The 144,179-nt window shown below is 42.6% G+C and overlaps 1 protein-coding gene, 1 non-coding gene and 1 pseudogene across 2 annotated transcripts; 2 read left to right on the top strand and 1 right to left on the bottom strand.

Annotated features, from left to right (window-relative positions):
- The first annotated feature begins 28,914 nt into the window (after window positions 1-28,914).
- LOC102912476 (large ribosomal subunit protein eL34 pseudogene) lies at window positions 28,915-29,238 on the top strand (annotated as a pseudogene).
- Window positions 29,239-33,649: 4,411 nt separating this feature from the next.
- Rad23b (RAD23 nucleotide excision repair protein B) lies at window positions 33,650-88,003 on the bottom strand. The gene is made up of 10 exons (XM_006985268.4): window positions 87,762-88,003; window positions 63,428-63,509; window positions 61,578-61,657; window positions 56,141-56,409; window positions 46,173-46,228; window positions 43,547-43,674; window positions 42,161-42,296; window positions 40,840-40,967; window positions 39,889-40,092; window positions 33,650-34,983 (listed from the first exon to the last, which is right to left on the bottom strand). The coding sequence occupies exons 1-10, from the start codon at window positions 87,825-87,827 to the stop codon at window positions 34,870-34,872; spliced, it is 1,263 nt and encodes a 420-aa protein (XP_006985330.1). The 5' UTR covers window positions 87,828-88,003; the 3' UTR covers window positions 33,650-34,869.
- On the top strand, window positions 50,670-50,776 carry LOC121827725 (U6 spliceosomal RNA). The gene has a single exon (XR_006070033.1). It is a non-coding gene; the product is annotated as a U6 spliceosomal RNA (small nuclear RNA).
- Window positions 88,004-144,179: the final 56,176 nt, after the last annotated feature.

The following is a 144,179-nucleotide window of genomic DNA, read 5'->3' as shown; positions in this document are numbered from 1 at the left end:
TGAAGCCACTGGTATATGCTCACACATGAACACACACACATATACATAAACAAAAATACATTTTTGTAAAGGTAGAAGGCACCTGAGATACAAAACACAAGGGTGTCTTCTGGCCTGCACATGCCTGTGCACACAAGCATGCACATAAATGCACACATGCATGAAAGAGAGAGGGGGCGGGGAGGATATGTTTTCTTCCTAATTCCTTGGACCTGTGAGTATATTAGTTTATGTAGGTTACAGGGCTGAAGGAATTGGGGTTGCTTATTAGCAGACCTTGAAATAGGAATGTTAGGACTATGGAGATGGTTCAACAGGTAAAGATGCTTGGCTCTGCCAGGCAGTGGTGGCACATGCCTTAACCCAGCACTCAGGAGTCAGATGCAGGCAGATCTCTGTGAGATCGAGGCCAGCCTGGTCTACAGAGTGGGTTCCAGGACAGCTAGGACTGCTACACAGAGAAACTCTGTCTCAAACAAAAAAAAAAAAGAATGAAAGAAAGGAGGAGGAGGAGAAGAAGAAGAGGAAAGAAGCAGCTTGGCTCTAAGCCTGATTAACTGAGTTCAATTCCTGAACCTACATAGTAACAGGAGAAAACTGACGCCCACAAGTTGACCTCTGACCTCCACATACATGCACCCCACCACACAAAATAAATAAGTAAATGTAAAAAACCCAACTTAGATATGAATATTATCCTGGATTCTCTGGGTGGGCCCAAATAAAACCAATTACAGAGGTCCCAAAGAGGGAGATGAGAGAACCAGAGTTTAAGAACCCAATGACAAGAGGTCTGAGTGATGTAGCCACAAGCCAAGAAATGTGGAAAGTCTCTGGGAATTGGAAAAGGCAAGGAAATGGATTCTTTCCTAGAGCCAAATAGGAAGATAGCCCGAAAGATCTAGTTTTAGCCCAGAGACACACATGTGGGACCTCTGACTTTTGGAGCTGTAACATAATGCTTTTGCATTGGCTCAGACTACTGTTTGTGGTCATTTGCTGCAGCAGAAGTGTGGGAACTACACAGTAGCTCCCTCCTGCTGGGAAGTGTGGGCCCTTCTACCCACTCCTGACTCCCTATTTCCTCTGGACAAAAAGCAAAAGGATTTACATGGATCTCTGAATTTGTAGCCAATCTGGCATACAAAGTAAGTTCTAGGACAGTCAGGGCTGTTACCTAGAGAAACCCTGTCTCCAAACAAACAAACAAACAAACAACAACAAAAGAACTCACAAGTGGTTCTCCCTCATTTCCCACTCCAGAAGCTTTGGTAATGTTTGATGACAATGTGGCCATGGCCACTGATGGCTAAGAGCTCTCAGGCCCATCCCAATACACTATCCTGTAGGTCACACTGAGCATCAAGCCCTGCATCACCAAGGCAGCCCTTTGCCCTGCCGCCCTCCTCACATCAAACCCTACAGTGTTCCATGGAAGAGCAGAGAGAACGTTCATTCCCATGTTCTTTCTCTGGCCATCTGCGTTCAGGGGAGGGCTGCTTCCATCCCTGCTCAGAATCTGCAGTGTGTGCCCGCAGCCCCATCCCTTCAAATGGAGGAATTGGGAAGGGCTGGGAGCTGTGCAGGGGACCAAACTGTCCACTCTCCCATGACTGAACTTGAACCATCCCTCACAGGCTTGTGTTCGAACACTTGTTTTCCAGCTGGTGGTAGCACTTTGAAGGGGTGTTGAAGCCTTTGGAGATGAGGCCTTGCTTGAAGCAGGTCACAAAGGGCCAACCTTTAAAGGTTGTAGCCTACCCCTGGTGCCCACTCGGCTTCTATGGTAATATACACAGTTACCCCTTCACTTGGCCTTCCCCACCATCATGGTTTAACATTCCTTCCACTCTGCCTTCCCCACTCTGATGGTTGCCTTAGTTAGGGTTTCTATCATTGTGAAGAGACACCATGACCACAGCAACCCCTATAAGGAAAACATTTAATGGGCTGGCTCACAGTTCAGAGGGTCAGTCCATGGTTGGACATGGCAGCATGCAGATAGACATGGTGCCTGAGATGTAGCTGAGAGTCCTACAACCTGCAGGCAACAGAAAGTGGTATCAGTGTCACACTGAGGGAAAGCTTCAACAAAAAAAGACCTCACAGCCCACCCCCACAGTGACATGCTTCCTCCAAGACGACATCTACTCCAACAAAGATACACCTCCTAAAAGTGCCACTCCCTTTGGGGGTAATTTTCTTTCAAACCTCCACAGTGGTTTCTCCACTCTGCCTTTCCTGCCATGATGGTCTAACATATAGATTATCATCAATATGAAATTTGACCTTTATCTGGTGGGAAATGTTGTCAATGACACAAAAGCTAATAAATGCACCAACCTTACTTCACCCACACCCCTGGCTCTAACCACAAACTGCCTGCCCTTAGGCAAATACCTTTGTGCACATGGAACTCCATGGAAGTGCCCACTAGATGGCCAGAGACCTCCAGTTAGTTCATGCATGCCTTCCACTAGCACAAAAGACCTTCAATGTGGCAGTTGCCCACCCTCTACCAGACCCCTGTTTCTCTATTCCAAGTTTCTCTGCAGTGGACTCCATGACAGACATTATCTCCCAAGGGGAAAAATGGCCCATTGTCCCATCATCCCTGTAGGGTGCCACCTGGGCAGTAATGGGTGGGAAATCCATCACCTCGCCACAGATTGAATCACCTTAAAGGTTCAGTTATCAAGGCAGTCTCTTTGAAGAGGGAGGGGAAAGGAAGAACTAAGCATCATTGCCTTCATCCCTCACTCCTTCTACCCCCAAAGCAATTCCAGCTCTCCTCCTTCATGGGCCTCAGAGCAGGCAGGGTACCCCGAGAGCAGGCCCACCTCTTTAGCAGCACCCAGGTGTTTGTCTTTGACTAACAGCCCTGGCAAGGAGATGGGGAGGGGTCTCCTACAAACCCAGCCCGGCCCCACCAATCAGACCCTATCTTTGCAGCTGAGTTGTTTGTGTGGCCTCATTTGCATAATTTGGTTCAATATTTACTGAGCCAGCCTCATTTTCTGGGTTGTCTCCATGGCCAACAGCTGGGAAGGCTGCAATTTCCGCATGATGAGCACACTGGGATGCCACCAGCGGCTCACACTGAGACGCAGCTTCCAAACAAAGGCAGCCCTGGGGAGCGCCGGCTTGGTCTACCCCAGATCCCTGCAGCTGGAAGTCAGCTAGAGCTACAACTGCAAGCCAGGCTGCACCAGCCACAGCCAACACCAACTGCGGCAACAGAGGGGGTAATGGCTTAGTTCTCCCCCATTACATTAATGTCATAATAGCTGACTGAGGCTGAGAGCTCTAAGTGGAATTCCTCACTTAATCTTCAAAGCAGCCCTGGGAGGGAGCAGATCAGTTAAGGCTGTCTTGTGAAAAAAAAAAAAAAATCAGACTTTGTCCACCAGGAAAAGCCCACAAAGGGCATTGGATTAACATAAACCACTGATTCGGGATGGTAATGGCATCATTATGCTTCAGATTTGCCTCAGCTAACTGCTGACTTCATCTGAGCACAAGCTCAGAGTGGGCAATCCTGACTGCTGTTACTCAGGCTCCATCCACATCCACCTAGTTTAAGTGGGTGGGAAATGTGAGGCTTCTGCGAGTCTTGAAATGCACTGGATTGAGTAGGTTTGAGTTACATGATTACTACTCTCTGAACACAGTAATTGGTTTAGCTAATGATCATGTATTCTTCACTCCCAGCTCCAAAGGAAGAAGTGGACCCAAAATAAAAATTAGAAATTTGGGATAAAATGGAGGTAATGGAATGTATCTCACAGAGGCTTGTATTGTCTGTATTACTCTGGTGAGAAAATGGCTGGGCAAGATCGTGATCCCATTTTAGGAAGCTGAGGTGGGACAATTGCCCAAAGTTCAAGGCTATCTTGGGCTACATAGTAAGTTCCAAAACAGTCTGAGCTACAAATTGAGACCATGGGCTAGGGATGTAGCTCAGTTGGTAGAGTGCTTACCTAGCATGCAGAGAGCCCTGGGTTTGATCCTCAGCACCACACAAACCAAGCAGAGTGACTCACACCTATAATCCCATCACCTGGACTCAGAAAGTAGAGACAAGAGGATCAGAAATGAAAAGTCACCTTCTGCTATGTAGTAAATTTACTGACAGCCTAGGCTACAGGAGATTCTGATTGATGGATGGATGGATGGATGGATGGATGGATGGATGGATGGATGGATGGATGGATATCGTGTTAAAAATAAGAAAATGGACACAGAGAAACAGCTAAAGTACGTGTGACTAAGAAGCATTTTCTCTGTCCTCTGAGGGTTCCACCTTGATCATCTTCAAACAATCTGTCCCTCCACTTGCACTGGATTTCAAATGTTCTGGTGTCTTGAACTTTGTCATCATTTTTTAACTAAGAGACTTATACCTTACTTTTTATTTGCACCTACAAATTATCTGCCTACCCCCGGGGAGGTGGGCTTAGACAACTTTCTGTAACTCTTAAATAGACCCAGTCCCTGGAGTGCTGGAGTTCTGGGAGTCCCATGGATTCCAGATCCTTCCCCTCCCCACAGCCCTACAATGGACATGGACCATATTCTACTTTCTGCCCTGGATTGTAGGTCATTACACAAGTTCCTGATTCTGAATGAGGACCTTTTACTACACCCCTAACATTCCAACTCTTTCCTCCAAGGACTGGAAGCCCCATCAGGAACCTGATGATGTTAGAGTGTATAGATTCAACCTTTGAATGATTTCCACCTTCTCAGCCTCTCTCCTGACAACAGCTGCTGGCCACAGGACCACTCAGAGCCCACTGCCCAGCTCTACCTGCCTCCACTTCTGTCCAGACCAAGAATTGCTGGAAATCCATAAAAATCTCCCCTAGTTCACTGTTGGAGCCCGATTCACTTTATCCAGCAGGTCTGCATAAAGAGGATGATTGGGCCACAGGCCTGAGTACCAGGTGTTTGAGATGGTCTACACTTGGCTGTGCTGGGGGGAGGTCTTTTACTCCACCCCTTGGCATTCCTTTAAAATCCTAGGACAGAGATGGTTTATGATCCAGGACCTCTTGAGGCTTTCCCATATTTTCTATCTGTTTCTCTCCCCTCTATCCTTCTAACTAGTATTTCCTGCTGCTCCTATTCAAGAGTACTCTGGGGAAATGGGGGGGGGGTGATGGCCCCCCACTGTTCAACACAGCTACTGCATGACACCCACCACATGCCACCCCGACACATGCATGTATACCTATCCTCTGCCATCAGGTAACACCCTCACAAGACTCTTGGGGCCTTTGCTGAGAGTGCAGCATGTACAGCTTTCCAGATACCAGTAAAGAGACATGTTCTATTCAGAAGCAGAAGGAGGAGCCTCCCTCCAGAGGCTTCCAGGTGTCCCTAGACAACTGAGCCAGGGCCGAGTCCTGGAACATCCTCTGAGACGGCACTCCTACCTTCTTTGAGTCACTGTGGACACCGGCTACATCCAGGAACTTGTCACCGTTGAAGATCAGCACTCTGGCCAGATCTTTGTCTCAGAAAATGATCTTCTCATGCTGTTACTTACTTGTGCAGCCAATATGCTTTGATGGCTTCTGAGTTCCAGGTATTGACCTCAGTATCAGAATGCAAAGCCAGCAGCCTCAGAGAGTAGCTAATAAGTGTCTTGTCAGCTCAGGGTATCCTAGCAAAATACTACGGTCTGGACTGTTTGAACCCCACATGAGTGTTTCTCACAAGTCTATAGGCTGGAAAGCTAAGTTCGAGACAGCAACTCATAGGGTTCTTGTTGATGGCTCCCTTCTGGGTTTGCAGATGGCTAGCTACTGTCTTGCTGTGAACTCACAGAGGGAGGGAGAAAGAGGAGCATCCAACCTAACTTTGAAGATGAATTTCATCCACAAAACACTTTCACGGAAACATCCAGAATAATGTTTAACCAAATATCTGGGTAGTGTGGCCTGGCAAGTTAACATAAAATTAACTGTCTCAGGGGCAAGTATATATCTTAAGGGCTGTTTGGGGAGTCTAGTTAGTTAATCTAACTAGGTTTTTAGACATCACCTGGTGTATGATGGATAGAGGGTAAGGACTGGCAATTATTATCACACTGGGATTCAATTATACTTAAGACACGATGCTCCTTACACGATCACACAAAGAAGTTTGTCCCTTGGTGCCCCCAGGGCCTCAGTAATTGTGGCAAAGAACTGCTACTGTCAAGTCTGTCCCTGAACCAATGACAGCCTGCTCTTGCCATCTGCTGAAGAATGATACTCCTGTGGAATGGCTCCTGTGGAGTTATCACACCTGGAGCAACTAAGCCAGCCTAGAGTTTTTAAATCGGATTTCTAGCAACAGCTCTATTGCCAGCTGGAAACTAGGACCATGGAAGCTGGGTTGTTACCAGGAACTAGGACCCAGCCTCAGGGAAAAGTGTAGACAAGTCACTGGAGGAGGAAGCAGCTGTGCTGACATCGCCCCACATCTGTTGGTCCTCGGTCGCTTGTGCTTCCTGTTAGCCCCATGAACTACAGACCCCAAGCAGGATCCTGTGGGCTTCCCATCTCTGTAGGCAGCATGGCACTCACCCAGGCTCCCTCCCTGTGGTTAGGCTCTGCTTTGGGGCACCTAATCAGCCCATCCTGCAGACTTTTCTAGAAAGGAAGAGAAAGGACCGGTTTCTTCATTCAACGCATTTATGAGGAACTCACTCTGTTCATGGAGACAGTCTGACCAAGGGCTCACTGCATGAATGCACTGAGTCCTTACTTTGTGTCCCATGAGGTACATTTGTGTCCCATCCATCACCCACCAAAAGCACCAGAGTTTCCCTTATACATTTATTTCAACCCAAGAGCCTCATGGTAAGGAGGTTAAATTTTTCCCAATGCCAGCCATCCCAGGGGGAAAGATCCCCCCGTTCCTCGTATTTTTGAGACAAGGTTTCATGCAGTTCAAGTTGACATCAAATGTGCTATGCAATCAAAGCTAGCCTTGACCTTTTGATCCTCCTGCCTCAACACCCTAAGTACTGGGTTACAGACACGCACCGCAATGCCTGACCCTTCACTTTCCCTTTGGGGCCTCAGTTTTCCCATCTCTGAACAAAGGGGTTGGGCTGGATGATATGTGATGACCTCACAGCCCTAAGATTTTCGTGTTCCAACTTGGTGTAGCAAACAGCCTCCCTACTGCCCTCAGGCAAGGGGTAAGGGAGCCACTGTGGGGCCAGGCAAGGCTCTCCTGGGGAATGGGTCCGGTGACAGTCTGGGATGACAGATGTTCAATCTAGGATCCAGAATGAGAAGAGAAGCCAGTCATGGTGGGGCACACCTGAAATGCCAGCACTTGAGAGGAAGAGGCAGGACAACCAGGAATTCAGCACCATCTTGGCTATACAGAGCCTGGAAGTCAGCTTGGGCTACTTCTGTAGACACGTCCTTTGAGACTCTGTCCAGACTTTGAGGGGGAAGGGAGTTCATGAATGGCCACCCTCCTGGGACATATCACCTGGTCTTATGTGACACCATTTCTTGGGAGATGTGACAAAACATCTTGTCACCCCAGACAGGGAACTGACAACAGAACAAAGTAAGGAGAGCAGCAAAGCCCAGCTGCTGAACCAATGGGTTTCTGGGGGTTACTTCCAGGAGTAAGGGTGGCTCAGGGCCAGCTGTCACCAAAAGCCCACCCCAGCATGGGGTATAGCCCACAGAAGTTTAAAACCTAGAGCTCCCCTCACTACATCACTGCAGGCAGCTCACAACAGTTGAGAAAGTGTCCCATCTAGGGAGCCTGGCCAATCTGGGCCTCTACCCAGGCAGCTTTGGTGAAAGGTCTCAGAGGCCATAGATGACACTGGAGACAGATTGGCTGCAAGATCTGTTTAACACCATGGACAGACAGACAGACAGCAGCATGCTGGGGACTCTCAGGAAAGTTGAGGCCCCAGCACGAGAAACAAACAGTATGGTGGGCTCTCTAGAGGGAGGAAGTCGGGACCTTATGTGGCAGAAATGGGAGTTCCTTCTTGTACCTTGCTAAGGATGGGGAGGATTCACAAGCCAGCAGGAGGACTCTAGGAGGTGGGGAGCAGGATGTGGTTTGATGTAAACTCACCCCCACCCCCCAGGAGAGATCCTGGCACCAGGAAGTCTGTCCGTTAGGGACTCACAGATCCTGTCCCGCTAGGCTGTGTCAGCATCTGTGAAAAGGGAAAGGCTGCTGCGGGTATTGTGACCTGAGCAGTGGCCGCATTAGGGCATTCCTCTCATACGCTTGGCTTGTTTCATCTCCTCAGCGGTCCTGTTTATAGAAATTTGGTAAGGGAGAGGCATAGTACACCTGGTCGGTTTCAGGGATTTCCTGAGTCTCATCTAGCGTGTCTGCAGGATGGAATGTTTTAACTTGGAGCAGATTGCCACAGGACACCTGAGGAGGGATGGAATTCTTCCTGAGAGGATAGAGAATGGGAAAAGGCCTGTGGTCCACAGATTGCACGTGAGCACGTCACTGTCCTTGGTCACTCACTGTCCCTCCTACTCCCCAGTTACTGTCACACTTAGTGCTCTGACCCTGATTGGTGTGTCCCCCAAAGATGCTGAAGCTCCCTCCCCGGTACCTTCAAAGTGAACCGGTTCAACGGACGATCTTTACAGATGATGGAGACAAAGTCATGAGCCAGGAGAGGTGGTACATACATATGCCTGGGCTCTGCACACTGTCTCCTTTTGTTGATGATCCCAGTGCTGGTGGCCAGGCTCCATGAAGAGGTCCCGTTTTAGGAAACAAAATCTCAGTGGAGAGGACCTGACTCCATGTGATTGTAAGTTTCTAAAACAGGGAAATCTGGAGCCTGACACACAGGCAGAGTTCAGGATGATGCTTCTGCAAGCCAAGGATTGTCAGCAAATTCCCAGGAGCTAGCAGAAAGGCCTGGAAGACTCTCCCCACAGCCTAAAGAAGGAAGCAATTCTATCCACACCTAGACTTCTTGATTCCAGGACTGTAAGACAACAGAGTGCCATTTGCAAAAGCTACCCGGATGTACACACAAGCCTTGGGACAGGTACACACGGGAAAAGTTGAAGCCTCAGATGGCCAGTGTCCTGTGATTTCTGTGAGCCCACTTTCCCCAGCATTGATTGTTAATTAAGAATGCCATTTACATAGATACTGCCTTGGTACAAGGAGGTTACGCTAGCAAGAGACCTCAGCGGGCGCACACACCTCCAGACATTAGCAGCTGGCTGAGTCTTGCTGTGCCATCAACCAAAGCAGACAGTGTGCTGGAGGGCAGAAGGTAGGTAGTGTGCTTCCTGATGATCAAAACAGGAAGTCTAAGTGCCTACAATTGGAGTCACTTGCTCACAAAGGCAACCTGTCCACCTGGCTCTTCTGATAAGGGCAAACCTGCCTCTCCTGCCTTGTTTTTTTCTCTGACTCATACCTTCCTTCCAGACATGCTAGTCTCCTCCTCGTGCCTCCTCAAGACCACCTCTGCCCCTCTGCAGCGTCAGCCTTGGCTGCCGGGCACACTTACAGCATCTGAACTCTTTCTTCAGGGCCCAAGGGCACTCCTTGGGCATTCCTGACTGCTCCTGCTCTACCTGAGCCCCAGCTCGTCTCCTGACCCCATTAACAGCCACCACCCTGTCCTCTGCTTCCGACATCCTTCCTTGGTAATGTACACTGCAGCTTTCCCCAAGTCAGACCCTTCCACTGTATCAAATACCTCTGCTGTTGCTTAGGTACAAATTTACCCATTTGTGTGTGTGTGTGTGTGTGTGTGTGTGTGTGTGTGTGTGTGTGTGTGTGTGTTTATTTGTTATGGTGGTGATGGAACCCAGTGATTTATCCATACCGAGCAAATGTCCCATCACTGAACTCCACACGCCCCACCCTGGCTTTTCTTCTTGCCTCTTGAATGCAGCCAGTTCCTCCCTGACTGGATAATTCCATTCTGTCCCTGTAGGACACTCCCCAGAGGCCTCCACATAGCTGCCCTGCCAGATTCTAAGACCCCTTCTCAGAAAAGAACCCTTTCCTGATCCTTCTCCAGAAGAAGATGTCCTTCAAAGCACTTTTCCTTTTCTGAAATCACCTGCTTCTGTTGATCTCACTAGACCCCAGCAGGACAATGAAGCCCACTCCAGGTAACTCATTCAACAGAAAGAATCCAAACTGGACATCAATAGGCATGAGGGACTCCCTGGGAAGATATGGTCCAAGTGCAGGAAGCCAACCCATTCAGGAGGAACAACGGGGGAGAAGGGAATGGACAATGGGAACTGGAATGAGGGGCCTGATGGAGGAAATAGACTGGGGGACGAAATGATCAAGAGCAACCAGAGCCAGGAAGGAGGCATGATCCCAGCCCGAGATATCAGATATTGGAGGTGAGGAGTAATGAGGAGGAGGAGAGAAAGGAGGAGGATAAACCTGGGCAGAGCCAGCTGGCCGTGGAGCCTGGGAAATGTAGTCTTCAAGGCTGTGTCCTCTGTAACAGCAGAACAAGGAAAAGTAGGGAAGGTCTGTGAGCTGACTGGTAATGAGCTGCACACTTTGTTTATCTGGTCTCATGCAAGCACTTGAGATCCTTGAGGATGGAGCCCATTGGTTTTTCCTCCCCAACACCTGGAGAGGTATGTGGGTACAGGAAGCTTTCGATACATTATGACAGTGAGGGATGGAACATTAATAGTTGTTACTTATGGGTAAATACAGCCACACTAAATTCAGTTGTGATCAAGTAAATGAGAAACTTTAGCAAGTGCCCTGGGCTAAAGTTACTTGTAGTAAGGGTACCACAAAACTGCAGATATCATGAACTCATCTGTTTTCCGGTCATACCTGACCATGGTATTCAGATCTAGACAAGTCGCGATCTCCTGTAGACTGTTTGTGCCTCTTAACACAATAAAGTGGCTCTTCAAAAAACAACACACTTTTCCCGACTAGATGGCTCAGCGAGTAAAGGTACTTGCCACCAAATCTGACCACCAGAGTGTGACCAGTGGGTCTCTCTTGCCTGCAAGGTGTCCTCTGACTTCTGCATGCTCACCATGGCACACACACACATTAATGAATTAATTAATGTTATTTGCTTTTTAAAAATAGCACTTAGGTTCTTTATCATGCCTTGCTGTTTACAAATTCCCTTTGTAATGCTGATCTCAGTTGACTCTCTCTAAACACCCCTGTGATCTCAAGAATAACCATTAATTACTGAGAATACACACACGTGCCTGGTCCTGTTCTAAAGCTTTACCTCTATTCCCTTCACCCTTAGAGACTGATAAAGTTAATGTTAAAGATGAGGACACAGAGGGACGGGTAGATTAAGTCACAGGTCACACGGGTGGTGTGTGACGGAGCTGGGTCTAACCCAAGCCACCTGGCTGCAGTTAACCACAATCTAGTTAGGAGGTGCTTTGCTTCCTGCTTCTGTGAGATAACTAGACTGGAAGGGTGCAAAGGATTGCAAGAAGTTAAGTGGCAAAGGGGAGTGGGGGTGGAGATGGAGTTTTCCTGTGTCGTGTAAACATAGCTTGGGCTTTCTCCACACTGTTTTCTTTTTGTTTGTTTGTTTGTTTTTCAAGACAGGGTTTCTCTGTGTAGCTCTGGCCATCTTGGAACTCAGTCTGTACACCAGGCTAGCCTCAAACTTCAGAGATCTGCCTGCCTCTATCTCCTGAGTGCTAGGATTAAAGGCATGCACCACCACTGCCTGGCCATAGCTTTTTGTAGTGAACTCGATGGGTATCAGTGAGTAGCTGTTGCAGGGATCAGGACACAAAGCAGGCTTACACAGTCTATGTGAAGCTGGGTGGTGTGGGAATGAGAACAGCAAACCTACTTCTTTTAGCTTCAGGCAGGATCCACAAGGCTTGGAGTGAGGGTAATGGGCAAGCTGGAGAAGGGCTTTCTCACTCAGTCAAGGATCTAGTCTAAATTTCACTGGAAACTTCCATGTGTCACCCACCTGAATGTGCACAACAGAGGACCCAAGGATGCTTGAAAGATGGGCCAACGAAACACAAGCACCCCACTGAGTCTGGGCTAGTAGAAGTATTTCCCTCTACCAGGGTAGAGAAAACACTCTGGATTCAACAGTGACCCAGTCAGTAAGCCACATTCTGGGGCTCCCAACGCACACCTGGGGCAAGAGCCAGTAACACTGGAATAACTTCTGACCAGAATACTTCTGTGGGAAAACATAAGATAGAAGGTCAAAAGTTTGTACCAAAGTCAAAAGCTTTAGTTGCCAAAGAGAGGTGGTAGCTTGGATTTGGGGTGTGTGTGTGTGTGTGTGTGTGTGTGTGTGTGTGTGTGTGTGATGTATGTGATGGGGGTGTATATGTATGACAGGGCTCCAGGGCCAGAGGAGAGATATCCAGGTGTCTTGCTTTGTCATTCTCGACCTCATGCCTTTCAGACAGGGTATCTTACTGAACCCCAAGTCCCCAGTTTTTCCTTCAGAGTGTCTGTCCAGTGAGTTCCTAGGACCCACTAGCCAGCATTGGGGTTGCCAGTGTCTATATTTACACTCAGCTGTTCTTTTGTTTTGTTGAGACAGGGTCTCCCTGTGCAACCCTGGTTTGTTGTTGGATTTTTTTTTTACTCTAGCCCCATACTGGGTGCCAAAACGTTGTTGGTTGTTTTTTATTCTTTACTCTTTGAAGGCCTGCCACCCAGCACCCAAATAAACCACACATGGAGGCTTAGTATTAATTATAAATATCTGGCCTTAGCTTGGCTTGTTTCTTGACAGCTTTTCTTAAATTATCCCATCTACCTTTTGCCTCTGGGCTTTTTCCTTTTCTTACCTCTGTATATCTTACTTTCACTCTTGCTCCATGGCTGGCTGTTTGGCTGCCTCTAGTGTCCTCCTCTCCTTGTTCTCTCATTCCTTCTTCCTTATCCTTCCGTCCCAGATTTCTCCTATTCATTCTCTCTATCTGCCAGCCCCACCTGTCCTTTCTCCTGCTTCTCTATTGGCCATTCAGCTCTTTATTAGACCATTATGTGTTTTAGACAGGCAAAATAACACAGCTTCACAAAGTTAAACAAATGCAACATAAAAGAATGCAACATATGTTTGCATCATTAAACAAACATTCCACAGCATAAACAAATGTAACACATCTTATAATATTCTACAACAATGGTAGTCCTGGAACTCACTGGGAAGATCAGGCTGGCCTTGAATGCATAGAGATCCACCTGCCTCTGCTTCCTAAGTGCTGGTATTAAAAGTGTGCACCTCACCTAGCTTTTTTTTTTTTTTAATGCATGTTCTGGGCATCCAAATTAGGTTCACATGCTTGGGCCATAAGGCTTGTACCCACTGAGCCATTTCCCCAGCCCTAGAATCATAAAAGACATCAGTGAAAAACCCAAAGACTGTCCAGTTTGGTTAATAGTAATGTGCCAATGCTAACTTCACTGTATCAAATAGACCACAGTTACATGATGTTTTAATGAAGGATAACTTTGAGACAGTGTCCAAGATCTCTCTCTATTATCTTTGCAACATTTTCTGAAATTCTAAAATTATTCTTTGAGGCCCTAGATAGGCTAGATCCCTACTCCCTCAGTCAGTCTATTATTCTAGTCCCCTTTAGGACTTAGTTGGGTTTTCTACTGTTGTGATAAAACACCACAACCAAAAGCTACTTGGGAAGGAAAGAGTTTATTTCATCTTAGAGCTTGTAGTCCATCACCCAGTGAAGTCAGGGTAGAAACTCAAGGCAAGAACCTGGAGGCAAGAACTGAAGCAGAGGCCACAAACAAATGTTGCTTACGTCTTGCTCTGCATGGTTTGCTTAGCTTGCTTTCTTCTAGAACCCCAGACCACCTGCCCACGGTGAGCTAGGCCCTCCTACACTAATCATCAATTGAGAAAATGACCCACAGGACTGCCCACAGTTGTAGCTAGAGTTTTCCTGCCTGGTCCACAGTCAGGACAAATCTCTGTCACCTGCCAGTCCGACAGCCGCTCAGACCCAACCAAGTAAACACAGAGACTTATATTGCTTACAAACTGTATGGCCGTGGAAGGCTTCTTGCTAACTGTTCTTATATCTTAAATTAATCCATTTCTATAAATCTATACCTTGCCACATGGCTTGTGGCTTACCGGCATCTTCACATGCTTCTTGTCATGGCGGCAGCTGGCAGTGACTCCCTCCGTTTTCCTGTTCTTTTATTTCTCCTCTCTGTTAGTCCCGCCCATACTTCCTACCTAGCCACTGGCCAATCAGTGTTTTATTTATTGACCAATCAGGGCAATTTGACATACAGACCATCCCACAGCACACAGTGCAATCTAGTAGGGACATTTTCTAAATTGAAGTCCCCTCCCAAATAACTCTGGCTTGTGCTGAGTTGATGTGAAACCAGGCAGTGCAGAGACTAAGCATTCTCTTTTTCTAAGCACTTTGCCCATTTATACATCTCTGTACTGACTGCTGTCCACTGCAAAAAGATGCTTTTCTGACCAGTGACACCTCATGCATTGACTGTAGGTCACAAACATCCTGCCTGCTTGTAGCTGGAGAGTTTCTCCTTAAGCCCTGGCATATGGGTTAATTTGAAATATAAGAACTAGATAACAAGAAGCCTGAGCCATTAGGCCAAACAGTTTAATAATATAAGCATCTGTGTGTTTATTTTATAAATGGGCTGCTGGACTGCCGGGGCTTGGCAGGAGCTGGGGAGAAACTCTCCAGCTACAACTGCTAGCTAGCTCTCATAGAGTCAGAATGTGCCATGCAAGCTGCTGTGGGAGAAAAGACATCAGTGGTCACATCCAGCGCTGGCCCCTGCATGCTGTAACACTAACCTACCAGGCAAAATGTACCTACCGGTACAACAGTGGGCAGGACTATTATGGGATAACAAAACACTTTGTGATTAGATTGAAGCCTGCTCCATGGGAAGGATTTCATGCCTGGTACTGTAATCTTGATCAAAGGCCCATGGCTGGGGAGGTCATAGGCCCTCAGGTAGACCCTGCTATTGAAGTCTTGCTAAATGGCCCTGCTGTCAAAGTTCCTCTGGGAATTTTCTGTTGTGTCCCATTTGTGTGCTCTGTACTGTGTAACTTCTTTGACAGTGATTTGATCATTTGTCAGTAACCACCAAGTGAGCTAAGTATCAGAACTGAGAATTATCTGGGCTGGAGAGATGGCTCAGCAGTTAAGAGCACTAGCTGACCTTCTGGAGGACCCAGGTTCAATTCCCAGCACCCACACAGCAGCTTAAACCTGTCTGTAACTCTAAGATCTGACACCCTCACACAGACACACATTCAGGCAAAACACTAATGCACATAAACTAAGAAATGAGAATTATCATGATACATGAAGGCATTCAGACTTAGAAAACTCTGGGTTAGATGTGCCAGGCAGGATTTGATCTCAGGTCTTAGTTACTTTGAGGCCACCCTGACTCAGCCCTCTTTTCCAGGAAAGAAAGAGGAGTAGGGTAATGCTGGCTTGCTCTGGCTGAATGCTCTCAGCCTCAAAGGAGGTAGAGTTCCTTCCCATGAGGATCTGCTGTTCCACATTAGCTCCGGGGCCCAGACTGAGAAGCCACCCCATTGGCTGTCCTTGGACATGCCCAGAAAAGCCAAGGGAAGAAACCAGTCCTGAGTGAGGACCTCAAAATGCAGCTTAGCTTCAGAGGGCCCCCTGCTTCACTCGCTTTGTCTGTAGGGAGGCTGGGGAGCCAAATAGTTATCTCCATCATTTGAAAGCACGTGTTAAAAACAAGATAAAACACATCTTCCCTCTCAGGGAGGAAAATACCCAAGCTCATCCATTTCTCCCCAGTGAAATAGGCCCATATATCTGTTTTTTTTTTTTGTTTTTTTGTTTTTTTTTTTTTTTACAATCGATTGATTTACACGCAACTGTCCCAGGCATGAGAGTGCATGTTACAGAATATTATTTTAAGGTGTGTTACTTTTGTTTATGCTCCGGAACATTTGTTTAATGATGGAATGATATGTTTGATAAAATTCACCTGTGGTCAGAGGACTGTCAGCAACAGGAAGTGGCAGGGAGGAGCCAGATGGAGAAGGGTTTTTAACGGGGGGAGAGAAGAAGCACAAGGATCTTTTGGAGGTGAGCAAGGAGAGGAGTAGCAAGGTGAGCTACTTGGTAGTCAGCCTCCCTGAAGAGCAGAATTCCACCTTAGCCTTTGCATCTTGAGTTCTTTAGAGGGACAGAGGTTTAGTTAAGTTCCTTTCGTATCTAGCTTTGCAAGAGTCAGAGCCTGAGGAGACAGATTTCCTCCGGGCCCTGGCGGCCTGACCACCTCACCGCTGCTGGTGGTGGTGGAGGTGCAGTTGCTGATTCGGACAGCCGTGGCTTAAAAAGCAGCAACAATTAAGAAAATGACAACAAATGCAGGGGGATCTGGGTCCTTCTTGCTCTATCTTGTCTCTGAGCCTAGAATACAGTCGATGCTTGGTAAAACACAAAATCAATAAAGGAGAACTTGGGGCCCGGCCATGGAACCCTTACACCATCCACTGACCAGTGTAGATCAGCACTTAGAAATTCCCTGCCTTCACCTCCCATCTCCTAACTTCCCACCCTGTAGCACGAATCTTAAATAGTCTTATTAATGAATCAAACCTGAAGCCAGGTATTGGGGTGAATGCTGGAGAAAAGAAGCAGAACAAACCACAGCCACCTCACCTCGCCAGTTCCTCAGCTGATCCTGTTTCCTCAGACTGCAAGCCTCTCAGTCCTTATCCAGAATGAGTCTCAGCTGAACTGCTGCTAGAAGCCTGAAAGCTTAACCAGCCAAATGCTTCTAGTTCCCAGTTTTCATGCCTTATATACCTCTCTGCTTTCTGACATCACTTCCTGGGATTAAAGACTCACTTCCTGGGATTAAAGGCATGAGTCACCATGCTTGGCTGTTTTCAGTGTGGCCTTAAACTCACAGAGATTCAGATGGATCTCTGCCTCCCAAGTGACAGGATTAAAGGTGTGTGTGCCACCATTTTCTGGCCTCTATGTCTATCTAGTGGCTGTTCTGTCCTCTGTCCCCAGATAAGTTTATTAGGGTGCACAATATTTTGGGAACACAATACCACCACACCACTCAGCCATGAAAAACACACATCACACAAACACACACCAGTCCTCAGCTTGCCTGGTGATTTCTTGTATCTTTCTACAAAAACTAACTTTTTGGCTTAAAATGCTGCTACTTTTGCTGTGTGAACTCGTACATGGACCTCCAGGCCTTGATCATAATCACCTCTGCCATAAAGGCTTCCTTAATTTTTGGCCAGTTCCTCTACAGACCCTATCTTGATGCTGATAATACATCATCTACTGTGTTGTGTGTGTGACGGCTCTGGGAAGATTGTCTGTCACTCTCTTCATGGCAGGTGGGGGGTGCTTAGTTCATGTACTCAGTCTAGCACTTGGCCTGGTACTTGGCCAACACCTATTTCATGAAAACAAGAATAAATTAGCCCACAGCTTGGCCTGGACGCATAATCGTGTAGACAATGATCTCCCCTGTAGAGGTCTATCATTGGAGGAGTCAGCCCAGGATGGACTTCCTGGGTGGAGCAGCAATGGTGAACACTTGGCAACAGGTGTCACCTTAGAGATGACAGAACTATCTGCCTCAAAGTCTGAGAGGGTCAGGGGTATGGAGGGCTAGATTTCTACCATCTACTGCTGAGAAGCAACAGGCAATCAAGAGTTGTTCCTGGAGGAGCTCTCTCCTGACCAGGGACTTCTTTTCTTATATACCTGCCCCGTCTCTGCCAGCTCTGCCCCAGGCCATGGAAAAGCCCCACTCCCTTCTTGCCCAGCCCCAGGCTGAGGAAGAGTTTCTCCAACATCCTAACTCCTGCATTTCTTTTGGATTCTTGCTGTTTCCTCAACAGATGCTAACAGCAGCATTGTCCCAAAGACCACGCTGAGTCCCTTTCCCAAAGGGTGGTCCTTTCGGAGGTCCAGGATACTGCTTTATTCATCATTATCTGCTGCCCACAGGACTGCCTAGGGATGGGCTTCTTCTTCAAGTCAGGGAGCATCAAACACCCAGCAAATCTCTGGAGACATAAAAGTTGACTACATTGTTCCAGCAGTCCCAGGATGGCCCAGGATGGCCAAGAGCCCAGATGGAGCACCACTTTAATGGAAGACATCATAAACAGGCTATGTTTCATTAAGAATCCATTGCATTCCAGATGCTAGTTGCTATAACATGTGGGTAAGTTTTGCTCATCAGATTTTTGGAGGATGAATACAAGCATTTCTCTGTTTTTTAGAGGAGTAACAGAGGTGTCTCTGTTTCTTCCCCTGTTGCTAGGAGGAAATATCCTGACAAAAGCAAATGAAGGGAAGAAAAACTCATTTCTCTCTCAGTTGAAGGTACAATCTGTCATGACAAGGGAGTCCAGGAGACAGGTGCTCGAAGCTGCTCATCACATCACACCCATGGTCAAGAAGCAGAGAGCGATGAGTGCATGCAAGTAATCCCCTGCCCCAGGGATGAAGCCATGCAAGTACTCAGCTCCCCCAACACACCCATAAGGAGTTTCTTCAATGCCCATCATCTCATCATCTTCTCTGAAGTAAATTGGTGCTGCCAGGAGCAGATGGGTCTCATTGTCATGAAAAACTTTATGTTAACAAAACATTTTAAATGCCATATTCTGTAGGTCTTTGAAAGATTTGAGATATATCTAAAATATATCTCTATATGATCTGGAAAGTATACCTAACATCTACAAATTTGGTTGTTATAAATGACTTACTATTGACCTATGTTTCTTGATTATCCTAATAGTTCATTATGACAGCTTTCAAAAACTAGAATTTTACCTTACACTTTTAAATGAACTACATAGGTACAATACTTTAAACAAGAATAGAAACAAACATACAATATGTTGTAACAAAAATAACCTTAAATTTTTATCAATATACAAAAATCCTTTAAACAAGAGCAGAAACATATATACAGCGTAACAAAAATAACTTTCAAATATTCTATATTCCCCTAAAAGATAACAAACATCCATAACCCACCAAATAACCAAAAACCACCCACACCCCCCAACTCTTGGGAATGTAGGCATAGTTTTCTCCATACTTCTTCTTGTTGTCTGTGGACAAAGTATCTTTAGAGTCTCAGAGAGAGAATTTGAGATAATGACCAAGTCCTGGAAAGACCAGCAGTAATCTTTGCTGATAGATATCACCTGTCAAGTTTCAGGAGGTCTCACCTTATCAAACCTGATCCATATTAACCCTGAAAGAATCCACAGCCTCTCATCTCCTATGGGAACAAAATGCCAAAGCATTTTTTATTTCCATTTGACAAATATATTTTTTGACTTTTTAAAAGTTAAGGCATTTCTAAAATATCTAGATTGGTTCAATTTAGCAGTCCAGTTCACAATCCCATGTGTCCTAGCAGCTGTCTTTTGCTTCTCAACAGTCAAAAAATTCACACAATCAACACAATACTATACTAGACTTCTTTTATTACATAACTTCAACCTTTTTTGGCCATATGAGTGAAACTTAGACTGCTAACTTACACCTGGATTATCCAAGTGCAGCTCTCAGCTTGCTCTGCCCGCTGATTGGGTCATGAAAACCAAGCATGAAACTCACAGCCAGTCTGAGGTTTGTCTGACCAGGAACTGCATTCAACCTTCCTAAATCTCTAGAATGCTGATGCTTTCGCTGAGGCAGGTGGTTTTAACTTAGTTGTTTTTTTTTTCTTTGGTTTTGTTGTTGTTGTTGTTGTTGTTGTTGTTGTTGTTGTTGTTTGTTTCTACTTAACATACTAGCTGCCCAAGAGTGTACTTCCTGGCAGAAATTATCTGGCAGAAACTCTTAAAAGAGCTGAATATTTTTTTTAAACTCAGCTTTTTTAAGCCCTGCATGGCAGTAAGGTCCCACATTGGGCGCCATTATGTTGTTTGTTTTTGTTCTTTTGTTGAGGGGCCCACCACTCACTCAGTTCCTAAATAAATACCACATAGAGGCTTATTCTTAATTATGAATGCCTCACCTTAGCTTGGCTTAGTTTCTTTCCAGCTTTCCTTAACTTATTCTGTCTACCTTTTGTCTCTGGATTTTTTCCCATTCTCTTACTTCTGTAAATCTTACTCTTTTTCCAGCTGGGTAGCTGGTCCCTGAAGTCCTCCTCCTTCTCTGGCTATTTGCCTTCCTTCCTTTCTTCCCAGATTTCTCTATATATACATTCTCTCTGCCTGCCAGCCCTGCCTATCTCTCTCTCCTGCCTTGCTATTGGCCATTCAGTTCTTTATTAGACTATCAGGTGTTTTACACAGGCACAGTAACACAACTTCACAGAGTTAAACAATTGTAAAATAAACAAAAGTAACATACCTTAAAATAATACTCTACTACAGGTCCTCCCACATCAATCATTTGTCAAGGAAATGCCCTTTCAGACTTGCCTACAACCAGGTCAATTTGATGCAGGTTCCCTCTTTCCAGATGACCCTGGTTTGTGTCAAATTGACAATAAAACCAACTAGCACAATGATGGACTGTACCTTGAACTATGAGCCAGAATGTACTTAACACTCTCGCACATAAGTTGCTTTTGTCTGGTGTGGTGATGTATTGTATCCCCCAAGCTACTGTATCTCCCAATAAAATTTACTTGAGGGTTAGAGGAAAAAGCCAGCCACCATATAGAAGTTAGGCAATGGTAGCACAAGCCTTTAATCCTATCCTTTGTCAGGCAGGGATCTGTCTGGATCTCTGTGAGTTCAAGGCCACACAGGGAACAGAGCCAAGGTTGTGGTGGCACACACCTTAAATTCCAACACTAGTGAACCATGGAGGTCTGGCGGTCTATACAGACAGACAAGAAGTGACAGAGCTGGGCAGGAAGAGGAAGTGATGTAGCAAACAGAGAGCGCAAATCAGATGGCAGAACAGCAAGGCATATAGGCATGGGTAGACAGGAAGTCTCGCTTTTGGAAGCTGTGGAGTTGGTGAGATAAGGTTAGCATGTGACTGTTCCTGTTCCTCTGATCTTTCAGGTTTTCACCACTATATCTGGCTCTGAGATTTTTATCTAATAAGACCATTTAGAAATTCATCTATAGTCTGGGTATTTGATCACTGCAATAATAATGAAACCAAGGCATGAAGCTTATAGAGATGGAGCAGTTTACCCAAGTGTTTACAGCTAAATGAATAGCTGCTTGGTCAGAGCACTCATCCTTTCATTTCAGGGGCTTTGAAAATAAGCCGTTCACCTATTTTATTCTTTTATTTACTATGAAAGGGGAGGCTCATAGAAGGCTTCATAGATGTAATTAATCTGTCACTTAAAATCCTTTATCATTGATTGGGAAGGGGGAGCCTCAAAAAATTCACAGTTGTTCATCCAGGCACTAGAGGCATAAGAGGGGCTGAGATGATTCAGCAAGTAGAGTTAGCTGGGCATGCCTGAGAAACCAAGTTCAGGTCCCCAGCACTCCGGGAAAAGCTAAGCACAGTGGTATACATCTGTAGTCCTGGTTCTTCCTGCATGGGGCTCTCTCTGGTCATGGGAAGTGCCAGTGCTTCGAGGGATATCCTGTAAGGCTGGAGGGAGGGAAAGAATAGCTGAGTGAGCCTGAGAAACAATGAGAAGGCATGTCCACAGGAACCAAGATCTGACAGTCTAGTCCTGCTTTTCTGACCCTTGAAACATGGAGAGAGACTGCCATTTGCATTGTTTGAGCGTGCGTGCGTGCGTGCGTGCGTGCATGCGTGCGTGCATGTGTGTGTGTGTGTGTGTGTGTGTGTGTGTGTGTGTGTGTACATGCACGTGCACGCGTACAAGTTCCAAGCCCACAACAAGGTCTCAGTTCGGATTTCCTGGCTTGCTGCAAGCCCAGTAGTGTTCCTGGATGCCTGAAGTTGCGTAAGTATTCTGGGCAACAGGAACGGGCAGCTGTTTGGAAGAGGTTTTGGTTCCCTTTTTTCAGCCTCCTCCTACCCTCGCCCAACAGCCGCCTCTTCCTAAAGAATCAAGATAGTCAAGAGAGAGCTATTGCTCCAACTGGAAGGTGGCACCTGGGCTGAGCCAGGGATGGATAATGGGAATAAGGGACTTTCAGTGAGATCACAGGCCAGAGGATCTGGCAGTGGCTCATGCCCACTCCAAAGGTGGGAGGCCCCGCCCCCTGGATGCATGAACTTTGAGCCACTGCGGATGAGTTCTAAAAGTGAGCAATGAACAGGTTAGCTCTTCTAAATTGACAGCCAGCTTACAGCAATATAAACAAGAGAGCCATGAGAGAGCCAGAGGGCATCCATTAGATTCCAAATCTCATTAGCCCTCTGTGTGCTCTTTCCTCCGGGCATGTCTTAGGGCAAAGGTCTAAGGCCATCTCAGAAACTGAAAGAAAATTCCACTGCCTCCTTGACCCTTACCTCCTCTAGACAGATGAGCAGAAAGTGGAGGCCAGGAGCCAGGGGTGAGTTCCCACTCTCCATCTGCATGTTCTAATTACGATAGCCAGTGCATACGGCTCACTTGCTCTCTCCACTTCAATTTCCCCACCTCCGAGGCAGCCTCCTGAGAATTAAGCAAGCCAATGCCGTCTTCAGATTGCAGCCCTGTGGGTCCATTCCCCCTCCCCACCCCACCCCCTGCACCCTTCCACAAGAAAGCCTGGGCAATCCGTGCTGCTGTGTGCCGAGTCTTCAGGCCAGCATTCTTCCTCTCACTGGTAACCCCAAATTTTCCAAGGCTCCAGAGCAGCCAGCTCTCCCTCACCTGTCAGGTCCTTCCCTGTGCATCTAACCTGAGAGGCTGTGCAGCTCCCCTTCACCACAAGGGGGCGAGACAGGGCAGAATGAATATTTTTTTTCCTCCCTCCCCTTTTCCAAACTGTTCTGACCAACACTGAGGGTTGTGACCTCTTCAGGGTCAGATGAACCAGCCCAACCCAATAGCATTCAAAGGCGTCAAGCCACAATTCCTGGGGTACTCAGCCCCCATGTGACTGAAAAGGCAAGTTTTAATTTGTTGCTTTCATACAATGTCCATAAAAACAACCATGCAAATAAAGAACTGTGGTCAGAGGTGTGGCTTTCCTTGTGTGGCTTTCCTTCAGAGTACACCGAGGGAGCAATCCTCTGCTAGTTCTTGACACAAAAGTCTCACAGAGCCTTCGGTATTCAAGTGGGATCTTAAGGGCGCATAGGAGTTCCTTGAAAGGACCACAGGAGAATTTCTAGGCAGGAATGGTTAATATGTATAAATATGCTGGAGTGTACAAAGACCTGGAGTAATAACCCTGGGCCAGTGTGAATGTGTACACTGGATCAGGTTTGTAAAGAAGGTTGAAGCCAAGAGGTGGTTGGTGCTGTGGGATGTTCTGTATGTCCTGTGGGAGCCCATTCTCAGGTTCCTCGTGGCTTTTACCCAGCAGGTCCGCATAGAGGATGATTAGGACCATGGGCCTGAGTGCAGGTGTCTGAGATGGTCTGCACTTGGCTGTGCTGGGGGATGGTCTGTATGTCAAATTGCTCTGATTGGTCAATAAATAAAACCTGACTGGTCATGGCTAGGCAGGAGGTAATGGGCGGGACTAACAGAGAGGAGAAATACAAAAACAGGAAGGCAGAAGGAGACTGCCTGGAGCCGCCGCCAGGACAAGGAAGATATAAAGTACCAGTAAACCCCGAGCCATGTGGCAAGGTATAGATTTGTAGAAATAGACTAATTTAAGATATAAGAACAGTTAGCAAGAAGCCTGCCACAGACAGTTTGTAAAGTAATATAAGTCTCTGTGTTTACTTGGTTGGGTCTGAGCAGCTGTGGGACTGGCAGGTGACAAAGATTTGTCCTGACTGTGGACAAGGCAAGAAAACTCTAGCTACAGGTTGGGTATGTGGCTCCATTGGTAGAGCGCTTGCCTTGCACGCACAAAGCCCTGGGTTGATCCCAAGTACTACATATACTGAGCATGGTGGTGTATACCTGTAGCCCCAGCAATGAGGAGGTGGAGTCAGGAAAACTGGAGTTCTAGGTCATCATTGGGCACACAGTGAGTTTAAGAGCAAAGGCCTAACCTGGAGAGAGGACAAGAGGCTGGAGCTTTGCAGAATCCAACAATGAATCCCTGGACCAGAAATGACTCGAGCAGGGGTAGGAAGAGGCAGACTTAGTGGTGCATCTTAAAAAGGCTACTAATGAGACACGGCCACTGCCTTATTGATTGCACCACGATGTCTCCTTGTTTTTAACTAACCGTGATCTAGCTCACAGACCAGAATCGAGATCGGGAATGGCAAACAAGATTCTTTCGATCCTGGTTTAAGTAAAAATGGCTTGTAGCAAAGGCAATATGATCTTTAAAAAATAAATAAATAAATAAATAAATAATAATAATAATAAAGACTCCAGGTCTATAAATACTGTTGATGCTTTCCCTTACTAAAGATGTTTGGACTTAATTAACAATGTCCAATTTTCACAAAGATGGGGGATGCCTCCTCAAAATCTGTTGAAGCTTGGTTTTAGTTACACAGCTACTTAGATGACTATGGAAGAGTCCAGTGTCTCAGAAGCAAGACTTATGTGTTTCAATTTGTGTTTATTAGCCAGGAACAGACAATGGTTAAAGATTAAAAAAAAAATGTCTGCATTTTCCTTGCTTATACCAATTCAATTAGAATCACAGGTACAGGCCACTTCCACCCCCACCCCAGAAACACACACATGCACTGAAAGGTGCTGCCCTTTACTGAAACACAGTTTAGTGTGATGTGTGTCAAGAATTAAAGAATATTTAACGCTTCTCAAAAAGGAAAATGACAGGGGAGAGGGGAGCCTGGGAGGACACTTTTGAGAGGGTTTTCCTGCAGGTGGGAAAGGAGAGTGGTGTAGCAATGAGCATCCCAGGGGCTCCCAGAACCCCATCTTCCAGCAGGCTCCTGAAGACAGGAGGTAACATTCCATTTTTCTGGGTCATTTAAGTCTGAAATGGAAAACCCATTATCTGCCATGGCAACGCTCAAACTTATGGCTCCTAGAAGCTCCTTCCCCTTTAAAATTCACTGAGAAACGTAAGATTTCAGTTTGTGTCAGTTTTCACTTGCCTACATTAAATGTCAAGATGTGCGGTTTGTTTGTTTTGACACAGAGTCCAGGCTGGCTTGGTTTTTAAATTTAATCTTTAAAATTTAAAAATATCTTTAAATAAAAAATTCTGAAAGTACCTTTTAATAAAAAGTTATGATTTTTGCAGGGGCTAGAGAGATGCCTCAGTGGTTAAAAGTGCATACTACTCCTACAGAGGATCCAAGATTGGTTCCCAGGACCTGTCTGGTGGCTCACAACTGCTGTGACTCTAGTCCAAGATCCCACACTTGTGGCTGTCACAAGCACCTTGGGCTCAGCAGCAAGCTATCCTGCCACCCGACATCGCTCTTCTGGTTCTGTGCACAGCGGTCTGCAAAGCGACCAGAGGAAATGCAGTGAAGAGGAAGGCAGGCGCAGCCAGTCTGCTGGATTCTCCAAGTTCACCTGGTGGCCGCTGAGCAGCACTGGGACAGGACACTGGTGCTCCTACTGTGAGACTGGCTAGCTCCTCTTGGAACCAGTAAGTGTCTGAGCCTTAGTGCCAGTTCAACAGGCTGATTCCTCAGACCCTGCTCTTCCAACTTCTAAGTTCCTTTTAGAGCTTAGGTAGAAAAGGCAAGGAGCCCAAGGCCACAGCAAAGGCAAAAGCTGCCATACCTGACATTGTCATTCAGGACTGTATGAAGTCTCCTTCTGTCTAGTCCTTGGCTGACTTTGGTCACCACTCAGATGAAAGGCATAGCATGAACTCCATGGCACTACCCAGGCGTCCCTCTCCCATTGCTGCATATTAATGAGCTGAGCAATAAAGCTTGGAGTCAGGGTTTCACTTCTATGGCAGGCAGTGAGTAGTCGTAGGGGAGGTAAGGGCCCTGGTGGAAATTTTAAGAAGTCAAGGAAGAGCTCCCTAAAGGGGCCATTTTACATATTTAGTTATAAGGAGGTGGGAACCATTCTGAGTCAAAGTGACTGACTACAAACCAAGGCAGAGGTGAAACAGAGAGTAAGATTCTGGGGACCACCATGAGCAGTTTATGGGGGGGGGCTGCACATTCTCTCCATCTCCCTCACTGCCCACAACACCCATGGGTTCCAACACCATGGAGGAGGTAACCTAGATGGTACACAACTGCAACAGGTCAAGCAAGGTCTTCCCTGTCTCAGGCAGGGAGCCCCACTGTTGGGAAGCAAGATTAGATGACCTAAATGCATCCACCTTCATCTTTTATTGAAATAGGAACGGGGCAGAAGGTTCTGCTCATGCCTGTCATCACAGCACTCAGGAGGCCAAGACAGGATTGCTGTGAACGTGAAGTGAGCCTGGGCTACAGAGTAAGATGGTCTCAAAAAAAGAGAGAGAGAGATAATAAATATGAATGTACTGGCCAAAGGGGCAGAATGACAACTGAATGCCTAAGAATGGCACCCAGGGGAGCTCAAAATTCTATTAAAAAGAGTGGTGGACCATTACCACACCATCCAAGGAATTCAAAACACAAAGGAAGAAGCTGGATTCAACCTTGTGGTATTAGATAGAACGGCACCAAACTCTACTATTGATGTGTATAAACATACTTCACACACATGCAGTTATTGTGTGAACACAAGGATGTCTCAGAAGCAGAAGGCTGCGGTAACCATACATAGAGCAAATTTTTGTCTCTAAGGAGACTCTCCAGCAAAGGGAATAAGCTCCTGGGGAAAGGGCTGAGTTCAGGGCTCTGATGCATCAAGTGCATGCAAATGCCTGGGATTTACAGCTGTGGCAGAAAGTGAGGAACTAGTCAGAGTGGCTTCAATCCTATCACTTGGGAGGCAGAGATCCGTCTGGATCTTTGTGAGTTCAAGGCCACACTGGGCTACAAGAGAGGAACCAGAACCAGGCAATGGTGACTCATGGCTTTAATTCCAGGAAGTAATATGGCAGGACACAGAAAAGTAAATAAGGCATGAAGAAACAGAAATTCACTCTTGAGGCTGAGGATTTCGTAGAGGTAAGCTAATGGCTGGTTGTTCTGCTTCTCTCATCTTGCAGCTTTCACCCCAATATCTGGCTCTGGGTTTTTTATTATAAGACCTTTTAAGATTCATGTTACACATACACACACACACACACACACACACACACACACACACACACACACATACACACATACACACGGGCGCACGCATATACATATATGTATGTATATATATGGTACCTCATTAAACAATGGTGTAAAATTATAAAAGTCACTTTGAATTGCAGCAGTTAAGAATGAGTAGGAGTCTCACATCACCAGGGAGGCTACCTGAAAAACAGGACCCCAAGAAAGACACGAGGATCGCCCAATGACGGAGAAATGGCTGAGATCTACATGAACAACCTGGACATGAGTGGGAGTAATGAAGGGCAAGGGTCGAGGGAAAGAGAGCCTGTGGGAGCGGGAGATCCCAGTTGGATCAAGAACAGAAAGGGAGAACAAGGAATAGCAGCCATGGTAAATGAAGACCACATGAGAAAAGGAAGAAGCAAAGTGCTAGAGAGGCCCACAGAAATCCACAAAGATACCCCCACAATAGACTGCTGGCAATGGTCGAGAGACAGCCGGGACTGACCTACTCTGGTGATGGGATGGCCAAACACCCTAATAGTCGTGCTAGAAACCCCATTCAATGACTGAGGAGTCTGGATGCAGAGATCCACGGCTAGGCCCCGGGTGGAGCTCCGGGAGTCTAATTAGCGAGAAAGAGGATGGTTTATATGAGGAAGAATTGTTGAAACTAAGGTTGGATAAAGCACAGGGACAAATAGCCAAACGAATGGAAACATATGAACTATGAACCAAAGGCTGAGGGGCCCCCAACTGGATCAGGCCCTCTGAATAGGTGAGAGTTGATTGGCTTGATCTGTTTGGGAGGCATCTAGGCAGTGGTACCTTGTCCTGTGCTCACTGAATGAGTTGGCTGTTTGAAACCTGGGGCTTATGTAAGGACACTTGGCTCAGCCTGGGAGGAGGGGACTGGACCTGCCTGGACTGAGTCTACCAGGTTGATCTCAGTCCTCGGGGGAGGCTTTGCCCTGGAGGAGGTGGGGATGGGAGGAAGGGGTGGCGGGAAGGAAGGGGGAGAACAAGGGAATCCGTGGCTGATATGTAGAACTGAATGGTATTGTAAAAGAAAAGGAAAAAAAAAAAAGAAAAAGAAAAAAAATCGATGTTATCAGCTTAAATGCCACATTCTGCAGATCTCTGAAGTGCTTTAAGATGACCTATCTAAAATATATTTCTGCTTGACCTTGAGCACAAAGCTAATATGGCTACAGGTTTCATTGTAATGACCAACTACTAACCTGCAATTGTTATCCTAAATAGTTGGCAATAACTTTCAAGGACTGAAAATTGCATTGCATTGTGAAATGAACTGTATAGGAATGATACATGTAATGTAAGACTAGAAATATATGTACAGTATTTTCTAACAAAAAAAAATGAGTAGGAGTCATTGTGCATGGTGGCACACACCATTAGTCCAAGCATTGGGGAAACAAAAGCAGGTGGATCTCTGTGAGTTTGAGGCCAGACTGATTTCTATAGGACAGCCAGAACTACATAGTAAGATTTGTCTCAAAAAATAAGTGAAATTTTAATGACTAATTAAGTAAATTGTAATTTCCTTAGTTTAAGTAAATTTTAATTTCCTTAGAGCTGGAGTCAGTATATTAGCCAAAATGATCAAACAAATCTAATTGACTAAAAGGAAATCTAGAAAGAAACCCCCTGAAGCTGTTCACATGACCTCTTCCAAGGATGATGCTCAGAAGCATTCAATATGGTCCATCATTTGACATACCATCATAGGCTTTCCTACAACACAGCCTCCAACAAAACTAGGCTGTCTGGAACCCCTGGCAACAGAAAGGTTGGAAAAGCACCTAAATCTGCATGCGGTGTGTGCCCAGGCAGACTTCGAGAGGTTCCAGCTGTGAGACTAAATACCTTAATGAGATTGTCTGGGATGAAGCATGTCAGCAGGGACTACAGTGGTTTCTTGTGTGCCAAGTGTGTCTGTGACAGGATCAAGCCAGCTTTCCTTACTGAGGAGAGAATTGTTGTCAATGTGTTGAAGGCACAACAGAGACAGAAAGTGAAATAAATATGCATCTTTTTAAAGTAATAAAAGTCAAGGCTTAGTATGTAAAAAAACAAAAAATGAAATGCTGAAAAGCTACCCCAGGCTCACAAAATAACTGAATACAGTACTCCACATCTAAGTTAGTCTAAGGCACTACTTCACTAGTCAACATTTTCCCGTTTTGAGGTGATACATCAAGTGCAGCTATGTGTACACAGCTTCTGTAACTGTACAGCTGAACACCTTAAATGCAGTTTTCAGAGTAAGGTGGTCGGAGCAGACACCTTTAATCCCAGCACTCAGGAGGCAGAAGCAGGGGGCTCTCTGTGAGTTTGAGGCCAGTCCTGGTCTACAGAGTGAATTCCAGGACATCCAAAACTACACAAACCCTGTCTCCAAACAACAAAAAAGGGAGGAAAAAAGTCTTTAAATAATTTTGGAGTTTGAAACTGGAGTGAAAGCTGTTAACAACGAAATCGAGCATCTGGCTCAGACATTGTTTTACAGTAGCGATTCAGTTCTAAGGACCCATGTAACTATGGAGGGCTACCAACAGAAAGCAGTCTGCAGTGGCTAGTTACAATATCAACATAGGTATGACCCAGCTAGGGGATACTCGGAGTTAGCAAAGTGCTGCCTGGATGTGTCTAAAGGCCTAAGACAGTGTTCTCAACCTTTCTAATGATGAAACCCTTTAATATAGTTCCTCATGTGGTGGTGTCCTCTAGCCATAAAATTATTTTTGTTGCTACTCCATAACTGGAATTCTGGTAGTTATAAATCATATCTGAGATGCAAGACTTTTGATATGTGACCCCCATAAAAGGGTCGATTAACACCCACAGGTTGAGTGCCACTGGTCTAGGCAATCAGAATTTGAAATCTGTGGATTTAGGAATAAAGCTCTCACTATATCATCCAATATGTTTTTGTTTTTTCTTTAATTTCAGGAGGTGCTTAGATCGCCCAGGCTGGCCTTGGATTTACTGTGCACTCAAGGCTGGTCTTGAACCCTTGATCCTTCTGCCAACACATCCTAAGTGCTAGCATTACAAGGTGTGCAACACAACCTCTCCCTGAGGCTGACCTTCCTGACTGGAAGACGGGCAGGTATCGATACAATCTGCTTTCTGGAGCTGGATCAACTGTCCCAAGCTCTTCACTATCAGCGCTGTCCATTGTGGTACCTTGTGAACCAGCAAAATCCCACTTCACCACACCAACCTTCTCAGGTCTTTAGCCTTGAACTGAATCATGACCAGCTTTCCCAGGTCTCCAGGCTGCAGAATTCCTCATACCCATCTCTCTCAAACTATCTTTTATTGGCCCCATGTTTCTGGAGAGCACTGACTCATACAAATCCTCTTAAACGCTAAGGAGAAATAAGGGTGGAGTTTCCAGCCAGGTGGTGGTGGTGCCTTTAATCCCAGCATTTGGGAGGCAGAACCAGGTGGATCGAGTTCGAGTCCAGCCTGGTCTACAGAGCAAGATCCAGGACAGGCAAAAGACAACACAGAGAAGCAGTCTAGAAGGGGGGCGAAAAAAAAAAGAATGGAGTTTCCCAATTTTTACACCATGGCAAACATGACAGTTGGTCCTCCCAAGTCCATGAGTACTCACATCCACACACTCAAGAGTTGTGTCACACACCTGCAATTCCAGGACTTCTGAGTGGCTGAAGCCAGAATAGAGATAAAGCCACGCCGGACTACATGTCAAGTAATAATCTGTCCAGAGCCACATAGTGAAGTGCAGACTCATTCTTCATGCCCATCTGAAGCTGCACCTGTGCTGACCACGTACATTTTGTCTCACCTAAAACAGCATAAGTACTTAAAGACCATTGCACTGGGTACTGCCAGCCATCTGAAGATCAATCATGGGTATTGTACAGTTTATACACAAAGACATTTTATGAGGAGCTTGGGCATCTGGAGACTTTGGGATCCTTGGAGTAGAGTTCTTAGAAGCAACTTCCCCTGAGTATCAAGGAAAGAATTGTGCAAAATACAGGGAAATGCTATCCTTCAAATACCCAAGGAAGGCAGCTCTGAAAACAAAGCCATTTAAAAGCAGTAAGAACAGGAAACAGCTTGACTGAGGCAGGAGGCACAAGTCTGGATGACAGTTTTTTAGTCTGTTCCTGGAGGATGAGTTAGGATGGCAAAGACCATACTATACTCTGGTTTCTTTGGTCTCCGTCCCTCTGTGCAGTGAGAACATAATCTGAGTCCACAACTATGCAAACGAACCATGCTGATAGGGAAGGCTCTCTGCAACAGACTCGTGAGCCTCCTTGCAGGTCCACAACTGCCAGTGCTTTTCCCTTACAAGTCTAAGCCGCTGTCTGCCGTCTGCCTCATCATTGCCCTTACCATTTGCTCTGCAAACTAGTCATGGGAAAGACCCTGAAGTATGGATCAGTAAGACTGCACTCCTCTTTCCTCTCATCCTGTACCAAGATCCCAGGCCTCTGACTCCCAGATGCACCTACAAACTGCATTCATTATGCCAGTGTGCTCTGGACTAATTCTCATTATCCTACTCCAAGAACAAGAGCTATGTAGCAATTCAAATCAGCCTGAGGCCAGAAGGCTAGCCACAATGGGCACAAGCTGATCCCAGTGGAGAGGCCAAGGATTTAGAAGGAGCTTGTGATGTCCACATGAGAACCAAACTAAGTGAAGACCTGAAGTCATGCATCCCAGCATGGCAAGGTGGAAACCACCACAATTTAACAAATGAGCTCAGCCAGAGAACATGGGATGCTGAACATTTTCTGTAGCAAGCCAGGAGCTATTTTTAGGCTTTGTAAGCTTTCAGTTTGTTCCAACCCACAGCAAACCTCACCAGCACAAACTAAATGTGTACAGGTGAGCATAAGCAAAACTACAGCAACAATGAAATGGGAACATTTTCAGCCCCATAGAACTATATTTTTAAATTGATTAAAAGGTTACACAGAGAAACCCTGTCTCAAAAAACAAAATGTGAAGACCATTTGTAGTCTCTGATTTAGAACACACCAAAAGGATGAAGCCAGAAAGTGCTCACCCTTTTCTTCAGAAAGCAATCACTGCTTACCCTCTGGTCTCTCTGTTCCAGTACCACCCTGTGTACTGGAACAGAGAGGAAATGGTTATTCTATGCCATCTGTTAGTTTAGTGCCTTCATGAACCTTCAGTTATAGCCTGTTAGGTATCCCAATGTTGGCTGAGAACTAGGACCCTGCCACTAGCCTCCTAAATACAATTCCTGATGAGAACATACCGGTGATGGAAGCAATGACACTTCTCATCAATGCTTATATATAAGGATCTTAAAAAATGAGAAATGCCATGTCAGATGTGTTGAAAATACTTTATAATCAATTCCCTAGAATCCTAGCTATCTAGTATAGGGAACACGTAGTACAGGGTGGAACATTTCAGTACTTTTAAACAATGAAACAAAATATTTGACTAGAAGATTGTAAAATAACTTTACAAATATAAATTGAGGATTCCTCATATTTTCTACTGAGCAGCTAAACAATACAATATACTAAAGATGCTAAGTATATCTCAAACGCAAGATTCAAAAGTCCAACAGTCATTGCAATTAAGAGATTTACACAAAACTACCCATAATTTAACAGCAACAGCAACAGTAACAGGCTCAAAAGCCCACTTCGCTCATGTATGGTATTTTGGCTGAGGAAGAAATGGTCACACTGGCCCAAGCTGTCCTCTGGAAATCATTACTCCTACTACTTGCAGTTCTGTGTCCAAAGACAGAAGTTCCACACCAGCAAATTTTGCTGTCACTTTCCAGAGAGAAGCAGCAGCTGCTATATTTGTGAGCTCCAGGTATCTAGTCTTATGCTAACATCCTGAGCAGTAAAGGAACAGGTAGAATGTCATTGAAACAAATGGAAGCACTCCCCCACCCACTGGAAATGCATCACTCTTCTTCCCCAACCCACTCTGTTCTGCCTTGACACAAGAATGCATTTACCAACTCTGTTTCATTCTGAGACATCATGAATGGTCCACTGGAAAACACACGGGCAGTACACCATCCAACAGTCTATCACATTTATGGAATAAATACATGAAAATTAAACATGGTATATGGTGAAGGCAAATCATGGTTTCATTTATTTTCACGAAACAGGTTGTGAGCGCATGACGAGCAAGCTTAAGAGTCATCACCAAATGGTATTGAGCACAGTGCAGGAGACTGGGCAAGGGGTCTGCAAAGCCATCTTCTCACATGGAATGAGATGGTGGGAGGCTTTACTTCTTTCAATACTTTGTTTATATTCAGGAAAAGAAGATTTGACAAATTCAACAAGATGGCACCTGACCCCTCTTACCATCAAACAGCAATACTAATGAGGGAGTTTCCAAAGAAAAACTGAGATGAGCAAATTCCAAATAAAAGTCAACACTGTGATTGAGATTTTTCTTTTAATATGCCACGAGATATCTTGATTGTATATTTTCCAAAGTACTTTCCAGCCACATCTCCCGACCATACAAAAGTTTTCTCCCATCTTTATTTAAATGCAGTAAAAGATGCTGGATTATAACCCACCCACCTCCTCTTTGAAAGCAATGTAATACTAATGGATTTAATGGTAATACATTCTTATCTAATGAAGACATCCACAAGTATCAGAAACCCAATTTTGAAAGATTTGCATTAATTTTGAACTGAATCAGCATTTTGTGGCTTTTTTTAAAGGCAGCAGTTTGACTCATGACCTGCTGACAAACGCATTTCTACTGAGGAAAGGGAAGGGTAAGGAGACTGAATGCTGCATTTCTTCATTGGCCCCAAAAGTGCTAATTTCACAAAGGGATACATCAAAAGCAAACATGCAATGGTTGTTTTAAACTTTTTACTGCAATACAACAATGAAGTAAACAGTAATTAGACACCTACCAATTTCCCCCAACAAACAAAGAATGTAAACAGGAAAATAACTCTGCCTATATGTGTACAGCTTTTCAAATCATGTTAGAGGGTCTCACATTCAATAATCAGGTAATTTTAAAATAGCAGTAATTATTTTCATTTTAAGAAAAGTCCCCTTTCTACCCTCCCCACCCCAAGGACTGAACATGAAGAACGGGCTTCCTTTCGCATCAATTTCATATCAACGTGAAGCAGCAACAATGACCATCAATAATTTGGCATTTCTGTTTTTACAGGTGCTCCAATTTCTTTTTCCAATTTCAAAAAGCCATTATCCAGTGTTGCCATAAAACAGACTATAGATTCTAGGTAGCAAAGATTCTTTCAGAAACCAATGTTAAGTCAAAGAAAAGAGAAAGCAGGGCATCACACTAAATTTCTGGATCTAATACACTAGAGGAATGAAACCCAGGAAATGTTATCTACTGCTTAGAAGAATAAAGACCTGCAAAGGCGGATGTTTGGTTGTATAGTATTTTACACTGTGTGGATCTGCAGCATCTGCTAATTGAAGCAGACATGCACGGTATGTATCCCTGCCCTATGTCCTAGCTCCCTCCCTCCCGCCCCCACCAACCTACTATACCATATACCAAATATTGTGGATATGAGCCCAAGTCACCCCAGACAATCCAGTGAACAAAGTTAGTGTAATGCACTGGTGTGAGTGTGAGATACAAAAGAGTCCCTTCAGTCTTCATCAAAGTTCTGCTGTAGAAGAAAGTTGGCAGCCAAATTCTCATTCTTCTCACAAGCAAAATAGGCTTGAATCACAAGTCCTTCAGGAAATCCTAGTGCCTTTAACTGGAAGAAAAGGAAGCAATTAAACTCAAGTCATCAATTATGGTCCATCTAGTTTGTTTTCTATTCTAGGGATTGCAGCATCGCCACTGAACACCTTAAACAGTACCACAGAAAATGCTTCTGAAAATTACACAAGGTCAGCCCCACTTGAATCTGGACTCACTGTTCAACACTCAGAGGGCAGAGAACATTTAACACCTAGATTTAATTCTTTAATTTTGTTCCAGTAAGGAGATTAAATTAACAGGTACTATGTTAAATACCTTCTGGTACCTTCGCTAAAAAGCAGTAGGCAACTGTCCTGATTTAAAAGTAAATGACCACATAGAAACCTGGGCATTGAATGGTTTTAGTAAGGGAAGGGCTGGGAAAGGGGGAAAGAACACAAAAGACCTTAACTTGTACACCAACTTTTTGTAAAAGAGAATGTTTTCATTTCTTAACACAAGCTTGTATCTTTAAACACTTTATGCTGAAAAAGTGGGTGACCAATTACAGTACCACAGCATAATGTTATTTTGCAATAAAGACACACAGTACTTTCCATCCATGGGTACTTAAATTTGTAGCATATTTGAAACACTGATTTCAGCTACTTAATCTCATTTATAAACGTTTACTAAAATTACCTGAGATCCAATACTCATTGCTTTTAAAGAATTTAAACTCAAGTCAAATTAACAGCTTCTATTTTTTATGAACTATTATTACTTCCTTGTCAGCCGAATACCTTCCTTAACTGTCTCAATAACTTTCTATTACACACTACTTAAAAGATGACCATTAAGAACTGACCAAAAAAAAATCAGAGTAGGAAAAAAACTAAAAATATGAACTTGTTATCTATGTTGTATCCAAACTAAAACTAGGTTAGTTGAAGTAACAGATCAAGACACAGGGGACAATCCAAATATACACTCCAATGTGACATACTTAGACTCAAAGACAGAAAGATGTTAAAAATGTAAGAATAGAGACATCATGCAAACAATAACCAAAAGACAGGTAGAGTAGCTGTAGTTACTGGACAAAATTGTCAGAGATGAGGGACGTTTTTATGACTTAAAAGGGAGCCAAGAAGACATGACAAACATGTGTACACAAAACAAAAAGAAATAACACTGAGGAGAAAAATCATCATTTCAGCTGTACCTGAAGACTTCAATGCTACCACTACCAGTAATAGGATACAATCAGAAAGAGGACCAACAAGGACAACAAAGGAATCAACCAGCACTATAAGGCACCTAGCCTCAACAGCAGAATCTTTAATAAGAGCATATTACAGTCTCAAATATGCACAGAATGTGCTTCAAACAGAACAGCCCTAAAACAGGACTCAATAAGTTTAAAGAACTGAGGTTCTGCAAACTAATTTCTGTGATTGTGATAGGGTAGTGCTTACAGTAGTGCTTAGGCCTAGAGCACTATACAATTTGTATTAAGACAGACAGACCTTGCCAGGGGCATGATTCAGTGCTCTAGAATGTATGAGGCCTTGGGTTCAATCCCTAGTCCCACCCACTGAGAGAGGGGGGGGGAGGGGAGAGGGGAGAGGAGAGGAGAGAGGAGAGGAGAGAGAGGAGAGGAGAGAGAGGAGGAGAGAGACAGAGAGAGCGCTTTTACTTAAATAATTTTAGTTAAGGGAGCTTGGGACTCTCATGGAACCCCACTCAGCGTCAGCCCTAAATGTGGCCTCGCTATGGAACTGTTCCTCAGCTCTTTCTGCCTTCCTTTGATGGTGCAAGCCATTTATAATATTCTATGCAGGAATACAGAAAAAAGGCAGGGCCCAGTCCTTGTGGGCATCTTTGACTGCGGTTTAAGTTGGTTGTGTACTATACTCAAAGACTTTACAAGATAACCTGTGATATATTTTAGTAGGTATTTTATGGAAAAGAGAAATTGCTCTTTTTGATTGACTGAAATTAAGTTCTATATAACCTAAATATATAGATGAACAAAAATCTAACGTTCTGCTAACTTACTTGTAGAAAATATGAATAAAGAAAACATGTGCTTCATACTAAAAGCAAAACAAAAAACTAACCCAAAGGCAATAAGGAGGGAAATGATAAAGATGAGTGAGAAATACAAAACTTAATATTAAAAACAAAACAACAAAAACCAGTAACTTAAAAAAAAAAAAACTGAAAGAGGGGGACTGGGAGGGGTAGGGAAGGGGAAACTGTGGTTTAGGTGTATTATGATAGAGAAGAATCTATTTTCAATAAAGAAAAATGAAAGATCAGTAACTGACAAATTAAAAAAAAAAACCTAAATATTCAAATTGCTAAAGTAAGGAATAAAATTCAACAAACATAGAAACTCCCCCAAGGAAATTGAAGGCTGAAATGGTGATTGATAAAGTCTATCAATAATCTTAATAATTAATATCTTAAATAATCAAGACCAATTGTTAAATTCTTCAAAAACTACCCTCCATCTCATTCTGTGGGGCCACAATTCCCCACAACACTAAAACAAGACACCTATCACTAAGAAACTACAAGGCAGCAGCTGTCATGAATATAGGAATAAAAGCCCTCGACCCCAGGAGAGCGAATCAAGCATCATCTAATGGTTACTGGGACTTATCCCAGGAATGCAACGTTGACTCAATAGACACAATAAAGTATTTCTTTTTTTTAATCATTTGCTCTTATTATTTTACTTGCATTGATGTTTTGCCTGCATGTATGTCTGTGTGAGTGTCACATCTTGGAGTTACAGACAGTTGTGAGCTGCCATGTGGGTGCTGAGAATTGAACCCAGGTCCTCTGTAAGAGCTGTCAGTGCTCTTAACTGCTGCGCCATCTCTCCAGCCCCAATAAAGTATTTCTAAGAATAAAGGATGATCAGTTGATAAACTTAGAAAAAAAATTTAACAAATGCACAACTTATGACAAAAGCTCAACAACCTGCCAATCAATAAAGGGAACAACTTTCTTAACCTGAAAACTCCATGGAAATGAACTAACAAATGAATTCAGCAAGACTGTAGGAATACAAGATCAATACACAAAACCAAACTGTTCTTCCATGTAACTTGTAATGAACATTTTGAAAATAAAAAAGATAATGCCCAACAGCATCAAAAAGAATAGTTCTTAGGAATAGAAACTCAAAAGTAGCACACCATTTTTACTCATTCTAGCAACAGAAGACCACGGAACACCTCAGGAAGAATTAAGTGGTTTTCTTTGAGATGACTACTACACAGTTTATGCTGATCTCAAGACCTGGGATCCTCCAGCTGTATCTCCTAGGTGTGGGATCACAGTGCTGCTCCATCACATCCATCAGACTTAAGACTGTTAACAAGGGGCTCAGTGGGCTCGGCGACCCCTGCTGCAATCCCAGCACTTGCAAAATGGAGGCAGAACAATCATGACTTCAAGGTCATCCTCATCTACATATCAAGCTGAAAGCCAGCACAGGATATTATATATCAAGACTGCCTCAAATGACAAACCCAAAAATCACAAAGAAAAAAACAAAAAAAGATGTAGGACTTTTCTCAAATGCACTTCCCAGTTGAACATATAAGGGCTCTAAACTCAGCCATCTTTATAAGTCTCACTCACCCCCCCCCCACCCCCAAAACTGAGCAAGCTGATCCTGAGATTTACACAGAACAGCCACAACAATTTTACAAACAAAACTGGAGCATTCAACACCTTCTGATTTCATACTTCCTAGAAACCTGCAGTAACAGCAGTGAAGAGTGAGGTACTGGCCTCAATGGCATATGGATAAACTGGATCAAAGGACTAAAACTAAGCCAAATTTAACCCTGACACCCATGGACCACCACTTTTTTTTTTTTTTTCCTTCAACACAGGGTTTCTCTGTGTAGCTTTGAAGTCTGTCCTGGATCTTTCTCAGTAGATCAGGCTGGCCTCGAATTCAGAGATCTGCCTGCCTCTGCCTCTCAAGTGCTGAGATTAAAGGCGTGTGCCACCACTGACCAGCTACCACTGACTTTTTATAGGAACTCCTAACTTCAAAGTCTTTTCAACAAATGGTGTTAGGATACATGGGTATCCACATGCAGCCTCACTCATATTCACAATAAAAGAACAAAGAATAAAGCACAGACCTATACATTAAGAGCGATCTGTGAATTCTTAAGAATAAGTAAATCTTATTTTCACTTGGATTAAGCAATGTTCTATATAACATAAAGACAGACAAAATCACAAAGAAAAAGAAAGAAAAGAAAGTCTACAATGCATAAATGAGAAACCAATTTAAACCTAAGCTCAAAGAAAAATGAAAGCTAGGCATGGTGGAACACCACACCTCAGGGTCTCTGTGACCATGTAAATGTAGGGTTCCATCTGATTACCATCTGAAAATACTTGTTGCAAGAGATGGGCAAGTATGGTACTTTCCTGCCTATAAAAGTAAAAAGGAGGGAGAGCTAGGGCTACTGACTACAGTATCACAAAATCTAGGTTACTGTATTGACCAAACCTGCACTGATTCACTTGTTGAGGATAGAAAGGTAGTCAAGATAGCTAGTGTCTGATGTTTATTGTATGCCACCCTCATATAATTCATATAGCTATTTAACATTTTAGGGACAGGAGAACTAAAATTGGAAATATAACAAGACTTTGAATTAGGCATAATGCTTTACTATTTTTCTTGTGTTTTACACCAATGAAAACATTAGTCTACTAATATGTATACCTACCTGATTTATGCAAGGCGGCCCTTTGCTGTTGGGTGGGGGTGGGGGGGCAACAAAGGACAGAAAGCAAGGGGTGGGGCTAAGCATCCTTACTGCAGTCCCTGGAAGTTTCTGGCGAACACAAATGCTACAGTTGCATGCCAGCAGGAGCCACTAGCCCGACTAGGGTGACTAAGGAACACAAATCTCCTTCGATTTAAACTCACCCGTTCTATAGCTTCCTTTTCCTGAGGTGTTACTTGAATGTAGTTCATGTGCCCACTTCCAGCTTCTGCAATTCCTCCACTTCCACCTCCGCCACCTCCTCCGCCTCCACCACCTCCACCACCTCCTCCTCCACCTTGACCACCTGCTTCCTGAACTGGTTCATTTAGCATCTGAATAAAATGTTCCTGGTGTTGGCTAATTTGCTGTAGAGATTTAAAAAACACAAGAAAATAACACACCATAACATACCGATCATAATTGTCTTCAGGAAAAAGACAATTCTAAATAAAAAGCAGACATGGTGATTTCACACTATAATTCCAGCACTTGGGAGGCCAAGGCAGAAGCATCACTGTGAGTCTTAGGCTTGCCTGAATCCCATAACAAAGTTGAATTTTGGGATAGTTCTATCTAAAAAAAGCCAGAAAGGAAAAAAAGAAAGAAAAGGAATGCTTTCTTTCATTACTATTAAAGAAACACAATAGTTCTGAGAGGTTAACGAAGAGAATGCAAAGTCTTACAAAATACTCCACTCACAAAAAAGCTACCATGGACCTAGAAACAGAACTTCCTTTTTATGTATATTTCATTTTCCACACTAGTAGGCCATTCTGTGTACAAAACTCAGTATTTCCTGGTCTGAGCATAAAATGTGCCCACAGGTAGATTTTTCTAAGAGTTAATGTCTCACTAGTAGTAAGCTTATAAAAAGTTGTTTACAAAGTTCAACACCCTCTCAGCTTCTCTAATATATTAATGTGCTTCAGGAACATGAAAGAGGAAATAAAAATGTTTCCCAAATTTAATTAGATGACCAACATAAACTGATTTAATCTTTATATCCCAACTTGTTCTTCAGTATGCCTAGCTAGAACACAGGCTCTGGGTTTAAATGTAGTCAAACCAAACAACATTTCAACTCCATTTTCCAAATTAACATGGATCATCACCTGCAGCAACTGAGGATTCTCTCGACCTATCTGCTGTAGCAAAGCTGGAAGCAGGGAAGGATTCTGCTGGATAATTTGTCGCATCTGCTGAAACTGAGGCTGATTCCGTAAAAATTCAAGGGGGTGGCCTGAAATAGATGCAAACATTTTAAAACAAAAATGGTAAATACATATAACAAAAAGGTAGTGAAACTATACATTCGGACAGAAAATATGTCAAATAAAAATGACTTTTGAGTTCTCAGGTGCAGCAGAGAAAATAAGTCACAAACTCTCGAACCCCAGTGTGCTACCTTTGCTTAGAGGAGTTATATTATCAGCAAAAAGACAGAACGCTGAGAAGCAAGTTCACCCACATTGCCCTGTGAACTGTTATAGAAAACACAAGAAAATCATGTCCTACATCAAAACAAAAGGTTATTATGTTATTGTGGTTGCTCACAAGTAAGAAACATATATGTGCTGGGTGGTGGTGGCACATGCCTTTAATCCCAGCACTGAGGAGGCAGAGCCAGGTGGATCTCTGTGAGTTCAAGGCCATCCTGGTCTATAGAGCCAGATCCAGGACAGGCACCAAAACTACAGAGAAACCCTGTCTTGAAAAACCAAAAGAAAGAAAGAAAAAAAAGAAACATATGTATATACATCACATATATGGATATTTATTTCTATTTTATGTGTAATATTAAAGTGAGACTCAAAGACTAAGTTACCTAATAGGTGATAGATGGAAATACTAAAATCTGAGCCAGAGTTGTGCCTCCTCGTTTCACTATATAACACAGAGCCCCAACTGACTGCCAAAATGAGAGCAAAAATTTATCAAAACACAGCCTTTTCAAAATTAGTAGTCTAAGCACTAAGATTCTGGTGGCTTTGAAATTCTAGTCTTTCCCCCACTTTTTCTTTTGAGACAGGGATTCTCTATGGACCCTGGCTCTCTGGGAATTCTGCTGTGTAGACCAGACTCCCTCAAACTCAGAGATCTGCCTGCCTCTGCCTCCCAGTGCTGGGATTAAAGGCATGAATGACCACACCCTGCCTGAACTTATGCTTCTTAATAAAGTGAGCTGTCCATTCAGAATGAAGATTGAATTGAAACTGTGAAGCATCTTTTCTTAGAATCAACGAGTGGAGTGAGCCCTGCCAACACAGCAACACCGGCGTGCACTACTATACATGTGGTCAAGTCCACTGTGAGTGAAGACACTGAGACTTATCCAAAAGCTCTGGGAATGAACCTCACCACAGAAGTACTTCAGATCACACCATCTTACACTCCAAACTCAAGATCCTCGGCCATCACAAAGAGTCACTTTACCTCCAGCACTAGTTGTTGTCGTTGCCGTGGTGGTTGCTGCAGCTGCCGCCACTGCTGGAGACTGAGGAGTTCCAGTACTCACTGCTTGGGGAGGAGGATCAACCACAGCTTGACTTTCTCTATCTCCGGGGATTCCCTGCAACCCAATTCCAAGCTTTAAAACATCTCACAAACACAGGCTAAATATTATATACAGTAAAACATCTATGGCTTATTGAACATCATTGTCTATGTGTAAGATACATGTCTGCTTCACCAAACCTAGAAGGTTATTCATCTTAGAAAGGGTTGATAGTGTGTAGAACTCAATGCTGTAGTGTAAGGCAGTACTGTTCAACAGACTTTCCAGTGATAGGTATTCTGTCCAATAACAACCATAACCCATGTACAATTAAACTCTAAGAATTAAAGCATTCCATCTTCATGGGGTTCCAGATGACTTTTTGCTGCAGAAGCTTTTGTAAGTTGTCCCTCAGTGACATAAAGGACTGTATTTATAACATCAGGAACATTTAGGATAATGGTGACAATTCTGAAATGACTGGGGGGGAGGGGTGTTGGTTGAAGAAATGAATACCAGGTAACTCCTCTACTGACACACGTTTCTGAGCAATATCATCTAGAAAGTGCCACATATAAAAACTTTCAAAATTAACAAAACAGGCATGAAATAAATTTCAATAGTTTAAATTTCAAATGATGCTTTTTGTATGCTTCAAGCATTTATCTTTTTGAAATTATTACAGCTTAAAAGTGCACCCAGAGTTTCTATTTTGATGCACAAGATTTAAAGAAATAGCAGTTATACCTATTTAAAAACCCATCCAAATCTTAAGACTTTAACAGATGGTGATTAAGTCCATTTGCTATTAGACACGAGGCAAACTCACTTGAGGAAAGACAGGTAGTGAGCAGTGGCTAACAGTGAACCTGCACTGGAGGCCCTGAAAGCGGCTGCTTTTGATGTGGAGTCACTGGAGGTCCAGGGTCCAGAACTTCCATCAAATTCTCAATCAAAAATGCTAATGCTGCTTCCTCACAGAGGACAACTAAAATTTTGCTCTAAATAACTCATAACAGATTATCCGAGCAGCTAAAATCTACTAAGATGTTAGTCTACTCAATTAGAAAGATGCCCTCTCCAGAGCTTCACTGGTGTGTAAGGTACAGCCCAAAGAGCCACTTCATAACTCACCATCATGGCATTTTCTAATTAAAATCACTTCAGAATCATTTTCAAAAGGTTACATCTAATCAACACAAAATGTAGACACTAGGGTGGGGAGAGCAAACTATCTAGCATATACTATTTGCCACTGAATTATTCACTCATCTTATTTTCTTTGAAGAGTTTGATATTAAAGAGAATGAAAATATACTTCTCACCATTAGAAGATATTCCACAGCTCTGTCAGGATTGTTGAAACTGGCTCTCAGAGCTGCAATTACTTGCTCTCGTTCGTAGCCCATTGACATGATCTCAGTTACCATATTCTCGTAAGACTGACCTGTCACTAAACAGGTGTGTGGGGGACAAGGAAAAAGTATATGAACATTCAAGAAACATTCTCTCCATATTTCTTGACTGTATGACGTCTATAGTGTTTCCTATACTACTGTGCTAAACAAAGACAACAGTATAAAAGTCACCATTTCTGTTCTAATTCCCAGAACCTATAAATACATAGGTTATGTGGCAAAGGGAAGTGGGCCTGCTTACATCAGCTCACTCTCCAGATGGGCCTGATGTCACTGACAATGGTCCTTAAAAATAGGGACAGAAAGAGGGTTAGAGATGATGAAAATACAAGCAGGATCAGAGCTCTGCGGTTGTCTTTGCAAGTGGAGAAAGAGTCTGCAAACCTCTAGAATCTGAATAGGTTCTCCCACTCTCAGAAAAAAGTCTTACTGACTCCTTAGTATCAGTCAGCAAGAACAGTGTCAAAAGTTCTGACCTACAAAAATGGCCAGATAACAAACTGTTTTATGGCACCAAGTTTGTGGTAACTTAGAAAAGCAACAGAAAATTAAGTGGTTTTATAAGCATAGTAGAAATATCAAGTATAAATACAACAAAGAATTCACAGGTCAGGGAAGGCAACCTGTTAATAAGAGACAAAAAAAAAAAAAACAAAAAAGACACAAACAAATGGGTCGTTCTTGTAATCTCACTATTTGGCAGGCTGCTCTGCGTTTAAGGTCAGCCTTAGCCACAGAAGTTCAATGGCAGTATGGGATATAAAGACAAATTCTGTCTCACAAGAACCAAGAGACAGTTCATTTTTTTAAATGTATTTCAAACAATCAATTCTGATGTAATAAGATTGTGTTTTACTTTCTTCTTTTGACACTTTGCATTTTCAAACTGATGGGAAATAAAGGCTAGCAAGATACAATTTCACACCCAAGGATGGAGTTACTTATATTGTGAGTCACTGAGCGCGGACTAGCTCCAATCTTCCCAGATGGATGTTATCTTGCCTTAATGAAAGAAAGCTACACCCACTCTCAACTCACGTGTATTAAAACTATCTTCTTTTCCACTTGTGTTCTGGGTACCAGTTCCTTTCTTAGCATCTCAGAAAGTGGATTTGGTTACAGTCTCCTTTCTCCACCCCCAGCTCTGCCCTCTAATTTAACTGACCAGCAGCCCTGTGTGACCTATAAACATCAGCAAGCACACTGGTGGAAGCAAGTGAGGAAACAAAGACATTTGTGGAGTCTGTAGATTCTTTATTTGGAAGTTTGAATAAACAAATCTACAAGTTCAGAGGGAGATGAATAGCGGGGGGAAGAGAATCCTTACAGCATACAAATGGTATTTAGCCACTCCCATAGTCTAAATGTTTAACTATAGCCTAAAGCAGAACCACAGAAAACACATAATTATAGTCAGGAATAATAAGATGTTAATAGAGTACTTGAGAAGAATGGTCCGAGTTATAGAATGGGAAGAAAGGTATCACAAAAGCCAAATGGGAAGTTAAAGAAGCAGGGACTCAACAGAGCAAAGACTGCAGAGCAGAGAGACCATGGGATTACAAGGCAGAGACAGAATGGATCCAGGTGACATAAAGACACAAATGTAAGGGTGCTAGCATTCCTATTTGTTGGCTTCTTGACCAATTCAGAAATTGTTCTGCTTCCTACAGACTGAAACACGAGCGAAATTATGTTATGCCTCTCCTTAAAAAGTGTGTAAGCATGGCTAGGCAGTGGTGGCACACGCCTTCAATCCCAGCCCTCGGGAGGCAGAGCCAGGCTGATCTCTGAGTTCGAGGCCAGCCTGGGCTACAGAACAAGATCCAGGACAGGAACAAAAACTACACAGAGAAACCCTGTCTCGAAAAAACAAAACAAAACCAAAAAATAAATAAAAAACGAAGTGTAAGTAAAATCATCAATACTATGACCAGTAGAAACTTAGATGTAGCAGCAGCAACATCAAAAGGCGTAATTTACTTGGCTCCTGCTCAACAGCACCAAAACACTCTACTGTGGCAAGACTGCTAACATCCTGAACCTTTACTAGCCTCAGAGACAACTAGCTTTGGCTCTGAAGCTACAGAACGGTTTACCATTCTCTATATAATCCTCTTCTCTACAACTGATGGCTGTCCGTGTATGAAGTCGCATGTCTTCAGTCTCATGAATGAATGTTTATTGATAGTATTTGGTGGCAGCTTTGTCCCAGGACAGTCAAAAGTCGAAATTCTGAATTTGGTACACACCCAAGAAATCTACATTTTGTCACTAAATACAATGAGGATAGTAAGGAGTTCAAGCTCAACTAGCTCAGGACTAACCTGTAACCAGCACTGTCAGTGCTGCAGGAATGCTGCTGCTGGGGAGCCCAGAAGCCAGTCACACAAGTGAGCACACCTATCCCAGCCCTCTACCTACTATACCAAAACAGGAACAGGGATACCGGCCAATAAACATTAAAACACGAACTGTACCAGGAGGCGAAATTGCACTGACTGACCAGTTGTTTTATAAGTTAGACACTCACCAAGGGCACTTGTTGCATCTTCAAAAAGATTTGACCGGGAAGAATCTCCTGGTGTACTGTAAAGGGATTTTAGAAAAATCACATTTCAAAAAGTATGCAAAATTCATGTAAATTATTATAGTAACTAATTTCTAGAGAATTCTTTAAGTATTAAAGTCACCAGGTAAGTTAATCTCTTAGAGATTATGCCTATAGATTTACCTGTAGGATTTAGAGTTATGGAAAAATTTTCAATATTAAAGCTACTTCTGAGAATGTGTCATTCTAAATAACATCAAAAAGACATAAACAATGCTTTGTTTGCTTTTTTCGAGACAGAGTTTCTCTGTGTAGTTTGGTGCCTTTCCTGGAAGTCGTTTTGTAGACCAGGCTGGCCTTGAACTTACAGAGATCCGCCTGCCTCCCAAATGCTGGAATTAAAGGCGTGCGCCACCACTGCCCGGCCATAAACAATGCCTTTAAAGAAAACTTGCTCTAAGAAGTATGAGAATGATACTGCAGTTAAAATCACCCATAAATCAAGTCATAGCAGGAGAAATATCAAAAGTAGCACATGATAAAGTAGCACATGTAGAAACAAATGAGGCTGGCAAGTCTTTCACAGGGAGGTTTCCTAAAGAAATTTCAACAATGACAGGGTTAAGAAAGCATACAAGTTAGGGAATATAGCATACACAAAAGAAGGAAACTGCAGGTGGGGGTGCAGATCCTGTACTAACCTAAAGGAAACCATTTTAAAGGCATAAATAAGGTCTCTGGTTAATGCTGAGCAACATACATGTGCATCCCTATGTCTCTGTTCTGTTGGGGAATCAGATTAGGTTCAAAATAAAGGCCGACAAACAAGGCATCATAAAACACCATGGAGATGTTGACAGTGGATACACGTGTGTATACATGACAAAGTAGACGTGAAGCTATCTAAAGGAGTCTAGAGGAATCAAGATGGCAAATGGGAGGAGCAATGAAAGGGAGGGTGAAGTGATGGAAGGGACTATGCTCAGTGTACAATATATATTTATGACTATTTTAAGTAGCAAAGCAATTACAAGTTTTATTTTTAGTGCATGTGTGCATCTGAGTGTATGTATGCATGTGTATGGTGTCTCGGAGGTAAGAAGGGGTATTAGATCTTCTGGACCTGGAGTTACAGACAGTTATAAGCCACCCTGTGGGTGTTGGGAACTGAACCCCAGGTCTTCTGCAAGAGCAACTAGTGCTCTTAACTAAACCATCTCTCCAGCCCTACTATTACAAATTTTAAAGTGACAGCAGTAGCAAATAATCATATGCATTCCATACATTTACACTTCATTCCAATTTAGTTTTTAAATTACAGTTTTAAAATGCATTGTGTACATATGTAATCTGTGTGGGCATAGTGCACACCAAGGATAAAGGACAACTGGCAGGGGCTGGTTCTCTTCTTCTATCAAGTGGGTAAGTGAATCAAACTTAGGTGGTCTGGCTTTGCATCAAGTGCTTCTTCCCACTGAGCCTTCTCACTAGCTCTCACACCAATTTTAAGAACAAAAACACAGCCAGGCATAGTGGATCAGCGAGTTAGAGGCCACCCTGGGATACATAGTTAAGATACAACACACACACACACACACACACACACGCGCGCGCAAGCACCCATTCACACACACAAGTCAGCTCTTACAGGTGAAATTAAGGACTCACATCCCAAGTTAAGACATTTCAAGCTTTGGTTTCATCTATACCGTACTGTCAAAAATAGTATCTCATATACACTCCAAGTATTGTAGGTACAATTACTGCTAGTAACATACGCAGAAAAATACCTGGGACCCTAACATCCATTCCCATTATCACAACTAAAACAATACTGTAGCATAATTTTTACAGTTTCTTAAAAATAATAAGCATATAAAAGAGGTAAAGTTTCAAAAGAATATATAAAAATCAAATAATTTCTCTGCCCAAGCCATTACCTACAGAGACAACCACCAAGACACCAGTTTCTCTGCCCCCCCCCCCCCCCCCCCCCCCCGCTGAGTGCTGGGAACTCCAGTCATCTCCAGGATTAGCCAGTGCTTTTTTTTTTTTTTTAAAGATGTATTTATTATTAGCTGGGCAGTGGTGGCGCACGCCTTTAATCCAAGTACTCGGGAGGCAGAGGCAGGTGGATCTCTGTGAGTTCGAGACCAGCCTGGTCTACAGAGTGAGCTCCAGGAAAAGTACAAAGCTACACAGAGAAACCCTGTTTCAAAAAATCTATTTAAAAAAAGATTTATTTATTATTATACAGTGTTCTGCCTGCATGTATGCCTTTATGTCAGAAGAGGGTACAAGATCTCATTATAGATGGTTGTGAGCCACCATATGGATGCTGCGAATTGAACTCAAGACCTCTGGAAGAGCAGCCAGGGATCTTAACCACTGAGCCACCTCTCCAGCCCCACCAGTTTCTATTTTAAGGAATAATTATGTCTTACTTTTGCTTGCATGGGGTTTCATGTTCATTTTATTTTTTATATTACCCAGGCTGGACTTGAACTCATGATCTTCCTGGCTCAGCCTCCCAAGTGCTGGGATTGTAACCATGTACCTTCACACATAACACCCTCCTTACTAGTTTCTGTAATTTAACTTAAAATGTAATCTAGGTCAACATGCCCAGGTCTACGTCAATATTTTCCTACAAATTCATAGTCCATCTAGTGGGCCCAAACAAGCTCCATTAAGCTCTACTGTAGCACGAATCTTAAAAGGTCTTATTAAAGCCAGGCGTTGGTGGCGCACGCCTTTAATCCCAGCACTCGGGAGGCAGAGCCAGGCGGATCTCTGTGAGTTCGAGGCCAGCCTGGGCTACCAAGTGAGCTCCAGGAAAGGCGCAAAGCTACACAGAGAAGCCCTGCCTCAAAAAACCAAAAAAAAAAAAAAAAAAAGGTCTTATTAATAAAATCAAACCCAGAGCCAGGTACTGGGGTGAATGCTAAAAGATCAGAGAAGCAGAACAAGCCACAGCTTCCTCACCTCACCAATTCCTCAGCTGATCCTGTTTCCTCAGACTGGAAGCCTCTGAGTCCTTATCCAGAATAGATCTCTGTTGAACTGTACTGCTCAAAAGCCTAAAAGCTTAATCAGGCTCACTTCCTGGGATTAAAGGCATAAGTCACCATGCCTGGCTGTTTCCAGTGTGGCTTTAAACTCAGAGATCCGGATGGATCTCTGCCCCCCAAGTGATAGGATTAAAGGTGTATGTGCCACCATTTCCTGGCCTCTAAGTCTATCTAGTGGCTGTTCTGTCCTCTAACCCCAGAAAAGTTTATTAGGATGCACAATATATTGGGGGACACAATATATCACCACACTCTACGGTCATTAAGCTCTACGTAGGTTAGTTTTTAACATTTACTCTTTTCCTCTAGTTTCTAACTTCATCTTACATAGAATCTTTGTCCTTTAATAACTGATTCTTGATAGCATACAATGAGAAATCCATGTTTTTCCCCTCAGATGATGAAGCATTTACAGAGTGTGACATTATTAATGGATCTGTACATTAAGTTGTATTTAGGTGTTGGTTTACAGTGCTGTCTATCCCCCCAAGCACTCCAGCTAATGACAGCTAATCAAATGTTTAGTCACTGCTGTGTGTAATACAGTTTAGAATCTTGCAGGATTACCCTCCTCTGCAATAATGTGTACCATTTAATGTTATTTTAAAAATAAATCCCTTTATGCACTTAAAACTGGTGTACTTTAAACACCATTCCTCAGTCTTGTCTCCCCACTTCTCCTTCCTACTAAACCACAGAGACAACCACTCCCTGTGCATTGGAAGGCATGTCCAGATACCAGAGAGATGTAATAAAAATCACAAGACATGCTCACAGAAATGTACAATTCTGCTTTGTAGCGCTTAGCTTCTGCTTCTGGCTTATGTTGTTCTATAGCCTCTGCCACATAGCGAAAAGTCCCAACTGGGTGTTGCAACAGTGCTGTAGTCTCAGCACTCAGTAGGCCTGCTCCAAGTTCAATGATAGCATTGGTAAGACAGAATTCAGGCTGACTCAAGTGTGTCCTTGACAAACAATACTGACCTCACAAAGCACACATGCAGTTTCATTCCTTTTTTTTTTTCTTTTTGAGATTTATTTTGTCTACATGTATGTCTATGTAACACACACATGCCTGCTGCCTGCAGAAGCCAGAAGAGGGCATAAGATCCCCTGAGACTACAGTAACAGATGGTTGTGAGCCACCATGTGCTTGTTGGGAAGTGAACCCAGGTCCTTCCCTGCAACATCTCTCCAGTCCACGAGTGCATTTTCTTTATGGAAGTCATCAACAACATGATCTGTACTGTTCACAGGTAGCTTATCAAGAACACAAACAAAATGTCTGGCCAGCAGTGATGGAGAAGCCTCCAGTATACGTCCTAACACCTAGTCATTAAGTTTTGTGCTTTTAAAGGACACATTTATCTTGTTTTCTTGACCTTCTGTCATCCTCCTTGAAGTTACATTACTTTGAGAAAAAAGACTAGCTAACTGTGAACTTTAGCAATATAGAGATTAGCATGGCCCCTGCACAATAATGACATGCAAAATCGTGAAGTGTTCCATAATTTAAAAAGAAACTAAGTAACTAATGTATAAACCCAACTAAGAAGTCTACAGTCAGCCAGGCAGTGGCACACACCTTTAGTCCAAGCACTCACAAGGCAGAAGTAGGTGCATATTTGAGTTCAAGGCTGTCCTGGTCTACATAGTGAGTTCCAAGACAGCTAGAACTACACAGAGAAACTCTGCCTCAAAAAATACAAACAAAAAAAGGTCTACAGTCTGCTTTCCTAGATCATTAGCCATCCTTTCCTAACTTACATAACTCTCAGGAGACCTTAAAAAGTTAATTTAAAATTTTTGTTCTTTGGCAATTTCGTGTGTGTGTGTGTGTGTGTGTGTGTGTGTGTATGTGTGTGTGTGTGTGTTGCTCCTATTCACAAGCTCATACATATATAACATATATTTAATGTCTCTTGATCATATCCACCCAACTCTGCTATGACCTATCCCCCAACTCTCCCCCCTCCCACCCACCTTCTTGTCTCCTTTTTACTAAATTCCTTTCTACACAAGGATGCAAAGGTTTAACATGATTCTGGTGATCTTCCAGTGTGCAAGAGAGCAGAATGCATTCTAGATGTATATATATGGGGAGAAAGGGTTTAGGTTAGGTGATGGTGTCGCAGATGCTAGAAAAAAAAAAGTGTTCCAGGTTAACACAAGAAATATATTCCCTAAGCTTTATACTATTTTTCAACAATGGGCAGGAGATTCTAGACTCTTTCAAAGCACAGCTGACTGGGTCAGACATGGTGTTGGAAGATATTTGATTACACTGTGTAAAGATATGTTACTGTGATTGGTTTAATTAAAAAAAAAAGCTTAACACTCAATAGCAAGACAGGAGGTATAGGCAGGACTTCTGGGAGAAAGACGAAGGAATTAATGGCACACGGCAGTTTGTGGATTAAGGAAATGGGTTAATTTAAGTTATAAGAGCTGGCTAGGTACGTCCTGTGGCTGCTGCTGAAGCCCAACATGACAGAGACCTATTGGGTCTTCATGAAAAACTCTATCCCTTCTGATGCCAATGGGGATTGAGAGCCCAATATGGCCAGCTTTGGTGAGCATTAACATAAGCCTAGGAACTGTAGCCATGAGGTTGGATTCTCCAGAAGAGCTGCCAGCTTAAGTCATGCTGGGATCAAGAAAAATGGGCCTTGGCGGTTCGTGTTACTGGAGTTGTTGTATCCATGTCAGTGGATGTCCACACACTCCAGAAGAGAATTTGACATTGCTGCTGCCGTTGTTGCTGTTATAGCAATGACAGCCACTGCTGCAACTGTTTCTGGGATCATCTTTTCGTAATTGCTTACTACAGCTAGCACAGTGGAGACCCTGGCAGCAAAAGTAGCTAACACAGTGAGTTAATCTTTCATTCTATTGGGCATGATAAATTTAATTCAATAGTTATATACATTTCGATTGGCTTTTAAAATTATAAATTTATAAACTCAAGTTCCATTTGCTTTTGGGATACCATCTTACAAGGACTCCAATTTGCAGTAAGGCTCGTTAAGGAAGGGAATGGCTCAGTTGCCTTTGGCCTACTGGCTATGAGTGGGATAGGACCTCTGTCAATCTTTTCTGTGTCGAACACACAGACTGCAAGCCCAGTGCCACTTTGAGATCTTTGGCAGCAGTTAACTCTGCAGCTCACACACGATTGAGCCTGTATGATAATGAGTATTCAAAGACGGGTAATACGGGAGGGGGGGAGGCGCTCACTAACCTAAGAAAAGAGTACCTGTGTGACCTGGGCAGGAGTCTCCATGATGGGTAAGGTGACCTGCTGACATCCCATGCAACCTAAGACAGAAGCTCATTTTTTAGTAAAAGGGGGACCTGTAGAGCCCTGGCCTCTGTTTTGGGTAAGTGTGGCCTTGCTTGCTGACCTTGACCTTGATATCCTCCCTATGCTAATTCCCTGCCAGGTTTCACCCTCCTGAATGCTTAAGGGAAGTTCCTTGTCTGTGTATCCTGCATAATGGGCGTTAACAGATTAGATGCAAGATTGTAAAACATCGGTAGCGAACTTCTGCCCTCTGGGGTTCTCCCATTGTGCTGTGGATATACAAGCCTAGGCAATAAACAGCATTTGGCATTTAAAAAAAAAAGGCTTCTATCCAGAAGTCCCTCAAAATTCAATAATGGAGTGTGGGGGTCAGCAGAAGATGGAGTGGGGTGAGGAAGGACTAGAGAAGAACACAAGGTTACTTTGGCGAGTGACAACAATTGTGAGACCAAAATGAGCCATCTTAGAAATAAGACCAAAATGCTTTCACCCAAAAACTAAGGCCTAAGATTTCTCCTTTTGGGAATAGGCCATTAGTTACTGAAACCAATCAGTTCAGATTCCAGAAACCAGGAAGTGTAAAAGTACAGAGTCACAAGATAGTCACGAGGTAATGCCTGCCAGACTATGGAATGTCCTCTCCCTGGTTTCCAGGGTAACTGATCACAGAAATGCCCCCACCTGAGGGCAGCCAATGAGAAATGGTGGCAGGCGACCACTCCCTTAGAAGTAATTTCTAGAAGTCCCTAGCAGCGAGCCAATCAGAATTGTAGCCGTACTAGCACCCCTAAATGATGTAACCTTGTGACTTTTCCCTTTAAAAACTGAGCTTGCAGACAGGTGGGCACTTCCTCCAGCCTCCACTGCGTTGGATGTATTGGACGAAGTCCCTGCCTAGGCTTGTATATCCAGAATTAAACCTTGCTTTTGCATTCCGGCATGCTCGTCTTTGGTGGTCTCTCTGGGGATCATGATCTGGGCACAACACAATGTCTACTATATTGGCTAAGATGATGTCTCACAAATGTATCTATGTATCAAAATTCGCCAAGTTATTTGTTTTAAAGATATTCTCATTTTTTATGTCATTCTACCTCAATAAAACTGTTTAAAAGTTAAAAAAAAAAAAAAAGCAAGCTGGTTAGGAACAAGCCTAAGCTATATGTCAAGCTTTCATAATTAATATGAAATCTCCCTGTCATTATTTGGAAGCAGGCTGGCAGGACAAAAAAAAAAAAAAAACAAAAAACAAAACACCAAAAGAACTCATTACAACATGGAAGTCACATTTAGGTGCAAAATGCTAGAACAAAGGGGTTCCATAACCCATGTCAAACCATGTTCTAAAAACGCATAAATCTCCTGGAAGAAGCAATTCATAAACTGTTTCAAGCTGTGTGCCATTCTGAGCACCATGATGAAATACTGTGCTGCCAGCTTCTACCTGAGTCATGAACCCATCATTTCCATGCTATATATTCACTTGCCTACTAGTCCCTTAAGCAGTCTCAATTACCAGAGCCACTGTTAATGTGTCACAGTATAGTGTTTATAAAACTTTTATTTTAATAATGTCCCCCCAAAATCAAGAGCAGTGATGCTGAGAAATGAAATACGCTGAGAAGCTTCCCTTAAGTGACTGAATGCAAGTTCTCAATTTAACTGGGGGTGGAGGGGTACAGACCACCAGACATTTTAAGAGAGTACATTTCAGAGACTTATTTTTGGAGACAGGATTCCTCTGTATAACAGTCCTAGCTGCCCTGCAACTCACTATTAGACTAGGCTTGCCTCAAACTCACAGAGATCTACCTGCCTTTGCCTCTCAAGTGCTGGGATTAAAGATGTGCCTAGTATGTCTGGCTCAAGGAACTTTATTGTTCAATACATAATCTTGCTTTGTAGGCCCATTCTGCCTTTGAACTTGCAATTCTTCTGCTTTGGCCTCTGGAGTGCTCAGGTTAGCCATGAACACAACAGCTGGTTCACATTCTAATTTCAGTAGTCATTAATATCTTACTATGCCTAATTTAAATTTATAGATTAAATCTTACCAGGGGCATGTATATTTAGGGGAAAAAAAAAAACACAGCACACATCCCTTGTATAAGGGGCAAATCTGTATTATATATTGCCATGAACACCATAAATGTTTCCCATGCTTTCAAATCATTTCCAATCACTGCCTGTTTTCCACAGTGACTGGCTCTGACTCTAAGGTCACATAACTTCTACTGGTGTTTCAAGTTATACTAAGACACAAAACAGAAGTAGCTTAGTTCCAGTTTCAGGTTGGCTGTAATGGAACTCTTATTTTTGATAGCACAGGGAATCCCTTCTATGGTTTCCAGCCAAAATTACTATGAATAAAGCATTTGCTTTGGCCCTATCATTATCACTTAAGGAACACCCCACCCACCCACCCACCCTGAAAGCCCCCTAAAACCCACCACAATCCTGTCAAAAAACTGCTCAATAGTCCTCATTGCAATTCCTCCCCATCCCTCTCATTTGACTGACCAGTTTCAGTCAGGAGCAGTGACACTGGTAATAATGAGGAAGAAGCTCTGGCTAAGAGGCTATAGCTAAACGTCTTCTAGGAAAGCTGCAGGTGCCAGGCATCTCCTATAACAGCACTTTTGAATAAATGGGTCCATATTGTCTCTAGTTGGGTCAACAAAAGGAGTTAGGTCAAACAGCAACCACTGCTCACTCTTACCTAGCAGTCAGTCACTACACATGCGCCACTTTCCACTTAAATTTAGATTATCTTAGTATGGCCCACATTTTGTAGATGAGGGAAAATACCCAAAGATCGTAATTGCTTTTCTTAAATTATCAAAGCTAACAAATGTCAGAGGGAAATACAATGCAATACAGCAACTGAATTATTTACTGATATGAAAGGATGCTTATGTTTCATATATAACAATGGCCACAAACAATCACAACAAATAAAAATGATTGGCTGCCAGTATTATTTTACAATTATTATTCTTTTTGTAACTTACATATCTTAAACATCTCTATTCAAAATGAGTAGAAGTTTTTCAATACAGACTTTTAAAAACTGAAGAATATAGAAATCTGTATGACAGAACGTATGCCTCTATTATTAATAGTAAAATATCAAAATAGACACAAACCAGCTGGAAGAACTCAGTTGATAAAGGTCCTACCATGCAAGCTTAAGAACCTAATGTGGAATCTCCAGAAGCCATGTCAAAGCAGGATACAGTGGCATGCCCCTGTAACTACAGCATTGTGAGGGTGATAAGTGGTAGATCCCAAAGGTTCATGGGACAAGCCTAGCCAAACTGGCAAGCTGAATTCAGCCAAAGATCCTGTCTCAAATAAATAGGGTGGAGAGCTATAGAGGAAGACACATTACAACAACCTGTGTTCTGCACACACAAGCGTGTACATATATACTTGCACATACAAACATGAAAAATTGACATAAGCACAATTCAGTCAGAGTTCACTTAGAAATTAAAAATGTAACCTAGCTTGATTTTTAAACACTCAAAAATATGACTACTTTGTGATGTAATTTCTTAAAATGTACTCCTTACCTGTCAGCTGGTGCTGGGCTAGTAACCACTGGTGACTGCGCTGGCTTTTCTGCAGGTTTCTCAGGCTGAGTTGCACTAGCAGGTGTGGGTTCAGAAGATGCTGGAGTTGAGGCTGGAGTAGTAGACGCAGGTGTGGAAGTGGGAGCTGAAGCAGGGGTGGAAGTTGGAGCCTGAGCCACAACTGTTGCTGTGGAGGAGCTAACTGCAGTAGTGGTGGGAGCAATCGATTGCTGAGTTGTCGCTGGCACTGGTGCTGTCACTGCTTTGGGCTGGATGTGTTAAAAAGCAAAGCAAACAGAAGGCATTATGTGATCACTCATTGGACTATGACAGCAATAAGAACAGCCTAATAACCAGTCATCTAAACATAATTTTGTAACTGGATAAAAAACAATCAACATTAGCAAATAAAAGCACTTCACTACTCCTCAAAGTTCCTAGGATAATTTACATTATCTTAACTATCAAGTGCAATCAACATTAGACTCATCTCAATCCTTACATTTCAATATGAAAAAAGAAGCCGGGTGGTGGTGGCGCATGCCTTTAATCCCAGCACTCAGGAGGCAGAGCCAGGTGGATCTCTTTGAGTTCCAGGCCACCCTGGACTACCAAGTGAGTTCCAGGAAAGGCACAAAGCTACACAGAGAAACCCTGTCTCGAGAGGGGGGGGGAAAAAAAAAAGAACACAAAGAAATCACTGTCTTAAATATAGATACACATACCCCAAAGGACCATATAGTTTTCTACAAAGCTTTACTTATACACCTTGCTTATAACTTTGAAGACTGTATTGCCACTTAAAAGCATTATCAAAATAACTTTTGGCACTGAAGTGTAAGTAGATTGTCTACGAACATGCCAAATAATCTGCTGTATTTTAGGAGAAAAAGAACTGCTGACTATAAACCAACAGGTATTAAGTACAAAAAGGACTAGAAACACACACACACACACACACACACACACACACACACACACACACACACACAGCAAAACAATGTCTATGCTCGGTACTTCCTGAACTAAAAGCACAGCCTTCCATGTAGCAAATTCAATTACATATGCATAAAAGTCATACTGAATTTTACTCTACCTAAACCCTACATTCAGTCTATTCAGTCTGTAACTTTTCTGTAGACTGAAGTTTTAACAAAAGATGGGTTCAAAATCTCCCACAGTTCCAACTCAATAAGCTACAAAAGCAATGAGCTGAACTGTCTTGCTTAAGCTGAGCTAACCAACTGTTGGGCGAAGCTAACAAAGTAGTGTGCACTTAAAGTACTTTAAAACACTGCTAGCATATACTCCCTTTTCTTTTTCTAATTCTTAACTGCTAACAGAACACTGCAAAGATTATTCTGCTTGTATTTTCACAGAGGGTCTCACTGTCTCAGCTTCCAGAGTGCTAAAGGTATGCCACAGCCACTCCCTGCCACCTCTTAGGATTCTTAAATTTCTAAATCTGCAGTAAGCTAAAACTCCACAATAAATTATTTTGGATAAAATGGAACATCTCAAAGATGCAGATTTTAAATTTTGTTTTTGTTTTTTGACACAGGGTTCTCTGTGTAGTTTTGGTGCCTGTCTGGATCTCACTCCGTAGACCATGTTGGCCTCGAACTCATAGAGATCCGCCTGGCTCTACTTCCCAAGTGCTGGGATTAAAGGCATGCACCACCACCACCCAGCCTGATTTTTTTCAAAATATTACAATAACTAATCTTAATAAAATGTGTATTGGTATATTAAATGTATACTAATGCACTTAGTATTTTAAGTATTGGTGAGCTATTTCTGCAAAGAGCTATTTAAGTCTAATTACAGAAAGCACCACAACCTCTGCTTTTTTAAGGTTTTCTGCTTACTTTGGCTCTTTTAAGACTGACAAGCATCAAGCATCTATTCCTCATAAATATATAACCATTCCAAGACCTTTTCTGTTTAACTCTTCACTATACTGATGACAATACTGAAGGAAATACAGCACAACTACCCTGATGTGTGTGTGCCTCTCCCAAAGTACTTCATACTTAAAAGTAGTTTCTGGGTGATGGTGTTGGCGCACGCCTTTAACCCCAGCACTCAGGAGACAGAGGCAGGTGGATCTCTGAGTTCAGAGGCCAGCATTGTCTACAGAAGGAGAAATGCTGTTTTCTTGCATGGCTGTTCTCAACCAAGTTTGACATTTTGAGCAAGGAATTAAATATTGCAAAACCATTGATTCTTTACTAGTTTAAATTTTTTCAAACCTAGCCAGGCGTGATAGAAGAGGCAGGTAGATCTCCAGCACTTTCAGATACATAGCAAGTTCTAGAAAAGCCAGAACAGCCAGAGCTACATAATAGACAAAAAACAAAAACACCTAACGTGTATGTCTGCTTTGGCTGCCTTTGGTTTCAGAGTACAAAAGTATCCAGTAATTGGAACTATTTTCATTAAAAAAAAAAAATTAAGTATAATTATTCAGTAACAATGACACATTTTGCCAGGTGGTGGTGGCGCACACCTTTAATCCCAGCACTCGGGAGGCAGAGCCAGGTAGATCTCTGTGAGTTTGAGGGCAGCCTGGTCTACAGAGTGAGATCCAGGACAGGGACCAAAACTACACAGAGAAATCCTGTCTTGGGGGGAAAACAACAATACCAACAAAAAAAAAAAAAAAAAAAAAAATCAACAACAACAACAAAAAATAATGATACATTTTAGAGCAATAACAGTGAGAAAATTTAAAGTTTCTCAGTGTTTTCAAATTCCTGGAATGTTACTCTTTAGAGTTTCAGGGGTAATAAATCCATATTCCCAAGAATTCTAAGAAATTTCAAACATGATTACCTTAAACATACTTTTAACAATCTGCACTCTCTATTATTCAGTAGACAAAACTCATGTTTAAAGAATAAAACACAGCAAGTTTAGCGGTGCTTGCAAAAAACCATAGCCTAAAGAATTTTCAAACAATGAAAAATAAAAGGAGAAATTCTCATCTCCCAGTAAGGTAACAGCCCTTTAACAGAATCACAAGGGGACACTGCTCATTTAGGAACCTATTTTGTATTGAAAATGTTGTACTTTGAGAGAGCAGAGGATTCACTATGTATATAAGCTAATTCATATGAATCTTTATTTTTTTATTATCCTTTCTTGTTCTTTCTACATGCTAACTATACTTACATCTATCTTTACATATACGCATGTGTACATAATAGACTGTCATCAATAAGGGAGAACACGTATTTTTTCCTTTTTGAGACTGAGTGACCTCACTTAATGTACTCTAAGTCTATTTTCCTGAAAAATTTGTGATTTCATTATTATTTAGAATGAGTGACATTCCATTTTATAAGTACCAGATTTTCATCATCCATTTCACTATTTCCTACTACTATTATTATTCTGTAACTTTGGGGAAAACCCGTTTATTCAACTACTAGTCTCTGATTAGTCAACTCCAAGCATCCACTTCAACTTACTTTCACTATTAAAAAAAGAGTGCTTGCTATGTTTGCTCCCCCTGAACTCAGGCAATTTAAACCCTAAAGTTTTTTGTTGTTGTTTTGAGATGGTCTTACTATATATAGCTCTGCTGACCTGGAACTCACTAAGAAAACCAGGCTGGCATAGAACTCAAAGATCTGCCTGCCTCTGTCTCCCAAGTGCTGGGATTCAAGGTGTGCACCACCACACATGGCAGAAACCCTAAAGTCTTATGATAAACCAATATGAAAAGGGTAGAAATTAAATCTGACTGTGGTATTGGCAGTAGGGCCTTTTAGATTAGATCATAGCAGAGCCTCCATGAATAATTCTGGTGGCTTCATAAGGACAGAAGAAAAACTACACATTGATAAAAAATATACACATATTCCCACCATGACAATCCAGCTACAAGAGGTCCTTGTGTGGTCTTCACCATGCTGTGTGGACTTCCATCCCCCAAAACTCTGTCAGGGCTAATAAGAACCCTTTTTCTACTTACACTTCTGTCTTGGATATTACAGCAATGAAAAGATGACTGCTGTATACACTGCTCTTTCTGAGGTTATGCATCTTTAAATAAGCAAGTATACAAAGCAGTCTCTTTAAGAATCCATGCTCAACACTGACTGCTCTTCCAGAGGTCCTGAGTTCAATTCCCAGCAACCACATGGTGGCTCACAACCATCTGTAATGAGATCTGGTGCCCTCTTCTGGCCTGCAGTCATACATGCTGTATACATAATAAATAAATAAATCTTTAAAAAAACATTTAAAAAAAAAAGAATCCATGCTCAAGCTCTTGCTGTAAATGTGTACAGGCAGGTATGTGGAGGCCAGAGGGCAGATGTAATCTCTCAAAGGCCAGCTACCTTTTATAAAAAGTTTTTTATAAAAAGTCTTTTATAAGCCGGGCGGTGGTGGCGCACGCCTTTAATCCCAGCACTCGGGAGGCAGAGCCAGGTGGATCTCTGTGAGTTCGAGGCCAGCCTGGGCTACCAAGTGAGTTCCAGGAAAGGCGCAAAGCTACACGAGAAACCCTGTCTTGAAAAACCAAAAAAAAAAAAAAAAAAAAAAAAAAAAAGTCTTTTATAAAAACAAACAAAAAAGTCTTATTGGCCTGGAGCTCATCAAGGAGGCTAGACTAGAAGGCCAGTGAGTGGCAGGGCTATGCTTGTCTCAGCCTGCCCGTGTTGAGCTGACAGTAATGCATGTGACAGCATCCTTTCAATGAAGGCTCGAAGCTAGAACCCAGGCTTGTGGGGTAAGCAAGCACCTTACTGCCTGAGCTTTCGCCCCAGCCTTCAATCTCTATTTGGGGGAGGGTGGGGGGAAGTTTACTGTGTTACTTTCATAAAATTGCCCAATATATTTCAACATCATTAAATCACAAAACAGCTTTGACTTAAAATCATTCCATCATTTGTTTAGTTGACTTTTCCTTTCATTTCCTAAAACTCTTATGTCTTCACTGAAAACTGAACTTGCATTCATTTCATGTTTTTGTTTTGTTTTTTTGCCCTGAGTTTGTCAGGTCTAACATATAACTTACCTAGTACCTAAAGGGCTACATACTAAAAGCTACAGAATGAAAGACACTAATTTGACTGCTAACCACATTTTTAAATAATCACATGGTGACTTAACTACTCTAAGCACCTCTTTTTAAAGCAGAATGAACATAGATCAAGGAAAAGTGATAAAGAACTCTTCAGGGGCTTCAAGGGAGAAATGCCCTTTTAAAAATAAGACACATTGTTTTATCTTAAACAAAGATGACTTTAGAGCTACAGATATCTAACTATTACCTTTACAGGAGACCACAGACCACAGTAAATCTCCCTACATTTGAAAAGTACACCATGCTATTTATGACATGTGCTGGGCTACAGAAATATGGACTCGGTCACTGCTTCTGAGATGATTCAAGGCATGACGATAGAGTGAAGGTGAAACTTACTTTTGTCACCATGACCACCACAAAGTTTTTCTCATCTATTTTGTATTCTTTGAGAGCAGTATCATCACTGAGGATTTTGCCTAATAATTCAGGAGAGAAAATGTTATTTAAAAACACATTTAAAAATCTCAATTTATCAGCAACATCAATTCTATTAAGTAAAACTTCTAAGAAAAACTTTGGCAACTAGCTAATATAAATATAAGTGGATATGTACTACTTTAAAAACATAAACACCTGATTGATTTGGTTTTTTATTTAACTGTGTCTATTGAATTCAGCCCTGAAAACAGGGAAATCATAAAGACAAAGAAAATTAAACATTTTCAATTGCCTGGTCATCCTTTTGAAAATAAAGTGTATTTTTTTTTCCTGATGGAAAGAAGGGATGAGCAACTTCCTATTCAAAATACCAAACACTTGATGAATCAGAAATGTTCCAATGTTTTAGAAGTAAAATAATTATAACAAACAAGCCAAGTGAACAAAGCCTTTCAGAAACACAGCATAATACACAAGAAAGGGGAAAAATTGTGGAACTCAGTAAGCATACTGCAGAAGACCAAGGCCACGCTCCTGGATGGTTCCTTTCCCTTGAATTTAGTCCCTTATTCTAAAAAAGCCATTGCCTAAAAATCAATACAAATTGCACAAAAAAGAACGGGAATGAGCCAGGTGGTAGCAGTGCATGCCTTTAATCCCAGCACTCAGGAGGCAGAGCCAGGCGGATCTCTGTGAGGCCAGCCTGGACTACCAAGTGAGTTCCAGGAAAGACACAAAGCTACACAGAGAAACCCTGTCTCAAACAAAACAAAACAAACAAAATGTTAAGAATGGGAATGAGACAAGAGGCTATACAGTTTATTACAGTTTATCCCTTTCGTCTGGCTTCTGAATTCTGACCACCAAAAAATGGGGTTAGAGTGAGCTATCGGTCACTCTGAACTGTCTCTCTCCTAAAAGGAAATAGTATGCCCATCATACTGTTAATGCACACCTTTAATCCCGGCACTTGGGAGACAGAGGCAGGCAGAACTCCATTAGTTCTAGGCCAGCCTGGTCTCCATACTGAGTTTAAGGACAGCAAGGGCTACAGAGTAACTGAGATTCTGTTTCAAAAATACAAAAAAAAAAAAAAAAAAAAGGAAAAAAACCAGAGGCAATACTACAAAGCTCCACGGAAGGAAAAGAACAGGCTAACACCCCATTTCACTGACACCTACAAGGACAGTGTTGAGTAGTTCCTTCAATGGAACAGATGAGTTTTCTCTACTAAACTTTGCCATCGAGTCTATTTTTAACATATTTTCCTGGGCATCAGTGAGGCTAATTAAATTTGCAAGTTCCTAGTCATACTCTTGGGTGCTTTCTTATTGGGGCCTCTTTTCCTCACCAATTTCAAAGTACTCTATATAATTTGTATTTAATTCTTTTTTGGGGAAGGGATCCTATCATGAAGGCCTTTTGATATATGAAACAAACAAGCCTTCCTTCTTCAACTTTGGTAGGTAGTTTAGAAAGACACCAAAATTTTCTTTGACAGAAACGATTTCATACACATTCATCAACTAGTACACAAGTTCTTAATAGACTGAAAGCAATGATGTTCAGTTTATGAATTGACACAGAAGTCAGTCACAGTACTCACAGACTAAGTAACATCACTCCCTGGACAAAGTAGGCAAATGTACAGAAAGAAGACATCAAACCATAATTAAAAAACTGCTTCTATAACATCATGTTTCTGACAAAGACAATTTGAAAACACTGTAATTTCTAAGATAACATTTCTAAAACTAGAACGTCAAATATGCAAGACATGGCAATTAATTTCAGAACTGAATTCATACCTGCATAGATTAACTTCTGACCTGCTACTGGAAAGGCATCTTTTCCCTTTTCAGATTCAATCTTCTCTTTCAGTGCCTTTACCTATAGGAAAAGTTAAAATAAAAAGAAAATTAAGCCTAAACAGAAAAATTACAATATACGCCTGAAGGCCAGGCGGTGGTGACACACGCCTTTAATCCCAGCACTGGGAGGCAGAGGCAGGCAGATCTCTGTGAGTTGGATCTCTGTGAGTTGGAGGCCAGCCTGGTCTACAGAGTGAGTTCCAGGAAAGGCGCAAAGCTACACAGAGAAACCCTGTCTCGAAAAACCGAAAGAAAGAAAGAAAGAAAGAAAGAGAGAGAGAGAGAGAGAGAGAGAGAGAGAGAGAGAGAGAGAGAGAGAGAAAGAAGAAACAATATACACTGAAAACAGAACAAAAGATAAAAATTCTAGTATGTTTTAATTAGTGTAGGGGCTGAAGAGATGGCTCAGTGGTTAAGAACCACTGCCTGTTCTTCTAGAGGACTGAGAGGTTCAATTCCCAGCATCCATATGGCAGCTCACATTTTAATTAGTGCTTCAAGCACTTCAAAGACCCACCCTGTATTATTAGGTACCTCTGGCATGAACTTTCTATCATGTTATACATACACAGACCTAAAGCATGCATGCCTGAATTCAATCCCCAGCACCACAAACATCGAACAAAAATAGTCATTTTTTATTTAACCAATTTAAAATAAAAATTTCAAAATTCTAAAGTTTTGTTTCATAAAATTTAGAGCATATTACTTAAATTAAGAAAGGTCTTCCTGGGTGGGGCGGGAGGGGGAGAACAAGGGAATCTGCGGCTGATATGTAATATTAAATTAAATTATAAAATAAAAAAATCTAAGTCTAAAAAAAAAAAAAGAAACGTCTTGGACCAGGCCTGGTGGCACATGCCTTTAATCCCAGTACTCCCAGGCAGAGGCAGGTGGATCTCTGTGAGTTCAAGGCCAGTCTGGCCAACAGAGCAAATTCCCAGGACAGCCCAGGGCTGTTTACAGAGAACCCACTAAACAAAACAGAAATGTCTTCTTGCAGGACATAATGGCACAGCAATTTGGAGGCAGGTGGTTCTCTAGGAAGCTTGACCTGGTTAGCTAGATAGAATTATCTGAAAGGGGGGAGGGAATTTCAATTGAGAAAATGTCTCCATAGGCATTCCTGCTGGGGGAGGAACCAGCCCCTTCTGGGTGGGGTGTTCCCAGGGCTCAATAAGAAAGCTGTCTGAGCAAGACAAGGAGAGCAAGCCAGCAAGCAACACCCTCCATGACCTCTGAATCAGCTCCTGCCTCCAGGTTTCTTCCTGTTTTGAGTTCCTGTCCTCTCTTCCTTAGATAATGGACTACAATGTAGAAGTCAAATTTATAAACTCTTTCCTCCCCAGCTTGCTTTTGGTCATATTCATTACAACAACAAAAACCCTAAGACAGAGCTCAAGCTTGCTCTACATAGTGAGTTCCAGACCAGCTAAAATTGCATAGCAAAGCCCATCCATAAAAAAAAAAAAAAAAAAAGAAAAAAGAAAAATAAAAAAGCCGTCTGGGGCCAGCAAAATGACTCAGTAGGTAAAGGCACTTGGAGCTAAACTAAGTTTAATCCCCAGGACCCATGAGGTGGAAGGAGAGATATGACTCCCATAAGCTGTTCTCTGAACTCCCCATGACAAATATGCAAACAAAACAAAAAGTACAATTAAAAACAAAAGCCTTTCTTAAAAGGCTAAGAGTTCTAAGAAATAAAATGTTTCAGTTAAAATAAGAAACATCAGGAATCGAACTACCTCAAGACCCAGCCATCCCACTCTTGGGCATATACCCAAAGAATGCTGATACATACCATAAAGATACATGCTCAGCTATGTTCATAGCAGCACTATTTGTAGTAGCCAGAACCTGGAAACAACCTAGATGCCCATCAACGGAAGAATGGATGAAAAAAATGTGGTACATATACACAATGGAGTACTACTCAGCAGAGAAAAACAATGAAAGCATGAAATTTGCAGGCAAATGGATGGAACTAGAAAAAATCATCCTGAGTGAGGTAACCCAAACCCAGAAAGACAGTTATGGTATGTACTCACTCATTGGTGGATTCTAGATATAAAATAAAGAACAATCAGACCACAACCCATAGAACCATAGAGGCTATATATATAGCATGGAGGTCCCTAGGACAACTGTGGCATATAATAAATTTCAGTTTTACTCAATTATTGAAAAAAAATAGCCAAATGAATGGAAACACATGAACTATGAACCAAAGGCTGAGGGGCTCCCAGCTGGATCAGGCCCTCTGAATAGGTGAGACAGTTGATTGGCTTGATCAGTTTGGGAGGCATCTAGGCAGTGGGACCAAGTCCTGTGCTCATTCCATGAGTTGGCTGTTTGAAACCAGGAACTTATGCAGGGACACTTGGCTTAGTCTGGGAGGAAGGGACTGGACCTCCCTGGACTGAGTCTACCAAGTTGATCACAGTCTTCGGGGGAGGACTTGTCCTGGAGGAGGTGGGAATGGAGGGTGGGCTGGGGGTAAGGGGAGGGCGTGGGAGGGGGGAGAATAGGGGAACCCATGGCTGATATGTAGAACTGAATGGTATTGTAAAATAAAAAATATATATCACAAAAAAAAAAGAAACATCAATGCTGAAGGCAAATGTATTCTTATGGCTCATTTTAACCAATCAGAAGACCAATGAAAACATAATACCATTTCCCCAGCACAGTGTTTTTTCAGCCCATCATGAGGTGTTTCCAAGTTCAGCAAAGGCTGAGAGCCATTGGGCTATTTAAATGATTTTTCCCCTCTACTTTCATGTCATATGTACATATGATTTTATTTATCTATATCCAATTTAGAAACCACAAATGAGAAAAAAAATCTGTGCTATTGGTATTTCTGAAACTTACTTAATCTAAATATGGTTATCTTGCCTTGTATCAATTTTCATGCAAACAGTATAGCTGTTCTTTATGGATGCCAAAAAAAAATTTATTGGGTTTGTATACCAAATTTTCTTTACCCATTTCTCTGTTGACAAGCACCCATGGTTGGCTCCGTACTTCAGCTATTGTGAATTGTGCCACAGTAAACATTGAGTCAAGTATCTCTGTGGTGTGTTGACTCTGAATGCTTTGGTAAAATAGCCAGGCATAGTAGTTATGTCATATGGTAGTTGTCAAAAAGCTGAGAACTGGTATTTAACACGCTGAATTACTTGCCGAAGGTCAACTAAATGAGAAGGCAGAGCACTACTAGCATGCTGTTGAATGGTATGATTCTCTGAATGAGACATATCCAACATAAGTTCACTTGTATAGTTGAATACTTCATCCACTAATGGTGGTGCTGTTTGGAGAGACATGAAACCTACAGAAAATGTCTATCATGGGGTTGGGGTGAGCTATGAAGCACTATAGTTTTCCCCTACTTTTCCTCCCTGCTTTCCTGTGTGTGGATGAAATGCAACCTACCAGCTTCCTGCTCCAACAGCCTTGCATGCCATTCCTTGCAGCCTGGAACTCTGTCCCTCTGGAACCATAAGCTAAAATAAATCCCTTCTAAAGTTGCTTTTGGTAATGGTCTTTATCACAGCAACAGCAAAGTTACTAATACAGACGTTAGATTTCCTCCAAACTCATTTACAGAGAAAGAGATTCTATTTACGAGTGTGATTATTTGGTAGGAGCCACGAATGAATTAAACTACATATGTCATTTTGAGTGAACCCAGTACATAGTGGTTTTGAGCTAGTGAGTTGTGCTGAATGAATACAGATATACAGCAATATATAAAGAAAAAAAAAAGAAACATGAAAATGGTAAAACAAAGTGGGAATCTTATTCCTGACAGGTTATACTAAGGAGAAAATTTAAGACAAAATTATCATGCATAGGCACATAAAAAATGTTTTTTAGCTGGGCGGTGGTGGCGGCGGCGCACGCCTTTAAGCCCAGCACTCGGGAGGCAGAGGCAGGCGGATCTCTGTAGGTTCGAGGCCAGCCTGGACTACCAAGTGAGTCCCAGGAAAGGCGCAAAGCTACACAGAGAACCCCTGCCTCGAAGAAGAAAAAAAAAAAAAAGTTTTTTAATTTTTGGTTTTTATGTGTATGCATGTTTATATGTGTGTGAGAAATCCACAAGTCATCTTAGTCAACTGTGATACCTTACATACTGAGATCTGGCTAGTCTAGACGGCTAGCTCCTGGGATTCCACATCTCCACCTCCTGAGTACTGGAATTATGGTGGGTTGCCATAGCTGCTTGGTGTTTTACACACACAGGCGGTGGGGACACCAAAGATGGTCCCATGCTTCTGCTATAAGCACTGTGCTGGCTAGTCTAACGTCAACTGGACACAAGTTAGAATTAAGGAGGGAGCCTCAATTGAGAAAATTCCTCCCTAAAACTGGGCTGTAGGCAAGCTTGTAGGACATTTTCTAATCAGTTATTGATGGGGGAGGGACCAGTCCATGGTGGGTGGCCCTGGGTTTTGTAAGAAAGCAGGGTGAGCAAGCATGAGGAGCCAGTAAGCAGCACCCTTCCACAGCCTCTACATCAGAACCTGTCTCAAGGTTCCTGCCCTGTTTAAGGTGTCCTGACTTCCTTGAATAATCAATAGTGGTGTGGAAGAGTAAGTAAAATAAATCTTTCCCTCCCCAAGTTGCTTTTTTTGGTCATGGCGTTTCATCACAGCAAAGCTAACTAACTATGACAAGCTCTTTTAACCCACTGAATCATCTCATTAGCCCAAGAAACTATATTTTTATTTCCTGTATCAACACAAACTAAAATACTATACCATTTAGCTATAGAAAGAATCAGAGTAATCTTGCGGGCTGCAAGAATATATTTAGGAGGGTTAAAAAATAACTTATGATATATGAACTGGCAATTATTGGGATAGATAAATGTAACATAAACATCTAGATATGTTATAAATGATACACAAATCTCAATATATAACCTAGAGACACTGAGGATCTATGCCTAAATTAGATCTATGCATAAAGTTTTTATTGAGGTCTAAGATATATAAGCTTTAGGAATGGACTTATATGCCTTTATACAAGAGTTTACGGACCTCCCGAGAAGGGACACTGGGGTTAATACTAGGCCATAGCTCCCCTACTGTACAAGATACAAAAATTGTCCCAAGAATGGTTAATTCCTAACTTTACTGAGAAGATTAAAATTATTGTACAACCCCCTACAAAAACAATTCAGATCCATACAGGGCAATAATGCCTATGAAGCTGCCAGTTTGGAATCTAATGATATGGCTTTCTGGATTCAGAAATTATATACTCAAGCCCAAATAAATGCTTCAAATACAGGGAAAGAAAATAATTAAAATGCTAAACGTAAGCATGGACATTTCTTACATTTCAGGAAAAGGTTGGCAAAATACCTAAGACAATTATTACTCCTTCGCCTCTTAGAGGCTAATATTGTAACCAAAAGCTCAGGAATATTAAAATGGTCACATGGAAAAATTTTGACATATTCTGCCCGTACATCATGCTCTATACTTAACATACTATGGAAAAGAGACATGCTATAACAAATGAATGTATCATTAATCTCTGCTATGGACTAATATCAGCTCAAATACTATGGATGGGTTTTAACCTTAGAACTTGGGTAAACAAATCCAAGGGCATAATTGCGCCTGTTGTTCCAAAAATTATACATAAAAGACATGACCTAGGATACCAAAATTTATCCTAGGGCCTACTGTCCACTGTTGACCCCATTACTTGTAGATATGATGCTCCTATCTGGGTTAAGCAATGACATTTAAACACTAAAAGAATTGTAATTGCTACCTGTCTGGTGAAAAAAAAAAAAAAACTCAAATATTGGGCATATAAAGCCCCCCCACCAGCCCTTAAATCACCAATATTTTTTATTTAGGAAAATCAGGCATACAGACTGTTACAAGACCTTAAGAAATTAAATAAAGTTTATTAAAGTCTGGCTTGCCATCTTCAATAGCCATCTGTATATGTACATATATATTGCAATACATTTATTACACAGATGATATTATACTTACATCAAACTAAAACTTATGAGTCTATAGATTGTCAGATAAGTCTACAGGATATACTTATACTTTCTTATGCCTGACTAACAATTACAAATTCTCTCCCTATGAAAGCTCACCCATGAGGTCCTTATGATTTATGATTATAGAATAATACACCATTTATTTCACTGTTTTTCAATATTAGGAATGCCTACAGCTCATATATGGACAGAGGCCTTACATATACTCCAAGAGCTCCTAAGAATCAGTGCTTATTTTTTCATATCTCCCACTAAAGGCATTCCTTATTACCCCTAGACCAAGCCACAAAGCTACATCTAAGTCTCTAAAACCTCACTGCTGTTTTCAAAGGTCCTGATGTTTTCGTAATGTCTAATAGAGGATATGCTTACATGTTTCATAGGGCACTGACTCACCTTTATGAATCCTAGATCGCCTGGCCACGCCATATACTAGGCCACTGCAGGACAGAGGCGTTCTATAGCTGCCAGCTTAATTACAGGCTGTTTATTACTCATAGTTTACAATGAGCTTTGACTTTGAACAAATTGATACAACTCCAGGCGATGAACTCTGTTCATCAATGATATTAAACTTATAGGAATGATTATAAATAATAATTCCATTCCAAATGTATTTTATTAATTCTGACTAAAAATAAACAAGATTTATTTATATATTTATATATATATATATATATGAAACATTTCAGATTTCATTCTCTGGCTATCCTGTTGTTTTATTAAGACTCCAAGGATTCATAATTTTGCTCTGACAAAATTCACTGTTCTGTTGCTAATATGTCTAAAGATTTTGTCTTTCAAGAAGGTTCTTATAAGCTTCAGGGTATAAAAAAATTCACCAACACTCACAAGCCAAGAAGGACCACTCACAAGCCAAGACAGACCAGAAGAAACATAACCTGACTTCAGTTTTCATTTCCCACTTACGAAAATTTTTTTTTCTTCTCTAGGGAGAGGGGAGCCTTCCCTCTCCCTGGCCTAAACCCCTTCTCTCATCTGCTAACCATGCATCTAATAATCCACAGGTACACCTACGAGAAAAAAGTTCCCTCTATAAAACTCATCTTTAAAACTCCTCACCTGCATGTTTTACCATTAACTCATATGTTTATTCCTAGAAGAAATTCTAATCATCTTAAGAGTTAAAGGTTGTCACCCTCTGGACCATAGACATGCTGTCTAGCTGCAGGTCTGCATCTCATCCTCCAGTCCACCATGGATGTGCTGTCCAGCTCAACCCTGCATCCCGCCTTCCAGCCCACGGGACAAGAAATCCTGATACACACAGAGCCTGAAATAGGCTGCACTTCCTGGGTTTCCATTGCATTCCAGCCTTCAAGACTCTCAGCTTCACCCCCGTATCAGCAGGAAATAACTTTAATAAGAGATTTCTACAGGCCTTTGTCACCTATTTTTCTGAACTGAACCCTCTAGCCCAGGGGCTGGACTGCCCTAAAAAAAAAAACGTTCTTTTCAGGGGGCCTGATCCAGTTGGGGGCCCCTCAGCCACAGGATTCATAGATCCTGTGCTTCCATTCATTTGGTTATTTGTCCCTGTGCTTTATCCAACCTTGGCTTCAACAATTCTCGCTCATATAAACCCTCTTCTTTCTCACTAATTAGACTCCCAGTGCTCCACCAGGGGCCCAGCCGTGGATGTCTGCATCCAGATTCCTCAGTCCTTGGATGGGGTTTATGGCACAACTATCAGGGTGTCTGAATGGGTGAGACAGTCATTTGGCTTGATCTGTTTGGGAGGCAGCTGTGCGTTGGTGCCGGGTCCTGGGCTCGTTGCATGAGTTGGCTGTTTGAATCCTGGGACATATGCAGGGACGCTTGGCTCAGTCTGGGAGGGGGGGACTGGACCTGCCTGGACTGAGTCTACCAGGTCGATCCCGGTCCTCGGGGGAGACCTTGATCTGGAGGAGGTGGGAATGGGGGGTGGGATGGGGGGGGGGCTAGAGGGGGAGAACAGGGGAATCTGTGGCTATTATGTTGAACTGAATGTTGTTGTAAAATAAAAAAAAATGTCAAAAAAAAGTTCTATTATTAATTTTATATATTCTGCCCATGATCCTGAAATGTATGCACTATCAGATATTTCTCCGTGTACTTTTTCACAATTGTTTTATATGTAAGTCTTGCTGTATATACCCTGACACAGATTATTACTGTCCTCTCATAGCTTATGGTTTAATATTGCATTGATTACAAATTTATATTCGGTAAGCTTCAGCTGCAGCCTTGGTCCCACTGATAATTTAGGTAACTTTATCTAACTATACCTCCTTAAAATACAATTTAGCCAAATTCATACCACTACTAGAGATTAATGGTCAATGTTCCAAACTAATCATTTCTTTTTGATAAGTCAGAATCATAGTATTTAGACACATTTAATCATATTATAATATACTAGCTAATGATAGATTTTTTTATGTTATTCCTTTGCCCCCGCTTCTTGGGACAGAGATATTTTAATTATATACAAATAAGTATCAGATGGTTAAACTAATTCTCAGCTTGCCATCTATATAGATTATTGATTATAAATATATTTTATAGATTATAAGTATATATTACTGATACAAGTATTGATCATATATCAATAGTTACTGTCCATTACTTATCATTTATTCCAGTCATCTCCAAACTCAATATTTATCCACATCATTCATTGCCCTAGACAGAATTAAACTTCCCATTTTTACTATACAAGAAAACGATAAAGAGATTCAGCTGTGTATTAAAGCTATACTTTGACCAGCCAAGGGTCTGTCAAAAGGCAAGCCATTTATTATGAATATTTGGTGCTAACCAGGCTTTAATATTTCAGCTGTCTTCTGCTATGAAATCCTTGCATGCCAAAATATTTCCAGACCATTTGGCTAACAGTTCAGCTCCTCAGATCTGCTGAACTTCCCACTTCCCTGCTGGAGCCAGTACTTGGATAAGGTCAGTACGCAGGTCACCTAAGCAAAGACAAGCTGGCAAAGACAAGCTGGCAGGAAATGCATAGCTCTGTTTCTTGTGCAAATAAAGCTCAGACCATCTCCTGGCCTTGAGGCCTAGTGGCTCACCAGAGTAACTGACTGAGAACCAAAGAGGTTTTCACATATCAAGGTGGAAGGTAGGGTGGAGGAACATTCCTGAGGAGGCAGAGAACCGTGTGGCTGTAGAGAGAAGACAGGCATTTTTCTGTAGAGAAGAGACAGAACGGCATGGCAAAGGAAAAAGAGGAAGACAAAGGTTCCGTAGAGGGTAAGCAGATCTCGGGTAGAGTTTTCTGAGTGCCAGGAGTAGAGTAGTGGAAACGGAAAGAGGAAATGGAGGACAAACATGAGGCTGGAAGGATAGGAGTTTAGTCATTAGCAGGACTATGAGCTGGGGAACTGGACAGAACTGAAGCTATGTAGACTGGATTTCATCCCAGAGAAATAAAGTAGATGGATAAAGAGCTTGGTATGTCTAGTTATTCCTGCCTTGATTGCCTGACAGAGCTATAGCTGTATTGATAGAATTTAGAGGAATAAAGTTAACAGACATAAAAGCATAATGTACGTAGATTTTTTTTTCCCTCTCATATCCCACACTGGATGTAGCGCAATCCCCAGGAACCCTGGGTATTCAATAGAGTAACACTAGACATCCATTATTAAACAAAGAAAAACTGATCATCGGAGTATGCAACTCAAAACAGGAAAAAAATGCAAATGAAATTAAGAAGCAGTACAAAATAGTGTTACACCTGTAGGAAAACAGTAAAATGACAGGGGCAGACAATTTGGTTAAGCTAGTGGTGAACCTGCCATGTGTCAGGAAAGAGCTTCACAATATGGCAGCCATTTACATCTGTAAGTTCTATATTCAAAGACTCAACAGTGACTGAAATTGTTGTTTCTATTCTCAGAGAACACAGTATAACCACTATTTACATAACATCTACATTACACTAGGTATTAAGTCATGTAGATAAGATTTATAGTACAGGGAGAATGTTCATCAGTGAAACTTATCTGAGGAATTTATGTACTGGAGGATTTTTGTTTGGGGCTGGGGAGTGGTCTGGAACTGTCTGTCTGCATATAGCTGAGATGTGACTGCAATTAGCTCTTCTCACCTAAATTACATCTCCATGATTTGTACTTGCTGAATGCCAGCCAGCCACCATGTCATGAAGATACCCAAGCAGCCAGGAGAGATTTGTATGGGATATGGAAAGGAACTGCAGTTTTAAGTCAATAGCAAACATCAAGGAGTTAGCCATCTGAGGGAGCCGTTTCAGAAGGAATCATCCTACAACAGGCAAGTACTTACATGGAAGTTACTGGGGAACATGCTGCTAACACTTATGACCACTGACACTGCCATTTTAAAGGCAAAGAACCTGCCATTGAGCCAGTAATTCAATGCAAATGAGATTTTCCCATTGTCTTTCCAAGGCAGACATACACAGCTTTAACATTAATACCTGAAAACAAGTTTAAACACTCATCAAGCTGGAATAGTAATTATTGCACAAACATTCATTTGAATACTGTGCAGTATTAATGAATGAGAAATGTTTACAAAATCATTAAAGGAAAAAGACCTAGTAGATGCACAATTTATTTTTGAAAACAAACCTACTATAGCTGTCATTACTTGAAAGATTCTAAAGAGGTTAATCAACTAAGGACAAAAACTTGCACTTTTTTTACCAAACAAACAGATTATTTAATTAAAGTGAAAACTAGAGCTTGAAATAAAATGTATTGCTCATCAATACTTACAATATTCAAAAAACATTGAATTTTTTTTAGATTAAAAGAGAGGGAGTAGGCAAAGGGGGCAACTATACCACTCTATAATCTAAATTAAAATAGTGTTAAATGGCTCCAAGAGTAAAAGGACTTGCTTCCTACAAGCATAATTTGAATTCAAAATTGAACATGAATTTGGATTCCTGGAATCCATATAGAAGTTCTACTTGGTGGCATATGTCTGTTATCCCAGCACTCCTATTTTAAGAAGGGGGGAGTCAGGAAAATCTCCCCCCCCCCCAACACACACACACACACACACACACACACACACACACACACACACACACACACACACACGAGCACTTATAGGCCAGCTAGCCTGAGTGTGCAACACACCTGCAAACACTAGGAAACCCTGCCTGGGCCAGAGAGATGGCTCAGCAAGGAAAGGTGTAGTGGTCAGCCCTGAGGTCCTGGGTTAGATCAGAGCCTCACAAAGTAAGAGGAGAGAACTGGTTGTCCTTTGATATCAACATGCATACCATGGCATGCTGGTGCTGTCCAAGACACACACAGAAAAAATTTCCAAAGCCAAAAATGTATACAAAGGACTTCAAATTTACCCAAATTTCTTTGTTATCTGAAAAATCTGAGACAGACACCCAAGAGTTTGCTAAATTTTTCCTCCAAGTCAAATTCTGGATAATTATAGAAACAAAACTGATTATAAGGTATCTACTACCAGGCAGAGGTGGTGTGCGCCTTTAATCCCAGTCCTTAGGAGGCAAAGGCAGGTGGATCTCCGAGTTCGAGGTCAGCCTGGTCTACATCGTGAGTTCCAAAACAGCCAAGTCTACAGAGAAAAGGGGGGGGGGGGGGTTGAAAAAGAAAAAAAAGGAAAGTTTCTATCAACTGCAATGGAAACAGGATAATTGCACCACTGAACTCAACTGAGAGACTTTCTCCTAAAACTGCAACTGATGCTATTAGAGCATTATGTGGAACAGACAGTAAACTAAGGCTGTAGAAGGTTCTGCTACCAAGCAGGGCAAACTAAGTTTGATTCCCAGGACCCACACGGTGGAAGTAAGAGAGAATCAATTCCCACAGCTTGTCCTCTGACCGCCACATGAGGGCTGTGGTGTTTGTGGACAAATAAATGTAATCATTTTAAAAGGCAATGCTCATTAGAGTTATTACCCAGAGGCTATTATTTTTTCCCACAGAAACTATGTAAGATGTTCATAAGTTAACGTATACACAGCAATCTAATTGCTTTTAAAATACATTCCAGATGTTATGATTTTAACAATATCAAAGCAGATAGAAATGGGAGAGTGTATAAAGTTAATTGCTCACTAGCTACAGCTTTTGAAGTTTCTAAAAGGGCAAAAATAAGCCTTTTTTTTTTTGTGGGTCAGGGTAACCTGCCTACTTAAGCAATCAACCAAAGCAGGGGATGAGAAATAGTCTTGCTCACTGTTGGAGCATCTAGGATTTGATCACATGCATCAGTCATTAGTAGCAGATCCACCTCCACTGCCTGAATGAGCTTACAGAATTTATTAAAGAGTTTACAGAATTCATTCACAAGTAAGACTGACTTCACTGCCCGAGTGTTCATAAAAAAACAGATGGCATAGCATCATTTCTCAGGATTCAGTCTGCTATAGGTGGTTTAGGTTTAACACTTCTTTAAAAAGCAAATTTCGGCAGGTGGTGGTGGCACGTGCCTTTAATCCCAACACTTGGGAGGCAGAGGCAGGCGTTTCTCTGTGAGTTCAAGGCCAGCCTGTGCTACAGAGTGAATTCCAGGACAAGCTCCAAAGCTACACAGAGAAACCCTGCCTCGGGGAAAAAAAAAAAAAGCAAATTTCATACATTACCTATCCCCCCCCCCAAAAAAATCTAATTTTCAAGTTGAAATGGCAGGACCTTGATTCCAGCTTAATACCTTTCAAAGCCACTGACAATGTAAAGCTGAAAGAATATCATTTTTACAGAAAGGATAATGAAAAGACTGATCAAAATAAAATTGATGAAAGTGGATTTTTATTTCAAAAACATAGCACAACTTCTTCCACAATATATTTTTAGGAAGATTACTTGATTTTCACACCAACTTTAAAAGCAAACAGGTAATTTATGATATTCCCTTTCTAAAGTAGAGAGATTTTCAAAAGTTGTTGTCAAAGCCAAAGACAAGTGGGCAAGTGGGAGAGTAGAGTAAGAGACACACTTCTCTAAGCACACTGTCTAGGTCACCAGCAAGAGTGAGACATGGAAACCAGTGAAACAGATGAGAAGGGGAAAAAGAGTTGTATTAAGATGGAGACAAACATCTACATACTCTAAAACTGGAAACCGAAGGAAGCAGAGACACTGCGGTCAAGTATGAAAAGCTCCCAGAAGGTTGTGTCTTAAGAACAGTCTGCTACTAGTAGCACTATCTTGGGAGATTCTGGAAACTTTCAGGGAGGAAGTAAGTCACTGGGGGGAATTCCTTTTAAAGTCTAACCTGTAATTTCTATTCTGTTTCCTGATTCCATGAGGTGAAGAGCTTCCTCCTCCACAAGCTCCAGCCGCCATGATATTCTACCAATGCACGTGAGGCCACGCAACCATGGGGTGAATCCTCTGAAACTATGAAGGAAATATATCACCTCTCCCTTATATTGATCTCTTGGATATATTTGGTCACAGCCACTCAAGGTGATTAATATAGGTGTCTTTTTCAGAAGATAGGAGAGAGAATACAGTGAAAAAATGCCGAGACTAGCCTTAAGTGGACATCCATAATAGTCAAGCATCTACAATTAAAAAAAAAAAAACACCAGTAACAAGTAGGTATTTGTAGTAGGGCTTTATAGATGTACTGTCAAAATCCTCAGTAAGAAAAAAACTAGGATTTTTCAGCTGAAAGTAAGGAAGACAAAGTTAAATCTTCCTACAGCAGTGGAAGAGAGAATGGATTAGAATGATTGTCAGGTAAGCAACTGCTGTTTATGTTCAAGAGTCTGAGACAAGTCCATGCAACTAAGTATTGCCTGACTCCACAAGTACAAGTGGAACATCAAGGTTAATTTTATAGCTTCTGTAATTCCCAATTGTGAACAATGGTGTAGGAGGGGGACCATACTGCCAAGCACTTGTTGACATCAAATTCTACATACATATGATTTCAAATCCACAGAATCTTCAAAAGACTATCTATCATGTAACACTTCCCATACTGTTGTCCTCATTTTACACATGAGGACACAGCTGGGGTACCTGCCCAGGGTCACCCACCAATCAACTATTTGGGCAGTACTCTGACTAGGCAGTCTGGCTTCAGTCATGCTATGCTGAGTCTTCAAAGCATGTGAGTATAATCACTGATGCTACTCTTGATAAGCAATCATAGAAGTGACAAGATAAAGGACTGAGAGTCAGTGAAAAGAAATTACTATCAAATGCTTTAAAAATCACATCAGCAGCCGGGCGGTGGTGGCGCACGCCTTTAATCCCAGCACTCGGGAGGCAGAGGCAGGCGGATCTCTGTGAGTTCGAGGCCAGCCTGGGCTACCAAGTGAGATCCAGGAAAGGCACAAAGCTACACAAGAGAAACCCTGTCTCGGAAAACCAAAAAAAAAAAAAATCACATCAGCGCTGGGCGGTGGTGGCGCACGCCTGTAATCCCAGCACTCGGTGGCAGGTGGATCTCTGTGAGTTCGAGGCCAGGCTGGTCTATAGAGCTAAGTCCAGGACAGGCTCCAAAGTTACAGAGAAACCCTGCCTGGGGGGGGGAGGGCGGGATCTCATCAGCGTTGGAATCAGGAAATGAAAATAGAATGGAAAGCTAAAACATTCTGGGTGTGATGTTTTGAATGAGAAATGCCCCATAGGCTCAGGTATTTGAACAGTTGGTGGCAGTGTTTGGGAAGGTTATGAAACCGTCAGGAAGTGGAGCTTTGTGGAGGAAGTACACCTCTGGGGGTTGCTTTCAGAGTTTATAATTATAGCCTCACTCCATTTCCAGTTCACTCTCTCTCTGCTTCCTGCAAGTGGACAAAGTATGGTCTTTCTTTCAGTTTCCTGCTCTGGCTTTCTGCTGCCATGACTCCCTGGCCGTTCTGAACTCCCCCTCCAGAACCATAAGGCAAAATACACTTTTCTCCATAAGCTGCTCTTGGTTATGAGTGTCTTGTCACAGCAACAGAAAGTAGTTAATACACTGGGGTTGGGGGAAGCAGCAGTTACCAGTAATGTTAAGAACTAATTGTTAATAATGGGACTGAAGCCTGTTAATAATGAGACAACAGTTAAAACTGTTAATAATGAGACAGAATCAAGATCATTACTGACCCTGCAAGCAGTATCCTAGTGGAAATGGAGCCAGAAGCTGTATGGAAGTGGATGTCATGTGCGGAACAGAGCAGTAGCAATGGGCTGATAGTGTTCATTGTCTTTTCTTTTTCCTCATTTGTGGTTTTAAAAATATGAAGTTGAACATAGTACTTCTCAGCATCATAACATGGTAGGCATTGTTTTCAAAGAAACACCATATTGCTGAAAAAATGTGATTAACGTATGTCATGAAAAGTAAATGACTCCTCCACTGTTGGTGGGAATGCAAACTTGTACAACCACTGTGGAAATCAGTATGGCGGTTTCTCAGAAAATTGGGAATCGATTTACCTCAAGACCCAGCCATCCCACTCTTGGGCATATACCCAAGGAACGCTCAATCATACTACAAAGATACATGCTCAACTATGTTCATAGCAGCACTATTTGTAATAGCCAGAACCTGGAAACAACCTAGATGCCCGTCAACTGAAGAATGGATTAAGAAAATGTGGTACATATACACAATGGAGTACTACTCAGCAGAGAAAAACAAAGACAGCATGAAATTTGCAGGCAAATGGATGGAACTATAAAAAAATCATCCTGAATGAGGTAACCCAAACCCAGAAGGACAAACATGGTATGTACTCACTCACAAGTGGATTCTAGATATAAAGCAAAGAACAATCAGACTGCAACCCACAGAACCAGAGAGGCTATATAGCAGAGGGGACCCTAGGATGACTGTGGCTTTTGGTTTTACTTAATTACTGGGCAAGCCTCAATCAAACGTTTCACTATTGGGATAAGAATTTATACTGTATCAAGCTGATAATAGAAAAATAAATAAATAAATAAAAATGGGGGGGAAGTAAATGACGTTAGTTTGATTATCTATGAAAGATGGTCTTGTTTGTACCTTGGCCTTTTATTCTTTCTTTTCATATCTCCATGTAAGCTCTCATCTAAAATTCTCTGTAATCCAGACTCAACAAATAACATCTGTACTTCAATGTTCCTACTCCAACCCCCAATTTTGTTTTTTTTTTTCAGTCTTCCACATTTCTAGAAAGAAAGGAAGTATTCACACAATTTGTATTACTAAATAAACGTCAACCCATCCAAAAAAATTCTCACAATTCTACCTTGCAAAATATCTCTCAGTTCCATCTCCAACCCTGGCCAAAGGTTCAATTGCTTAAAATTATTGCACAAGTCCCTAACTGAACCCCCTCCCTGCTTTCTTTCCCTTCCATCCTACTACGAGATCAGATAACCTTAGATTTCTCATCATAAATGAGCTGGACAGGTGGCTCATGACCATAATCCCAGCATTCAGGTAGAATAGGATTGCCATAGGTTTGAGGCCAGACTAGCCTGTGGAGTTAGACATGGTCTCAAAAAACAAGAGGAACCCCCAAAATTTTTCAAAAGGCTTCTCATCTATCTTTGAAAAACCCTATCCTACAACAGTCTACACACTCTGAGCCCTTGTCTAACTCTCAGCTCCTCACCTTTACCTCAGAAACAGTGGTCTTTTAGATTCCCAAAAGACATTCTGAAACTCTTAAAGTCTGTATTCTAAGGTCCTCCACAAAAAAAGCTCCTTCTCTTACGGAGAAGAGAATCTCTTGTGCTTATGTTCAGATCTCAGCTTGTTACTCATCTGTTACCTTCTCCAGAAAGGTCTTTCAAGTAGCCACCTAGTCAAGGACCATCATCACATCTCACCCTATTTCAGTTTCTGCAGAGCGGTTATCACACACATGCACACATGCACGCAGAACGTTAGCAACTTTATAGTTTATAAGTAGTATGCATCCATTTCAGCGAAAATCTTTATTGAATGCCTAAGGAAAATAAAAAGCCTACTGTGAGCACAGAAAAAACAAAAGTCTTGAGAAAAACTAAACCAGATTTTCCAGTCTTACTGTATCTGCCCTATCTATATATCAAGAACCCTTAAATTAACCTTGTTACATGATAGTTTAACATATTTATTATTCATGTTTAATAACCTAGAAAGCACTGTATCTAGCACTGACTATATTGAAAAAATAAACCAAAACAGAAACAAATCACTAAAAAGTAATGGCTAGCAAAAATAGTGTACAGAATAAAAAACTAAAGCAGTTATTTTATAACAATCTCCAAAATCCTAAGAGATAACCACAAAGGGAGGTAATTGCTGTATAGCAAACTACCTATTTAGAGATATAAATTATCTTTATAGTTATTTTATCAAAAATGTTGGCAAAATGGCTCAGCATGTAAAAGCACATGCACACAAGCCTAGTGACCTTGAGTTTTATCCCTAGAATAGAATCCACAAGAGGAAAGAACCAACTCCCCAAAGTTGTCCTCTGACCTACACATACATACATGCATAGTGAAACGTGCACTTCCTCATGCACATACTACACAATGAAAATAATTTAAAAAACTAACCACAATGTGTATACCATACATAAAAAACAAAATGAAAAGCAAAAAACATACAATTGTATAGCTTTAATATTATAATGTATTCATATTGAAGTTTTGATATTTGAAGAACATCACAGATTTAAGTCCTGTCCATGCCCTTTCTCAAAATATTTAACTAGCATCAAGGATAAGCAGACTGAAGGATTAACGTGTATGCTACATACTCTGTCAACATTCAGTGACACTGCATTAGGGGCTGGCAAGAGGGCTCAGCCGCTAATGGTGCTTACTGAGAGATCTGATGATCAAGTTAGATCCTCAGAACCCATGCGGTGGAAAAAATTCCTTGTTGTCTTCAGACCTATACACACTATGGCACACACACACACACACACACACACACACACACACACACAAAATCATGTTTTTTTTAACATTTTACTATCTCAAAATTTATTGTTTTAAATATTTTTTAAAAAAACTTATTCTTATTTTATGTACACTGGTATTTTGCCTGCAAGTACATATGTTTGAGAATGTCAGATCTTGGAGTTACAGTTATGAGCTGCCACGCGGGTGCTGGGAATTGAACCCTGGTCCACTGGAAGAACAGCCAGTGTTCTTAACTCCTGAGCCATCATCTCTCCAGCCCTCAAAATTTATTCTTCAAATCTCCCTGTTCTTAACAGTTTTAATCAGCAGCAAAACTTCTAAAACAGCTCAGGAACTTTGGATTAAAAACTTTGTTCTCTCCTGCTAAATGTTCACTGACACCAAACTGCAGAAACGTTAAGGATTTTTTTTTATATAAAAGGTATAAACATAAGATTTTAGAAACTATAAGAAAAATATTGACCACAAAGGAGGGAATTGACACCTTTTAAATTTTTCATTTTTCATTATGGTTTGCAGAAATTCAAGAAAGTATGTCAGCTCAAAAACGGATTATGGGTGGGACGTTGGTGGTACACGCCTTTAATCCTAGCACTTGGGAGAGCCAGGCAGATCTGTGAGTTCAAGGCCAGCACAGACACCAAAACTACACAGAGAACAACAACAAAAACCAAATAAACAAACAAAAAAAGGATTATGGTAAACCTCAATTTTATCAAACAGAAAAGGAAGAGTGTTATCCACAAAATCAGTTTCTGGCAGCCCTTTCCTGTTGGTCCTCCAGCAGCCGGTCAGCAGCCCGCAGCCCGGGATTATACCCATCACTGTGAGCTACTTTCCAAAGCACATGCTTCTTAAAAATGTCTATTTTCTCCTCGAATCTTATCCAGAAATGTTAAGGATTTTTAAACCAGTGGTTCTCACTATTATGATTTACACGTGCTGGCGGGTAATCCTTGCAGGTAGAGCCAAGGCGCCCAGTGGTGGGTAAGAGATAGATGTCATACAGATAGCGCTCAGTAAAGAGTTTTAGTTGGTGAGGGGAAGAGAGAAGGGGGAGAAAAAGAGGGAGATAGAGGCTGGCAAGGAGTTCTGAGAGGTGCGCGCCTTGTGGAAGGAAAGTGGCAGGCAGAAGAGAGAGAAATGGGGCAGTTTTCCCTTAAGAATGGGCTTTTACAGGCTGGAGAGATGGCTCAGAGGTTAAGAGCACTGCTTGCTCTTTCAAAGGTCCTGAGTTCAATTCCCAGCAACCACATGGTGGCTCACAACCATCTGTTATGAGATCTGGCACCCTCTTCTGGCCTGCAGGGATATGTGCAAACAGAACACTGTACACATAATAAAAAATAAATAAATCTTTAAAAAAAAATGGGCTTTTACGACAGGACATAGGGTGTAGCCAAAAAGGCAGGATCAGAATATTAACACTCACCCTTCCTCAATGCTGCAACCCTTTAATATAGCTCATGTTGTGATGACCTACAACCATAAAATTATTTTCGTGACTACTTCATAAACTGTAATTTTGCTACTGTTATGGATCATAATGTAAAAATATAATATGCAGGATATGACATGTGTCCCCCTGAGAAAGGGTCATTCAATGCCCAAGGAGTCGTGACCTATGGGTTAAGAACCGCTGTTTTATACCATCCAGCAATGATGCCTGTGACCCCAAGAGAATCACCAGAGTCAAGCCATCCTAGTCTATACAGTGACCGACACTCAAAAAACAAAACTAACAAAGCAACAACAAAAAGTTTACAGAAGTGGTGGTCTATTAGACACTTCAAAATTACACTAGCATGTGATACAAGGGGCTTAAAATTCCTTCATCATTTTTTCAGTAATCATCTACTTGCAACACTATAAAAAAATGAAGCAAATCTTTTCTTAAAAACATCTCCTCTTACACTCAACACTTCTCAATTTGCTTAATGCTCAGCTATTCCATAAAGAAAAATGTGTTACTATCATTAAAAAAAGGGTAATGATGAAAACAGTATATGGTAACAGCCAAGTAAATGCACAAAGTAGTAAGTGCTTAAAAAAAGTCTTGTGGGGTTCAGAGGTGGCTCAGGGGTTACCCAGGTTGAAATTCCAACACCCATATGGTAACTACCAACAGTCCCTAATTCCAGTCCAGGGGAATCTGATGCCATCTTCTGGCCTCCACAGGCACTGCACACAGGTGGCAAAGACTTACGGTCGCAAAACACCCACACACAAAAATAAAATCTCAAATTGTTTTTTAATCTTGTCATTTTAAAAAAATCAGAGGGACTTTCAGCTTTCAAAATGCAAGAGCAAATAAAACATGCCCCTTGCCCTTTAGCCACTGATCCTCAACTAGGTGATAAAACTCCCAGAAAACCCAAACCATGACTTCAGTGTCCCCATGTGCTAAGCACCACCAGCGGAGTTCACTCATCACTGACTAGTTCAGCAATGAATCAATCACTCCAAGAGTGCCCTTAGCTCTCAATTCTTTCTCATTTTGTGCATGTTCATGTCAAAGTCCCAAGAGTTTCTCTCTTTTTTTTTAAAGGGGTCTTTCCAGACAGGGCTTCTCTGTGTAGCTCTGGCTGTTCTAGAACTCTGTAGATCAGGCTAGTGTTGTGGAATAATCTTTTTTTTTTTTGTTTTTTGTTTTTTGGAGACAGGGTTTCTCTATGTAGCTTTGCGCCTTTCCTGGAACTCACTTGTAAACCAGGCTAGCCTCGAACTCACAGAGATCCGCCTGGCTCTGCCTCCCAAGTGCTGGGATTAAAGGCGTGCGCCACCACCGCCCGGCTGTGGAATAATCTTTTTGTACACTGTGAATGTATCAACAGGATTGGTTTAATAAAAAGCTGAACGGCCAATAGCTAGGCAGGATTTTTGGAGCAGAGGGTGCAGGGAAGGAGGGTGGAGGATCCAGATAGAGCAGAAAAAAATCAGTCAGACAAAACAGGATAGAGGTAAAAGTCATGTGGTAGAATGTAGATCAATAAAATTATGGGTTAAGTTGTGAGAGCTAGTTTGGAACAAGACTAAGCTATCAGCTGAGCTTTAATAAGTCTATTGTGATTTGGGAGCTGGCAGGAGAGACAGAAAAATCCACCTACAAGCTGGCCTTGAACTCAGATATCCACCTGCATCTACCTCCCAAGTGCTAGGGTTAACGGCATGGGTCACCATGCCCGGCACTCCCAAGAATTTCTAAATAAGGTGCCTTAAGTTAATTTCCTCAGACCTTCTAAGTAAAAACTAGTTAAGGACAAACCTGTAACCACAAAACTTTAAGTTTCCAAGGACAACATATGTAAATGCAAGCATTTCTAAGATCCTAGTTTAAAACATATTCATTCATTCACGGGGATGGGTGCCCAAGTGCCACACTGCCCAACAGAAGACAACCTTCAGAAGCCAGTTCTCTCCTACCATGCAGGTCCAGGGGATTGAATTTAGGTCATTGGGCTTGATGGCATGAACTTATCCACTTATAAATCCCCCAAACTGAGCTTCTTCTAAAATCCCTGGTTACATTTTTGTAACAAATTAGAAACAAAGTATTTCTCATCATCCATAGTTAAAATAATCTTTACTAAATAATGTTTTAAAACATTGTATCAAAAAAAATTGAGCTGGGTGTGGTGGTACAAGCCTTTAAACCCAGCGCTGAGTGAGGCAAAGGCAGGCAAATCTGAGTTCAGGGACAGCCTGGTCTATAAAGAGAGCTCCAAGTCAGAAAGGGCTACACTGAGATGGCTCGGAAAACCAAAACAAAAAATATCAACTAATCTCTAAACCTTGCTAGGCAGTGGCACACAGCTTTAATCCCAGCACAGGGGAGGTGGAGGCAGGTAGTTTTCTGTGGGGGCCAGGCCAGGCAGGCCTACATAATGAAACACCGTTCAAATACATGAGCAACTAAACAAATAAACAAAATAAAAGAGAAAATGTATGTGTGCTAATCAAAACTCACTATATTAGATGTAAATAAAGAGGCTATGGTGCAAATACTGGTACAAAGCTTGTCTAGTGTGCATAAAGCCCAAAAGTCCTTGGACTGGATCCCCGGCACAAAGAAACGGGGAGGCAAGCAATATGGAATCAAAACATGCCTTATAAAACATTTTTTGCAATACTGATTTTTATATTACATTAATAGCAACAAATTATATATTTGTTCTAAGTTAAAGAAGTCACTAGCAACTTACCAAACATTTATTTCTAAAGTGTAAAATATTACATCCCCTGGAAATAAACTTCCAAACATTAAGTGCAGTTAGGAATTTAATACTGATGCTGGGCGGTGGTGGTGCATGCCTTTAATCCCAGCACTTGGGAGGCAGAGCCAGGCGGATCTCTGTGAGTTCGAGGCCAGCCTGGGCTACCAAGTGAGTTCCAGGAAAGGCACAAAGCTACACAGAGAAACCCTGTCTCCAAAAACCGAAAAAAAAAAAAAAAAAAAGGAATAATTTAATACTGCATTAGCTTTAAGATAATAGCAGACATGTAGAGGGGCTAAAGTGTGGCACAAATTTTATACAGCACACACACACAAAACAGTGTTATTTATTTATTTACTTATTTAGTTATTTCAATAGTGTGAAGTTACTACAAACTCCAACAAATGTATGTATTAAAGAAATAAAGTAAGACCTATTTCTCTGTTCTAGTGATTCTGGGATAAATTAATATTATAAACTCAAAAAGTTGACTTATATCATTTATCACCCCCAATAAACCAAAGCCAATCAGGCATTTTACATATTTTGCTTAACATCATTAAGCAGGTAACTGTTTTGTAATTTTTTTGAAGGTGCTGGTGATGGACCTTGGGGACTCACAGATGCTTACATCTCCAGCCAGGCACTTTTCAACTTTCACAGTCCACTAGGTTATAACTACTGCTTCTGAGAAGACTGCAGAATTCCCATACGTAATTGGTATTTTCTGTACCTTCAAGAATTATTGCATACGTCTGCAAATTAAATAATTGCATATAAAATCATTTTGTGCCACAATTTCAAAAAGGTAGGTATTCTCAGCTTCGTATTCAAGATGTATAAGACTTTAGAATATTAGGGCTGGAGAGATGGCTCAGCTGTTAAAGGCTAGGCTCACAACCAAAAATATAAGACATATAAGACTTTAGAATATTAGATAAGATAGGTAATAACACCATGTCTTCACAAAAACATCTATATTGATTACATAGTAGGCCTCATTTATGAACCAACTAAATGCCATTTAATCCTCACATCGCTGCTGGTACTATTCCTGTTTCAGACTGTTTCAGAAAATGAAACAGGGTAATTTGTCCACGTCGTAGTAAACGAGTTACAGAGCCACAAATAGAACTCGGGCCTATTTAATTAACACCACGTCCGTGGATCTTCAACCAAACTAGAATCAGTCATTAAAAAAAAAAAAAAAACCCACAAATATGCAGTAATTTGCTGGCTTACTACAATTCCACAGCACGTGAGGAAACTTACACGCATGGCACTTTTTTTTAATTCCTGACATAAAGTTGTATTAACTTCAATATAGTACATCTTTTTATTGGCAGAACTGAAGACGACAGCATTGGAATTTATCACGTGAACTCGTTAAGTGTAATCTGCTTTAACTGGAGAACACAAAGTTGTTTTTCTTCCCCCCTCCCTTCAAATACTACTGGTTCTGGGAGTCCGAGGAGCGTGCAGGTTCCCAAGACGACGGTGAGAACTCGTTTAAATCCGGATCTGAAGGTTCCTAATGCAAAAATTCTTCACCACCAACGAGACCTCAAAGCGTCATCTACCTGCGGGTGTGGGTTCGGTGGCTAGGGGGGCTGGGGAAGGGGGGGGGGTAAAGCACGTAAAAACTACCCAAGACAAAACATAAATAAAAGGGCTCCTTCTAAGAGGCCAAGAATTCATTTTCCCCCACCACCTCTCCCGGCTGCAGACAAAACCAGGCACATTTAAGGCCCATCATCTTGGGTAACCGACCCCCTAAGACCTCCGCACCCAACCAGGTCCCGGGAGGGTGGTGGCGACGCCCGGGTCGCCCTCCCCCACCTGTGCGTGCACTTCAGGCTCCAGCGCCCCGGGGCCTCCCGGCCTCCCCTCCCCCTCCCCCTCCGGCCCCACGACCACGCGCTCCGGGCCGCGGCCTCCAGCGCCCGCGCGGCCCGGTGCTGCTCCACGCCAGCTGCCTCCAGGCCTTCCCGGTTCCCGGCCCACAAAGCCCGCGGTGACCTCACGCCCCCACCCCCCCCACACACACACACCCTGGGGCCCTCCCGCGCCACCCCGACCCGGGCCCCGCGCTGGCTGCCCTGGCCCTGCGGCGCGCGTACCGTCTCCTCCGGGTCGATGTCGATCTTGAAGGTCTGCTGCTGAAGGGTCTTCAGAGTGACCTGCATGGTGCCTGCGCCGGGGCCTGGGCGCCCCGGGGTGGCCGCGGTCCTCGCGCTCTCAGGAGGAAGGCGGTGGGGGGGGGGGGGGGGCTTGTCACATTCGCCCCGCCGAGGCTCCCTCGCCCCGGGCCCCTCGTTCCCTGGCCGCGCCGCCGGTCCCTGCCGCCTTCCCCGCAAGCTCGGCCCCGCGGTGCTTCCTCACGCGCCAGCCACCGGGCCCGCAGGCGGCGCGAGGGTCTCCCCGAGAGCCGCAGAGAATCCGCTACCTCACCACAGGATGGTGGCCGCCATCACCGTGACTCGCCGAGACGTGCCCCCTCCCCCACCAGAAAAAAAAACCCGGAGGATGGGGCCAGACCCGGGCGGTCTGAGCAGGCGCGGGGGTGCGGCGACGCAGTGCGCAGGCGTGAACAGGAACTCCGCCCGGGAATCGGAGGCGGGGCGATGGGCGGCGCCGGAGTGTCCGTGGCGCGCTGCGGGCGTGCGCAGGCGCACATGGCGGGCAGCGGCGCTCGGGGCAGCCTCGTCCCGTCCGCCCGCCTCCCGTCGCCCCGCCTACGTCCAGGCTCCGCCTAGCGGCCCGAATTGCGCAATCCGTAGCCGGGGAACGGCTACGTGGAGACCGGCCGGAGTGGATGCGGAGCAGGGAGCATGGAACCCAGAGGGCGGTGGAGCGGGCGGAGCCTCAGTGGAAGGATTGTCTGGGGCCGGCCCCGGTGGGGCGCACGCCGCCGGCGGAGCCTCTGTAATGCGGCTTGCCTCTTTGATCCTGCGACACTGACTCCAGCGTTGGATTGCTTGCTCGCGAACCTTGCGTTCTCTCACTAGCCTTGGGATCTCCTATCTATCTAAAAAAAAGGCGGATTTAAGAAGGAGGCCTATTTGTGTCACGCCTTTCAGTGCTTCGTTTTGCTGTCCCTGTTGTGGGGTTGTTGGTGGATATTAAGCAGTCGACCTCTGTCTCACCCCAAGCGCTTTCCTTTACACTTGGGCCTTTCTAATCTTTGCTCAGAGGTCGCCTTTTTGGTGAAGTCTATCCTGCCTACCCCCACTTACACTAGCAGCTTCTCCGGACCCCATTATCCAGCTCTACTTTTCTCTGTAACGTTTATCACCTTCTGATTACTCTACAATGCGTGTATTTAGCATGCGTGTCATCTCTTCCCTTACCCTAACGCCCAGGCTGAAGCTGCACGATGTCATGGATTTTGTCCTGTCCACAGTATACCCCAGAGCCTACAAAATGCGCCTGGCATGTTGTAGGTACAAGGTAAACATTAGAGGAATGGGTGGACGTGCTTCTGGTCCCCTAGCAGTAAAAGTGAGATGTCACTCAGCTCATGGATGGTTGGAGAGAGTGTGATGATGCATTTAAGTCTTAGTGTCAAGGAACATAAAATTAAGTGTTTAGCTTTAGTAGTATGTCCATTTACACTGAGATAAGCAGACTGGAGTGCAGAGGTGTCGAGTATTAAGCACCCAGTCACCAGAATAGTAAGTGACACCATAGATGCTTGTCTGTATGCTGCTTCTTACTGGTGCAGTGACCCCTGTTAGACTTACAAAGTGGGAATGAATAAAAAGTTATAATCAGACCACAGTGAGGACAATTACAAACCACTTCTCTGAGCCAGCATCCTCAATATCAATATTTGGATTTTCATGGATTCTAGGATATAATTATTTCATGGAACTTGCCCTGGCCAAGCTCCCTCTCTACTGACATACTTCCAGGCACTGTGATAAATATCTAATTCTCTGCCTTCTGTCTTCCTGTGGATCTACTCTTAGTCACCAGGTGATCTCAACTCTTGCTCTGAAAAACTGGTAGCTGGAACCTCTCACTTTAGCCCTAGGGTTAGCCAAAGGCAAAAGCAGTATTGTTCTCTGTGTAACAGGACTCTGGAAAAAAAATATATGGGCAAAGGTAGCAATTGACTTCCTTGTGGACTTTCCCCTGCAAACCATTTTTCTCCTAGTGTCCCCTGATTCTTGACATCTTCATTTCTCCAGGTACTCTGATCAAAACCTAGTCTTCATCCTTCAGTTCCTTTCTCCTCTGACTCCTCTATGTGGCTAGCCACCACATCCAAACCATTGTCAAATCTTAACAATTTTACTTTCCAATCTAACTTTCAAGTTCAGCCATTTTTCCCTGATTTCTGCTTTTACAACCAACATCAGTCATCTGTCTCCTAATGAGTCTTTGATTCCAATTCCTACCCCCAACACAATCCAGCAGTCAAAGCATCCAATATCCAATACCTTAAACTTTGGGTTTTACTTTTTGTTTCTTCTTTTGATTTTGTTTGTTTTTCAAGACAGGGTTTCTCTGTATGTGTACTCTTGGTTGTCCTGGAACTCTCTTTGTAGTCCAGGATGGGTTTGAACTCAGATCAGCTTGCTGTCTCTGCCTCCCAAGTATTGGTACTAAAGGTGTGCATCACCACCACCTTGCAACTTGACTTTGGTTCTTTGTTGTTGTTGTTTTGTTTTTTGTTTTGTTTTATTTTTTCGAGACAGGGTTTCTCTGTGTAGCTTTGCACCTTTCCTGGAACTCACTTTGTAGACCAGGCTGGCCTCGAACTCACAGAAATTCACCTGGTTCTGCCTCCCAAGTGCTGGGATTAAAGGCATGCGCCACCACCGCCCAGCTTGGCTTTGGTCTTAAGACAGAGTCCCAACTATATAGCCCAAGCTTAACTGAAAGTTGCAATTTTCCTACCTTAGCCTCCTGAGGTCTCAAATTAGAGGGTGTACCACCAATCCTGCATCAAAGTTGTCTTTTGAAACCATAAATCAAAACATTTGTTCTTAATCTCTGTGTTCGACTTCCCGATAAGACAAAATGCCACAGTGATGAATTTAAGAAAAAAGATCTCTCTTGTCTCATGGTTTAAGACCTGTCAGTCCATGGATGCTTGAGCATTTTTTTGGACCTATGGCCCACACAGTATGTTGTATTGGGCGGGGGGGGGGGGGGGAGGCGTGGCTTGCTTTGTGGTATACAGAAGCGAAGAGAAGAAAGAAACAGGGTCTCCACTCCCTTCAAGAGCGCACCCCTATTTAACCTAACTTCCTCCCACCTCACACATCTCCACTGGCTGGCAGCTCCACCTTTACCACACAGGCCTTAGGGAGACATTTAAGATCCAAACCCTAACAATCCCTAGTTGTACATTAGAATAGAATGCAAACTGTCCCTGGCCTCTGAGAGCCCTCAGGATCTGACTCTTGCCAAAGTCTCTTTCCCTGTCTCCTCCTGTTTACTGCCGTCCTGGGGACCACCTTGCCTTCATCTCTCAAACAGCTGTTTCTGCCCTCTCGGCCTGGAGTTTCTTTGGCTGGAAACTCTGTCTTTCCCAATAGCTAAATGGCTAATTTTCATTTTCAGATTCTTCTCTAGCTTGGGTCACTAGTTCTTTTCTTAAGATTTTTTATTTTTAGGCTGGGCAGTGGTAGCACAGGCTTTTAATTCCAGCACTTGAGAGGCAAAGGATCTCTTGAGTTCTGAGAGGCCAACCTAATCTACAAAGTTAATTCTAGAACAGCCGGGGCTACGGAGAGAAACTTATCTCAAAATAAAATAAAACAAGATATTTTGTTGTTGTTTTTATTTGAGTGTGTGTGTGTGTGTGTGTGTGTGTGTGTGTGTGTGTGTGTGTGTGATTATATGATGCATGTGTGGGTGACTTCAGAGTCCAGAAGAAGGTGTGAGATCTCATGGAACTGGAGTTACTGGCCATTGTGAACTGCCCAACATGGATACTGAGAAACTAACTCAATTCCTCTGGAAAAATAAAGAACACTCTTTTTTTTTTCTTTTAAATTTTCGTTTATTTTCTTTATATACAAAAACAAAGGCCCAAAATATGGTTTGTTGAAGTAGCTATCAACAGGATGTCAGCCGATTTCGCATTTGCTTTGGTCAACACAGCCTGGGAACAGCAGTCGGCCCCCTCCTAACAGCACAGAAACACACTGACAGGGCTGCCTTCAGTACACAACAAAGAGCTTTCAGGAAAAATCATTTTAATTTTATTAAAAGTAATAAAATTAATTTTAAAGCAAAACATTTTACAAATAAATAAGAAAAGCTAAAAGGTAGCATCCCCATCAGACAATCTTAGGCATAATACATGCACCAATTTTGAAAATAAAATCTTTAAAGAACACTCTTAACTGCTGAGGCATCTCTGTCTCTCCTTGCTGTTCTTGTTTTTTGTTTTTCCAGAGCTGAGGACCGAACCCAGGGCCTATGTGCTTGCTAGGCAAGCGCTCTACCACGGAGCTAAAACCTCAAACCCTGTTCTTACTGTTTAGAGAGAAACTATGTAACCAGGCTGATCTTGAACTTGCTGTGCTCGGGCCTCAGCATCCTGAGTGGTACAGTGTTAAATATTTTGTGTGAGTAATTTTTTGATTTCTAGAAAGACTGCATGCTATTGTGGTCAAAACCTTCAGGGAAGAAGCTGTGCCTGGCTGTGAAGGAAATCTCCTGAGAGGACTCTGATTGGCTGGTTAGAATTTCAGTCCTGTGGAGAGACTGAAATGTTCCAGATCCAGAAGCTAATTTCTTTATCTTGGGCCAAGTTCTGGCCCTCTGGAACAGCCATTCCTTGCCCCTCTGTGTTGGAACTAACATCTTGTGGCAACAGATAAAAGCCTTTAGAATCTATTGACTTAGGCAACTAGCTTCTACCTATCCAAAAGCTGAGAATGCCATCAGATAGAACCTTGAACCTATAGAAGAGCTTCCCCCATCTCACTGTACCTGCCTCCCTGATGTACCCACCAATGTAGTTTAAATTTGCTTTGATTTATTACTTTCTCAGTTCTGTAAAACTATAAAAGCTTCATGAAACTATTTCCGTGTTGGCACATGGAATTTGGGGTAACCTAAATTTGTGTTCCCTGGCCACTGTCACTCAGAATGGCTCCAGAATAAATGATCTCTTATTCCCTTTAAGATGAGAACTGTGGTTTTTACTTCGACATCACACATACCTACTCTTGACCCAATAGCATAGGTTGAATACATTGTTTGAGTCCTTATAGGATGCCGTTGCCCAATCCCAGAGTACCACAGTTCACATGCTAGATAAGAAGATGTCATCTTTATGCCATAACACAACGGCCACTAAGGGGAGATAATTGTCAGCAAAGCCCCAGAACTCCCTTCTGCAGTTATCAGGCTAAAGAAAAGGGCATCAAGGTGAGGGATTTCACTAGCATTCTGGAAGGCAGCTGTGGTACTCTACCATCAATGCCTCAGCACTAGCAGTTTGGGAAAACCACTCAATTGGTTTCAGGAAATAGAATCAGTAAGAAGATAGGCAGGTAGGTGTGTAATTCCATTTTGCCATTACTGTAACAAAATGCTTGAGGCTGGGTAATTAGCTTTTTTAAAAAGATTTACTTGGCTCCTATTTAGAACTATAAGGTCTAGATCTAGATGCCTCACCTGGTGGAGATTTTCCTGCTGGTAAGTGTCAGGAGTAGTACAAGGCATCACTAGAAACAATGAGTGGGTGGGAGGGTGGGGGTATCAGTGGCTGTCTTGTTTCTCTTTATATAAAGCCATTAGTATTCAATGGAAGCTCCACCCTAATGACCTGATGGAGTCCTGATCATATGTGTGATAGTACACACCTGTCATCCCAGCACTACTTGGGGAGCTGAGGCAGGTGGATCTTGAACTCCAAGCCAACCTGGGCTAACCAGCAAGACACTGTCTCAAAAACAAAAGTAAAAATAAATAGCAAAGTTGGAATAGTTTTCTACCCTCTTAATAATGCCTCAAAATGAGAATTAAGTGTGAACATAAGAACCTTTGTCAGACACATTCAAATGATATCTAAATCACAGCACTGTGAGTGAGGTTCGAAGAGGTGTGAGTAATTTCTATATGAAGCAAAGTGGAAGTTTGCTAAGAAAATGTTTTAGCTGGGCACGGTAGCACACACCTTCACACCTTTTATCCCAGTATTCAGAAGGCAAAAGCAAGCTATCTCTGTTAGTTCAAGGCCAGCCTGATCGAAAGCAAGTTCAAGGACAGCCAGAGCTATATAGTAAGTCTCTGTCTCAAACAAACAAAACAAAACAAAAACAAGTTTTAGTACAGTTTTTTTGTTTGTTTTTGTTTTTCAAGATAGGGTTTCTCTGTGTAACAGCTCTGGCTGTCCTGGGAATCCTTCTGTAAACCAGGCTGGCCTCAAACTCACAGAGATCCACCTGTCCCTGCTTCCAAAGTGCTAGGGTTAAAGGCCAGCGCCAACACTACTTGTCCAGAAAGATATATTTAAAAAAAATCTTTTGCACTATTAAGGATTGCCACTAAGGTCTATGCATGCTTGACAAGCACTCTACCACTGAACTATGTAACTGCACCTCAAGAATTACCTTCTAAGTGTCTTAACATACATACATACATATATATAATATATAAGGAACTTTGGAAGTGACATTGTTTGAAGTACTTAAAAGACTAAGTAAAATGTTTTGGTCCACTTCTTTTTATCTACACTACTTTGGTAAATGAGATTATAAGATGGTTTATGAAGTGAATTGTACAGGTTGACAGGCTGATAAGATAAAAATGTAGGTCAGAAGAGTTCGAAGAAACTCACTCCACATAAGCCACAGGAAGTGAAGGCATATGGTTTTGCTATAAACAGTTCATAATCTTGTTTGTAGGGTTTTGAGACTTAGCTAGCAGGGTGAGGTGCTCCTCTCTCTCCCATGTCCCTTTCATTTTCTGTCTTTTAATACCAGGATGAAAGGGTGAGAGTCAAAAAAAATTCACTCATTCAACATAGTTTTTGAGTTTCTTTGTGCCAGGAGTTGTTCTGGCTTCGAGGATACAGAAGGAGACTAAACAGCCTTTTAAGAGTTTTGTATTCTAGTGGGATAAAAAGAAAAATCAGATAAGTCAGAGAGAAGCAAAAAATCAAAATGTATACGATGCATCAGATGATACTGAGTACATGAAAAAGATCAATCTTGCTCAGGAAAGGGAATGTTACTACACAATGCTCAGCCTATGTTTCATTTCCTCCCCTGCCCCCAGTATTGTAGCCTCAAGAAGACAGGTCCATAAATACCTCACCTTGCTTCCTGGGGCACATCTTGGGAGTTTTGCAGGATGTTAAATTTAATTCACACAGTGATCAGTTTGGCAGAGGAAGTTTTAAGATAGTATAACATGCCGGGCGGTGGTGGCGCACACCTTTAATCCCATCACTTCACTGGGAGGCAGAGGCAGGCGGATCTCTGTGAGTTCAAGGCCAGCCTGGACTACAGAGTGAGTTCCAGGACAGGTTCCAAAGGTACAAAAAGAAACCCTGTCTCAAAAAACCAAAAAAAAAAAAAAAAAAAAAAAAAAGCATAGCATTTAGGCTTTGGCATGGATATTGCTGGCTGTGTTTAGCCAGCTTTACAGTGAGGAATTAGGAACAAAATGCAGAGTATGTTTTTTTAGGTGGATGGGGTGGGATATGCAGTTAAACAAGAAAAGACTGCTTTGAGAAGAGAGCTCACCTAGGAGCTCACAGGTAAGTGTTTGACAGTATTCAGCCCTCCGGGCACTCAGAGGCCACTACAGTGTTGATTCCAGGAGGCCTGGCTACTGCTCAAACTGGCCACACAGTCTTGTCACTGTCCAAGTGGTGCTAGTTTGGCAGGCATGCAGAAGGCAAGAGCCACAGGGTCATGAGGCTGCCATCTGCCTTTCAAAGGGAGGTCTGCCAGACCAAGCACCCTATTGTGCGATCAAGATCTGTGAAGGAAGCCCTGACAGGCTGGCATGCAGATCTGTGAGAGTAAACAAAAGTTTTTGCACCCCATAAGCCTCTCAGCCGAGGACGCAGCAATCCAAATCAGACTGAATTAGAAAAAGCCCCAGTTTAATGGGTAAAGCGTTCCTGGGTGATTCTCTGGCCCCCTAGAAAAGAGACTGGAAAGAGAGACCAAAAACCATGTGCCTGTTTTCTAGGGTGCAGTTTAAATACCCTGTGGGAGTGATCTTGAGCATCTCTGGGGGAGGAGCCGTGTTTGGGGTGACTTTCTGAGGGGCAGGGTCTGGGCAGAGAGGTGGGGCTTCCACCAGAACAGGTAACATCTGAGCCACAGTGGAGCCCCCAAGAACATGGAATGTCTGACATGAAAACTGCAGACAGTGAATAGAGTCAACCTATGACAGAGGCCGGGTGGGCTGTAAATGACAAGACCACAAGGGTCAGGCTGCCCCAGCCTGTTGGAGCTCACTCAGTTCTTTCATACGCCATGGATGTTGAATATAGAACTACAAAATTCTTATTTATTTATTTATTTATTTATTTATTTATTTATTTAAATGAATTAATTTATTTATTTTTCTATTATCAGCTTGATACAGTATAAATTCTTATCTTAATAGTGAAATGTTTCATTGAGGCTTGCTCAGTAATTGAGTAAAACCAAAACTTATTATAAGCCAAAGTCATCCTAGTGTCCCCCATGCTATATATATAGCCTCCATGGTTCTGTGGGTTGCAGTCTGATTGTTCTTTTACAAAATTTAATGATTGCCTTATGTACTGGCTGGTTTTGTGTGTCAACTTGACACAAACTAGAGTCATCAAACAGGAAGGTGCCTCAGTTGAGGAAATGCCTACCTGAGATCCAGCTGTAAGGCATTTTCTCAGTTAGTGATCAATGGGGAAAGGTCCAGTCCATGGGGGGTAGTGGGTGGTCCTGGGTTCTATAAGAGAGCAGACTCAGCAAGCCAGTAAGCAGTACCCTCCGTGGCCTCTGCATCAGTTCTTGCCTCAAGGCTCCTGCCCTGTTTGAGTTCCTGTCCTGACTTCCTCCAGTGATGCACAGCAGTGTGGAAGTGGAAGTCAAATAAACCCTTTCCTTCCCAGTTTACTTTTTAGTCATGGTGTTTCATCCCAGCAATAGAAACCCTAACTAAGACACCTTGCTAGATTTGCATCTTGTTTAGGTCCATTTCTCCTGCCTATGCCCCCACTGTTCCCAATTGGAAAGTGATTATTTACTTTATGCTATTGTGTCATGTTTTGTTTTGGAGTTGCTTGTAGGTCAGGCTGGCCTTGAGCTTGCTATGCTGTGGAAGATGGCCCTAAACTCCTGTTCTCCTGTATCAACCTCCCAAGCTCTGGAATTCAGACATGCACCTCCACACCCAGTTTATGTGGTGATTGTGTTAGAACCCAGGGCTTCATGCATTCTAGGCAAAATATCTACCTATTGAGCTACACCCCTAGCTCTTGACACTATGTAATATATATATATATATATATATATATATATATATATATATATATATATATATATATGTATGTATATATATACCCCCCCCCCCCCCCCCCCCCCGCAGTGGCTCACAGTTGAGAGATTGCCTTGAGTCTCTGCTGAGACTTCAACTCTTCAGGAACTGATTGTTATGACTTTGGAGACTCACAGACTAAATGCATTCACATTATGAGATGACCAGCAGCCTTTGGAGGTCTGTAGCAGTGTCACAGCTTAAATCTGAAATGTCCTCCATGGACTCATAACTTGAATGCTTGCACATGGGCTGGTAGTTCTATTTTGAAAGGTAATGGAAACTCTGGGAGATAGGGTCTGGATAGAGGAAAAGTATCACTAGGAGTGTGTCACGCAGTGTCATTTCTTGCCCTGGCTCCTACCTGTATTTCTGCTTCCTGTCTGTTAGGTGTCAAAACTGGAACAATTGGCTGAGGTGCCTATTTAACCTATCGAAGTGGGCCTGGCTGCCAGGTTCCCCTTTCGATCCCCCCAGTCCCCACCTGTTACAGGGCCCTTCTGTCTGGCATATCCCCTCCCCCTGCCCTGAATTCTCCAGCACAGGGGCTGGGCTGCCCTTCCCCCAGCTGCTCTTCCCTATATAATCCAATCATCTTGGTTACCTGGCCTTTTTGTCTACTCTTGGGCATCCTGGCTGCTGCACCTGGTTCCCCTCTGGGCCTTCTCCCTTTTCCTCCCCCATTTCCGGCATGGCTCAGGGTCAGGTCACTCTAGACTCCCCCAGGTGTTCCTGCCTCTGGCTATGTTCTCCCACTTATCTACAATAAACTCTCTCTTCCCCCATACCTAGGACCAGTCCTGTTCCTTTCCATTTTCTCTTTCTTTCATTCTTTCTTTCTTACTTTCTCTCTCTCTCTCTCTCTCTCTCTCTCTCTCTCTCTCTCTCTCTCTCTCTTTCTCTCTCTCTCTTTCCCTTCCTTCCTTCCTTTCTTTTTTTTTCTTTCATTGTGTTAATCCTGAGATTTGCCAGAGAAAAACAAGTCCCACTATTTTGGGCCAAATTTAAAACAAGTTTTTATTAAAATGTTAAATACTGACCAAGATGGAATTTGGTCTTTATTGTCCATCATGATTTGACTAGGCATGGTCATTCATTTGTGCCACCATACTATTTTGCCTCACCCTGGGCCCAGAACACAGAGTCACATGATCACAAACACTAAAATAAGATTTAAAACCACAATAACAATCAGATGCCTAGCCATTGAGCAAAGGCTCCTCTTATCTTTCATAAGATGATTATTAATTAATTAATGACATAAATTTTACAGATATAAAGCTCCTTCTCAAGTTCTAGACTGGGGAATGAGACTTTTTTTTTAAAAACAAATTCTTATTGTAATAGTAGTTTGCAACTCATTGCCGAAGCATTCATAAACATACCACAACTCAAAAATATATTTAAAAACCATTTCAATTGACCCTTAAATTCTTTTCTGGGCCAGGTGGTGGTGGCACACTCCTTTAATCCTAGCATTCAGGGAGGCAGAGGCAGATGGATCTCTGTGAGTTCCAGGACAGCCAAAGCTACACAAAGAAACCTGTCTCAAAAACAAACAAACAAACAAACAAAAAAATCTTTTTGGGCTAGATGTAGTAGCACATACTTGTAACTCCACAGAGATATCAGTTGACCCCTCCGAGAAGACAGCCATGACGGAAACCCCCTGGTTCCTCTATGTGCCAGGCTGGACACTCAGAGGCAACAGTCACTGTCAGCTTGCTGAGGTCCCTGCTGAAGGACCCCCTGTAGTCCCTATCACCATGGTCTCTCTATCCATGGACCTATCAGGCTTTATGTTTGTCTCCTAACAGTTCGTTCCAAACACAATAGTTAGATTCTTTTACAATGTCGATCAGATTCTTCTATGGTGTAAATCAGACATATTCACTTTCATTCAACCCTCTAATGGATGCCCTCATAGTAAATCTGGTGTCCTTAAAATTGTCTAAAAGGCCTCTTGATTTGTCTTTCTGTCTCAGCTGCTTTCTTTTCTGGCTTATGAGCGACACACTTCTCCATGTTTTACTGTCCCTTGGACTGTGTGGCCCCATTGCCACCGAAGATTTCATTCTTCCTTCCCTCACCTGCCTTTTCCTTTACCTTGCCAATCTTTGCCTCAATCTCACCTTTTCAATCAACTTCACTCTAAACCTTAACCATCCTGTTTAATATGACGAGGCCCAATACTTCCTCTCCAAAAGTCCCGAATGTTCTTTATCCTGCGCTCCTCTTTCCCCCGTTTATTTTAGTTTCTTTGCAATATTAAGAATCAAACCCAGGCCCCAGCCTCCCTATAATGGTTAGTGTTAATTGTAAACTTGACAGAGTCTGGAATCACCCAGGACACAAGCCTCCAATGAAGGATTATTTAGGTTAACTCTCAGAGGGTGTGTGAGTGTGTGTGTGTGTGTGTGTGTGTGTGTGTGTGTGTGTGTGTGTGGTCATCTTGATTACGTTAGATGCAGTGGGAAGACCCGCCACTGTGGGCAGCACCATTCCCTGGCTGGGATCCTGGACTGTATAAGTGAAGAGAAGGAGCTGGGCAGCAGCGTGCATTCATCAATTTCTGCTTCTTGATTTTGGATGCCGTGAAAGCAGCTGTTTCAAGCTCTTTCCGCCTGTCTTTACCACCGTGATGGATTGTATGAACTATGAGTCAGAATTAATTCTTTGTTCCTTAAGTTGCTTGGTTTTCTGTCTTGTTTGTTTTGCGACAGTCTCACCGGGGACACCAGGCTGGCCTCAAACTATGTGTCACCACATTGGGCCCTATTTTATTTTATTTTGTCTCCATGTGTGCATGCCTGAGCAGGTGTCTGAGAAAGCTGTGAGATGTCTGGTTCACAGAAGCTGGAGTTACTGAACTCAGATCATCTGGAACAGCAGTCTTAACCGATAAGCCATCCCTCCAGCCCTTATTTTTTTCAGACTCAATATGTAGCTAAGAACAACCTAGAAATCCTGATTCTCCTGCTCTCATCTGCCCAGTGCTATGATTACAGATGTGAACCATCATGACTGTTTTTACACTGTACTGGCTTCATGCATCCTAGGCAAAGACTCCAGCAAGTAAGGCACAATATCTAGCCCAAAAGTTCTAAATTGTTTAAGTGTTAGTTTTTTTTTGGTTTTTGAGACAGGGTTTCTCTGTGTAGCTTTGCGCCTTTCCTGGAACTCACTTGGTAGCCCAGGCTGGCCTCGAACTCACAGAGATCCGCCTGGCTCTGCCTCCCAAGTGCTGGGATTAAAGGCGTGCGCCACCACCGCCCGGCTAGTTTTTTATTTATTTATTTTGAGACAGAATCTCACCATAAAGCCTTGGCTGCCTTAGCTACCTACATAGACCAGATTGGCCTTGAACTCACAGAGACCCCCCCTGCCTCTGCCTCCCAGGATTAAATAACTTCTTAAAGATATTTTGCACTTGTTACCCTTCCCACTTTCAGAAATTTTCTTTCTTACTTTTCTTTAATAAAGCTATGTTCTCACTCCTAAAAAAAAAAAAAAGTTGCTTGTTTTTTTTTTTTTTTTTTTTTTGTTTTTTTTTTTTTTTTGAGACAGGGTTTCCCTGTGTAGCTTTGGAGCCTTTCCTGGAACTCACTCCTCTGTAGACCAAGCTGGCCTTGAACTCACAGAGTTCTGCCTGCCTCTGCCTCCTGAGTGCTGGGATTAAAGGTGTGTGTCACCACCACCCGGCCCTTAAATTGCTTTTATCAGCATATTTTATTACAGAAACTAAGAGAACCCCCTTACATTTTTGTTTGTTTGTTTTTAGACAAGGTCTTTCTAAATTACTTAGGCTGGGCCTGAACTCACAGTACTCCTGCCTCAGACTCCAAAATAGCTGGCATTGCACTCATTTTTTCTTCTCTCTCTCTCTCTCTCTCTCTCTCTCTCTCTCTCTCTCTCTCTCTCTCTCTCTCTGTCCCTTAGTTTTTCAAGACAGTATTTCTCTGTATGACAACCCTAGCTGTCCTGGAACTCTCTTTGTGAACCAGGCTGGCCTTGAATTCACAGAGATCCGCCTGCCTCTGCCTCCCTGAGTACTGGGATTAAAGGAGTGCGCCACCACTGCCCAGCTGTACCTACTCTTTAATGTCATCTTTCCTGCAAGAACCCAGGTATCTTGGTCGGTTTTGCTCACTCACATTCTTTAAACACCAAGAAGTGGGCCTGAACAGAGAAAGAACTCAACCAATAATGAAAAGAAAGCGTACCCACTGGTCAAAGAAAGCAAATCAAAATTTGCTGGTAGTGTGTGCATTAAAATTAAGCAGGCCAGGCAGCGGTGGCACACACCTTTAATCCCAGCACTTGGACACAGAGCCAGGCAGATCTCTCTGTGAGTTCAAAGCCAGCCTGGTCTACAGAGTGAGATCCAGGACAGGAACCAAAACTACACGGAGAAACCCTGTCTTGAAAACAGTTCAAGCTTAATCCCCACCAGTGATACCAAAGTGGACTGGAGTGTTTCAGAGTTTGGCAGCGAATTTCCTTTTGTTACAATGTTTTGGAAAGCCATTAGGATGGGTTTGTGTACAGTAGGAAAAGCTCAACCACCACCACGGCCAGCAGAGTTATGAGGGAGGCAAGAAGGTAGTTCAGCTCAACACAACTAAGTAGCCAGTGTTGGTTCAAACTTTGGGAGTCTGACCTCAAGTAGTTTATTTCATTCATATTTCAGTACAGCTCAATTTGGTGACAATTTTCCTGATGATAATTGACTCTGTCCCATGTGCACAATAAAGCACAAAGTAAGCTAAATAAAGATCAGATTCGATTGCACTGACATTCTTTGCAAGGTATGTGACACTCCCATAAAGATGGGCTCTATAAATCTCTGACTGAGAAAAACAAGCTCCTGATAAGGGTCTAGGGGAGGATTGGGTGTGGTCTTGGACACACAGATAGCCCAAAGGTTACCAGTCTATTAACCACATCTGCTCCCAGCCTTCTGCGTTGATAACAGGTTATTCCTCCCTTCCTTTGAAAGAGCAACCCTGTGTGTCCAATATTCCTGATTCCCCTAGTACTTATCTGTGAGTATACAGACCTCTGTGCTGTCTACATTTAGTCACACAGATAGTTTGTTGATTTATTTATACAGGGGTTCCTGTGGCTCAGGATGGCCTTGAACTTGTTATGTAGCTGAGGATGACCTTGAACTCTTTTTTTTTTTTCCTCGAGACAGGGTTTCTCTGTGTAGCTTTGCACCTTTCCTGGAACTCACTTGGTAGCCCAGGCTGGCCTCGAACTCACAGAGATCCACCTGCCTCTGCCTCCCGAGTGCTGGGATTAAAGGTGTGTGCCACCACCGCCAGCTTGAACTCTTAATTTTCAGCCTCCCAGAACAGGGATTACAGAAGTACACCAACATGCCTGGCTCATATAGATGATTCTCAACTCATACTCACCAAAGCCTTGTCATGAACATCCTGGAAACAATCTTCCTTGGTTTAGCCACCTAAATATGACTTGGTAAATGCGTTTGCTTCATGGTGTCACCAGGCAGCTACTGGGGCGAAGGCCCGGCATTCCCCTCCCTCCCCGTTTTATGTTTAAACAGTACTGTTTGTGCAATGCAACATTCCTTTTTCTTATCTGAACTGATTTGCTCATCAGTTTTGCAAGAGTTAAAAAATTATTAGCAATAAATTGTGAAACAGATCTTTTCTTAAAGTTCAATGTGCTGAAACAATCTCCCTGTGCCCCCAACCCTTGAACATTTTCTCCCTCTTTCCAAAAGAGTTCTCAATTTTAGTTAAAGCTGACTTTTACGCATAATTTATTTCAAATATACCTGAATTATTTCTCTTTAGATAAAAAACATACCTGGCCTTTTGCTTAAATCATGTGTATTTGCTAATTTGCTAATTAATCTGTTATCATTTAACTCTCTAGCATTTTGGGGGGGGGTATATGTGCGAGTGTTAGGCTCCATATCAGATAAGACTCTGAATCTTTACCTGAGGGTGCTTAGCGGAGAAATAAACAAGTAAAAGATTTGTGTTTTGTGTTGAGATTAAGGAATGTTCCAGTACACACCGGTAAGCCTTGATTGACTCTGGGAAAGGGGAGGTGGGTGTCTGTCTGCTTCAGCATTTGTTTTTTCACAGCTGGTTATCTAATCTATGTGTTGGCAGAATGTTCCGAATGTTCTATTAGAATTAGAATATCATCTTCTCATAAAGTAAATTCGGAGCAAATTTATATAATTCTGTAGCTTCTTGGAAGAAACTTCAGAGCGCACAGACACACACACACACAGACACACATACACACACACACAGACACACACACAAACAGACACACACACACACAGACACACACACAGACACACACAAATTTAAATGGAAAGTGCAGGTTCCTTTTTTGTTGACCTAATATTGCTATTTGTATTTCTTTTTTTTTTCCAGAGCTGAGGACCGAACCCAAGGCCTCTACCACTGAGCTAAATTCCCAACCCTTGTATTTCTTTTTTTTCAGTGTAAATTTGCTTGTGTTTTGCAGAGCTGTTTCACTCTGTATGAAATAAGAACAGCTTCAGGGCCAAGTGTGGTTGTTAGTGTGTAAGAGTTTCAGCTCTGAAGGGAAAGGCTTCCCCAGTGGAAGTGTTACAGCTGTGAGGCAGAAGGTTTCTCCTATGGAAGTGTTATAGCTCTGAAGGGAAAGGTATCCTGGCTGTCTGGAGCCAAGGAATACCATGAAGTCACGCTGAACAACAAACCTCACATAAGAGATTTTTTGGGACAGACACAAGATGTTGTCAGCTTCTGCTTAGATGAGAAGCAGCAGGGAGCTGAGCAGGAGAAAGGCTTACATAGGGTTTCTTGAGGGAGTTTTCCAGGATAGAGATTGACAGGGTGGGGAATGATGAAATTTCAAAACAAGCCCAGGGATTGGTGGGCTTTTGTGCTCAGGGATTGGTGGATTTTTGGTGGGCTTTTTGTTGTTGTTTGTTTGTTTTCTGAGACAGGGTTTCTCTGTGCAGTTTTGGTGCCTGTCCTGGATCTTGCTCTGTAGACCAGGCTGGCCTCGAACTCACAGAAATCCTCCTGGCTCTGCCTTCCGAGTGCTGGGATTAAAGTCATGAGCCACCACCACCCGGCAATAGATATTTTCTTAGTACTTATTATCCATGTGCTGTTCTAAGTTTTAACTCATAACAATAAGATGATTTTTGCTGAAGTTACTTAATCTTGTGTGCTTCCTTGGTCCCTTCTTTCATGAGACATACAAATAAAGGAGAGATCTGGCTTGTAGGGAATTTATATTTTAGATCTATCACCATATATAAGGTTCCAGACCTACAGATTCATCCAGATGTGGATTAAAAATATTTGCAAGGGGCTGGAGAGATGGCTTAGCAGTTAAGATCACCAGCTATAACTTCTAAAGGACCCAGATTCGATTCCTACCACTCATATAGCACCTCAAAACTGTGTATTAACTTCAGTTCTGAAGATCCACTACCCTCTTCTGACCTCTGTGGGCATTGTATACACAGACATCACGCAAGTAAAACACCTATACACATAAAATAAAAAAAGAATTTTGTTAAAAAATTTGTAGTGAGTTTCTGTAGATACCTTTTCTTTGTTTGTTTTTTAATTTTCCGGAGCTGAGGACCAAACCCAGGGCCTTGTGCTTGCTAGGCAAGCACTCTACCACTGAGCTAAATCCCCAGCCCCCGATAATTTTTCTTATTATTTCCTAAGCAATTAATTTACATAGCATTAGGTATGAAGTAACCTAGAGATGATCTACAATACAGGAGGATGTGTTCATAGGTAACAGTACACCACTTCATATGAAGGGCCTGAACATTCATAGGTTTCAATATATGCAGGGGGTCCTGAAGACTGGTGAGAGGCAATTGCTGAGAGAAAACAGTAATTGATATAGTTATACTGAAAAAGAGAAGAAGGAAGGAAGGAAGGAAGGAAGGAAGGAAGGAAGGAAGGAAGGAAAGGGAAGGGAGGGGAAGGAAGGAAGGAAAGGGAAGGGAGGGGAAGGAAGGAAGGAAGGAAGGAAGGAAGGAAGGAAGGAAGGAAGGAAGGAAGGAAGGAAGGAAGGAAGGAAGGGAGGGAGGGAGGGAAGGAAAAAAGCATCAAAACCTCAAAATTGAGAGCCTAGTCCATTAAATGCTTAATGCACAAACATGAAGAACTAAATGTATCCCTAGGATCCATGTAAAAAAGGCAAGCATAGTGGGATATACTTGTAATTCCAGTTCTGGGGATTGAGAGGCTCTGGGGCCAGCTAGCCTATCCTAATTGTGGAGACCCAGCCTAATAGGAAATCCTGACTTAGAAAACAGGGTGGACAGCTTACTTATAATGTCTTTCCCAGTCATCTTGTATTGAATTACCCAGAATCTCTCTCACTGTTGAAACTCTTCCCAGGCCCTCTTTAATATACATGGAAGGCCATCTCAGTTCTGTCTAGGTGGCTCCCTGTCCTCCTCCCCATCTGTTTTCCATTTACAATCCTTTGGCTGCATGAGCTGGTCTCTGACTAAACACATTCTTTTCAGTCTTTGAAAATGATCTTTATTTTTAGCCAAATAGCCATCATTCCTGCTTTGGAAAAGATGACCTTGAAATGAAAGCCCGCACCCAGCATGTACCTAATCATTCCTTTCTTTTTCTCTTCTTTTCTTTTTTTCTTTGAGACAGGGTTTCTTTGTGTAGTTTTGGTGCCTTTTCTGGATCTCAATCTGCACACCAGGCTGGCCTTGAACTCACAGAGATCCGCCTGCCTCTGCCTCCCGGATTAAAGATGTGCGCCACCACTGCCCAGATCCTTTCTTTTTTTAAATTGTATTTTTGTTCTCAACATTTATTTGCTGTAGTCTTTTATTTTATCTACTAAATTTCCCAGCCTCTCAAGAGGCTTTTGTGCTGTTTGGGTGTGTTTTTATTTCCTGGACACTTAGTAGTTGACGTCATTCAGCAACCACAGTAGGTTCTACACAAATGGCGCCATACTGTCCTGACCCTTCCTTCCTCCCCACCCCCCCTTTTTTTCTTTCTAATAGGTTGTTCCAATGTATCCCATACTGACCTTAAATTTACTACGTATCCTGGGCTTCATGAGCTCACTGTAATCCTGTCTCAACCTCCAAAGTGTTGTGAGTAGTATTGGTGTGTACAAGCACACCCAACTGTAACTTACCTTCTCATATGACTAGATTGTGGCCAGTCATAGACATCATCACATCCTTCACAGGGACTCTGCAAGCTCCAATATGTGGCTTTCTTTCCACAGCTTTCCCATTTCATGTCTTCTTTCTCTGTGAGAAGGGAGCAGTAAGCGGGGAATTTCGGGATAGCAGAAACGAAGCTTATTGTAATGCTTTTGGCTTGGTTGCTAACAAGGTTAGAGGACGAAGTGGACTCTATAAGCCTCATGAGTGTTATCCATCCTGAGGATGTTCTGGTGAGTTTGTCGAGTTACTAGGGTGATTTCCTAAGACAATGTGTGTAAACCATGCTGTACACTAACAGGAGCACACACACAGCTTTTAGATTTTGCTTTCATTTATTTAGTTTTTCACAAACCTGCTGTATTAGTTACTTTTCTATTGCTGTGGCAAAACACCAAGACCAAGGGCACTTATAGAAGGAAGTGTTTAATTGGAGTTCGCAGTTCCAGAGGAATAGGAATCCATCGCCATCATGACAGGGAACAGGGCAGCAGGCAGGCAGCCATGGCACAGAGCAGCGCCTAAGCGTTCCCAGCCCGATCCACAAACAGGGAAGCAGCACACTGGGAATGGTGAGGGTCTTTGGAAACCTCCAGTCCAGTCCCAGTGACCCATCTCTTCCAGCAAAACCACACTTCTTACTGCTTCCCCGACATTCCACCAACTGGGGAGGGACCCAGTAGTCAAACATAGGAGTCTATGGAGGTCGTTTTCATTCAAACCAACCACACCTGTAGGGCCCTTTTTACAAGTGAGAAGTCACCAGTGTTTGTCCCAAGCCCATATTAACACAGTTATTGGGCATGTCCCTTCCTAGAGAATCATAGTGAACATTGCGACAGTCTGTGTACTGCTTCATTCTCCAGATTTTAATCTTTTGTGCTCACATATCTCCAAGCATTCCAAACGTCATCACAACAATATGTAAGAATTTGCTTATTTTCTAGAACCTCATGTTGTTCAGGCCTCTGGTTCAGGCAAGATCAAACCTAACTCTATCAGTAAACTCACCCAGTACCTGTTTCCTATCCTAACCATGATGAGGGAAGTGGTTTCTCTAACAGACTCATGGGACAATCATATATATATATATATATATATATATATATATATATATATATATATATATATATATATATTTTTTTTTTTTTTGAGACAGGGTTTCTCTGTGTAACAGCCCTGGCTATCCTGGAACTTGCTTTGTAGCCCAGGCTGGCCTCAAACTCACAGAGATCTGCGTGTCTCTGCCTCCTGAGTGCTGGGATTAAAGGCATGTACCACCATCATCCAGCTTAAAAGAAATATTTTTATGGTTTGGATATTATGTTGGCCTCCATAGGGTGTGGCTTTGTTGGAGTAGGTATGGCCTTGTTGGAGGAAGTATATCACTGTAGGGGTGGGCCTTGGGGTCTCCTATGCTTAATTTATGCCCAGTATGGAACACAGACCCCTTCTGCCGCCTGTGGATCAAGATGTAGAACTCTCAGCTCCTTCTCCATCAATCACCATGTCTGCATGCACACCCATGTCCCACCATGATGATAATGAACTTAACCTCTGAAACTGTAAGTCAGCCCTAATTATGTGTTTTCCTTTCTAAGAGTTGCCTCGTCTTGTTATTCTCCCTATGTTAATTCCCTCCCAGGCCTACCCTCCTGAATGCTTAAGGGAAGTTCCTTGTCTGTGTATCCTGCATATTGGGCATTAACAGCTTAGATGCAAGATTGTAAAACATCTGTAGCGAACTTCTGCCTCCAGGGTTCTCCCATTGTGCTGTAAGCCTGTATTTAAGACCTCTTCCCTCCTTCAATAAACGGCATTAGGCATTAAAAAAAAAAAAAAAAGAGTTGAGCCGGGCGGTGGTGGCACACGCCTTTAATCCCAGCACTCGGGAGGCAGAGGCAGGCAGATCTCTGTGAGTTCGAGGCCAGCCTGGGCTACCAAGTGAGTTCCAGGAAAGGCGCAAAGCTACACAGAGAAACCCTGTCTCGAAAAACCAAAAAAAAAAAAAAAAAAAAAAAAAAAGAGTTGCCGTGGTCATGGTGTCTCTCCACATCAATAGAAACCCTAACTAAGACAGGTATAAAGTATTCTTCATAACCGCTCATGGACTGTAGGCTTGGTCTATAGCTGGTGGCACTATGTTGGGGTATGCTAGCGATTTTAGGAGGTGAGGACTAGCTGAAGGAGCGAGACCACTAGGGGCAGGTCCTTCAAGTTACTTTTGTCCTGGCTTCTTCCTTTCCCCCTTGGCTTCACATGCCACCATGAGGTAGCACTCTGCCCTGGGATCTCATGACTATGATGGTCTGCCTCACTCTGGGCCCAGAATCAACAGAACCAGAGGCTGTGGATGGAAAGCTCTACAATTGTGAGTCAAAATAAGTCTCTCCTCCTGTAGGGTATGTTACGTATTCTTCTTGCCAGTTTCAGAAGCCTTGGGAACTGGTTAGTGGGAGGAGTTTGCCGAAGTTTGACATGGCTGAGAAGCCCTGGGATGCTGTAAATAGAGCTTACCATGTGACTCTGGTGGGAACTCAGAACACCAGATGCTGTCGGAAATTCTGATAGCGAAGACTGTGCTCATGAGGTTTCGGGTGAGAACAGTGACTCTACTGAGAATGTAAGACCATCCAGGTCATATTCTGGCACGTTGTCCCTGTCCTGAGACAGGGAGGCTGAACTTGAAAGTGATGGACTAATTAATCTGGCGTAAGAAATGTCCAGGCATCCCAGCATTCGGGCCATGGCATAGCTATTGTTGCCCGTCTTTGACCAGATTTACAGTGAGAAACAGGAACAAAAAGCAGAGGAGAAAGACTAGACAGATTTATGGTTTGTCCATAAAAGCCTGTGTAAAGTTGGGGCTAAGGAAGCCATGGCTATGAAAGAGACTGGGAACACTAAAAAGAAGCCAAGTACTTTGTATAAAAACAACAGTAAGGATGCCACAAAGACATCTCTCACACTGACCGGACTGTACCCAACACAGGCTCAAAGGTTTAAAGGTTTTTTTTTTAAGTCATTAAAAAAAAACTCAGCTTGTAGAAGAGAGCTCTGGGTAGTGTCACTGGCCCCGAAATGTCTAAGACAGTGTTCACCATTTCCAGTGACCCAGGCATTCAGAAGTCACCATAATTATGGCTCAAGTGAGACTAGCTGCTATTTGAGCTGGTTGAGGGCAGATCCAGACATTATTCACTGATTGCTGGTTTTATAGGTAGACAGAATGCAAATGAAGGGGTCAGGAAGGCCAAGACACAGATCTTAAAGGAAATGTCAAACACAATGTGCATCTGAGTCAGGATTTCTAAAGAGGACCAGGGAAGTGTGAAGCTGTAATGGTGAATTCTAAACAGTTATGGAGACCCCAGGAAGTGAGAGATGCTAGGAATGTGGACTATCTGCCAAGAAAAGCCACAAGCAATGAATGGAGTCACTCTGAGGAGAGAGAGAGAAAGAGAGAGAGAGAGAGAGAGACAGAGAGAGAGAGATCTGTGTGCTGCAAATGGCAAGGCCATCTGAGTGGACGGGACCTCAGGGGCCCATATCTCAATGCTATGTGCTCTGATACCAGCCATGAAACCAAAGGATTTAATGTTTGTCCTGCTAGGTGTTGATTCTGCTGTAATTTAAGTTTTCTTTATTCATTTAATTGGGAATTGCTTACACTTTTTAAGGTTTAGTCCACTATCATCAAGGTGGGAAGCATGGCAGCATGCAGGCTGGTGCTGGAGCAGTAGCTGAGAGCCACATCCTGATCTGTAGGCAGAGAGAAAGAGAAAGGCCTAGCATGGGCTTTTGAATCCTCAAAGCCCACCCCCAGTCACACACTTCCTCCAACAAGGCCACACCTACTCCAACAAGGCCACACCTCCTCCTAATGTTTCTTAAATAGTGCTGCTCCCTAACAACTAAGCATTCAAATATGAGTTTATGGACATCATTCCTTTTCAAACCAGCACATTTTTTTAAAATTTTCTTTTCTTTTCTTTCTTCCTTCCTTCCTTTCTTTTTTTTTTTTTTTTTTTTTTTTTTTTTTTTTTTTTGGTTTTTCGAGACAGGGTTTCTCTGCGTAGCTTTGCGCCTTTCCTGGAGCTCACTTGGTAGCCCAGGCTGGCCTCGAACTCACAGAGATCCGCCTGGCTCTGCATCCCGAGTGCTGGGATTAAAGGCGTGCGCCACCAACGCCCGGCCTTCCTTTCTTTTTTAAGATATTGTTTCACTATATAGATTGGGCTGGTCTTGAACTCACTATGTTGTTCAGGCTGGCTTTGAACTCTCACTATTCCTGCCTCAGCTTCCCCAGTATAGGGATTACTGACATGTGCCACTATACCTGGTTTTGTTTCCTGACTTGTTTCCTTTTCATTTTTTGAGACAGGGTTTCTCTGTGTTGCCCTAGCTGTCCTGGAACTGGCTCTGAAGACCAAGCTGGCCTTGAGCTCAGAGATCTGCCTGCCTCTGCCTCCTGAGTGCTGGGACTAAAGGCGTGCGTCACCACCGCCCAGCTAATTACTTTTATTTGGATGTGATGTGATGTGATGTGTGTTTGTGTGTGTGTGTGTGTGTGTGTGTGTGAGAGAGAGAGAGAGAGAGAGAGAGAGAGAGATGTGTGCGTGCGTGTGAGCATGAATCGAAAGATAACTCGAAGTCAGTCCTCTCCTTTCACAATATGAGACCTAGAGATGAAATTCATGTTGTAGGCTTGATGGCACAAACCTTTACCTCTGAGCCATTTTACTAGGTTGGTTAGAAACTTTAGAGATAACGACAGGCTGAAGGAAATAAGCCCCTGAGGGCAGGTCCTTGGGGACATCTTGTCTTTGCCTGGTTCCCACCCATCATGGGTCTTTGCTACACCCTCCTCACTGCCATGGTGTTCTTCTTTCCTGTGGGTCCAGAATCAAAGGATCCGAAGACTGTGAACTGAAATCCCTGAAACTGAGCACACACCAACTTTTCTTCCTCTCAGCTATGCATGTCAGGTGTATTTGGTTTTTTTTGTTTTGTTTTGTTTTGTCTTTTTTGGTCACAGTGACGAACACATTGTTGCTCCCCTAACACGCTGTTCTGGCTAAGATTTTATAGTCATCCTTTCCATAAGATCCTAATACCACAAATGTACACTGTTTATTTACTAAGCATGTACCTGGGATTCACATACAAAACCAGTGAGATCACTGTGTGTGTGTGTGTGTGTGTGTGTGTGTGTGTGTGTGTGTGTGTGTGTGTGTGTGTTTTCCTGGAGATTAAGCCCAGACTCTCCTGTATCATAAGCACATGCTGGGCCACCGAGCCACTCCCCTAGACCCTGAAGTAAGATTGTTGTATTCTTGAAAGATCCAGCTTTTACCCTCTCACGATTAGCTTGAATTGTCAATTTGACACAATCTAAAAATCACCTGAGAAGAAAGTTTCAGCGAGGGAACAGTTTAGATCAGATTGTTCTGTGGACCTGTCTGTGGAGAAATGTCTTGTATGTTAGTTGGGGTAGAAAGACTCGCCCACTGTGGGTGGCACCATTCTCTAGGCAGGAGACCTGTAGAAGACCTGACCAACTTAACAGTGGAGAAAATGAACCGAGCATGTGATGTAACCAGGTCCCTCAAGCTCCTGCTGCTGTGACTTCCCAGCTATGGTGGGCTGCAACCTGGAACTGTGAGCTGTAACAACCCCTATGCTGCTTTTGTCGTTTTTTTTTTAATTACAGAAACTAAGACACACCCCCACTAAAGGTTACATTAGGTCACTGTGTGTGCAGTAGCTTTATATGTATATAATATATGTGTATATGTATGTTCTTTTTTCTCTTCTTGTTTCTCAAATAGCTGGTAAAATATCTGTTCTCTCTTGGAACATATTACACAACTGCTTCTGTTGTGGGAAGGGAGCCTGACTCACTTAAGGAAAGGCTACCCTTCCAAACAACCCAGCTTCTAGGTCAGGCCTGGACAGATCCAGCTGTGGGCTCTATGTGCACTGGTTTCTCTGTGGCCTCCTTCCCTAGGCCTTTGAAGTGGATGCTGGACATTCCTTGCGAGAAATCTGAGAAGGAAACTAAAAGACATACATGGCTTCCCTACAGCCTGCTGCCAAGTTTCTTGGGAGCCTAGCTCGTAGCATAAAGCTTTTAAAGATCATTTTTTTTCCCTTTAAATGTAGACTGAAATTTCCAAGGTTTCAAAAGCTTCTTCAGGTTTCTGTAGTGTCAAAGGGCTAGAAAATGTGGTGGTGAGGGAAGGTCTTGACAGAAGAATTGGTGAGACAGGAGATGGACTAAAAGGCAGGCGGAGAGGGTCAGGGGCAGAACCCTATGGTTAGCTATGAAGTTCCCTCTGCCTCAAGGCTCCTGTATTGAAGGCTTTCTCTCCAGCTGGCACTTCTATTTTGAGATGAGCTAGAAACTTCGGGAGGGGGCCCAGCTGGAGGAAGTGTGGGGGTGGTGATCTGGTTGAAGCAGAGGTGTGAGGGACTGCTGGACAGAGAGAGGTGGAAGAAGAAACAGAAGCAGAAGAGGCAGAAAGCACATTGCAAAGAGGAGGAGGGTCTTGGCATCCAGCACCCAGCTTGGTCACCCTGTGACCCTGGGCAAGCTACTTAGACACTCTAGATCATAATTTCCACTTCAGTAAAGGCGATTATATTTTCTGCTTTGGTGTTTACATGAAATTTGCACATATAATTTCTAACATGAGAAAGGTACTGAATTGCTGAAGAATTATAGTTTATCTATACAAATATAGATATATTAGAAATAAAAAAGATTTGAATAAATTGTATTTGTCAAGTGAGGTTTTCTTATCTTAGAGAGGGTTTATACAACATGTACCAATACATATGGGCACAGTCACAGGGTGTTCTGGGCCTTGAGAAGCAAAGGCTAATGGGAAAGGAGCTATGGAGACTTGAAGGGGCTTAATAAAGAGTACGTTAATGTCTTATTCACTTTTTGAACTGCACGGGAAATGAAGGAGTCAGCAGATAGGGGCCAATAGAGGGCACTCATTAGTGATCAAGTCTACTCTGGAGAGCAAAGCTTCCTTGTCTGAGGGGTGGGGACCCTAGTGCTTGAATCCAGGGTTTGATCAGTTTACCCACCCACTGGCCTTAGGCAACGCCAAAGTAAAGCTGCTTCCCCTTTGAGAAAGATATCACTCCTGAGGGATGATCCAAGCAAATGGAAAGGGCCAAACCATACCTCACCTCTTCCAAACTCACCACCCAGGCAGGTTCGCTCACCTCTCTGGTGGAGTGTGGGAAGGAGCAGAGCCCAGGTGTTCTGTCAACTGCGCATTTGCATGGACAAGAGAAACCAAGAGTTGGTTCGGGCTGAGCAAACAGGCTCTGGGTGTGTGTGAGATGCTAGCACAGCTGAGAGAATTAGGGAAACTTTAGAACTGGCTCCAGAGTGGGAGACACAGAGGAGTGCTTGATAATGTCTAGTAACTGCCTTGCTGCCTTGATGGGGACCCGCTTTATGTAAGGCATCATCTATATAATTTGTAGATCACGGTACCAATTATAATGATAAAATGTGCTCTTTGAAAGCTACAAGATCAGTTGATTTTCACAGACTGTGCTTACTGATTTTTTACTGAATATTTGTCTCCAAAGTTAACCTGTATTACCAGTTCAGCAACTTTTTGACAAGTGGTCATAAAGGTAGGTGGAAATAACTCAAGAACATAGATAACTGGCGCACACCTTTAATCCCAGCACTGGGAGGCAGAGGCAGACGGATCTCTGTGAGTTCGAGGCCAGCCTGGGCTACCAAGTGAGTTCCAGGACAGGCGCAAAGCTACACAGAGAAACCCTGTCTCGAAAAACCAAAAAGAAAAAAAGAAAAAAAAAAAAAAAGAACATAGATAACAACAAGATGTAGAAAGATAAACTAAGAAGTAATAGGCTGGGCATGGTGGCACATACTTTTTTTTTTTCTTCGAGACAGGGTTTCTCTGTATAACAGTCTTGATTGTCCTGGAACTCTCTATGTAGACCAGGCTGGCCTCAAACTCACTGAGATCTGCCTGCCTCTGCCTCCCAAATGCTGGGATCAAAGTCATGTGCCACCACCAGACACTTTTTATCCCAGTACTAAGGAGGAAGAGACAGGTTGATCTCTGGGACACTGAGATAAGTTTGGTCTGCACAGAGAGTCCCATGATAGCCAGAGCTACATAGAAAGAGGGCCTGTCCCCTCTGAATAGGTGAGACAGTTGATTGGCTTGATCAGTTTGGGAGCAATTAGGCAGTGGGACCAAGTCCTGTGCTCATTGCATGAGTTGGCTGTTTGAAACCTGGAGCTTATGCAGGGACACTTGGCTCAGTCTGGGAGGAAGGGACTAGACCTGCCTGGACTGAGTTCACCAGGTTGATCGCAGTCCTCGGGGGAGGATTTGCCCTGGAGGAGGTGGGAATGGGGGGTGGGCTGGGGGTAAGGGGAGGGTGTGGGAGGGGGGAGAATAGGGGAACTCGTGGCTGATATGTAGAACTGAATGGTATTGTAAAACAAAATAAATAAAAATTAAAAAAAAAAGAAAAAGAAAGAGGGCCTGTCTCAAAAAACTAAAACCAAAACAAAAGTGATCGGACCTTTGCTTTTAATATAAGTTCACTGTAAGTGTGTGTAAGTTACATCTTAATAATAGATGTATTTAACACTCCAGATTGTGAAAATCCTTAAAACTGATCACTGAGGAATACTGCCTATTCAAAAGTAGATTCCTGTAGAGGTAGTAGATTACTACTCCTATAAGGATTCTTTTTCTGTCCCACCAGCCAGCTCCCAAATAATGACATGAAGACTTCTTATTAATTATGAAAGCTCAGCCTATAGCTTAGGCTTATTCCTAACTAGCTCTTATAACTTTTTTTTTTTTTTTTGTTTTGTTTTCAAGACAGGGTTTCTCTGTGTAGCTTTAGAGCCTGTCCTGGAACTTGCTCTGTAGCCCAGGCTGGCCTTGAACTCACAGAAATCCGCCTGCCTCTGCCTCCCGAGTGCTGGGATTAAAGGCATGTGCCACCACCGCCCGGCTAGCTCTTATAACTTAACCCATCTTTTTTCCAGAATTTATTTTTATTTTATGTTGTGTATGAAGTATTTGTCTGAATGATTGTCTGTGTACCATGTGTGTGCAGTACCCCAGGGAGGCCAGAAGAGTGTATTGGATCCCCTGGGATTGTAGTTATAGCCAGGTTTGATTCACCATGTGGGCACTGGGAATTGAACCTGGGTCCTCTGGAAAAGCAGCCAGTGCCCTTAACCACTAAGCCATCTCTCCAGCCCCAACTTAACCCATTTATATTAGTCTACATTCTATCACATGGCATTACCTCTCTTCCATCTTGCACCTCCTGTTTCCTCTCTGTCTCTCCTCTCATCTCCCTGTCTTTCTTAGATTCATCCTCCTCTTCCTCTCTCTCCCCGGAAATCCCACCTCTATCTCCTGCCTAGCTATTGGCCATTCAGGTCTTTATTAAACCAATCAGGAGGTCCCTTGGCAAAGACACATCTTTACAGTGTATACAAATATTCCATAATGCACCCCACCCCATCCCATCTATCCCAAGGAAGTCTCTGGGTACCCTCATGGAAGACACTCATAGCAAGGCTAGCTGGGACAGTGGGGTTCACAGTGGTCTCTCATGTAGGCAGCCAGACCTCAGGCTGTGGTTTCTGGAGGAACTGAGAAAAGGTTAAGCCAGGGCCTCTTCCTGGTTGTGGGCCAGGGGTGGAATCGGGAAACCAGAAGTGAAGGCTTGAGTAGCTGTTGCAGAAGTAAAGAAGCTTCCCACTCTTTGCACCCACCTGACTAGAAGCCAGGCTAGTAAGGACCACTGTCCTCTGCTGATGGCGTAGGCTCACTCTGGATGGGTGACGAACGCTTGAGCTCTGAAGATGAGTGGGACAGAACTTCACTGGTCTATGTTTGAGAGAACCAGGAGGCATGACAAACAGTAGTGGCAAAGCAGAATTTTCTAGTTAAAAATTTTTGAGTCTTAGGGGGAACACACAGAATCACCACTACCTAGTTTCTAAACTGCTGTTTTCCCCGCTTACAGGTTCTATGCATGTACCTCCACCTTGTGAAAGTGTGTGGTTCTGCAAACCCATCAACAGAGGCTGATGTGGTAAATATTATTTAGTTTATCCCAATTCCATTTTACACGGTTACAGTAACTTCCAAGAAGGGCTACTTAAAGCTCAAATGCATGTTTTAGGAGTTGGAAAATAATTTAGCATCTTAGTTAGGATTTCTATTGCTGTGAAGAGACACCATGACCATGGCAACTCTTATAAAGGAAAACATTTAATTGGGGTGGCTTACCATTTCCAAGGTTTAGTCTGTTATCATTATGGTGGGACATGTTGGCATGCAGGCATATACGGTGCTGGAGAAGGAGCTGAGAGTTCTACATCTTAATCTGCAGGCAACAGGAAATGAACCTCAAAGCCTGCCTCCACAGTGACCCACTTCCTCCAAAAACACCACACCCGACTCCAACAAAGCCACGCCTCCTAAGAGTGCCACTCCCTGAGGGGGATGCTTTCTTTCAAACACCACATATATACTGATTATTTACCTTTTCCTACCTCAGTGTCATATTTGAATCTGAAACATTTTCATGTTTTGGACACTTGGTCTCCAATGGTGGTACCATTTTGGAAGGTTCTGGAGACTTTAATAAATGGGGTCTATTTGGAGGTAGTGGGTCACTGAAGGCAGGTCCCAAGGAGTGAGTTCTTTTTGACTGCTTCCTGTCAGTGCCTGCTTCCTGGTCTGCCGTGATGTGAAGAACTGCCTCTCCCACGTGCTTCTGCCACCAGGATTCCTGCCCAAGTGAACAGAAGGGGCCAAGCAACAGACAGAGTCCTCCAAAGCCCTGAACCAAGATAAAGAATTATTTCATTTTGTTGTGTCACTTTCTTAAGGACTTAGGCAAAATATTCCTTCGGTGCTTTCTAAGCTGGGGCTGGAGAGACGGCTGAGCAGTTCCCAGCACCCACACGGCAGTCTCACTGCTATCTGTAACTCCAGTCCCAGGTTATCCGATGCTCTCTTCCGGCCTCTGCAGGAACCACGTGCACAGGCATACATGCAGGCAAAACAACCATCCACAAAATTAAAAAAAATAAATAAATTGTCTAAATTTTCAAGTCATTTATACACAAATACTTTTGCTTTTGCTTTAGACTCATATGTTTAAGAGATGTAGGTTTCTTTATTTGGTTTTTAGAGGTCTAGATTTATATTAAAATGTTAATGGTCAAGGTTTCCAGTGAACTGTATTTATTTTCATGTAAAGTCGGGGATGAATTATCATGCTCTGACCATAGGATAAAAATCACCTCAGTCTAAGATAACAGACCCACAACTTCAATTTGAGGCAGCACTTGACTTTGTCTCATGTTCTTGTCTGTAACAGTTTTGAACTACTCCACCCAATAGGGTATTAGAAATAAAGGGGGAAACAGTAAGCTTTAAGAGACTGATGAGAATAAATTTGTTCAGCTTGGCAGAATATCACTGAGAATCCATTTTGTGTATACTATATCAAGGCCATGTTGAATGTGAAAAAAATAAAAATGTAAGTAAAGTAAGTTAATAGCTGGGTACAGTGGGACACAGAGACTTCCATCACTTGGGAGGTAGAAGCAAGAAGGTCAGGAGCTCAATGATAATGCAGTGGTTTGAAAGAGATGGTCTTCAAAGGGAATGGCACTATTAGGAGGTATGGCTTTGTTGGGATAGGTGTGGCCTTGTTAGAGGAAGTGGGTCACTGTGGAGGCGGGCTTTGAGGTCTCATATATGCTTAAGCCACAGCCACAGTCTCAGACCACTTCCTGTTGCCTGCCAATTAAAATATAGGCCTCTCAGCTCCAGCATCATGTCTGCCTGCATGTCACCATTTCCTGCCATGATGATAACAGACCAAACCTCTGAAACTGTAAGCCACTCCATTAAATGTTTTCCTTTATAAGAATTGCCGTGGTCATGGTGTCTCTTCACAGCAATAGAAACCCTAGCTAAAACAGTCATCTTTAGCTATATAGTATGAAATCAGCTTGATCCTGTCTCAAAAAAAAAAAAAAAAAGAAAAATGAAAAATAGTATAAATAGTGTAAATTATAATACTACCTTTTAACTTAAAAACTTTAATATTTTAGTTTATTAAATTAATTTTATTTTATATGTATGAGTGTTTTGCCTTCATGTATGTCTGTGTCCCATGTGCATGCCTAGTGCATATGTGGAGGCCAGATGAGGGCTTCAGATCCCCTGGAATTGGAGTTATGAATGGGTGTGAACTGACATATGCATCTTGGGAATTGAAACTGGATTCTCTGGAAGAGTGTTCAGTGTTCCTAATGGCTAAGCCATCTCTCCAGCCCCTAAATAATAAAATAAGATTTATTTTTATTTATTACCTTGTGTTTCTCTCTACATGTGCCTGTGTGTATGGATGTTCATGGAGGCCAGAAGAGGGCATCAGATTCCCCAGAGCTGGAGTTGAGGCAATTGTGAACCACCCAAAATGGGTGCTTTGGGTAGCCAACCTTGAGTATGCTAGAAGAGCAGCAAGTACTCTTAACTCCTGGACCATTTGCTCAGTTCCCCCAACCTCTTCATAGTGGATGATTTTCAAAAGTGTAGATGTAGAGGCCAGCATTTAGTAACCCCTCAAACCTGGGTCAGTCTTGTTTTATCTACAGTTTTACATCTCCTGTCAGCAAAACATTCTACATCTAACTCTAGAACGTGAAAAACTGCATGCCATCATAACATTGGAGAATATTTATGAATGTACCATTGTATTTTTAAGAAACTAGTCAATGCCAAGATTGCCTTAGCGTTCTCCTAGGAGCAGGCTTAGACTTATTTGAGCATACAATATATAATTTGTTAATATGTCTAAGTACATTTAAATTTTGGATTGTTTTGCCATCTGTTTTAATTATTCAAAGATATGCTTCCTTTTACTTAATATATTGCCTTCATCCTTTAAGGCTTCATAAAAATCTCATTTATGGATATTTTATGAGTCATTTTCACAATCTCCTGTTGTTGGATAGTTATTTCCAACATTTTCTTTTTTTCTTTTTAGATTTATTTATTTATTACATATACAGTGTTCTGCCTGCATGCATTCTTGCAGGCCAGAAGAGGGTGCCAGATCTCATTACAGATGGTTGTGAGCCACCACGTGGTTGCTGGGAATTGAACTCAGGACCTTTGGAAGAGCAGCCAGTGCTCTGAACCTCTGAGCCATCTCTCCAGCCCCAACATTTTCTTAATATTCAATCAGTACCCATGTCTGAATACTGCTTATTTACTTTTTTTCAAATATTTAAAATAATTTATTTGTGTGTGCGCACATGCATGTGTGTGCAGGACTATGCCTGAGGAGGTCACACATTCTTTCTCTTGACCATGTGGGTCATAAGATAGAGTCAGTTCATCAGGCTTGGCTACAAGTACCCTTACCTGCTCAGCCATCTCCTCCTTGGACTTATTTGTTTAATTAAGAAAATCTAGGTGTAGTGGGTAGCCATTGAGATGGCTCAGTGGTTAAGAGCTCCGACTGCTCTTCTAGAGGACCCAGGTTCAATACCCAGCACCCACAGGGCAACTCACAACTGTCTGTAATTCCAGTTCCAGGGGACCCGACACCCATGGCAAAACACCAATGTACATAAAATAGAAATTAAAAATACACACACACACACACACACACACAAAAAAAAAAAAAAAAAAAAAAAAAAAAGAAAGAAAAGAAAGAAAAAAAGAAAACCTAGTAGAGGAACTTGAGAGATGGCTTGGTAATTAAGAGCTCCTCGCAGATCTTCCAGAGGAGTAAATTTGGTTCTCAGAAGCATGTATCATTACAGCCACCTATAATTCCAGCTCTAGGGGATCTGGTGTCCTAATTTGGCCTCTGTGAGCACCTGCACACACATGGTGTGCACATGTGCACACGCACGCGCGCGCGCGCGCGCACACACACACACACACACACACAAATAAATATGGATCTATTTTAAAAGCCAAAACACCAACATACACAGTTTGCTTGATGAGATAAAATTTCCCTCTCTTCTCCCCAGTGTTTTTCAAATGATCTTCTTTGCTTCTAAAGATAGGAATTTACTTTTGAATCTGATTTAAATTTAAAGTCTCCAAAATGAGACCGCCTACAGTGAGCGTTGGAGCTACTCCTTACTCTACAGCACTCTGTAAACATTGCCTCGCAGGACGGAAAGATCAAGGGGAGATTTCCGGTGAGATGAGGTGTTCAGAGCTACGCAGCAGGTTAAACTGGAAAGTCTCATGCGCCTTCAGTGACCTGCCTTTCAGGCTTGATGAGTCTTTTTAGCTTGAGCTGAAAATGAAAACCCCCTTATGAGATGGAAGACAACCTTTGGAAACGTGTTTGTTCGTTCTTTGAAGGCTGTGTTGAAGGGTAGCCCTACAAGAACATCTACATCTTCAGAATGGCGGGCAAGGGGCTGCTGATTCCGTGGCTTCCTGGGAATGCCACCCAGGAAGATAAAGTAGGGTTGAATGACTGAAAAGGGGGAGGTTGGTGATGAAACGAGACTGGCAATGAGTTGACAATGGTGGGAGTTAGGAGTTGAGTACACTGTGGCTCGTCCCCCCATTTTCTCTGATTTGGGGCGCATTTGAAAATTAGTGTCCATAATAAAAGGTTAAAAGATTTCTCAGATCAACATGGCCAGCACATGTTTGTGTCCATGGGTAGTTCTTCAGTGTACTATGTACATTTCTTAGAGTAAGCCTGGACAAAGAAGATATCACAATAGATCACTGTAATTGGGGAGTGTTTTAAAAAGAATAAGTCCTTGGAGAGATTTCAAGTGATATTCCATGGGAGCTCGTACTCCATTCACTTTTAAAATGTAATGAATGAACCATAGGGGAACAATTTAGAAGGATAGTTATCATAGCCCCATGATGGTGGAGGATCTTGCCTTGGACACTCTCCAAGGGGACCACTTTTGTACTGCAGTCGTTAAAACCAAGATAAGGGTCTACAGTATGGCTCTTGCCGCCAAGCCTGACAGAGTTCAATTCCTGGGACCCACATGGTGGAAGGAGAGAACTGACTTTTGTAACTTGTTCTCTGGCCTCCACGTGTGTATTGTGGTGCACCCCACCTTATAGCAAAATTAAAAAGTAAATAAATATAAAAATTAATGTAAAATAGTGTATAGTCCTTTAACTAAAAAAAAAAATGAAAGAAATGGGAATGAAAATCTTTGCAATCAGGAAATCCCACTTTCTGTATAACCTGGAGTATTACAACCTGGGACATACACGAGACCACCAACACTGATGCTTTCCTTTGTAAAGTTCTACAGGAACTCAGAGATCCTTGAGGACCCAGAGATTGTGTATGGTAAGCCATAATCCATAGTGCTGGAAAATCAGATGTCTAAAACTTTAGTTGTAGAATGAATCCCATAACCTAAGGGGATACATTTTTGCTATAATGAATATTTAAGTTATATATGCAGTGTTTTTACTTAGGTCCCTCCTCAGTAGAGGCCTAGGACTAGGTGTTGAAAATGCAGTGAAGTCACCTAGTCAGCCTTGGTATTGATCACACACCATCGAGAGGGAAAATGCTGAGAGAGAGGAGCGGAGACAGAGACAGAGAGAGAGAGAGAGAGAGAGAGAGAGAGAGAGAGAGAGAGAGAGAGAGAGAGAGAGAGAGAGAGAGAGAGTTTATTTTAAATTATGTGTGGGGATGGGGGAGTAGTATGTGCACAGGCCAGAAGAGGGTGTCAGATCCCCCCCCCTCCAGCTGTATTTATAGGCTATTGGGAGCTACCTAGCACGGGTGTTGGGAACTAAACTCAGGTTCTCTGCAAGAGCAGTATGTACTCTTAACCACTGAATTATTTCTGTAGTCCCAAAATGCCGTTTTATGAATCAGTAACCACAAGCAAACAGGGTGGGTTTTTCTGTGTATTTCTATATCCTGAAAATAAAACTAGAAGACTAAAACATTTAATGGATATAAATCAAATCTTGATTACCAAAGGCCTCATTTCATTAAATAGTAAAGATCCCTTTAAGGGACTTCTATGCATTCAGAAAGGGAGGGTTAATGAAGCTTGTAAACTCAAGGTTACACTGGAATCACAGCTTTTGATCACATAAAGTAAGAAAGCATCATATTCCTTCTCACGACTTCCTCATAAAATAAGAGGACATTTTTCATTTTTTGAAAAGTGGATGGCAGGCATCCCATCTCTCATCAGCAGCTATCTATTGCTTCCCATACCAAATTATTAAATATTACCATACTTAGGATTCATGTAGAGTTGAGGTTTACTGTAATGGCAAGTGAGGGCTATGTACATATTTCAACTCCCTATCCCATGACTTCATGTCACCAGCCTGAAATCAAATCAAATAGAAGTATTTACACCATAGAAATTGGCAAACACAATATCCAGGACTTAAAAACAGTAATCTTGAGAACCAGTTTGACTGTATATCTCCTATTACATAAGACTTGCTTAATAGTTGAGAGTTAACATTGGTAGCTTCATCCTGTTTTCTTTTTTGAGACACGGTTTCTCTGTCTAGCTTTGCGCCTTTCCTGGAACTCGCTTTGGAGACCAGGCTGGCCTCGAACTCACAGAGATTCACTTGCCTCTGCCTCCCGAGTGCTGGGATTAAAGGCGTGCGCCACCACTGCCCGGCTTCATCCTGTTTTCACAAAGGCTTGTTAGATTCTGTTAAGGCACCAGTGTTTGCAAAATGATTCTGCATTAGGCTAGTCACATGTTGTGCTATTGAGCTACATACTCATGCCCCTTTGCTCAATTCATTTTTAAATATTTATTTACATGTGTGTGTGTGTACATATACATGTGTGTGTGTGCCTTTATAGAAGCCAGAAGAAGGCATTGGGTGTCTTCCTATACCACTCTCCATCTATTCCTTTGAGGCAATGTCTCCCTTGGAACCCTAGGCTCGCATTTCTGGGCTAGGTTGGAAGCCGGCAAGCTTCTGCTTGATCCTCTTATCTGCCCTACCTCGGAGCTGGAGTTACAGTCATGGACAGGATGCTCAGCTTGCTATATATATTATGGGATCTAAACTCTGGTCCTCAGTATTGAGCAGCATGTATTTTTAAATGATGGATTATCTTTTCAGCTACCCTAAGCTCTTTGCTAAGCTTCATTTTGTTTCCTTTTACTTGCTACTATTCTGGAGACACACAGATGTTACTCAGCCTCTTAGCTATTTTACAATTGTTTCTGGGTCCCAAACTACCTGATCCTAGTTAACACCTAGCATCCTTCATCTCATAGCTGAATTTCTACTTTTTCAGGAAAATATCCTCTGAGTCACAGTTCTGGTCTTGTATGAGAGTTAAAAGCTTGCCTGCTCCATACTCTAAACACCTTGTCTTGTAAGACAGATTACAGTTTGTCACATCACCTACCTACCCATGGTCTGTTAATTCCGAGCTGCCTCTTTCATTAGACGGGGCTCCCATAGTGGGTAAGGCTGTTGGTTTGGGCTCTTTGAGTTTCTTAGGTAAGTGGTAGGCATTGGCCTTTATATACATATACATACACTCATACATACATATATATGTATGTATAATACAGTTCAAAGATTCAGAAAAATATATGTAATTGTGATGGTTAGTGCTCACTGTCAACTTGAGTGGATTTAGACTTACCTAAGAGCCAGGCGCATCTCAGGACCTGTCTGTGTGAGTGTTTACAGAGGAGCTGTGAGACAGGAAGACTCATCCTGGATGTGGGTGGCATCATCCCATGGGTAGGAGCTCAGACGCAATACAAGGGGAGAAAGGCCAAAGCCAGAGAGGCACCAGCGACAGGGTCCTGTCTCCACTTCCCGGACCACCATGATATGAATTGCTTGTCTATATCACACTCTCCCCATCATGATGAACTGAATCCTCTGGAAAAAAAAATCCTGAAGTAACTCTCATTCCTGGGGCTCTTCAGTGCTGTGTACTCACCTGATGGTTTTCATAAATCAAAACTTACCCAGAGTTGCTTCAGAACATTGTTTCTAATTTTTAAATTACATTCGTTTACTTGTTGTGTGTGAGAGAGAGCACAGTTTGGGGAGTCAGTTCTCTCTTTCTACTATGTGGAGTCCAGGAGTCAGACTCAGACTGTCAGCTTTAGTGACACATGACGTCACCCGGGTGGCCGTATCACCAGCCCTCAAGAAAATTTTTTTAAGAACAAAAATATTAGCTGGGCGGTGGTGGTGCACGCCTTTAATCCCAGCACTCGGGAGGCAGAGACAGGTGGATCTTTATGAGTTCAAGGCCAGCCTGGGCTGCAGAGTGAGATCCAGGACAGACTCCAAAACTATACAGAGAAACCCTGTCTTGAAAAACCAAAACAAACAAACAAACAAAAAACAAGAACAAAAATATTGATGTTTACTAAAACTTGTATGAATTCCTGTCAATCCTACAGCTCTTCTTTCCTCACTGGAGAGAGGTCTCGTCATGAAGGTATTGTGTTCTACCTCTGTAGGAAGAAGTCATAATTTGCTGGGATAATACATCTAAATGTGTATCCAGAAATGATAATATTCAGCTTTGGAAACAGTGTATGTGGATGGCCGCATTCATCTCTAAGTTGCTGGTCACAGCTCATGCTTAGCTTGTCTCTTTCCTTCTTTCTCTTTCTCTAAGACTTAGTCCCCCCTCCCTCTCTTCTCTCTTCTCTTCTCTTCTCTTCTCTTCTCTTCTCTTCTCTTCTCTTCTCTTCTCTTCTCTTCTCTTCTCTCTCTCTCTCTCTCTCTCTCTCTCTCTCTCTCTCTCTCTCTCTCTCTCTTTCTCTCTCTCTCTGTGTTAGAGCCTCTAGAACTGGAGTTACAGATGAGTGAGGCCTTCACGTGGGTACTGGGACTTGAACCTGATCCTCTGCAAAAGCAGCCAGTGCTCTTAATTGCTGAGCCATCTTGCCAGTTTCTTAGCTAGGTTTCTAATCCAGCCCAGGGCTGGCTGCCCAGGGAGCAGTGCTATTCACAGTAGGCTGGGCCCTCCTAGGTCGACTAACAATCAACACAATCCCACAGTCCCCCACAGACAAGCCCACAGACCAATCTGAGCTGAGCAAGCTCTCACCTAGACTCCCTTTTTAGATGACCCTAAGCTGTGTCAAGCTGACAGTTAAAACTAAGCTCCTATCAGTTATGTGCCCCTGGATCCACCCATCAGACTTGTCAGAACAATGTGCTGGGCGTCACACTCAGAGCTGTGAGGCAGTAAGTCCCTGGTGGGGACTGAGGATTTCTATTTCTAGTACTGTCCTGAGCGATACTCACTAAGCTGCCCTGAAGAGTACAGGCTCTAGGCCATAAAGTTAGTAAAGGTCCCCACCCTTAACTGTCTGTTCTCTGTCCCATCACAACATGCCCTCTCTGCCAAGGTGTGGTCTTAGATCTTGAAGTGTCTAATAGTCAATCTAATGTCAGAGCTCTGACTATGCAAACTATAAAAGACTTAAAAAGAGAGTACAAGACAACTGATTCACACTGCCCATTGGGACTTTCGCATCAGCCAGCATCATTCCACTAAGTACACCTCTCATGAGGTCTCATGGGGAAAGGTCTCTTGTTCTCTCCCAGCAGCTCCACCTTAAAACTTCATTGTTAGTCGGGCGTAGCAGAGCCCAGCCCACGGTGGCAGGCGCTGTTCCCTGGGCAGATGGGCTTGGGCTGTAGAAGAACGCAAAGCTAAGCATCCGCCCATGCGTAAGTCAGGAAGCTACCTTCTTCCACAGTTTCTGCTGTATGTCTTTGGTTGTGAGTGAGTTCTCTGGATGATGCTATGTACATTAATAGCAAGCAGGCTTGGCTTTGCATAATTGCCTTCCCCCAAGGAAGGACTGTGACCATCATGTGTGTGCCTGGTGCCCACAGAGGCCAGAAGAAGGCATCAGATCTCCTGGAACTGAAGTTACAGTCGTGAGCCACCATGGGGGTGCTGGAACTGAACCCAGGTCCTCTGCCAGAGCAACCGGTGCTCTTACTCCTGAGCTGAGCATCTCTCCAGCTCCTCGGCTGTAGTGTTTTATCGCAGTAACAGTAGGGAAACAAGAACACAGAGTCTGCAACTTAAACTCTGCTAGCCTCAGTTTACTTACACATAAAACAAGAGTGATAACATTATTTATGGTGCAAAGTGTTTGTGAGGATAAATATTAACTAGTATTTTTGACTATTTAAAACATTTGACCATATGTTTTAACTCAGTTAACACTAGAGCCTTACGTGAACACCAAAACAAACAAAACAAACAAACAAAAAAAATCAGAAAATCCTTAGCACATAGTAAATGCCTAATAATTACTATTATTACATTTATGAGCTGAAAAGGCTAAATGAGATGCTGTATGTTTACTACTCAGCATGCTTAATAAATATTCACTATTTGCATATAAAAGTGTTTGTCTAATGAATACCAAAGATTCGTGTGAGTCTTTATGGGAAGTAGGGACTCTGTCAAAGAGGTACTGGTAGGGGGTATTCCCGATGGGGGAAAACACTACAGAAAAAAATTATACATAACAGTCTAGTTTCTTTCCGTCTCTGGTTTTCATAAGCTAGGAAGCTAAGGGAGCTCTTTGAACTAATTGGGAGGGCCACGAGGGTAATTAACTACCCTCTAATTAAGCTGATAATAGCTGCCCTCTATTGGCAAGATCAAAAGCCAGAGGAGGCCTGCCAGTGAGGAGTTTTGAAGACAAGCTGCTCCCAGTAGTGAGAACCCAGGAGCTGGTACAAAGTAGCCGAAAGTCTGACCCAGCTGCTGGTGTCTCAGAGAAAGACAAAGGCACAGGCGGCTGCGGAGTGGTGGCGTGTCAGAGGAGGCTCACAGGCACTGCACCTGTCACTGTCTGGTAATCTTGCTATGACGGTGTCACTGAAAATACAGACTCACTTAGCAGTTGCCCTGCACTTTCATGTGAAGAATCTGTCTCTTGGAAAGGGTTTGCATGGGAGAATGAAGTTCCTCGTCAGCTAGGAACAGCGAACCAAGCCTCTGGGTCTCCATCTCTTCCCCAGCTAAATTTACCACTCCTCTGCGTCCCCCTCCCCAAGTGCCACCAACTTCCCTCTTGTGGTATTGTGGAAGTGATGGCCATTTTCTTGGTCTGGGGCTGGTCTGAGTTTCTTTTCTTGGTCTTAGCTTTCTCTTGTGATGTCCCAGAAAAATGTAGCATAAACCACATATGTGATTTTTTAAGTTTTTCTAGTAGGTAATAGAAGGAGTAATGAGAAATGGGTGAATTGAATTCTAATAACACATTTTATTTAAATCAACATATGCTGAGTATTGTCTCTTTGATATGTAATCAATATAAAAATATCAATGGAATGTTATACTGTCTCTTCATTTCAGTACTGCGTTAGTGATCATTTAAACTATGGTGTATATTTTGCACTTTACAGAACATTGTAGTTTGGACTAAACATACTTCAAGTGCCCAATGTCTGTGTGTGACTGATGATGTCTTTACTGGATAGTGCTGGACTAGAGGACATGTAACTTAAAGGCAATGTTTAATATGTCTTTTTATTCCCAGAACTTTGTGAAACTCCTGGAACATAAACATTGTTCCATAGATACATGAAGTCAGCAGAATTTTAAGGTATCTTCCAATGTCTTTGTCATTGTGTATATCTCTGTGTGTGTCCATATGTGTGCGTGTGAATGCAGGTGTACACTCACTATGGTGGAGGTCAGAGAACAATCTTGGGTGTTGGTTCTCACTTTCTTTCTTGCTTGAGACAAGGTCTCTTTATTATTTACTATTGAGTGTTCCAGGTTAGCTCAGCCATGCTTCTGGGAATTCTCTCTACCTTCCATCTCACCACAGGAGTGCTGGCTTTATAGATATATACTACCATGTCTGGCTTCAGTGGATTATAAGGATTCAAACTCAGGTCCTTGAACTTTCATGATATCTCTCCAGTCCCCATACTCTTTAAATTATATGCTGAAGGGGAGATTGTCTTGGGTGGACCCATCCTAATTGGGTGAAACCAAGTGGGTTCTTTGCCTGGTGCTGGAAGAAAACATCACCTCTGGCTCAGAAGAAAGCATGCTGACTGTAGTGACTGCTGTTGGGATGTGGCAGGTCTGAGGAGCTGAACCAGGTCTCTAGATAACAACTAGCAGGAAAACAGGGACCTTAGTCCTACAACTACAAATTCCAACAATAATCATCTTGTAACAGGATATTGATCCCCCCACAAAACACGGTACAAGTGAAACTTTGATTTTAGCCTTGTGAGACCCTAGAGCTGAGAACCCAGCCAAGTGGCATCCAGATTCCAGACCTGTGAGCAGAGACACACGGTCCTGGTTTAAGCTGTCAGGTTCGTGGTAATTTGTTACACGGTAGTAAAAAAGCAGCATAGTAAATACATGCTGTCATTCAGCAACCACCCTCCAGCTCATGGCTGTGCCGCTAAATCTCTAGTGTGGTCCACGACGAGGAACCCTAAATCTGGCATAAAAGATTTGAAAGCCAAACCAGCGGCAGAGTGGCAACGCATTTATGTGAGATGTGCCAGGGTACCCACAATCTAGTGTGGAGATCACTTTCTTTTTCCTAGTTCCATTTGCATCCCAAGGAAGGCTAAACAAGGCAAGAAAAGGGACCACACTGTAGAAGTAAGTTTGAGACCCTCATCTCATGAAAGAATGACTATTGATTAAGCAGAAGCAACTGTTATAGATGATTATAGTGTGCTGGTTAGTTTTTTGTCAACCTGATATAAACTGGAGTCAGATGGGAAAAGGCACCTCAATGGAGAAAATGTCTCCATTGGATTGATTGTCTGTAGGCAAGTCTTTAGGACGTTTTCTTTTTCTGTTTAAAAACTAACTTTAAAGAAAAAAAGATTTATGTATTATGTATACAGTGTTCTGCTTGCCTGCATCCCTGCAGGCCAGAAGAGGGCACCGGCTCTCATTACAGATGGTTGTGAGCCACCATGTGGTTGCTGGAAATTGAACTCAGGACCTTTGGAAGAGCAGCCAGTGCTCTTAACCTCTGAGTTAGGGCATTTTCTTGATTGCTGACTGGTAGATGAGTGCCTACTCCGCTGGGGGCGGTGCCACCCGAGGCTGGTGGTCCTGGTGCTTGGTATAAGAAAGGAGGAGGAACAAGCCATGAGGAAGAAGCCAGTAAGCATCGTCCTGTCATGGCCTCTGCTTCAGTTCCTGCCTCCATGTTCCTGTCTTGAGTTTCTGCCCCAACTTCCCTTCAGGATGGACTACAGCTGTAAGCTGAAATACACCCTTTCCTCTCCAGGTTGCTTTTGGTCACAGTGTTTATTACAGCAATATAAAGCTAACTAAGAGAGAGTCACTGGGATTGGAACTGGCCACATTTGCTGTGCCTGTGTTCTATGCTGGAGACACGCCCCCTCACCTCACTTCTGCCTCCTTACAACCCTGGGAGGGAGACAGGATTATTGTCTTCATTTTGCAGATGTAAACCTTGAAGGTTTTTCTTTTTCTTTCTTGTTTTTCAGTCTTTAAAACCAAACAATGAAGGTGATTGGGAAGCAGAGGAGCAGTTTTGTCTGCAGCTTTTTTTAGAATGGACTGGCTAGACTCAGATGAAGCGCTTCCTCTGGGCTGCCAGTGAGCTCCATTTCCTCGTGTGAGAGTTCTCTCTATGCCCTTTCCTCTAAAAGATGGAGCTTTCTCAGGTGGTCACACCTACCGTCTTTTTGTCTTTCTACTTGTCACTTTGGCAATCACTGAGTCCCATGACTCCTGGTGACATCTCTACCCTGCTCTGAAAGATGCATCTCAAAAAGCGTTCTGAGTTCATGCTTCCAGGGATGTTTCCTCTTGGATCCCTCACTAGTTACTGAGGAATTTTGTCCTCTGGGTATGACATGGCTGCTGTGGTCTCAAAATCAGAGCAGCTGTGGTTACCTGCATGAGGCCATCGCATGACTGGGTGCACTAACATTCTCCTGTGGAATGAGGGGCTCTTTGGAAGGAGCTGCATAGGCTTCTCACAAGGCGATACACACCAGGGCTCAGGAGATGAAGTACATGGGACCCAGCCCCTCCTGAGGATATTAAGCAGTTAACAATTGATGGACAGGGAGACTCTTCTTCAGTGTTGTAGCTACTTGTAAGTTGTCTGTGCTCCTTGGTAGCCCTGGCCCATGCTCCTGTAAATAACATCAGTTAAATTCATGGATGGACCAAGCTGGACTTGGGTGCAATCATTTCTTTTCATCTCTTTTTGATTCCCTATCTGGGTGGACTAGGCCTTGGTTTATGTCTCTCTAGGAAAAGTTAATACCTTGTCCCTGAAGCTCAGCTTTTTCAAAAGTAGTTCATCATTGCGCTCTGAAGATGGAGTCTTCTGGTACTTGGGATCCGCCATTGACTATCATCACTGGCTGCTGGTCCTTAAGCTGAAACCCCAAGGGTGGGTGTCGCCATTTCTCTTCTCCTTTGACGTCAGCCAATCAGTTACATTGCTAACCTCATCTTTCCAGAATGTCTATGCATCCATTTCTTCTATGTTTTCTGACTTCCTGAGTCCTTCAGTCCAGGAATCTTCCTGAATCCTTTCCTCCTCCAGCTCTAAGTCCATGCACCTGAAGTCCATCACTGTTTCCCAGTGTCCCTGGTTGCTCCTCTTTCCATCATTTCTATTTGCATAACTTGGCACTCAGTCATCTTCTGTTGCATGCTGGGAGACTGAGTGCTATGGGAATAATTGCAGAGAAGGAAGGTAAAGTTAACAGGATTCTTTCCCAGCTGCCACTGAGGTCTTAAGACCAATGCTGTCACACCCCAGGGCAAAGCGCAGCCAGGTACCCATGACATTTAAAGAAGGGAATGAGAACAGTTCTGTGATCCTCATCTGTGCTTCCTTTTAGCTGGGAACTCCCCCTGTCTGCCTCTCACATGGGAAAGCATCATACAGAGACGGACAGATCTCTTGAAGTGTGGGGAACACAGGCAGCAACTGACCCATGCCTAGAGGACAAGGTGCGTGAGGTACTGCTGAAGTGACAGCTAGGTGGGGACATTTGGCCTTTGTCAGACCAGAATTGCATTTCCCCGCAGGGGTAAGTATAAAACTCTGAGGAAGGGTGTGTGTCTGGATTGTTAGAAAAGACCCCTGACCTATTCTTGTGAACATAGGTGAAGGTTAGTGGGAGAAGGAGCTGGAGGGACCACTGAGTGGAGAAGCAGACATAGACGACAAATGGCTGCTTCAGGGGAGGCCCCGCTTGAACAAAGAAATTCCGGTGGGAGGGGCCATGCAGGAGAGACTCTGAGGAGGCTGTAGGTCAGAGGTTCTCAACCCCTTAGGTCCTGACTCTTTTGGGGCTGAATGACCCTTTCACAGGGTTCAGCCTAAAACCATTGGAAAACATAGATACGTACATTTTGATTCATAACGGTAGCAAAATTACAGTTATGAAGACTATTTTAGGGTTGGGGGTTACTACAACATGAGGGACACTGTATTGAAGGGTCTCAGCATTAGGAAGGTTGAGAACCACTGCTGTAGGTGCTGGCTGAGAGAGTGACTTCAGCCTGACACCTCAGTGGGAGCCAGAGGGCAGTTCCACCAGCACCTCTCTTTGTCTCCCATGTATGACTTCTCCTCCTCTTACTACCCCCTATCTCCTCCCATCATACACCGGCAGGGGAGTAGTAGAGGATGGAACTGGGGTGAGAGTGGCTAGGATGGGAAGTTGAGGTGAGCATCTCATTCCCAACTGGAGCTCCTTTAGGCTAAACTTAGCACACGCAAATTTGCAATGCAGTTAGAAGTTTATGATAGTTCTAGGCATATTAATATATAAACATAGGCTGTAATTTGGGGATGGAGTAACCAGTGAACATTTATAGTCTGAGAAGGTCAATTGTTTTGCCAGGAAGGAAGGAAAGAGAGAAATGAAAAAAAGAATTCAGATGGGTAGGCCTCACAGAGCACTTGCTGGACTGTATGAGATCTGGGGGTCCAATCCACAGCCTACAAAAAAATAAACCAAAGCAACAGCAAAACCAATACACAAAGCACCCAACAACAAAACCTGCATGGCAAGTTGGAGGTGAAGAGTACATTGCATCCTCTTTGAGTCTAAGGAGTCTACATCCTGAGTGCGGGGTGTTAGTATCACTGAGAGCGTAGATCATCTCAATCCATAGCTAGGTCTCAACTTTTAAGCTATGACAATGATAACTCCTTTTGTTCAAGAGGACACACTCTCCTCTTTTCTGTGGAGGTTTCTTGATTTTCACACTGCTCCTTATTCTCTGATGAACTCGCCCTAGTCTTCACAGATCAAATCAAATCCACGAATTAAGAAGATACTCTCTGTGTGTTCTATATTACCAAACCAAGTTTAGAACTCTACTTAGAATATTCATTGTTAATGAACATATATGTGATTAAGTATGTAATGGATGGCTTCACTATTTGAAAATACTATAATCTGGGACTGGGGAGATGCCTTAGAGGTGAAGAGTGCTTGCTACTTTTCCAAAGGACCAGAGTTTGGCTCTTAGCACCCACAGAGGGTAGTTTATAAGTGCCTGTATGTAGTGGTATTTGCTCCGCCCATGACCTTGGGCTTTATGGCCCAAAGGAGGCAGTGCTTCCTGCCATTGTACATGACCTCTTATAAGGAACTGGAGAAGGGTCATATGCCTCTTCTCCCTGCTCCTGCCTGTGAGGTAGATTCGATCCCAGACAGAAGAGGATGACCTCTGTTGTCTACTCCATTCTATAATCATGAGTGTATTTCCTCAATTTATATCTTTTTTTTCTTTGTTTTGTTTTTGTTTTTTGAGACAGGGTTTCTCTGTGTAGCTTTGTGCCTTGCCTGGAACTCGCTTTGGAGACCAGGCTGGCCTCGAACTCACAGAGATCCGCCTGCCTCTGCCTCCTGAGTGCTGGGATTAAAGGCATGTGCCACCACTGCCCGGCTAATTTATATCTTAATAAATTCTGTTACTCATTTAATTGATTGTAATACCTGTAACTTCAGTTCCAGAGCATCTAACACTTTCTTCTGTCCTCTGGAAATACCGCAGGCATGTATATACACTAATATACCCTCCCCCTACCCCACACACATACACATAAAAAAATAAATTCTTAAAAAATTATTCAAGGGGCTGGAGAGTGGGTTCAGCAGTTAAGAGCACTGGCTGCCCACCAGGGTCCAATTTCCAGTGCACACACTAACTGTAACTCCCGTTCCAGGATCTGAGGTCAGCCTTGGGCCTCCCTCCCCCCCAGCCCTAGGCATGCGCATGGTGCACAGACAGAGTGCAGGAAAAGCACCCACACACATAAAATAAAAATAAATAAATCTTCAAAAAAGTAAAAAGAAAAATTACAACAACATATTCTTCTAGGCAGATGGACTCAGTTTTTTCAGCTGTGTGCTAAGTAATAGGTTTTAGTGTAGCACCTTGCTTTTTAATATTGCTTTGATTATCATCTCATTTTCTTATGATGTGAAAATAAACTTATAGCTTGATTTGAATTTGGGTTACTTATCTATTCATATTGGAATCTATGAGCAAATCTAAAGTCAAATTACAATTTATATATATTGCATTCTGTAAACTATGTCCACAAGACAACCATTTCTATGGTAAGTATTTTACAATATTTGAAGTGGGGCCTTTCACGTCTTTGCTGTTACCCTGAGAGAGCCTTTCTAGTCTCGTTTCTCTTATTCTATCTAATTACAGATTCATTTTAAAAGCAGTTGGGAGCAAGTATACCCTGAGCATCTAAAAATGTTACATTTAATGTATCTAATGAGTTTTTAATTCCACGATAACTAACAAAAATAATTGAAAAACAGAGTTGCTAATGGAGGCATGCTTCTCCATAAAAGTAATTTACATTATCATAAAAGGAGCCTAAGTTCATTATAGAAAATTTGAAAATTGCAGGAAAGCATAAAGAATAAAATAAAAATCAGACATAATCACGCTGCCATTTCCATCCCATTCTTGAGATTTTCCAGCCTTTCCTATTTTCAAAGTTAGTGAAATAATGTGTGTGTTTTATTATATCTTGCTGGTTTCTCACACAACATTGTGGCCGCCTTCCCCCCCCACCCCTTTCTTTTTAAAAATCACCAACAATCCAGCTTGTATGATTGAATTGTATTATAATATCTTATAACTTACTATATTATGTGTATTAATTAATATTGTATTACATAGTCTTGATCTCTTATAATTTAGCTATTCTCAATATGACACCATTAAAAACACAAAAATTTAGCTGAATGTGGTCACACATGCCTGTAACCCTAGCACTTGGAAGGCTGAGGCAGGAGGATCATGAATTTAAGGTCAGTCTGGGCTCCATGGAAAAATTCTATCTCAAAAAACCTAAACAACCAAGCAAATCTGGAATAACTTAGATGTGGTGTTTTTATCCCATTATCAATACTATTAACTTAAATTTTTGCTACATTGCATTTTCTTCATAATCTACAAAGAACTACATCACCATTTTAAATTTGGCGAAAGCAATAAAGGCCACCCAACTGTCCAGGGCTCCCTGCAGTCTCCTGCCCCCCCGCTCTTGTGGCTGCTCATTTGCTTTCTTCCCACTTGTTAGGCAGCTTTGCCTCTTTCCCTTTTCTTCAATGTGAACTTGCTTTTGCTGGCTTTTTTCTTCTTCTTCTAAATGCTCGTTACAGAAAAATCACGCATCCTCCAGAAGGCTTGCAGCACTAACATTTCCTTGCATATCACTGTGGATCCATCCAGGAGGCATACACCATCCTCCTCACAGTGAAATACAAAGTCAGGATGCCAGGTTCCAAATCTCAGTTAGCTGTGGAGTTGTCGTGTGGTTTAAATTTGCAAAGTCTGTGTGATGAACACTCTCTTGCTGAAAATAGACCTGCAGAGAAAGCCAAACCCTGAGCAAAGATTTGCTTAGTAAGAATGAATTCAGGACAGGAGGTTTGGGACTCAATTTCTAGGATGCACAGCGGTACAAGCTACCACAGCCCAAGGTTTGTGTCATAACTGAGCGTTTGGTGTGGGGGCTAGTGCTGTGGGATGGTCTGTGTGTTAAATGTGTTGCTCTGATTGGTTAATAAATAGAACACTGATTGGCCAGTAGCCAGGCAGGAAGTATAGGCGGGACAAGGAGAGAGGAGAATTCTGGGAAGTGGAAGGCTGAGGCAGAGAGACTGCCAGCTGCCGCCATGAAAAGCGAGATGTAAGGTACTGGTAAGCCACGAACCACGTGGCAACTTATAGACTAATAGAAATGGGTTAATTTAAGATATAAGAACAGTTAACAAGAAGCCTGCCACAGCCATACAGTTTGTAAGCAATACAAGTCTCTGTGTGTTTACTCGGTTGGGTCTAAGCGGCTGTGGGACTGGTGGGTGAGAGAGATTTGTCCTGACTGGGGGACAGAGAAACCCTGTCTCAAACAACCAAAAAATAAATAAATAAAATAAAAAGAAAGTAAAATGTTTGAGAGACTGTCTCACCATGTAGCCTAGATTGGCCTTGAATTTGCAGCCTTCCTCCTAGTGTTTGGATTCCAGGCGTGTGCTGCCATACCTGGCTTAGTCAGCTCATTCCCCCTCCCTCCCCAGCTTTATGAATATTTTTTAATCAAACATTTTCTTTATTGCTTAACATACACTTAAATAGTCCTACAGGGGAAGAGGGAAGGGAAGGTTCCTGCAAAATCTCAAGAAAATGTCAGAAATCAAATTGTAGATAGCATTATCCACATGTCCTTCTTTCTTGTTTTTTTTCCCCTTTTCTGGATGGTTTAGTTGATGACTACCACTTTCATGTGGTTAGACTCAGGTTTTTTGGCACCAAAATGTTGAGATTTCAGTCCTATGAGCAGCATACCTCGAGCACCCCTTCATGGTTGGTTTGTCTGTGCAACAGGATGATTCATCTCCCGGTGGAGAAGAGTGGACGTCCTAGAGATGCTACCTGTTTGTAAAGGCCTTGGGACTGCTTGTCTCATTTGCTGAGCACACTCGGAGAGCAAGTGGCCTTTAGAAACACTATACATAAAAAATGACAGCACTAGTGCACGTGAAGCCTGACGTATGGGATGCTTGGTTGCTGGAAGCAATTCACGATACCAGATAAAGTTAGCATGTACTGCTTCTTTCCTTACAAGAACATAAAAATTAGGAAGGCAAACTTAATACGTTTTTAAAAGCTAATGCAATTACATTAGGCAGTGTTCTCCAGAGGAACCATTAGAATATACACATATGACTATGTATTATTAATAAGAGGGGGTTTATTAGATTGGCTTACATGTAGGGCTCGGGCAGACTAATGGTGGTTGTCTGCATGCTGGAGATGTGGAGATCCTGGCTGTTGCTCTGTCTGTGATACCTGGCTATCTCAGTCATCCTCATCTAGAGCTGAAGGCTTGGGGGTTCCCTGGAGAGTCACTAGTATCCAGTGCATGTTGGAGCTGGCATGTGATGTCAGTAACCATGATAGATGGTCTGTCTCTAGATGAAGCAAAGGGAGGCAGGCGACACTGCTTTTTCCTCCAACTACTTTATATCTGGGTCACTCTGGAAAGTGCCACCCATATTCACCAAATTCACAGGCACATCCAGAGGTATGTTCTACCAGGTGATTCCAAATCCCCTCTGATATTCAAGATTAAGCATTAAGACAATTTTCTATTTACTGGTCCTTGGATAGCTATGACAGAACAGTTCAAATTTTTTTTTTGAATGAGGATTTTGGTTCAAAGTTTTGCTTATTTCTAGTATCTGTTTTTGCCTCCCTCCACCACATTGACTTCCTCCCTGGCCATCACCTCACAGTGCTCTGTCCCCTTCCCATAAGAGGGAATCCCCCATTCTCTGACAGACCAGTCATGACCATTTGAGACCACTTCAGTTTCTTGTGTAACTGTCTCAAGTTCATTGCCAGCTGAGTTGCTGTAGTCCACGTGACTGTTTCTCCCATGAGATGACGCAGTCCTCCTATAGATGGCGTGCTATTTGACTTACCAGAACCTTTATATGAATTTCTATGGAAACTTCCATTTGGATGATGTCAATGATTATAATCCTGCCAATATATGTTTCTATCCCTACATACTCATTATATACATACATGTATGTCACATTTATATACATATAATTATATATAGTGTGTCTGGGTGTTTCACATTCATGTATGTCTGTGCACCCCATGTGTGGTGCTTGCAGAGGCCAGAAGAGAATGTCAGATCCCTTGGAACTGTAGTTACAGATGGTTGTGAGCTGTCATGTGGGTGGTGGGAATTAAGCTCTGGTCCTCTGGGAGAACAGTTGGTGCTCTTAATGCTGAGCTATCTCTTCAGCACTCCTCTATAGATTTTCTTCTTTGTTTCTTTCTCTTTCTCTTTCTTTTGTTCTTTCATTCTGCCTTTTTTTTTAAAAGGGGGGAGGTAGGCATACCATGGCATGTGTGTGAAATTCAGAGGACATCTTCAGGGAGTCAGTTTTCTCCTCCTATCTATCATAGGATCCAGGAAGGAATTGTACTCAGGTCCTCAGACTTGTATGACAACCATTTTTACCTGCTGAGGCATCTCACCAGCAGTATCCCTACAGACCAACAGTTCTTAACCTATGGATCTCGACCTCTTTGGGGGTTGCATATCAGATATTTATATTACAATTCATAACAGTAGCAAAATGACAGTTATGAAGTACCAGTGAAATAATGTTATGGTTGGGGTATCCATCATCTCTCAGAGACAAATCATCTCTGTAAGAAGTCAGGGGTTCCCATTGTGGCAGCCTCTATAACCATCTCTTCCATGTGTGTGTCCCCGTGTACACACAAGTGCACATGCCCTGGATGTGCAGGTACCCAGGGAGGCCAGAGAAGGTGTCAGATACCCTAGAGCTGAAGTTGTCTGATATGGGTTCCATGAACTCAGGACCTCTGGAAGAGCAGCAAGTGCTCTTAACCTCTGAGTCATCTCTGTAGCCCATCTTTCTCCATCTTGATGGCATTTCCTTCTAAGACTTTCCTTTCATGTGTCTGGCTGCATCCTTAGCATCCGCTGGTCTTTGAAAGGGGACAGAAATTACTCTTCATTTGTTGGTTTCACAGTCTTGCCTCAAAAATACTTCTATTCATCCGTATTTACCAATTACTGCTTCCAGGGCTTTTAAAATTTGCTTTGGAATTAAGTCCACTAAAGAAGAGCTTTCCTGGGTGATCTGTTTCATTTTTTTTACCCCCCCCCACACACACTGAGCATCTGAGGGGACCACACAAGTCTCCAGTTCCTATGAGCTCACCGATGGGGCCTTCCAAGTGGCTCAGCATGAGCACCAGCTGTTGGGTCTCAGGGCAGGGCAGCAGCTAGGATGACTACTGTGCCACGTTGGTGAGGAGACGGAACAGGAAACTTGACGCACCTATGAGCAAGGCTGAAGACACCTAGTCAACACCTGTCACAAAGAATGGAGGGAAAACAGCCCTGGCTTGCATGAAGTCACTGAAACGGTAGAGCTCTTTGTAACTGCAAGATTTTCTAGTTGTACTTTGGTTAAAAATCTTCTCTTTATTTTTAACTCTTTGGCTTTCCCGCTATGGCTTCGGCTTTATATTTATTCCCTAATCAAATGAATTTCAATCTACCAGACCAAACATGCTCTGCACTCATCTTCCAGTTCCTAGCTATTTTAGGACATCTTTAGTGCACATAAGAACCTCAATTTGAATGTTTTGCAAAGTCTCGCAGTTGACTTCAAATAAACTCAGCATCTTCTTTCTGTCAGTCGCTGCTTTATGGCTTTCCCTTAAATAACACTGCATTCTCCCATTCGCTCAGCATTTTAATTAGGAAGTGTTCACATTTCTTCCTCGTGGGGCCAGTCTTCTGAATAGCAAGGTTCAAAATGCAGAATGCCCAAGTCCAAATTACAGAGGCAGGATGTGCCTGTATTTCTGGGACTGCCCCTGCCCCAGGATAGGGTCTCTCTATAGCTTTGCAGGCCTCGGACTCACTTTATAGACCAGGCTGGCTGTGAACTCACAGAGATCTGCCTGCCTCTGTCTCCTCAGTGCTGGAATCAAGGTGTGTGCCACTACACCTAGTGTCCAAGGAATCTTCTCTCCTAAATCCTGCCTGGCTTTGAAGAAGTGGGTCCTCATTTTTCCTTTCAGACTGGATGGATTGACTTTTCCTTTCCCTAGGTTTGCGCAAAGTAAAAAATGATTGTCTTTCCCATCAGCCACCTCTAAAGAAATCTTTTTTTTCCTTTTTTCTTTCTCCTTCCCCTCTTCTTCCTCCTCCTTATTCACTTAATGGATGTTTGTAATAATTGGCTTGTTTCATACTCCATGGGCTGCAATGGATTTTCTGTTTATCACCTTCTTGCCTTTCTTACATTGTTGTTGAAGCGATGGCTTCTAGTCCCTGAATTCAGCCAAGAAAGGGAAGTCAAGACTGATGTCTTAACAGATCTCTGATGTCTGAACCCAGTGACTACCCAGGCTTCGTTATTCATGTCTGCAGTTTTCCGGCAGTTGGAGATCTGGAATACTGCCTTTCCAAATGCCATCAAGCATTTACTTAATCATCAAACCAAGCTCACGGTTCAATTGTTCCCCCAATCACCAGCCCAGAAAGGAGGGATAAAATCAGTTTTTAGCTACACGGTAAGAATGATGACTATATTTGGGGCTGGGTGCTATAGTTCCCATTTCAGTATCAATCAAAAGAGAAGAGAATTGAGAGTAAAGTACTATCCAAAGAACAAAGGGTCCTGGGTCACAGTCCATGGTGCTCCTTTCCTTTGCTAAGGCAATTTTTGATATCATTTTAGGCTGAGAACCAAGAACATTTCTTGCATTACTGTAGCCTGTGGATATGCTATACTTAAAAAAACAAAACACTGATATAAAAAGGAGCCCATATATACAATCAGAACTATAGAGCCACATATTTGGAGTTACATGTAGAGAAAGAAGTGAAATAAGTGAAATTGAGTGAAAATAAGTCAGGGTCAGCTGGTAGAATTGCTATTAATGGTACCATTCTTATCCCCAAGTTTTTGAGACTGGCTTTCTCTTTGCTATTTGTAATTTTGAGTTTGAATGACAGCATTTCTAAAATCTTGGGGTGGGCACGCCTGTGGGGAATGATCTTGATCGTGTTAACTGGGGTAGGAAGACTTGCTCCCTGTGAGTGGAACCATTCCTTAGGTAGAGGATCCTGGACCATGTGAGTGGAAAAGGGGAACAGAGTCATAAGCATGTATTCATTATGAAATGAATGATAAACGGTGCCGGTTACCATGTGGAGAGGTCACGGTCAAGACAGAACCCAGTATTAGTTTTTGAGCTTTATTAGGAGGAAGGTGGGTGGGGAAGGACCAGGTCTGGGAAAGAGCTCCTGCGGAGGGCTGAGAGAAAGATGATGAGAGGGGCGGGGAGAGCAGAGCAGAGAGGGTGGGGTCTGCGTCTGGCTTTTTAAGGGCTCCCAGTGAAGCAGGCTTACAGAGCTACACCACATATGCTCTGATTGCGTGACCACACGGCATGCACGTAGTCGCCAGCACACACTGATGATGTGAGACGCAAGACTCCTTGCTTAACTCCTGAACTGGGCATGTGCAGTCATGTAGCTGAGGTGAGGGCAGAATTCTAACACATTACTCTCTGCTCCTTGACTGTGGTGGTTATGATGTGCCACCTTGAACTTTTTGCCGTGATAGACTGTACCATCATGTGCCAAACAAACCCTCCTTTTCCTTTAAGTTGCTTTTGCCAGAGGATTCTATCACAGCAACAGAAAACAAATAAATCCAAGACTGCATGAAGATGGAGGTAGAACTGGGTTTATTAAGTAATGTGCTACTTTGTCTCTCAGTTTCCTTGAGCTTCACTTCCTCTTCAGTTTGAGCCTGGTGTCCCTAATTCAGAAGATTTCTGCGCTAGCAACTTCAGGGAAGACGCCTTTGGCAGTCATCTGGGGTAGGAAGAGTTGGCTACCTTGCCACAAAGGGCTGGAGAGGGAACCCTAGAGGTTGTTCACTACTTATGAAAACTTCAGTCAACAATCCTATGTTCAACGCCACCCAGCCTCCTACTTTTAGAGGCCCCTATCACCCCCAGTTTCTGTGACTTCTGGTGTTGGTTTGAAGAGACATGCCCTGCACAGGATCATGTATTTGAATGTTGGTCCCTGGTTGTTGGCACTGTTTGGGGAGGTTGTGGGGTCTGCAGAAGGCAATGTTATGGAATATTATTTTAAGGTGTGTTGCTTTTGTTTATGTTGCATTTGTTTAACTCTATGAAGCTGTGTTACTGTGCCTGTGTAAAACACTTGATGGTCTAATCAAGAGCTGAACAGCCAATGGCGATGCAGGAGAAAGGATAGGTGGGGCTGGCAGGCAGAGAGAAGATATTGGAGGAGATCTAGGACCCAGAGAAGGAGGAGGACTCCAGGGGCCAGCCACCCAACTACACAGCCAGTTATGGAGTAAGAGTAAGAGTTATAAAAGTAAGAGACTGGGAAAAGCCCAGAGGCAAAAGACAGATGGGATAATTTAAGATAAGAAAAGCTGGCTAGAAACTAAGCCAAACTAAGGCTGATCATTTTTTTTTTTTTTTGGTTTTTCGAGACAGGATTTCTCTGTGTAGCTTTGCGCCTTTCCTGGAACTCACTCTGTAGTCCAGGCTGGCCTCGAACTCACAGAGACCCACCTGGCTCTGCCTCCCAAGTGCTGGGATTAAAGGCATGTGCCACCACCACCCTGCAAGCATTCATAATTAAGAATAGCCTCTGTGTGTGATTTATTTGGGAGCTGGGTGGTGGGCCCCCCAAAAAGACAAAAAGAACAAAAACAAACAACAATTTGGCATTCTAATGTGGGTCATATTTCCATGTAGGATCTGAGAAAGCTCAACAATAAAAAAAAAAAAAAAAAAAAAAAAAAAAAAAAAGGGATACAGCTCTTTTAAGAGTGGCCAGACAGTTTCTGCTGATCTCTGAGCCCTTGAGCATCTAGTTTGTTAAGTAGGAACAAAAAACTAAGTAAAAAGCACCTTCTGCAGTGCAAGCATTGGCATTCTAGAGCTCTAGGAAGGTTGAATGCAGTTCCTGGTCAGATACACCTGCAATATGGCCACAAGTTTTATGCTTGGCTTTCACGATCAGAGAAGCGGGTGGTGTGAGCTGAGAGCCTCATGTGGAGAATTCAAGTGTAGGTTAGCAGTTTAAAAGTTTGCTCATACTGTCAAAAAAGACTATAGATACACAGTAAAAGAGATCCAGACAGAAAAACCTCTAAAAAGGTTATAGTGTGTTTAACAATGTGTGTAGGCTTAAGAAAACAAAAAGGGTATAGTCAGAAAAAAATGAATAGTTTATAAAATAAAGTCTTTAAAGAGAGAAGTGAAGTAATATAAAAATGAATAAGCCATGTAAGATGGGAAATGCACAGAGAATCCGCATCCTATGTGTTATTGTGTTGATTTTGAACTTTTTTTTTTTTTTGTTAAAGATTTATTTATTCATTATGTACACAGAAGAGGGCACCAGATCTCATTACAGATGGTTGTGAGCCACCATGTGGTTGCTGGGAATTGAACTCAGGACCTCTGGAAGAACAGTCGGTGTTCTTAACCTCTGAGCCATCTCTCCAGCCCGATTTTGAACTTGTTTGATCATTAATAAACAACAGTCACAAAGAGACCTGGAATTGAAAGAGGGATTGTTGAAATAAATCAGCCTATATACTTTAGGAATGCCTTAACTTTCAAAACGTCAAAAATATATTTATCAAATGGAAATAAAAAATGCTCTGGAGTTTTGTTCCCACAGGAGATGAGAGGCTGTGGATTCCTTCAGGGTTAATATGGGTCAGACTTGATCAGGTGAGACCTCCTGAAACTTAACAGGTGATATCTATCTATTAGCAAAGATTCCTGCTGGTCTTCTCAGGACTTGGCCATTATCTCAAATTTTCTCTCTGAGACCCTAAAGATACTTTGTCCACACACAGTAGGAAGAAGTATGGAGAAAACTATGCCCACCTACCTAAGAATTTGGGGTGTGGGTGGTTTTTTTGTTATTTGGTGGGTTATAGATGTTTGTTATCATTTAGGGGAATATAGAATATTGATACAAATTGAAAGTTATTTTTGTTACACCATACATATGTTTCTACTCTTGTTTAAAGGATTTTTGTATATTGATAAAAATTTAAGGTTATTTTTGTTACAACATATTGTATGTATGTTTCTATTTTTGTTTGAGGTATTGTGCTATGCAGTTCATTTGGAAATGTAGTGTAAAGTTCTGGATTTTGAAAGCTATTATTATAAACTATATAGGATAATCAGGAAACCTAAGGTAGTGGTTAGTCATTTATAACAATCAAATTTGTAGATATGTTAGGTATGCTTTTCAGATCATATAGATTCGTATTTTAGATAGATAGATGGTCTTCAAACCTTTCAAAGACCTACAGAATATGACATTTACAATGTTTTGTTAATTTAAGGGTTTTTAATGACAATGAGACACATCTGCTCCTGGCAGCACCAGTTTACTTCAGAGAAGATAATGGGCATTGAAGGAACTCTTTATGGAGTTTGCTTTCATTGTGGCAAGGTAAGACACTGGGCAAAGAAACTGTTTTTGCCGTTGACTGCTGACAATGTGCTGTGCATACTGGATATGTAAGACAAACAAGAAAAAGGCTGTTGAACTTTG

The sequence above is a fragment of the Peromyscus maniculatus genome, chromosome 2 (assembly GCF_049852395.1).
Source record: "Peromyscus maniculatus bairdii isolate BWxNUB_F1_BW_parent chromosome 2, HU_Pman_BW_mat_3.1, whole genome shotgun sequence".
In the NCBI taxonomy this organism is placed as follows: Eukaryota; Metazoa; Chordata; class Mammalia; order Rodentia; family Cricetidae; genus Peromyscus; species Peromyscus maniculatus.
Note: the sequence above shows the minus strand (reverse complement) of the source record. Positions and strands in the feature narration are given on the sequence as shown.

Coding starts and splice junctions, on each gene's coding strand:
- Rad23b (XM_006985268.4), bottom strand. CDS start 87,827: ATGCAGGTCACTCTGAAGACCCTTCAGCAGCAGACCTTCAAGATCGAC. Junction 63,510..87,761: donor ACATCGACCCGGAGGAGACG/GTACGCGCGCCG, acceptor CTTTTCCTATAG/GTAAAGGCACTGAAAGAGAA. Junction 40,968..42,160: donor GACAACAACTAGTGCTGGAG/GTAAAGTGACTC, acceptor CATCTATTTCAG/GCCACCCCCTTGAATTTTTA.